Source organism: Argiope bruennichi, chromosome X1 (genome assembly GCF_947563725.1).
Source record: "Argiope bruennichi chromosome X1, qqArgBrue1.1, whole genome shotgun sequence".
NCBI classification, from domain to species: domain Eukaryota; kingdom Metazoa; phylum Arthropoda; class Arachnida; order Araneae; family Araneidae; genus Argiope; species Argiope bruennichi.
Window position 1 is genome coordinate 21,365,049 of NC_079162.1, and position 144,179 is coordinate 21,509,227.

General features: G+C 28.4%; 2 protein-coding genes and 1 long non-coding RNA gene across 3 annotated transcripts; 1 reads left to right on the plus strand and 2 right to left on the minus strand.

The window, feature by feature from the left end:
* Positions 1 to 6,711: 6,711 nt before the first annotated feature.
* On the plus strand, positions 6,712 to 77,497 carry LOC129958911 (5-hydroxytryptamine receptor 2A-like). Its single transcript, XM_056071648.1, has 4 exons — positions 6,712 to 7,549; positions 74,646 to 74,913; positions 75,202 to 75,219; positions 77,144 to 77,497. Exons 1-4 carry the CDS (start codon positions 6,804 to 6,806, stop codon positions 77,495 to 77,497), a joined length of 1,386 nt encoding a protein of 461 aa, XP_055927623.1. The 5' UTR covers positions 6,712 to 6,803.
* LOC129958914 (uncharacterized) lies at positions 16,012 to 110,141 on the minus strand. Its single transcript, XR_008783348.1, has 3 exons — positions 110,005 to 110,141; positions 32,270 to 32,441; positions 16,012 to 16,466 (listed from the first exon to the last, which is right to left on the minus strand). It is a non-coding gene; the product is annotated as an uncharacterized LOC129958914 (long non-coding RNA).
* A 23,173-nt stretch (positions 110,142 to 133,314) lies between these two features.
* On the minus strand, positions 133,315 to 134,929 carry LOC129958912 (uncharacterized). The gene has a single exon (XM_056071649.1). The coding sequence runs from the start codon at positions 134,799 to 134,801 to the stop codon at positions 133,731 to 133,733; it is 1,071 nt and encodes a 356-aa protein (XP_055927624.1). The 5' UTR covers positions 134,802 to 134,929; the 3' UTR covers positions 133,315 to 133,730.
* Positions 134,930 to 144,179: the final 9,250 nt, after the last annotated feature.

The following is a 144,179-nucleotide window of genomic DNA, read 5'->3' on the forward strand; positions in this document are numbered from 1 at the left end:
GATTGCAAAATCAACGAAGTTTTAAACTTTTCAGCCGTAGAAAATTATTCGATATATTTTAAAGAGCAGATTACTTATTCAAATTAAAATTTAAAAATGAATGTTTTCCTAATTACTAAATGTTACATTTAATTAAAAGTTACCTTCTGAAAATGAGCAGGTAATCCAATTTTCTAGAAAATTCGAAACTATTACAATAAAATGGTTGGAGACGTAAAAAATATATTTTCATTGACCCATAATTAGTAAATAATAAAGAAAATTAATGAAGTTTCTTTCATTTTTTTTTAAATTAGAAAACAAACTTAGCATAAACAATGTTTGCGGGCAGTAAAAATTGTAGTACAATACTTTTGAAATTTTTAACTCTTCCTTAAAGAATTGAAAGTCTTCCAAGAACAAAACATTCCCACTTTCCTGATTTATCAGGAGATAATTTTCGAGTTACCTATGGTTTTATTCAATTTAACTAGATTAACAGCTTATTTTGAAAGAGTATGAGGATCATTTTGCGACTGGCTTCGAAATATTCGTTATTGTTAAGATGATAAGAAAAGCATTTCGGAGTGTTGGCATCACACTCTTCGATCTTCAAAGTCGCACAATCCAAGAAATTATTTACGTATTCTACTTTCAAATTTTTGAATCAGTATTTAAATGTTTTTGATATTTTCCGAATCCATAACTTTAAATTAAAAAGCAATTCCTTATTCTTTATTTTATTATATACAAATTTAATCACGATTACTTTTAGATTTTATCATTATAAATTCTTTAAAAATATTTCATTCCAAGATCTTGATCTAATTGTCTTATCACTGGACTCAATCTTACAAATGATTGATAAATCAAGAGTTGTATTCACAGTTTGTTTTTTCTTGTTCTGAAATGTAATTGTTTTGAAGGAATGTGATCGCTTTTTAAAAGACTGTTTCTAAATTAAATTATTCTTTATATAAACAAACTTAGAAATCCTTCATTTTTAAGAACTAAAACTTCATACTAAAGATATCGACATTTTTTTACATACAATTGAACTGCAAATGGGAAATTGGCCAATTGTGTCACAGTAAAAGTACAAGTACACTTTTTGGCAATGTAAACTTCAATAAGTGTGAAACATTTTCAAAAGGGAATAAAAGGGAAAATATTCCCTTTTAAGAATGAAGATAAGTTAAATCATAGTTTTTTAATGAGAAAAATTTTATTAGATTTCACTAAATTTTCATTTCAAAAGAATGGGTTAAAAATATTTTTAAGTGGGCAGCTTTTTTTTCTAATGCAGGAAGGTTGACCAGGTATAGCAATAGCAAGTATGTTTCTCTTACAAAAATTTCAAGAAACCTATAAAAAAGAGAAAAGTTTTTCTTTATAGATTTGTAGATAAAATTTTAATAATGCAAATCATCATAAATCTGAGACACGAAGCACATCAAGATTTAAAAACTGAGAACATCCTGATAATGAATTCTGAAACTCAACATGAACCTCACAGTTAAATAACATCATTTTTAGTGGATAGAGTATTCAAAAGTTTATTTCGATGGGGGTTTTTAAATTTAGATTTCATCATTAATAAATCATACTATTTGTCATGATTCCTTTTTTAATTTTGTTTTTATTTTAAGGGTGCAAAAGAATCGGAAGAGTACAAAATATTTCGTCATAAAACCATAGTATATTTCAATCTAACACTGGGAAATTAGGGCACGAAATGCTTCCGTATCAGTTAAGGATCGACGGAAATGATCCAGGAGACGAGATCCTTTACTTTCACTATTCCCATGGTGAGGAGCGAGCTAATGAATCATACGGACTGTACTTCCTTTTAATCGTGCTGAAGGAATAGCACAGCAAGAAATGCGAAAATATTTGTTATGCAAAATGCTTTGTTTGTCGCTTTCAGATTTTTATTTAAATTTTAGCAGCTTTCTCACAAAAAAATGCCATTATTGTGTAACTGAAAAGTATACGAAAGAATAATTTTATATGAATATTAATACTCACAAAAAATGAATAAATGACATTTAGGGAGAAATACGAGGAGAAATTTAACAGCAAAATAAAAGATTCATTCTTTCTGTAATCGCATTATGAAGGGAGCACATAAAATGTCTGGTTAAAAATGAATAATACATTAAACAATTGTCATCACGGCTAAATAAAACTGACATCTCATAGACATGACTAGGTTTTCTGAAATTTAGACTGAGTTTTGCTTCATATTAAAGACCCTGCCCTCTTGTATAGCTGGAGGAAACCCCTCATCCCCCTCTAATGATGGGGAGATAGGAATAGATGCTAAAGTTATTGTTTTCATGCATAATTAAAATAAGAAAAAAAATTCAGATGCCAATTTTCAAAAATTATCCGATGAATTTTTAATTTTGTAATGAATTATTTATGTAAAAGGTGAAACAAGTAGGAACAATTTATTCAAAATTGAAATAAATTGGCCTTCATTTTTTAAATATGTGATAGCCTAAAATTTGGCCTGTTCAGGGCAATGCGTGATAATCCGTTTCTTTATTTCAAAGTATAATTGAGGTTTCTTCAAATGAAAGGCAGAAAACTTAATTTGAAGGAAACCAAATTTATTACGGTGTTGTGTTATGATTTCGACTGTTTACGATAATGAAATGGAATTTTATTAAGTGTTTATGGATAAATTTAGTCATTAATCGTGCTATTTATAAGAAAATATTTTGCGTGATTGATTTCATTTCTCAGCTAAAAGAAACTTTTTAAGAAAAATCGCAAATTGCTTTATTTAATCAAAACTAAATCCATTATAGATAACAGATACATACTGCTAGCATGTTGCGGTTCTCTCAAGGAAGAGAATGACATTCTTACACTGAACCTCCACTGACAAAAAAAACAGTGTAGAAAAATACATCTCAATTAAGCTTGTTTAAAACACTTTCGAAAGGGCTTTGAAAAACCTAAGTCTTTTAAATTTCGGAATTAACTGGAATTCTCGTCTCAACCACTTCATAAAAAAAGCTTTGTACATGTCCAAAATTCAAAAGGGAAAAAAGTGCAGGAAAGAAAAGAACATTTTCAACGAGAGTATAAAAAAAATCTGACCACGCTTTAATCTGTTAACAATAAAATAAGGAAGGATGTTCTCTTTTACGAAACACTGTATATTTATTTGGCAGAAATTAATCTTCTTGAAATAGCGGACTTCATTAATTGTGACTAAGTAGATACTAGGTCGAAATAACCAGCTTGAAGCTTGTGATCCTCTTGTCTGGTTGGTACCAACTCATAATGATTCTCATTACAGATTTAATGAGGGTAGGGCCGGTGGGAAATACCAGCCACCTGCTAAATAAATGCAAGGCTTTCGCCTTCTTTTGTTTACTTTTTGTCCTTCTCAAGGAAGATCATTAGCACTCAGGTTCCCCCTTTTTCCAGACATTTCTTGGCGCCATTCATCCAATGGACTTCTAAAGAATAAAATTTGATCCAACTCTTTAGTGAAACCCTTTAGTTTATTGCTCTTGTTTATTATTCTATAAAAATATATACAAATGGAAATGTTCTTTTCCCGAAATATAAATAAACGGAAATATTTAAACTATTTATTCTTCCAAAATTTTCCAATGGGGCTGTTTTCACTACTGAAAGAATCAATCAATATTCGTTCCTCTTATGTTTGATATTTGCCATAGAGAAACTGGGAATTAATATGTTTAGACTTGATTCAACAAGTATTATTGCATTAAGTAAAGTGACTAGATTTTTTTAAAATTCCACTTAAGACATTGGAACGAGAGGACATAAATTCATCGAGCAAGACAAAATAATTAAATGTTTCAAAATATTAAAAAAATTAACGATAAAACTCAAATTTAAGAAGCTTTTACGGAAGTCAATGTAAGACCTCTACCAAGATTTTATCCAATTAATTAAACTTAAGGCCTTTAAGTTTATAAATTTCAGTATCTTGATTTCCATTAGCTCTTTTCATGACGAAATCCGCCATCTATATTAAATTAAGAGGAAACTCGCTAGGGCTGTTATTTCAGAAGGAAAGAAATGTAATGAGTTTGATTTCAACGAATTTCCTTTTTAAATCCAGTCCAGTAATTGGTTTATTCATTACTCAAAAATTTGAGTGTGAATTTTTCAGTAAGTATTCTGAAATATGCTTATGGCTCATTTGCACCAGTTCACTGTTAGTAGTTGGTTATTACTTATGCCTGTAATTTCTTTCGGGTTTTATATAATCTGATTTTCATTTGATGTTTAGTTAAGTTTAATTTAGTTTAGTTATTATTACGTTCCCTTTTGAAGCAAAACTTGGGTAATATTGAGATGGGACTGAAAAATAAGAGACTTAAAACTTTCGGCTTAAATTCTCTAACTTAGTAAAAGCGGACTTGTTTATGCCATCAGAAACAACAACATTGAGATGGGTTTCGCAATTTTTGTCGCCATCAGATGATAAGGGTGACACTTAAATTGGTACTCTCTCTCCAAGCAATTCCATCAGGTCAGTGAGGGGACATTTAGCCCCTACGGCCAGAGCCGTATTTACAGCTATCCGTCAATAAAACTGGGTTTTGAATCTGGAAACCTCCAACTCCAAAGTTTAGACTTTACCCTCCAGCCATCCAGGCTCGAGTTTGACAGTGAGGCAGATTCTAATTCTTTCAAGGATAGCCGAAAAATCTTGATCAATATTATCAAGATAAATACCGCGCACTTAAGATCATAATCTAAAAATACATACCGTATAAAATTTATGGAACTCAGTTTCTACTAAGAGAAAAGGAAATCGGGAAGCAATGAAGAAAATTTTAATAAATCCCATCAAGTCTGCTCGTCTTATTTTAAGACAGCCAATTCACATCCCAAATACTACGACATGTTGTACGATATTGTGCAATATTATACAGTATTTTGTACAATATGATATATTATTATACAAGATTATATATTGCAAACGTTGTGTGAGGTCAAGCTATATTTCACATTAACTATATGCTTCTGAAGATCTCAATATATGCTATAGAATTAGATAGAGCGCTGATGAGTTAAATAAAACCGAGATAATTGCACCAAATAAATGTTCGTGCCTTAAGAATAAAGTCAAAATGTTACTACAAATAAGTGCAGCGTATTTTCTATTTTAAAAAAAATGCCGCTTTGCATTCGGTATTATTCCTTAGGATTCGCAAAAAAAGCCTTTAAAATATTTGATGATCTATTCCCATTCAATGGCCCACGTATCCCAAAGGGCTGTATAATATTGTTATGTTTATTATGTCGCAATATTTATTATGTTTATTTTGTCGCGAATATCGAATAATATCTTTATGAATTTTTTCTTTGACATTCTTCAAAGTTAAAAAAAATTGCAAATGGTGCAATTGTGAAATAAATGCATGTACGAGATTGTCATTCTGAATTAGAAACATTTCCACAATAGTCATTTTTTTTTCGAATATTCTTTGTATATTGAAACTATTTTTTATTGTGCATGTTTTCACTTTATAATTCTCTGTATTTTAAAAGTTGTTTATAAACTAATTCTCATAGTTTAGCTGTTTTCCTCATATTTGCTGTAATATATTTCTCGGGCCATTTTAACCTTCAAAAATAAGTTTAGCTATACAAAACCTTAAAATTAAATAATTTATAAATCTCGGAGGGAAATAACACATAACAAAATTATAAATAAAAGGCGATAAAAACTAAGCTGTTTATTTCTTTTATTGTAGTTTCCTGGATTCAAAATTTATTTATTTAAAAGGCTGTTGTCCAAGACAACATAATAATCTATATTAATCAGCTTATATCTTAAATGCAATACACTAAAGAAATAATTGCAGATTTATCCTGTTTGCAAACTTCAACTTTTCAGCTCACTTGCAGAGAAATTTCGTTAGTAATTTTATAAAGTTTTGACATAATAAATAAGTTAACTGTAAATTATGTATATCAGACTAAGTCTAAAACTTTTTTAATAAACTTTTTCAACATTTTATTATAATAAAATTTTATTACGTAATTGTTGATATATTATACATTTTTTTCTGAAATTGCTGAATTGTTTAAGTGTTTTAATTTAGCATTATGTTCAAATATTGACACTCAGTATCTCTGAGAATGCCTTTAATATTATTTTGAAAGTAAAACATCTTTATTGTATTACTACTGATTTTTTTTTTTTCTAAATGAGAATATTCTTTTTACAGATTACCGTTACGAACATTACAATTCTCATTCATCGCTAAAGTTTGACTCTGAAAGAAAGAAAACTCAAACTGAAGACAGGAGTATATTACAAGTATTATTTCTGGTGAAAGAGAACTCAAAATATACTTTTAGTATACTTCACAACAAAAACGCATTGTGGCAAAAACAAAAGAACAAAAATTTCCTAATACCTATCTCAAGAATAAAACAAAACTCCAGAAGATCTGTTACTTTAATAATGCTTTTGGGTGGCTCTTAGGCCGATAAATCGCATATTGTGTGGAATTCTAATACTCCCAATTCTGGCAATTCCAGTATGATTAACTTTCTATTGCCATAGAGACGCTGTGTGGCAGATCTATCTCATAACTTGTGCTTAACTGCCATGCTATCGTTATGACAAAGTATGATTAAAAATAAAAGCGGAACAAGGCAATAAGAATTCACGTCATTCTTTGTTATCTATAAATTTCTTAGGCCTCAGAAGGATATAAAGAAAGCGAAGCTTTCTAAAGAAGTTCTAAGCTCTTTCTGTTATTTTATTGGATTGGTTGCTGAAGATTTACTGCCTTTTGTGGCATACCTACACAATGGAGACTTGGATAACAAGCAATTTTTCTGAAAACTTTACGGAGTTTATTGAATTCCAAAATATCTCAGAAACAACTGTAAGTACGCATGATGATCACGTGGAAACGTTTAATAGATCTATGGATACTCGTGAGATGTTTATAAACATCGGAAATGACACCAACTACACAGAAATGTATTGGTTGGATGATAATTTCACAAATATTTCATTTCCATTGGATAATGATACAGGCAAAGTTTTTGCCAACTCTACAGCGTATCAGCCAACCGAATTGCATATGGTTACAATGGTGCTGCTTTCTGCTTTATTGGGTCTGCTTATAATGGCAACTGTAATCGGAAATGTATTCGTTATTGCTGCCATTTTCTTGGAAAGAAATCTTCAGACAGTAGGCAATTATTTGGTATTGTCTCTGGCAGTCGCAGACCTAATGGTGGCATGTTTAGTTATGCCAATGGGTGCACTTTATGAAGTCAACCAGGAATGGATATTAGGTCCTGAGCTATGCGAAGTTTGGACCTCCGGGGATGTCCTTTGTTGCACTGCCTCTATTCTTCATCTGTTAGCTATAGCGTTAGACAGATACTGGGCTGTAACAAACGTCGATTACGTAAGACAGAGAAGCAGCAACAGAGTTGGATTCATGATCTTTATGGTATGGGCTGTTGGATTCTTAGTTTCCTTTGCACCAATTTTGGGATGGAAGGATGAGAACTTCCTCTACAGGATTGAACAGGAAAAGAGGCAAGTTTCTTTTTTTTTTTCCCCTTTTAAATATTTCTCGATAATTTTAAGAATGTAAAACTCAATATTTTTGGTAACTGCAAAAAATTTTATTCTTTTTAAATTCACATTTTGGTAACGTGAGACGTTCATCTTAATAAAGTATTGCGAAACTTTCATTTAATTCAATATAACAACTACATGTACCAAATGAATTTTGGATGTTCAAAATTAAAAGGAATTTACATTCATGGACTTCAATAAATCTGAAGACTTCATATGCAACATATACTCAAGAAAAGAGATAGTAAAATAGACTTTATTTTTTAAATAAATCATGATTTTTTTTATTATTTTCTTCAAATTATAAAAAAAATTGCAGGAAAATAACGCATAATATGAAGGATTGTAAGACAGGTGAGACATTTGAAACATTTCTGCAGATAAAGGTTTTTATGTTTCAAAATATATCTTTTTTAAAAAAAATTCTGGACTCCGATAATTCCTTTAATCTGTTAATGCTTAGAAATTTCATAATTAAAATTATTATAAATCATTATTTCTATTCATTGTACACTTTCTGTTTAATGTGTTTCTAGAAAACATTTACCTGACTTGAAAGTAGGGATAAAAATTTCTCTTATTTGGAATTCCTAAACAATTTCTCAGGCAATGTCGAGTTTAGGACCCATTTGGTCTTTGTTCATATTTATTCATTTAAATTTCTTTTTATTTTATATTTCAGACTGTTAGCATTATATAGGTATATACATTAAAAACGTGTGCAACAGTGCAAACAAAATAAGTGCCAAAATAACTCTAACAATTTCTGGTTTAAAAAATAGTCTAAATACCTTATTAGGGGCACAAGTCTTTTGGATTGGTAAATTATTAATGACCCATGTCTATTAAAAGGTTAATGAAAATTCCATGAAGCTTTGTTTTTTCCAATAAAGCAAAATTAAATCTTATACCAAGGAGTTTAGCAAAAGTAATGAGACTTTATCATTTTCATTTAGTCAAGGAAACAATATTTAAAACAAAATAATTTCGTCAATTGAATTCAAACCTGGTTTAGAAGATATCATGTTTTTTTTTATGATTGCTGCTGACATTATTAATCAATAAATTTGATTTTACTTTTGCAAACTCTTGTTATATTAAATATTTCTTTTTTTATCATTTCGAATTTTCCTAAGTGCGTGTTGTAAATTCTGAAATCAGCAGCCGTTAAAAAATCTGCTTTCATATCTTTAGCCGCAGATACATCAAGATACATCAAACAGCCGTGAAGTCCAGTATAGTTCGAAAACGAATTTATTTCCATGAAATCCTTACGAGCATATTCAAAATAAATTATTACTTAAAAAATAATTTCTACTTTAAAAGAACTCTGCGCTGTGTTGTTTCGATTCTAATTCATTCGCACGCTCTTTACTGTCTCATGATATTCCGTAAGCTTTAGTAACTCTCCATTTTAATTTAGTTTGTTAAATTTGTTGTTAAATTCTCAATGAAAAACGGCCCGGGCTTAAAGGACTAGCGTATAGAATATTTTAACTGCTAATTACGATTTGCAATTGGAAGCCCAAGTGGATTAAAGCAGAGATATGGCGGATGTGAGCTAGAAGCAGTTACAAACAACAGTGATATAAAGTAATTCTGCGTCTTTCTAGTTAGAAAGTTTTTGAAGTTCAATAAAACTGTAATAACTTCTCAAGAATTACTAGCGCTGACTTTTCAGATTATGCGATAATATAGAATGTTTTCTTTTATATTGCTCTTTCATTTTTAAGTTTAACGTTAAGTAAACTATATTTTTTTAACGATACTAATTTTGAACTCTCATAATTTATATTTAGCCAAATTAAAAATAGCATATTCTGAAAGTAATCTGAAGTGGAATAGGTTTGTTATTAGGTTTTATGCTCTTCGATTATAATTTGTTTAGGAATTTTGAGATATAATATTTTCTGAGTTTGCCTGTAATTACCAGAGCCACAATCGGATTCATTAATGCAATTGCAAAACTTTAATCGGTAATTTAAAATAAAAATATTTAACAAATACTTACTGAATAGAATTATTGGAAACTCATTTAAGACTTTTGTTTGTGCTTTTAAATTAATTATGAGTCAATAAATGACGGAAAATCATTAAATATTTTCACATTATAATGAAAGGTAAATTTTCATATAATGCAGAACTGGATTTCAATGTCCCTGAGATATATCCACTAAAGAACACACTACCAATGGTATCCAAGATATTGTTGATATATATCTAGAATTTTAGATACTCATTTAAATTTTTACTTAATGAAACCTCACAACTAATCTTAAGCTTATTTTCATTTTCACTAATTCCGCAATGCTTAAATTATCTGTTTATAATATAGAGTATATATTTATATTAAATTCCATGAGTTGCAAAAATATTTAAATTTCTTATGCTATTCAATAAGAAAAAAAAAATTTCCGGTATGAAATCTTCCAGTTTAAATGAAAACACAAATCGAAAGGAAAAATGTATTCCCAAAACTTTTCCAAAATTTTTCTCTCTTGTTCCCTATTTTAATAAGTTTTTTCCCCTTATTCCTTTGGTACTACGAATTTCACTGTGTGAAATTCTCCCAAACGAGTAACATTAAGTTTTTTTTTTTTTTTTTTTTGATGCGGCAAATAAAGTTTGGATGTACCTAATACTTTATAAAAATGTCTGTAACAAAAAAAAAAAGAAACGCATACGTATGCTTTGAAAGAGTATACTAATCAAAAGGCGTAAGATACCAGAGAGCATGCTTTTATGTATGATATATAACTAACCAATTTTATTTGGTACATGAAAGGTTTTTTGTTGTTGTTGTTGTTTCCATGCTACATGAAAGCTGTTTTAAGATGTCAAGAAAGACACAATCTTTCACCCTACTCTCGAAACTTCCGCGTGGTAGCAGGATAATCATTAGATCTACCATCGTGTTAATTTTGGTATTAATTAAAAAAGTGAATTCATTTAGTTATTTAGATAAAATTAATTTGGTATATTAATATATTTTCTTAATTAACGATTAAATTACAAATGAAGACACCTCTTTGAAGGTGGAAATAAAAAGTTGAAACATAAGGGTTTTGATTCATTACAAAATTTCGCTAAATATTAAGGTCAACATTCTTTTTAGAGTTAATTGTTGAAACATCTTATTCCAAAATAATTATAGTAATAATTTGTTTGTTTAAACCACAATATGTTTTCAAAATGTTTATTACTATTTTTTATTGTTTAGGAAGTGATAAAGAGATAGCAACTATATTCAGAAATGATGAAATAGCAAACTGTATACATTTAAAAATTGATGCATTTTATCGGAACCTGACTAAGGCAGGGGCATACGAGGCAATTTCCCCGGGCCTCCACATCAGAGGGCGCCCCCAAATCGAATAGAACTTGTCAAGTTCTATGCACTTCTATGCACGGTTCTTCATTACTGAAGTAGTGAAGCAGTGAGGGGGGGGGGCAAAGAAGTTTCTGCCTTGGGCCCCAATTAGACTAAGTCGGACCCTGCATTTTATGGCCTTTATATTTCCCACAAATTTAGAAAAGTTTAAATTATCGAATGTCAAGCTTCAATCTGGTGATCCGATTAGCGAGCTACATAATGTAGGATTTGAGGAAGTAACAAAAGTTATTATTTTAATCTTAAATATTTTAAAGGCATAATTAATCATAACCAAATATAATAATGATCAACGTATGTAAGGATAATTTATAATCGGACAGATTACAGTCTTACTTCTTTTAGAGATATTCTACAAGAAAATGCTGCGATCATTTCTTATTACTTTATGTTATACGAAGTTACACAATGTGAAAGTGTCGCTATCATTAAAAAGGTCGATCTACAGATTTTGACGAAACTACATGTTTCAGACCTCCATAAAATAATATTTTCTTAAAGCGATAACACAAAAACGCGTTGAACCAGACAGATGAATTTTGATATATGGACATTACACCAAATAGATAGATTTCTATCAACTTTTGAACAGAATCATTTCACAAGAAATCTATTGATCCGAATACAAACGAACATGATAACAAGACAGATTGATAAAATTCGGTACACATATTTAACTCCTGAAGTGTAGATTTGCATCACATTTAGATGCAAATCTATCGAAGGGCTGATCATGTGTCAGTCAATTCTTTCACAAGCATGAAACGCATTAACTCAAAAACACAATGATTTAAATTAATGAAATTTGGTATGTGATATGGTGACTTGAATAATAGTTTTAAATCAAATTTTGGTTTCAGTCAACTTGAAAAAATGCAACCAAAATACATATTCGATTTTCTGGTATTTGAGTTCAAACAGTACGGCAACGATTAATCGCCAAAAGACAAAATGCTAAAGGTCTCAAGCCAAAGATCGATATCTCCTAATTAATGTTCGCCAATGCCATTCAATTTATATATTAGTACCGGTTTTCTTTGTTATACTTCGAAGCCCACACCTCTCATGGGTGGAACTCTGAAAATAAAAATCTGAGTTTTTGTGGTATTAATGGCCTTCTCCAATATCCACACTTTTATGTGAGGAATAACACCCTCATTTCAGAGTATGTGAGAAAGCGTTTTTTATTGGGGGGGGGGGCTTCATTTTCTTTGATTACGATACAATTTTTTTTTCAACTGTGTTAAAGTATACAGATTACTTATATGAAGTAAAAATATTAGCCTCTTAATATTATCAATACATAATTATATTATTAAAGAGATAACATATTGCCAAATATGAATGACGCAAGTAGATTTTTCCAGTGATTGTAAAAACATCGGAACTCATAAATATGATTTGGACAAAATTGTTAACATGTCAGACGAATTTTGATTACTGGTTGACTTTTTTTCAGACGTCCAAAAAGGAAAAAAATGTTGTCATAATCAAAACGATTCCATTAGTCATTCAAAGATTTTCAACCGAGGAAATCAAATGAAAAAAAATAGCAAATATTTCCCAAAATAGCTTCCATTTTTCTTCCTTTCTTGTGAAGGTCATTACCGGAACATGGGAATAGCATTTGGTTTCAACATGTCACTTCTTCATTGATTTTGCTTCCACTTTCCGGTCATTTTCACTATGAAGATGAAAATCCCATAACATTTATTACTTGGTATCGCTGACGGAATGGGCCCAAAAAGGCGAATGTGACAACTGTTCTGGCGTGGAGCTTAGTAGAGCTGTCGGGCAGGTGGTAGTTAATGGGCGAGAAGTCAGGCAGATACAAATTACTTGCTGCTCTGCCTCCAACCATTGTTGCGGGTAGCCAGCTCATTTTAATAAGCAGTTATCAATATTGATTTCTTTTCATGCCAGTGACATGTAGATAAATATTTCCTATTTATGCCTGAGAAACTTTGGGAGCCCAAATGTTGATATGAAAGAATAAATAAGGGATAATAAAATGTTAATTGGTGAACGATCAAAAGAAAAAATAACAAACGTGTCTGAATGTTTTGTAAGGAATGTTTCAAATTGCTAGGGCTTTCTTAATCATTTTTATTAGCTAGAATTTAAAAATCTAGCTTTTCAATGTTTGTCATTATTTCTGCAACTCCGAAATTCAAATAAAAGAATTAAAAATACACTTGACGTTGGCAACTGTTTAAACAAAAATCAATTATAAGCAGAGAAAGCTTACTGAAGCAATTAGTTTTGTTTGAAATTCACAGAAGTGATCAAAACACCGCTCATAAAATTATGAACCTTCAGCAAGACCATGAATGTCAAGAATATTCAGATTTTTATTTTCAAAGTCACACACATAAAAGTTATATGCTTTTCAGAATAGTAGAGGAAAGCCGGGTTTGTACAATAACTGCTTGTTATTGGCTAACAATAAATACGAAATATTGATCTTTGGCTTAAATCTAGGAGTTTTACTGAATCTAGAGTGCGATTCTTGGATTCTTGAATCTAGAGTGCGAATTAATCATTAACATACTTTTAATACACGAGTATTAGAATATCAAATCTGTATTGGGAACGAATTTTTCAGATTAGAACCAAAATTTGACATTGAGCTACAACTATTATCTCAAGGTCGCAGACCAAATTTTATTTATTTGTCATTTTTTTTTCATGTATGCAAATGAACAGTCCTACAGATGGTCATTCCCTCTATCATTCATTTCCAACTTTGACACGAATTTACATTTTAGGTGCTTAACCTGCGTACGAAATTTTATTTATCTAATTCTTTACATTTCCTAATTATCGTGTTCACTTGCTTGTATTCGAACAGCTGATTCGATAGACTTCCTCTGTATAAAATTTAATTCTGTTCAAAATTTAATAGAATTCTACAAATTTTGCGTTAAATCCATATACCAAATTTCATTCATCTAGTTCAGGGAACTCTGAAGTGTGGAGAATCTTCAAAATATGGAATTTGATTTTTTTGGCGATTATAATCCTTTCTCTATACTTAGTATATGAGAAAGAAAAAAAACTAATTAAAGTTATATGAAGAATATTGAATGAAAAGCATAAAATTCGGCAAACTTAAAATTGATTCTAACTCTGAATTTCAGCTACTTATAATTTATATTACACTTGATTCATTTCCATCATTTAACATAGCTATTATAAGCATCTTATTAGAGGCAGTTGTTTAAGAAATCTCATATTATTATATATTGTAATATATATAAATTGTATGATAGGTGTACGAGACGCTTTATTCCATGCCCAGTAAGCTAAACAATGGAAAACGAGGGTTCATTCCATGAGTTTACCATGAAATACAGAGAGCAGATAACAAAAACACAGCCAGGTTGTATGCACAGAACAGCACTTGCAGAAATCAACAGCACAATCATTAGCGCTTAATGTCAGCAGGTAGTAAATGAACGATGAACACCCCCAAAAAAGAATGAAAACATAAATCACTTCAACCTCTCGAGTTTACAGATTTTCTAACAGAGCGTGGCATCTCATGGAATTCTCTATATGATTCTTCTAATCATATATATATATAACTAATAATAATCATATATATATAAAACTAATATATATATCACCATAATTCTTGTATTTTTTAGAACCTTCATTTTATCCGTAAATTCGTTTCAAAGTCATCAAATGTTTGCCAATCTTGTCGGGAAATCATTCATTTAGCATCCACAAAGAATCTATAAACCTTTCTTCCCAATCATAAGACTGGGATGACAGAAAAGCTTTATTGCAAATTCGTAACTATACTTATATGTGTGACGCAAAAAGCCATAAAATAGAATACAAAAATGAAAAAAAAGAGAAATTATGGAAAGATTATTAAAGAATATTTCTCATCAGAAGAAAAATACTCTGTTGATATTCAAAATGGAGTTTGAATTGACGTTAAAAATCAGGCCATTATTTATCAAATCTCGTTTTATTTCAGATAGTTTCTTTCAAATATACAAACTATTCAATACAATACAAACTATTTCAATGATTCTCATATATAATGAAACGTATTTTTTATTCTATTTTGAAGTCATTTGATTTTATTTAGCCGTTTTGTTTATGTTTTTTTTGATTGATTAGTAGAACTTTCTTAATTTTTGGAGGAGTGGATGAAAGGCGAATAGAACTTTTTTTTCGAATTGAGTAAGTTAAGGCAGAAAGGCAGCAGTAGCGAAACTACTACGATTACGTGATGTTTCTTTTCCTTCGGTAATTTGCGTGATCTCTTCTAATCTCCTCAAAACCCTTACTTTCAATGTAATGAAGGTTCAAGACATAATTTTCAGTGGCTAGTAAAAGCTTATGAATGTTTTTTTAATGCAGTACTCAATGTCCATATTAAATGCCATAGGCAGCGAGGCCGTTATTGAAAAAAACCTGTTATGAAGACTGTCATTGTTGGTTTGTAAATTTTTTTTTTATTGAAGACTAAAAATGAAAACAGTAATAAAGACCTATAAAGGTATAAAAATAAAAGAAATAGAGTAATCACAATCCATAAAGGTGCAAAATTTAAAATATATATATATTATCTGCTGAAAGTAGTAATTGGTTTAAATTTTGATTTATTAATTTTTAAGTTGTCCAATTCATTGCACTGTCCACAATAGCACCCATCTTGCTTTTTTGCACTGGTTGTTTGGCATTAATTATATGGCGAACTTTATGGAGCACCAACTTTTGGATCCTAGTCTATACACTCAAAAAATATTTTAAACGAATTCAGTTTCAAACTTAAATAATCAGTATTTTGTGTAAGAACATTCTACATATTTCTAGCCTCAGAGTTCTTTCTGTAGTCTTAAGATACAAAACAATATTTAATATGTCAATCATCGGTGATGTAGCCATTCATAACTTTATTTTTTTTTGTCATCTTGAATTATTAATAACTATTTTATATTTTAAAATGAAGAACTGCTGAAGAATTATTCTTAATATTTACTCTTCAAAAAAATATGGTTTAATGTGAAATAGGCAAATGCATAGTGGCTAAATTATCATTCAATTGCTTTGACTACTGATGCGATCTATTTGAAAATCAGATATTAGAAATATATTGGTATTATCTTCATTGTAAAGAAATCAACTTTGGCTCTTTAGAAATCCTATTACCGAAGTTATTCTCGAGTTAGGTTATTAAGATACTTAAGTTATAAGAAGACTATTTGTACAGGAAGATTCTTTCTGAGAACTTCCCTACTTCAGTAAAGCCCAAATCTCATGACTTTTCTTTTGGTACTTCACACAACTGAGAGAAAGGCTAAATATCTCAAATGACCAACTGTGTCAGGATTAATGGCTCAGAGTCTTGTAGACTGTATGAATGATTTATCGATCACTCCTACAAATGACCTTATCATGACATTTAACAATCGGAATTCTGGCTTAGTGCTGATCTTAAGGAGAGTGGACATCAGTTTTCCTCTAGAAGAAAAAGAAGTTTGTCACAAAGAGCAATACCGCATGAGTATACAGTTGCTTCTTGCAAAGCAAATTTTGTAATTTATTATATTTTCCTTTTGCAGTTGCAAAAGAAAGTTACAGAATTCTATATGTAACATAATATTTCTGTACAACATCAATTGTATATTAACAAAAGATAACTATATGTGCCGGCAAAGCATTATTTAATAGAAAACAGAAAGAATTAAAGTAAATTTAATTGTTTGAAAAATTTTAACAATCTTACCGATATAAAAAATAATAATAGGTATTTTCATGAATATATTTCTACTACAAGACAGCGATTACTCTTATTTATTTTTACATTCTCTTTAAAATATCAAGAAAGTATATGTTCAGATTACAACTATATTGCATGCAGAGAAATTCGGTTTATCCTCTTTAAAACTGCGCTGAATGAAAGTCACCACCTTCAATGTATTGAATTAAACAACCGCTGAATAAGAAGAGTATTTTTTAAAGATTGCATTTTTTGCGTTACCATTTGAGGTCTTTCTCTATCGTTTAGAAAACTGTAATGTAATACATCAATCATTATTTTTTTAGAAAAAAATTAAATAAGCAACAGAAAATAACTAACATTACCCAATCTTTTAAATGATTTAAAATGTGTTTTTATATACATAATTTTGACATCGCATCTTTAGGGAAGAATTAATTTAAAAATACATTTTTATATCTCTCTTGCATTAGTTTAGAATACATTTTATACTTTTTGATGTCAGCGACAGCGATATCTATATAAATGATTTTTTTAAGGAAATGATAAAATACATTTCGCCGAATAAAATATTTTGTAAACAATAGCATAGGTTGGCTGATACATGTTGCATGAATGAAAGAATTTATTTTCTTAAAGATATGAATTTTCAAAACAAGACATGTCCTTTGCGACTATTAAATATTTCTTTAAAATGAAGAGCAAGTCCATATACTGAAGAACGCTTTTGGACTGAGCTTTGAGAAGGGAATTAATTTGTTTCTTTCATATTAAATATAGAAAACAGTCCTAAATCCATTCAGGACTTCACTCTATAAAGGCAAAAAGATTTAATATTTTTCTAGTGAATAATGCAGACAAACTATTTCCTCTACTAATGGGTTGGCACAGAAGTTATACTATTAAACCATTAAGATTTCCTTAATAATAAGAAATTAATGTGTCTAAATCACCCTGTAGATAGTTTACCTTATTTTTAGTACCAGAACTAAAGACTTGATCTATAGTTTACTCAAGAAGATTGGAATAGATAGTCACATGATTCGGAAAGGGAAAAGTTTGTCTACTAAATTGAAAAGAGGAAAACTGCCTTGTTTTAAAAAAAAGTTTTATGGTTTCATTTTCCCTTAATCTAAAAATAAAGGGCCAATCGGATATTTCTCAAGCGTAAAAGTAGAATTTTTCTATGTAGTAAGAAAAAGTAGAAGAATTTTTCTATGTAGTAAGAAAAAGTAGAAGAATTTTTCTATGCAGCAAGAAATAAGCTTCAAGCTGAGCAGTATGTCATATTTAACACACAATATAATTTCAGTTTTTAAAAAATTCAAATTTAATTAAATAAATTTTAAAATGTGTGATGATAGCATAATGTACGCCTTTTTCTGACAGTCGATATAGGAAACACAATACAACAAGTAACTTGAAACATTTTAAAGCTAAAAAATAATTTTTAAATGTTATTGTTTGGCTTTAAAATACAAGAAGTGATATTGATTCATAAATCATTGCTACATTTTTGAAAGACATAAAAATCCTTGTACTTTAATAGCACATCTAACATGGCTGCTGTTCAAAATAATTCATCTTCTGAGTAATCTAAAAATGTCTTATTCAAGCAGACTGCATCCAATCTATTTTTAATTTTTATTCAATTTATCTGTAGAAAACGACAGTAAAACTAACAAAGTGACGTCATAGTCGAATGCCAAATATGATTATTTCAATGGAATGTTTAATTATTAAGACATTCTTTATTGCCTTGTAAAATTTGCAATACATTTCAAAATTAAACTGGTATACATCTCTTGAACATTCAGATGATTATCGTGAAGGACAATCAATAAAAATTAAAGGAGAAAATATATTTAAATTAATCGTAAGTAAAATAATTCAAAGAAGAATAGACTGCATTTTTACATGAATTTGCATACAGGTTTTTATTTTATTTTATTTTTCCTGTTTCAAAGGAATGAAAGCAACTAATTTTATCTGCCTTAATGCCATAATTAGTTTTCAGCTGCATAAAATTAGAGCGATCTGGAATTTGCCTTCCCACTACCTAGAGACATCATTAGATGACAGCAAGTATAGTGAAATCATAGCAGTGCAAATTAGAGGAGTTCATTTCAAAATGGGAAAACGTTTTACGAGGATATTTTTTAATGAGGAAATGGGAGGAAAACGTACTTCTCACTGCCTTAAAAAGAGTTTAGTAATATTGTGGGAATCCTAAGCAAATGATTCTACTTAAATTTATTTAAGACTTTTCAGTTACCCCAACAATAATTAGATTCAACTAAAATATGCATTTCCTTATGAATTTAGAGTTATTAGAGTATATTATTTTTCTTTCTTGCAATCATTTAAATGCTTTTTTTATATAAATATATGTGCCATATTTACTGATAAAAGCAAGTAAATAGAGTTAAGAAAAATACAAACATGAACATAAAGTAAAGCAAATAAAAAAGAAAACAGGCTATTTTTATCATGCTTTAAGTAAAGTTCCTCAACTCAGAAATGCTGTCAGATATTAAAAAAAGAAGGTTTTCAAGAAAGCCTTTCTCTTTTCGTACCAAAGGGGAATAACGGAGACGTTATTTTTTTTTCCCAGCAATTACGAAAGGACTTCCACCAAACTGCAATTTGCTCTAAGCGATTCACACCTCTCATCATCAATTAAAAGAGTTAAACTTTCTCCCGTACTAACTCAATACCCTGAATAAAAAAAGGATAAAAAAAATGCATCTTAATGAACAGGATATTTATCCGCTTGTTCAACACTGATGAAAGGAACAGACCTTTTTAACTCTAGTTCAAATCATTTAAACCTTATCTTTTGACTTTCCTGTTATCGAAGAATTGCTTAAATGTGTTTCACTGGCGGACAATAAATTCCCAGAGAGCAAGTTCGTAAGGGAGAAAGGACAAAAAAAAGTCGTACACTATTGTATTGTGTCGTCAGCAGTTGGTGTATGAACATCCCTTTGGCTAATTGCCCAGATGCTGCAGTGGCAGATGATCAATCAACACTTCAAGCCATGGGAAGAAAACAATCTAAAGCAATTTTCGCTTGATTTGTTTTCCCTTGATGTGTTGTAACAACCTTAGCACATTATGTTAGACTATCAAATGCCTTAAATTCACTTTTTCACATTTGGGTTCATTTTTCTTTTCATTAACTTTTGGAAGGATTTTCACCGATTTCTTTTTTGTTCATTAAATAAAAGGTGTATATTATATAATATTAAATATGTTATATGATAATGTTAACGTAGGGTTCAAAAGGATATATTGCGATTTGGACGGCAATTAATGTCTCCTTCTATGCACCTTTATAATATAAATATTCGACATTGAGCCTCGTATCTTAAATGGATTCTAATTGCCGTTACTAGAGGTGTATCAGCCATTGAAATATCTCGAGTCCGATGTTGTGTTCTTGGGTTGAAGTAATAGAATTCTCAGTTTATCTGTTAACACAAAAAGCTGGTAAACGGCATCACTTCCGTTGCGGTGCATGAAGCAAGGACATAATGGTTCCATTTTTTGTAGGGGACACTGAGCCCTTATTGTTTCATGAGCTGTATTATTAATCAAAACAAATTTTGAAGTAACTTTATAGACTGAGATTTACTGTTTAATACCTTTTCAGTTACACTATAATATCAACATCCAACATTTCTACATCATTACTACTAACTGCAGCCATATTTTAAAATAACTGACGAATATTCACGCCCATTCCCTTAATAACCATAAAGCTCCTTATTATTCTCTAAAAGAAAAGGGCTCGAACTAAATAAAACCGTTCCCCAATGTTTCGCTCCAGCCATGCAATTAAAAAAATGTTTGTCGAATAAATAAAAGAAGACCATTAACACCTCTTACAAAACATAAGACATTTCCTTCATAAAAATGATGATTTAGAGGAAAAAAAATCAAAAAAAAATCTAACGGACAATTTTAATAAACTTGTAAGCAAGATTAATTAATTAGTTTTCTGTTATAACTTTTTTACGTATGAAGAGCTAGTTTCTGGTTTTGAATTTATACTTGATTCATTTTTTCATGAAAGTTTTTGCATTTGCAGGATACGTAGATGAGTTTGAGTCATACATATTTATGATTATCATGAAACGATTTACAAAAATTCTACGTTTATTTACAAAAACCAATAATGTTGATAAAAAAATTATTTGCAGGAAGAATTATTCAGCATGGCAATTATCATGCATCATAGCATACAGAATGGAATAATGAAATTACAAAATAAAAATAGAATTCAATAGTTTTTTGTTGTTTTTTTTTTTTTTTTGTTCTTGATTTATTCAACTATATGTCACTCCAGGCGTCTCATCTGCCGTCAAATAATTTTTTTAACTAGTAGAAATATTGGCTTTCCATTAATCACTTTTGATTTGGGAAACTGTTTTAATTATTTTCTTTCACCTGCGTTTGCTTTAACATGACATGAAAAGGGGTTAAAGAAGAAACTCTTATGAATCCAGCATTTCTTATGTCATAAAAAATGAAATGAAATGTTATGGAAAAAAGCTCTGCATCAATATGGAGGCATTCTTTATTCTCTCTAAAAGGATAAAGCAGTTATTTTAATTAGCAATAATAAATCAATCCTTGGGAAAGACATTTAAATTTCACAAGCAATCTATAATTCAACATTTTCTGTGGGATCACAGTGGCTCGGAGGTGAATACAGAGCTTCAACATTAAAGGTCACAGTTTTGAGGCCGGCTTTAATTATAGAGTCGATATATACATTCCTAGTGCGCATTAAATCCGTCATAGATCAATCCTCCTTTTACTGGCATATTGTAGAAGCTTGGAATTGCAGAATTTCTGATGCCCTCCTCCTCAACTGGCAATGGCTCAAAATCACAGCTTCCCTCCAGAAATAGCTCTCATATTGCTTCAAAAGAGGGTACTAATATGTACCCAAAGATTAAGAATAATTCGCTAGATGGGAAAATTTTGAGTTAACATTTATACAATGATTTAGAGTCAGCTTTGAAGTGTCATCGGGCATATAATGGCAGGAATTCACATTTTAATGAGAATATTTAGTTACGAGGATTAAGTGAAGACACAGAAAAAGATTTGTTCTGCCATCGTTTCACAGAAAGCTAATAATTATTTGCTACTTTCATCAAGAATTTATTTTTTCCTGAGCAATAATTGCATGCATTTGCGTAGAACAGCACTGCATTCTGGAAGACATACAGGTTTCTTAAAAAAAATTTCAAATTTTTAAACATGTATTTTGCTTATAAAACACTATTCTCGATCAAATTATGAGAAACTTAAGAGAATACTTGGCAATACATTAGTGAAGCATTATATTAAAATTCAAAGTAAATATTTTGAATATTGGCCAGCGTATGTAAAAATTGCAAATAAATGATGTTTAAATTCAGAAAGATACTTTCATTGATTGAAGCGAGACGAATTTCAATTTTTCTCCGAGAGTGACTCAATAAGGCTTTTCCCACGAATTGATACTTTTAAACCTGAATCTAATTTAAATTTAGCATATTCCTAACCTTTATATAATTCAATATAACTTTTTGAAGATCCAAGTTTAAAATATAGCTATTTGTGAATACCCTTCATCAAGTTTCTCTTAAAAAGCAAATAAAATCCGGCTATCCTTAATTCCTTTTTTTTTTAATTTTAACAGTGTTTTCTGAAATTTTTTATATAATCTGTCCAATATATAGAGCCTCGGAATTATAAAAGAAAAACAATGTTATATTTTGCATTCACAATCAAAAAATATTTGTTTCACGTATTCATAATTGCTGGAAAATACAAAATATTGACTTTTTATTTTATTATGGGCATATTGCCACATATTATCTAAGTTCCGTGTAATTACTTTGATAACTGTGAAAGTTATAAGTAAAAAGGACGCGGGAAAATTAAACTTAAAAGATACCTTTACGTTTATACCAGAATATATGGGGTTTTTTTTACCTCTAAAATGCATGTAATCATTGCACTCAGCAAACAAAATCCATGATAAAAGCTGCAAATCATAATCCGTTTTCCGAAAAGCGGTGACCTAAATCCCTTTCTGTTCGCTCCCTTAAATGCTTTCTTTACCGAATCTTTTCTATAAAAAAAAATGAGTTCTCGAAATTGTAGGTTCCACAATTCTCACAACTAATTCTGGTATATTATAGCCATATTTACTCCAAATTTTTCGCATCTTACATATTATGCTTTACTTTTGGACACGAGGGTAAAGAACATTCTTCCCATGTTTACCTTAAAATTTAAAAAACTCTTCTCGTTTTACTTTTGTTTTCCTTTCCAAACTTCAATTACAGTGTTTCGAAACAAGCGATTCTATTGTCAATTTTTCTTTCACATCCGGACATGCTTAAGCTCTAATTTTTATACAGTTATTTATCCCCTATGATAATACAATATTTTAATAATTTTTAAATTAATCATTGGTTAACATATTAACTAATATCAGTTTTACATGTAGCGCCATCTAGTAGTCAACTTGAAAATTGTTTTTTTTTTTTTTTTTTTTTTTCAGATTTCGAAATTGCATTAGTCTAAATAATGAAATGCATTCAAAACAAAAAACAAAAAAATTGAATAAAATAAATATGATTGGTTTTTAAACACTCTTGTATTAGTGTAGTAAAAAGTAAGAAATAAAATTTTTCAATGAAAATCGAGCAAAATTTTAAAAAAATTGAACATCATAAAAAAATTTAGAGAAACCCATTTAGCAGCTTTAAAATAGAAAGTGATGTTATCTAAGGTGATTATTATTTGGTCAATGTATTAAGGATTGTCAACTAGAAAATAAAAACTCGCTTCTAAAAAAAGTAGTTTATCTGTGTTATTTAAAGGCGAGAAAATTATTGAAAGTTTGGAGATCAAAACAAAAATCATAAACGCGTCAAGCACAGTAAACATTAAGAGAAGGACATGAAGCTTAAATCCAAAATGAATATCAATGGGAAGTAAATTATATAAAAATTAAAATATTAGAATTTATTTAAACATCTTTCATAAACAAAATTATTAAAAACAATAAAGCAAATTATCAAATATCTTTAAAAAGTTCGTGTCGTTGTTGTCAATGAGAAATAATGAAAGTTCACTCAGATGCAAATTATTTGACAAAGTAATTTCGAGCGGCTTGAGTGGTATGTACCCAATGACTTACAAGCTTATATATCCCTAGTCTTCAAAAATTCCCAAACCCCTTTTAGCGTATTTGGCGTATCTTCATAGTGTTTCGAATTTTTCTTTTTCTCATGGGATTCGGCGCCCATCCATAACTACCACCACCGACGTCTATCGGTATTTTTGTGCCATAACCTGGCTTTGTGCATGCATGCATGCAACGTAGACTAATTAGAGGGATCGGTTTATTTCAGAAAGCGCCGTTATTCTGTAATAAGTTGCTTTCCAACTTAACAGGTGCAATATTTTTTTGCAAGTCACTTTTGTTTAATGCTTTTCTTGTAAATAATCGTTGTTTATTCATATTCGCATCTGTGCGAATATGAATAAACAACCATTGTGCGGTTGTGCATCTGTTATTTAGATATGCAACTTATTGCATGCTAGACTTTAATTTCAAAGCTTGTTATATGCAAAAATTCTATTCTTGTATTGAAATTGTAAGAGAAAAGAAATTATTCCTTTATCAACAATGTAGGAAGTCAACCGCAAAGCTAAACGAAATGTTAAAAAAAAAACTGTCTAAATAACGCAATCTTTTCATATAAATGCATTGCTTTATTTTCATTTCGATTTTCGTAAAAATGACTCACTAACCAAGAAAATTTGGCCTTTATTTAATGCGTTTTGTATGTTCACAGAAATTGTTTCCCATTTTATTTGTAATAAATCTTATTTACTCTGAACGAGGTAAATGCATTGGTTAGGTGCATATAGGTTTTTTTAAACATGTTATTTGTGATGAAAAGGAAATATACTACATAGGAAAAAGCTTTTTTTCTATTATATTAATGTAAGACAATCATAATATTCGACGGATTCGATTATTGGTATACTAAATCGATCCTGAAAAATTGTATTTTGTCTTAAATGGGGAAGAAATGTTGTTTCTTGAAACTTTAATAATAGTAATGTAATATTGTTTAAAAATTTATATAGTAAAGTTACTAATATTGTTTTAAGTACGATTACCAGAATTTTTCTCTTCTGTGACCTTTTATAAATTAATGCATTCTGAAACATATAATTAAAAAGAGTTATAAGAGTTATTAAATTTTATAATCGATATTAAAAACTATATTATTAAATATTTCAGAATACAAACAACAACATTTGATTTGGGTCTGGTTAGTTTTTATCATAACATATACTTCTTATTTGTAAATTAGAAAATGTTAATGCATTTAGCTGAGTTTCTCTTTACCTTATATATATAGTGTAATAAAATTATTACAAAAATTTCCTAGAAATAGCTGAAAGGCTGCAAACAATTTGTGACAGCCTGGAAATTTAATTTCGTGTCGATGTGAAAAATAATATTATAAGGTGCCGACTTTTTTAAGTGATTCCTGAAAGAGTAGTTTAATCTATTCTAAGAAAAAGATAGCAACTCGATAATTTCTGAGCAGAAATTGGATGAAGTATTTTTCTTGGAAAACTTGGAAATACTTTTTTTTGTAGTTCTTGGAAAAGGACGTTCAAAACATTATAGGTGTTGATTTAATTCGATTTACTTTACCATCTTGCTAAAAAATGCAAAATTACTCGTGATTCAGTTATAAAAAATGATAAGCAAGCATATAAAACATTTAATTAATGACACATCGTATAGAAGACATACATTATGATTTATAAATCATTTAATCAGTGCAGATCAACATTAACCAAAATCTTAACATTTAATTAAACTATGCAATAATAGTAATCATTAGTATAATCAGCCGCAATAGTAAAGATGTAAAGGCATTTAAGACTTAATTTCCGTTAGAAAAGCAAACAACGGTGGTTTTATTGGTTAGGTTGGAAATACAATTGCCCCGTAGAACCACCTTATAAATGGGCTTTAAATCTGTTTAAATTTGTCAGGGACAAATGTATTCTGGCTGGTATGGTATGGCAGTTTGAGGCGTGTGTATCCATTCAAATGTCGTTTCCGTTAAATGACGGGGATACAAGTTTATTGTCCCAAAATAGTCCTTGTATTGCTTCAAAATGGGACTTTATAATATTACTCAACTAAACTGGTAATAATTTTTTTATTTGAATTGTTGTGAAATGAATTTTCGTTTTCCTGCTTTCTTTCATTTCTGCTTGTCTGCTTCATTTTTAAAAAAATTAGAATAATTTATCGAAACAAAATTATCGAAACTCAAAAAATAGTTTACTTGCGATTTTTGTTCGAATTAGTTTTTAGGTGCAATATTATACGAAATCATAATATTAAGCATTTATTTCAATAATATTAACATTACTTGTTATAATCATTTAAACAAAAATTTCAAGAAATCCAAAAAGGTTTAATAAAAAACATTTAAAAGGTTTAGTAAAACAGAGCTATTACTGGAAATCATAATACTCTTACAGCTTAACTTGATAAAAATATGAGTGGCTACTTTTTAAAAACAAGCACAATATCTTCATTAAAATAATTAACTTCTTACGAAAAAAAAATGTTAGAAATAAGTGGAATCAATACACATAATTTAATAGATTTCTAACTAGTTATCAAAATATATTGGCATTTCTTCTGACTTTTCATTCGTTTATAATTTAATTTTTTAAAGTATTTAAGCTTTTTTTGCCTGATAGGCACACTTATATCTGAAAATTCTAATTACATTAAATAAAAATAATATATATATTAGAATCTTCTACATAAACGATTTTTTAATAACTCAAAATTAAATGGATACCAAATCGAGAAGATAATATTTATGAATTTAAATGGTATTAACATGCATTCATCACAAAAATACTTTCCTTTCCGAAACAAGTGTTAATTGTTTTTAGATAATTTTTTGTTAGAATATAAAAGGTGACATTTACCCACAACTAGTATTCAACGATAAACTATATCATTTATATACCTTTCCTATCGTGACCTAATAGCTAATTTCTAAACCATTAGAGATAGGCATACACTTCCAAATGAAAAATGTTCTAAATGATGCAAATAATTTTATTTTCTTTGAGTTAATAGAACTGTTGAAAAAATAATAAATTCTAAATTTTTAAATGATCTTCTAGTTCTATTAATCTTATTTAGTCAAACATTCTTGACTCAATAAAATGTTACACCAGAATATTACCAAATTCCCACTCTAATGCAATTAAAACTGACAGTGTAATAAAGCTCAGAATATAGCTATTCTACACGATTTAGACCATTTCAAACGCCCCAATGCATAGTGCTTCCTCTTGTCCGTCATTGTTTGGTCTAAAATAATAAATTCTGGGCTTTAAAACACTGAATCTATTTAGTCTCAGAATGGTAGATTTATTTTTGTTTGAAATACCTATGTCGCACGAATATTTTATTAGATATGCTTAATAGGGATGACGGATTGTATAAAATCTATATTAAAATATTTTTTCAGCAGTGCATTCATTAACTCAAACAATATAAAATATAACTCTTAATTAATGAGCATTTTTCCATTTGGAAGTATATGACAGGAGTATATCTTTAACAGTTTATAAATTTCTATATTCTGAAGAAGTTTTGGATACATTTGTAATTCCCAAAGAATTAGTAACATACATTATAGTTTATTCATTTTCACTCGTTTATAAAACTAATTATCATTTCATTTAACATTCTTTTTGAAATTCTCAATTATATTGTATCTGTTCCCTGAATTAAGCATTTTACTTTTTCCCGATTTTGAGATCTTCTATTTTAAATTTAAAACAATAACAACTCGTTTGAGGAAATATGTTGCTTTCACTTTTAGCATTTTCCTTTAATTTTCATCTTTTCCATTATGAAAACAAAGAAGGAATTAAGTTAAAATTGCATTCATTTAATCATCATTTTCTATTGCGAGAAATTAAAATGCACAATTTCATTAGTCCGATTCTGAATAATCTTGTTTTGATAATGATGAATAATGGCCTCTAAATAAATTGGATGATAATGTTTTCAATTACCACGCGGACTAACTCCACAACTAAGAATTCCAAACCTGCTTAAGGGTATAAAATAAATTGTTGCATGAAATCAACATATTATGTAAATATTTGACTGAAGTCCATTTTCCCAGAGATTTTTGTTTACATTAAACATTTTATGGTTATGAAAACTGAAACCCTAGGAAAGTCAAGGTTGAATTAATAACATTCTATGATGAACTTTCTTTCTGATTCTTTATTGATAATAAATTTTGTCTCTAAGATTTAATGGCAAATTTATTCCTTTATCTATTAGTAGTAAAGAAATATGATAGATATTTTTAAAAATAATTATTAATTATAATTTGTATGATAAATTGTACTTTAAGTTTAAAGCAAATTTAAACAGCTTTAATTTAAAATTTTGCAAAAATTATACGATTATGAGATTGTCAAACTTATAAAGATTAAACTACATTAGTGAAATATTTGTTAATTTCCGAGTTTGTTTGTTTTTATCATTCCAAAGAATGTAATTATAATTTAAGCAAAAAAAATTCATTTTTATTTAGAAAATGAATTTGAACTACTGTTTATTTTTTTAAATAAAAATTTTCCGTTGATTCCATGCATAAATGTTATTATCATTTTTTTTTAAATTAGATTTTTTTTACTTTTGTATTTTGATTGAATGTTTTGTAGTACATTTTGTAAAAAATGTGACGATTTTTTCGAAATTTTATTTAAAAAATATTAATTTCTTCATTAAAGCGAATCATATAAAAGTAATTAATGCATAGATTTTTCTTAAAATCTTTTTTTTTTGTATTTTTGTTTATGCAATAACTGACTTTTTTTAAAAAATCTTCTCCTATATGGATATGATGCCTAGTAGTTAAATAATTTAAAACATTCATTATGGTTAAGAAATCGAAGGGAAAAACTTTTCGATAAGCGTAAGCATGATGTTAACATTGCCAGTTGCTGTAAACAAGAGAAAAATAATTACTTTAATAAAGAGACATTTATTTTTGTCTAGGTAATTTTATTGCATATATTCTTGTTAGGAATTTCGATGAGTTTTGAAAACGAACAGTTTATTAGGAATAAATAATAACTCAAAATAATTAAGAAAAAAATGGCTGTAACAATTATTCTCAAATATTTTTTGAACTGTAATCGCACTGAGGTTCATTTTTTTTTACAATTCTCTGTTGCTAGATTTTTTTTTCTATTTTGTTATTCTCATTCTTGAAGAAATTGTCTATGAAGTCGTATAACAAATATTCATTAATGGCATTAGTACTTATCTAATAAAACTATGTTTCTGTTAAAAGTTTGGCAGCTGATAAAAAAACAATTCGGTGGTGTGTGGTGTTTTTTTTTTTTGTGTGTGTGTGTGTTTTCCCTTATTCAGGAGAGTTATTTTTTCCAGTAAAGCATTTTTTCACTAAACTTTACCGCATATCGTTTTTGAACAGTAAAATAAATTTATATAGATAAGATATCCTCCAAAACTTCTCTTCCCTTCCCCGTCCAGGGACCACTGTGTATGCCGCTTAAATTATCGCTCATGAGAGATTGTAATCAATGGTGTTAGCGACACATTAGGTTTACTATTTCAATTCCTTGCGGAAATTTTCGGAACTTCAATTAAAGCACTACTTCACATTTGCGTAAGGCCGCAGAAAGTATTGAACAAATAATTTGCTCTTCGTACATTCTCAGGAACTCATAAATACGATTTGAACACAATATTTATCATTCGGCGTCTCTTTCTCTAAGGATTTATGATAACAGCGGTTTGTTCGAAATTTAATTTAATTAATTTTAAATAATAATTTATTTAATTAAACAAGATGAGTTGGGGATCAGGTAACATATTTTATTTGTTTTGAAGTGGATAAATAGCTTTTCTTATTGGTTTTCTCCCTCTGTAATAAGTTCATGCATCATCATAGTGTTATAATCTAACATTTCTATATGAAAGCACCAAATGGTTACTAGCGCTTATTTTTGTGTCTATAATGGGGGGGAAATTAGGGTTTATTTAATTCTAGAAAAAAATTTCACATGTTAGTTTTTTTTCTGGAAGATATTTTCATTTTGCCATTATTCTGACCAAACTCTACGTGTTGAAGCTACTCTTGGGTATTTTAGAAATGATCTTCAAAGTTTTGATATCGACTATGTATACAGAAAACAATGGTCAGATGGCGATAGCACAGCCATTAAATATCCTCTCTCTAGAAACTTCAATTACTCACCTTTGGAAGAATGGTGGATTTCTTGAGAAAATGACTCTGGAGTACAGGTTTTTGCGGTGTTCCGCATTCCGGCGTGCGAAATATTCTGTTAAGCCATCGCGGAACCAAGGTAGCTAGCTCCTGCCATTTAATCTTAATGTGTTTTGTCATTTTGTACTTTTAAATTTTGTCTTGTGTGATGAACCTGGTTGGTTGAATGTATAATGATCTATTAATGCTAAAATTTTTACTACTCAAGTTTAAAAATTTTAAAAAAATTATTTTGAGCAGGATAATTAAAAAACTTTCTCGGAATATCTAACGGAACTTCTGCTTCAGTTAAGTTTGAAAAAAGATTCGCTGCATAGCATAGATTTTTAGATTTCATTTCTATACATATTTTCATGCGTAGAACAAATATAAGTTTTATTTGATTTGACTTATCGTACAAAAGTAGATAATATAATTGAATTAGTATAAACATACATCATGAAAATGAATGTTATTGTATGCTTCAATTAGGTTGTTTATCATAGACGTCGAATAGGTTTAGAGTCTGTAAAAAGCACTAAGTTTTCTACAAGGAAAGTATTGCCATTTACTTTCATAAACTGTGTAAGTAGGTAACTTACAAGAACTTTTTCTTTTAAAAAATTTCAATCACAAATAAGGATGAATAAATTTCTATATTTTCTAAAAAATATTGAAACCGTTTTCAATTAAAAATCCAGATTTCTTTCAGAAGGGTATTAATAATATATAATGTAATTACCTTATTAACAGAACTCTGTTATTGAAATTGTTGAATTGTTGAATCGATTTTTTACATTTGTTTTTTAAATGTTACGAGTTATTTTATATAAGATTTAATACCGAAACAGATTTGAACCAGAATTATATCATATCTGTTATTATTGCTGCGTTACGTGCAGTCGAAATAATAAATAAAAGTAAGATAAATTTTTCTTAAATTAAGAATAAATCTTTTTTTATAAATTGAATGTTGTCTGATTAACAGAACTGTTAATTAATGGTGACAAATTCATTAACTTCTAATTCATCAAATGAGAAATGAAAATTCTAAAATATGATTATTTCTGCAATACAGAGATAATTTTGAAAAATTAAAATGCAGCACACTTGAAATGCTAAAAATGATTGAAATAAAAGTTAAGTGTTCAGAATCTATTTCAAGAATAAAAGTGAGAAGAATGTTATAAGGGAGGAGAATTCCCCATTTTAAGATATATATTTCTTTTTTCTGGATAGCTCGGGAGGTTTAAGCCAATTCCCAATATCACTTTAGAACAGCCCTAAAATGTTTGCCAACCTTTAAAATAAGATATTTTCTAAAATTTGGTGCTTACGCCGATTTTTCTGCCTGTTTACCTTCAGCATTGGTTTAATTGTGTTTGTTTGGTATCAATGTAAACATGACGAACGAAAAAAAATTCTATTTCGTTATTTAATGCTTTATTTTTACTATGGTAAAGGCAAGAATGTTTTTCAATTCGCGAAAAAGATGTGTTTTGTTAACGAAAACAATGTTTTAAGTGAACAAATATAACCGATAAAAGTTTTTGAGACTCAGACGAGGCGAATTTCAAGTTGAAGAACAGTAAAACCCTTACCGGCCATCTGGATTTGATGATCATCAAATTAAGGCGTTGATCACAAACGAAATAACAGATTAAAGGGGTGAAATGTAGCCATTTACTTCTTGACTCAATTCGATTGCTATGAGTATAGTAATATTTCACATATTTTTTTCATTAATTAAATCCTAAATGCTTTAAAATATTTTCATAAAAAATTATGTAACAATAAACTCTAATTGATGCTAGAAGTTTTAGCTGTTGAAGAAATAACATGTAAATCCGATAAAAAAGCAGCGTCTCGTGTCATTTCATGTACAAGTTTTAAATAATTTATTAATCATTTTTTATGAAATGAGAAAGAAATTTTCATTGTCTCCTGTATTATCAAAAACACGTAATTTCAAATTTAGAGTTTCTTTTCAAATCTTATGGCGTCGATACGAACGAAGATTTTTTTAATGGTTAATTAACTTATAGCAGCTCCGATAACTTGTGAACTAAAATCAAAGCTTCTAATCTGAAAAATTATATATAACATAGCAATGAATTTTTTCTAGATGATGATGAGAATTTACTAACCTTTTAAAAAATCTTCATGGGCCAAGTAATTGAATTTCGGTTCACGGCTGGAGAAACGCAGGTTTCATTTACAATTCTACCAAAGACGAGCTTGATGCTTTAAAAATCCTATAAGGTCAGTCCTCCTTGTAACACGTTGAGGTTAGTCCAGCTCAGATGCTATCTTCATCACCTATAAATAGACAGAAAATCAAGGGTCCATTTCGAAATTGCCCTCTTTTAGATTAAGGAACTAGAAAATGACAAAATGTCATTTTCTGGAGATCTAAATAAACTGAGTTCATCACGACAGAAAAAGTTTAGCAAACAATTGATTGCAAAGAATGTTTCCTATTTTAGGAAAAGATGCTCCCAAATCAACCATATATTTTTAAAACGTTTATTACGAACCCAGCTGAAAGCGATCATGAAAGTTACATACTAATGGGCCGTTTGAGGGGAGCCTGTTTCTGTTTCAAACGAGGGAGGCAGGATATAAAGCAAATTATCACTAATATCACTCCTGCTTTATATCCTTTATTCCTTGTTTGAAAAAGACAGCAGCCCAAAAAAGTCCATTAGTATAAAACTTGCATGGCCGGTTTAGAAATAAAAGGGTTAATCAAAACTTAAAAATCATAAAATAAATCATGACATTTAGTGCGTTTGCTATTTCTGTATGAAAAGCTTTTAATGCCATACATGACAAAACGAACGTCTTCCTTGCCTTAATTCCATTCTAATATATAGTGACACAATTGTGAAATGTTGTAATATTCAAATACAAGCGATTTTTATTATTTCGCTGTTATTAATAAGCTAAAAAGTAGATTCCATTTTAATTATTTTCTAATTTTGGACCTAAATTTATAATTCATTCTTAAAAGTTAAAGACATTTATTATAGAATGTTGAAATTTAATTTTTCTGAAATTCACCACCAGTTGGTGGTATTTGAGCAGAACAAAAATTTATATACATTAGTCGATTAACTAATAATTAAGTTCTTAATATGTTAAAATAGTGTACAGTCTCAAAGCATACATAGATTCACAGGATTTTAAGATTTTAGAAGGAAAATGTTTTAAATCGATTTCAAAATCGATCAATCTCCACAAACATGAAACGTGCCAATTTAAATGACAATGCATAAATCTGGATATAAAATATACATATGAATGTGGTAATTATAGTCATGAAATATTTGCTATTAAAAACCTGAAAAGAAAATATTTCATTTAAAAGATTTTTTCATTCTTGTAGTCTACATGAGAAAGTCGTTTATTTAAGTACACAAAATGCTCAGTATTATATATAAAAAATAACAGCGAATGTTAATCTTTTAATGGAGAAACTTCTTGTTCTCATAAAAACAGTACGAGTTAAACTAAGTGTGATGAGACAAATAATTAAAAACAACAATTAAGTTGCAGAAGAACTTTCTAAAAAAACAGCATAGCGACACAATATCGCAGCATACAAGAAATCCGAAAATTTTCAAACTTAGCGGGAGTTGGACAGAACAGACCATTTTGTTAATCACAAAGCTAATTCTTCTTTTTCTCGTTCCCAACTTTTGTTCTTTGCTTTTTTGTTAATTTCAGTAATTGCTAAAGTGTTCCGATGCGACGAAAATGTGGCTGGTTTTTCTTCTTCTACAAAAAGAGTCATGCCTAATAGCTATAAATCCTTCAACCACAAAACAATCTCGTCAGGATTCACTGCAAGGATATATAAAGAGTGAAAGGACTTTGTTAGTAATGCCATATCCTACTTTTAATAATGATGAAGAGAAACTTTAATGTGGTGTATGATTCAAAAAAATTAACTCGTTTCTTTTTTAAATCTTAAATTTGATGCCTAAATTCAAAATGAGGCTTTAATTAGCTTCTTCGTGTTTGTAATAAGTCGCACTATTTTCAATTTAACCCATTCATGTAAGTAAACATGGATTTTCTAGATGACAATAAAATATTTTCAAATTTTCAACTCATAATTTATATTCGGTAATAAAGAAAGAATAATAAACCTACTCGCAATAAAAAGATGAATCTTTTCTTCAATGAATTAAAAAAAAGAAGGGAAAATAAGGGAAAATATTCTTTCCAAAGATATTTAAGATTTCTATAGGAGGAAAGAAATCAGTCTCTATGTTAATAAATATTCATCAGAAAAAATTATGCAATGAAGTTTTAAAGTTATTAGTATTCTAATAATACTTGTATATGGATGATGCTCATTTATAAAAAATACAAACACATCAAATTTTCTGAGTATAATTTCTTTTACAAGTTAATTGTTCTTTCTACAACCAAAAACCTTTCTAATATAAATATTGACAAAAGAGAATAAAAATATCAAGTCTAATTTTATGCAATGGCAAACATTTTAATTTGCTTGAATAAGTTAAAGATAAAACTCGAACTCTCTGGAATCATTACAGATATCTAGGTTGAATCAGTAAAAAATATTAACAAATTAAAAATTTTCATAAAAGCAATTAGTAAATAGGGTCAATAATTTCTTAATATTTGCAATTTTTGAAATACAGACATGTTGCTGCTTGCTCTCTTTCAGTTATAAAATTCATTTTTTTTTCTATACATGATTAAACATGTATCAACAATTAAAAATACAAGAAGTAATTAAACTGAATTCTCTATTCAATTCAACCAGTCAGTTTCTCATATTATAGAAACGATAATCATTCCTCCTATCAGATAAAGAATTAGTAAATAAATCGATTGAAAAAAAAATATTTTTAATTGATGAATTTCTTAGTTAAAATTTGTTCAGAATTAAATCTCCATCCCTTTTTTCGATTCGAATTTATTCAATTAAATTCAATTTATTAATATAAAGAAAACGTATACTTTTTTAAAGTAGCTCTATTCATAAAATCTGAACTATTTGAAAACTTTTACACCTACCAAACACAAGTTAAACTCAAATTTTAAAGCAATAAAACTCAGTAGATAAAGCATGTTGTGACTAGAAACTAATTTCTGAAAACCTGATAATTTAAAAAATTAATTTATTTAGTATCAAACAATATTTATTAAAACTCATAAATCACAATTTTGAGGATTAAAAAAATAATCACCTTGTTTTGGAAAAACTTCTTATCATTTCTGTCAATGTGATTGCAAGAAATATTTGAGTTATCATTTCGTAAATATTTCTGTTAACTAGTTTTAAGAAATTAAAAATTTATATAATTCCTTCAGTACAAGAAAAATGTCTTTTTATCTGTCACTTAATTCCATTATTACCAAATGAAAATTGGAAACTGATAACTTCTTTCTAATAAGTACTTCTCTGATTTTATTCTGTTAACGAAAAATATCCTACTACACTACTATTAATTAACTTAAATGAATTCGAAAATTTCATGATTATAAAAAAATACAAATATAACATATCTCAACTTTTATGTAGAATTGCAAAATTCTAAGTTCAGATGTTAACTTTCATCCGGATTTTAACGAAAAATATCCTACTACACTACTATTAATTAACTTAAATGAATTCGAAAATTTCATGATTATAAAAAAATACAAATATAACATCTCAACTTTTATGTAGAATTGCAAAATTCTAAGTTCAGATGTTAACTTTCATCCGGATTTTCCCATTCCTTATATCCAAGTTTATTTTTCCGGTTCGTCTCACATTTATTCCGTCTACCTTTTTGTCTACTTCATTTCCAGCCATCACAATTCTTATTGCTATCTATGCTCAGGCCTATAGATAGATATGAAAGAAGAGTTATGGAGCTCTATGAGAGAGGCATGTTATTCTGTAGGCCATAAGAAGCTCATTCTCCCTATAAATTTCTTTTCATCTTATATTTCGGGAAATTTCGATTTAAGTTTAAATTTATCTTTTGTTTGTGTTACAGAAGCCAAGACATTTTTTTTTTCTTTTCTCCTTGATCCACGCAAAAGAGAAATTGAGAAGTATTGAAAGAAGTACTCTGTCCCCTAGGTGGTATTTCAATTTCTGCGATTATTTTTTAGTGGAATGTGCGAAAAGGAAAATGATTTCGATACTCTAAGCTGAAACAAAAACGTCTAAACTAGATTTTGAGCATAGTTCTCTTCATATTTATGACTGAGACGGTCGACTTCGAAATCGAATTTTCTCCTGTCATTTGTTTAGTTTCAAGCGAAAGCGGCATAAATCTTAAAGCTCCCTTGTCCAGGGAGAAAGAACAATCGAAGAGATGAGTTTCTCATAGCAACTACGAAAAACCTGCCATTAACAATTTATCAAATACAAATTGCACAAAGAAGTAAAATGGCGTGCACTTTAAAGGTCACGTAAAGTAAATAATAATCTAATAAAGGATCTCTGCAAGTGTTTTCCACTCCTGGCACTTTTATGTGCGAAAAATACTTTCACGTCACGCCTTCGTTATCTGACCACACTTCAAAATTTAAATTCATTCCAAAAGAGCTTCCCAACCAAAGGGTTTCAGGTTCAAAATCTGATTCCATTGAAGATTTGTCGTGTAAACGGGCATGGGGAGCTTAAATCCTACGTTGATATTCAACCATTCTTTTGGTGATGTGGGGCGGAAAGCTAAAGAGACGGGGCTGTTGGCCCGACTGTCATTCCCATTACCCAGAGTTGGAAAATTGGTTAAAAAAATGAATCAGTAATTACTAATTTTAACTAATTAGTAATTCTTCAATGATTATTTAGAGAATTTTAATGAAATCATAACTTTTTCCATGACTATTTTTTATGAAATTTGAGAAGTTTAAAGAAAAGCAATCTTTAAGACTCTAACCTTTTTCTAAGCTTCTTCATGTGAGATTGCAATTTGCTTTAAGAAGCCACTATCTAATATATAAATTCGTTAATGTAATGTTTTTGGTATGAAAATTTCCGTGGCTACAAATATACGTAAGATAAAAGGGACTAGTGACACATTAATTCACCATTTTAAAAAAGTTATATAAAATATATGTATTGGGAAACTGTTAAGGAATTCTATTTCAAATATAAACTATGAATAATATTTTGATTCTATAAACTATGAATAAGGATTATGATACAAATATAAACTATGAATAATGATTTGAAGTTATTCTGTCAATGTCTTCGAGCCTCCACGTTATGTTGGAATCAAAAGTTTAAAAAGTCCGTTAACGAAACATTGGTAAATTACTACAATAGTACCATGAAACAAATTATAAATCTAAATTCTTTTTTCGTAATTTTATAGAGTATTTCAGAAAAATAAAGAATTCAATAATTCTATCTGCACATCAACACTATCTGATTTAAAATTGCCAGTATTTTTGTAAACTATTTCCAACTAAATTGCTATATTCTTCCAAAACATGCCTGGTACTAAATAAGTTTACTATTTTTTTATTTGTTTTAACTTTCATGAGAGACAAAAATTTTAAATAACTGAACATCTTGGTGCATTTATCTCATTTTAAAGAGAGAAAATTAGACGTTTTCTTTCCAAAAATGTAGAATTGTTTTAAGTAAAATTTGAATAGTAACGATGCACAGATTTCTTATGTAACAGAAATTCATTTTATTTTATAAAATATAGATATTAGAAAAATTAAGGAAACAAAGATAATTTCCTGTACTTCATTCTTTCCTTTTTTCTGTCTTACGTTACAAAAAATTTTCATGTTAATAATTCTACCACGTAACAAACTATTAATACTATAAGTCCAAGCGGAAAATTTAGTCAAATAAAGTCTCGGCGCAGAAGTTTAATTAAAAGCTAAATTTAACTTTTGAAAAATTCTGTTATAGTTTTTTTAGAAAAAGTGTATTTAGAAAAAAATCTCAGCTATAAATGGCTAACCAGCAAAACAAAAATTCTTATAAACTAAGGCTCAGAAATCTTCTATAGATAAAGATTCCCAAATAATACTTTCACCTGCTTATATTTTTATCCAAGGATTCAAATATAAGAAAAATAAAATGAGGAGCGTTCACCAACAGGCAACTAATTAGTGAAACTTAAAAAACGGTTATAAGATTTTTCCCTTCATTAAACATTTTATAGTGTTTAAAGCTCTACAACCAAAAAAAAAATCTGCTGACAAAACTTTTTCTTCATAAATTGTAATTCCTGTTTGAAGAAATGATTTTTTTATTTTTACGCTTTCATTAACTCAGTGTAAAAAAAAAGACTTTTATTAGATGGGCTAAATTAAACATAAGATATGCGAAATTATTATATTAAAGCGACAAAAAATGTTCAAAAAGTTATATAGGAATTATTTCAAAAAATAAAAATACTTTATCTGAGTGATAATTTTATATCTATACTTAACAAATATAAATTCCACTAAAACGGATTTAACAATGAATTATAGTCATTATAAATTATAATCATATGAAAATAAATATGAGTATACATGTAAAAATTATTCGAATCAAATTTAAACATCTAAATAAACTTAGTTTACTTAATTATTATTTATAATAATATTATGGATTATATATTAATTATATATGCATATAACATTGAAAAGTTGGGTGGAATCTGAGCTGACACGAGTAGGCAGTTTACGTATTGCGCTACTTTGTGTGCGATACTGCTGCAGTGTAAATACTGCTTTCAAGAAAATTTAAGTCCACGTCACAATTTGGCAATAGAGAAATATATATATACATTCTTTCAAGATTTTGTGACCAAAGACTGAATCACGTCGCAACAGAGGGTTGCTATTTGCAAGCTTCTGTTACAGGAAAATAGGATTATTCAAAGTTGTGTGCGTCAAGAGAAACATATGTTTTAAAAATTAAAAAAAGCTCATTAATTTATTTATTTTTAATTCTTTTTATGTAGACAAATTGCTCATAAGATCAATGAACTTAAACACTTATTTCTATCAAAGTTTTTGAAATTATACTTTCACTCTTCTATTAGATTCATAAAGTAGAAATTAGTGAAATTATACTTTGATTCTTCTATTAGATTCCTAAATTAGAAATTGGTGAAATTATACTTTGATTCTTCTATTCGATTCATAAAGTATAAATTAGTGCTACAAGATTTAAATGTAAAAAGTCAGTCATTTTATGTTCAAGTGTTTCACTTCATATGAGCAGCGTTGATTGAATTTTGGAATGTATATTTTGGAATGTATAGCTCATTTTGCAGCTTAAGAAAAAGGTCAACGCTCTATGTCAGACAATTTGGTATTGCGTGACATGCGCATTCCCATTTGTCAAGTGACAATGACATTTCGCAAGCTGACTCCATTTGCAGTTGTTAATAAATATCGTAGAAATATTCCTCTGTATTCACGGTTTCCAAATTAAATATCATAGAAAAAACAGATGCGAAATGAATGTAGATGTATATCTACAGTAGTGGCCAAAGCATACTATATTTCATCAGACATTATTCACGAGACTAGCACAATCACTTAAAGGGTGGTGAAATAATAAAACCAGCAATTCATTCATGCCTTCTTATTGAAAACCGGTAGAAATTGTCTTTTCAAAAATGTTATTTGTTGATTTACGTTTATAGTGGCATATTCATTAAGAAAAATATAAATTTTCATCGGCCTAAACTGTGATTCTACTTTTCTTAGGAAACATTTTTTTTTAACTTTGTCCAATAATTTTAGACTCGCTTTTCTGAAGAATAAAATCACACGAATAAAAGAATAGGTATAGATAGCATCATTTAATGATTCTATTAATGTCATTTTGATATTCGTGAATATATTGAAAGCAGGAAGTCTTGCAATTGAATCTAAGTGATAACTTTGAAATTACCAGCCTCGAGCTAAAGCGTGGTAATCAAGTAATTAAATTCATCTCCTTTTTTAAACCTTCAATGTTGAGCAGCAAAACAAACTCACAAAGCTCTCTTAATTTGAATTATTTTATTGTAATTTTCAAAATACAGTATATATATATAATCAAATTGCTTATCTCCGCATTCAAGAGCGCGAAAAATGTTTCCTTCATAAATGAGGCCGTGAAATATTTTTGCAGTCGAAACGGAGTCAAGAATGAATAAAATTTAAAACTGATCTAAATGAAAAAATAAAAGAGAAAGCTTAAAAATGCCAGAAAATCCACTATCATTATGAAATGAGAAATATAGAGCAATCCTTGAAATCTTTTATATTATATATGATTCTTTTAATGAAATACGTAAGTTAGGTGATGAATACTACAAGCTGGTCTAATTATATTTCGAGAAGAAAAAATATTCTAAATGTCATTCTCATTGCTACTTATGTTCTGAGCATGATTTTAATAATTAAAATTCTATAGTTACAAAAGTTATTCGCTTATTATTGTAATTTAGATTTGAAGAAGGAAAAGACAGTTTTTCTGTGTTACTTCAAGGCAGGTTTTGTTTCCTTTCTCAATTCTTATTGATACTGTAATGAATAGAAATTCTGGAGGAAGCAGCAGTTAAAAATTCAGTTTTCATCATCATTATGCAATACTTCTCTTCGCAGAAGGTAGTTTCGTTGAAATGTTTCAACTAAATTAAAAATAAACCTCAGAAAAAGAATTCCTCAGAGTATAAGAAAAGAAAAGATTTGACTGTGAAAAGAATGAGATCGATTAAAAGACACACAATAAATTTCTCTTCAAAATAACGAATTCTTGGAGATGAAATAAAGAATAATCGGACTCTAGATCTCACAAACAATGCAAAGATTTTTTTAGCTCTAGAGCTCCATTTTCTAGACTACAAGGACACAGATAGTTTTTCTAATACTCTTTACTTGTAATTCAAACAGATCGCACTTGTCTATCCGAGTTTAACAAGATTAAACAATTTATATTCATACTGAAACATAGGCGCCAGTATAATGAAATTCAGCCGGGGAAGTAGCTATTTTGCTTATTTCATTGCAAGAAGAAAAGCAGAAAAAATGTCTAATATTATTTAAAGATTGAGGTAGAGATATAAAGACATATTTCGGCTCCAAGTAGATTATGCAAACTTAGATTCATTTCCTTTCCTTATATATTTACATCGCAGTTTCTTCTCGATAAAAAACATTTCGCTATCTGAAGTTTAGCGGAAAAATTATATTGTTACAACTACAGACATGTTAAAAGAAAATAAAACAGACAAATGTATAATGACTACAATTTAATAAACAAAAATTCAATACAAATCTCAAATTTTGTTGAAATATCTGGATCAAGCAGATTTCCTTCTTTTACTTTGATTATTTATAAAGGAAAATATTCAAATACATTTGTTATTAAAATATTCGAGTTATTATATAATTCTGAATTATTGCTACAATCAAATTTAAAATGCTTTAGCTAAATTTTCCAGACTTTCTGAAGGTTCCTTTTTAAAAAGGAAGGAAAGGGCATTAGCATTGGTACTCAAACAATATCCCAGCCAAGCACACTTGTTTTTAGAATTGCGTAATTAATCGTCATATCATCATTTGGAGTCAGGAAACATGATTTATAGAGTCTTTATATAATCAGTACTTCTTTAAGTAAATTTTTCTTAGACCATTTATATTCAAAAAACTTTTCTCAATTTAAAATTGGGAATATGAAACTGAAATGCTAATTTATAATTCTTAAAAGAAATCATATTTAAAATATTTTATTGGTGAATTTAAAGGAAAAACTTTAAGTTTTAATGATTTTTTAAACTATTTTGGTTTTTGAAAATCGAAGTACCAAATGGTATGAAAGTTTTCGTTATCTTTTTAAAGCCTTGCAACTCTTTAATTTTAAGCGTTATCCCTTAGGCCCGTGTCCTACTACAGCTATATGCTAAGTCTTGCATTATATGATATTTAAAATGAAAATGGAGACAAAAATTTTTAAAGAGTTCTTTATTTGTAATGAATTAAAATGTAAAAACTTTTCATCAAAAGTATGAAAATCAAAAGGAAAAAATCTTAAAAGAAGCTTGAGGAGCTGATATGAATAATCTGAACAAATTCAAATTTAAAGCACATTCATAATAAATTTTAATTTTCAATATACGTTTAGGAATTTTCTTTATTATTAATATTCAGGAAACGTGGAACGAGTTTTAACCCAGGAAATATCATGTAAATGCATTGTTTCCCATCCTGGGCGGGATTCGTGATCTGGGCAAATATCATGCTGGATGTTCACATAGATTGTCACATTTTTAACATGAAGTCTGTTACCGCTCTGAAATACAGAAACGATGTCCTTGAGTCTAGTAATTGTTTATTTCAAAATGCTTCCGATCCCAGTATTTTATTCATGTATGATAACACCTTCTCCACATATGCTTCTGGTCGAAGCCTTCCTTCAACAGAAAGATATCTTTCGCATTCAAATGATTTGCCAATTCTTCTGATCTGACTTTTTAGAGCATGCGTGGGATGCATTCGAGAAACGTCTTGCAACTTTCCACTATCCACTAACCTCCTCTCCGGAATTGAAAAACAATGACGGGGAACTTGGAACTTTTTGAGCTCACAGCTGATCGAAATATGAACAAATGTTGTGTAATTTATGTGTTTGCTCGAAGTTCGTACATACCGAATTAAATTGCAGCGTCACATTGTTTTAATTAGTCTTTTTTTCCACTGAAGCTGACACTCGTATAGCAATCGAATAACTAACTTTATATACGATTGTATGTATTAACAGAACTGTTCCGAAACTATTTTCAGTAAAAAACAAAAACATGGTCCACACACACACATATCAAACTCTGATACATTGGAAATCTCTATGTATCGAGCATTTTTCGATCGAAAACAATTTTTGTATATCGAATAAATATCAGTATATCGAAGAAATATTGCAGACTTATTGCAGTCAAAAAGCAATTGTCTATTTTGTTATAAAGAAAGGATATAAATTATCTGAGAAAAGTGTGCGTCGCCTATTCTTACATCAACTTCAACAGAAATTTTCGGAAGATCGGAAGTCATTTGCGAAGAAGCAATAAACAAACAGTGAGTCATACGTTATATTAAGTTAGTGTTCTATGAATCTAATTCCTAAATTTGAGCAATATTATACTTAAAATCCAGTTTATTTTTACATTTCTTATAGCGAATATGTCCTTAAATGGAAATATTAAAATTTGAAAGAGAAGTTCAGCTCATATAAGCGTAGAAAGAGAGAAGAAAAGAAAGACCCTGGCAAAAATTATTAAATTTTGATGAGTATGGAACAACAATTTTGAGAAATCTTTGTTTATTTTTTAATTCTTATTTAAGCTCAAAAAATTAACCATGCATAAATTTTTTAATAAGAAGATTATTTCAAGTGTGTATTGCCGATTTCAATAAATTGAAATTTCTCTTTATCAAACTTTTTCAGGAATCTTCAAATTCGTTATATATAATAAATATATTTAAACATATTTATTCACAAAAATATTTCCGAAACATTTTAAAAAGTAAATGCTTAATTCATGTTTTTATGTACCATTTATTTTGTTTTAAATTTGCAGTGTAAACTTTGAGCAAATTCTTGTTACTAAAATTAGTTAAAAAGGAAATTAAAATCGTTGAGACTCGTAAAGTAACATATTTGTTACTGTCATTTGCTTGCTGTTAGTAACTTGGCTTTTTAAATAACATGGAAACAAGAAAAAAGTTTCATGCTGTAAAGAGGAAAAGAAGAAAATTAAGGCGTAAATTGAAACAAATGCGTAGAAACCGTAAGTTAATAAAAGTAATGGACGAACAATTAAGTAACACGCAGAAAAAAAATAAGATAATTCAATATACTTATAGTTCGATTAATATCTTTCAAGACTAGAGCTATATTAATTCTATTAAGTTGAGGTGAAAGCGCCCTTTCAATTTTCAATAATTCTTTAAATTCTTTATTAAATAGTAGTGCTACTTTAATTTTGCTTAATTTTATTTATTTCAATTTAATTTTGTTAACTGCTTAGTAATCACTGCCATTAAAAATGGCCTTTTCTTCTGATGTCAAAATAATTCTTTTTGGAACAACGTAATTTTAAAAAAAAAATGCTTGAATAATATTAAATTCTCATGAATTATATAAAATTTAAAATTTGTATTTTAACACACATAACAGTTTTGACAAAATTAGATTATCTCTTTTCTATTGTCTTAAAATGGTCATTATTTCTAGCCCTTCCAATCTCAGACACTTTTTCACCTTTTCTGTATAGAGATTTTTTAATTACTATTTATATACAATACTCGCAAATAAAGCCAAATAATGTTATGATAAAGTAAATAAGTATTGAAACGAATGAGTGTTGTAAAATCGTCTTCCATCAAATTGCTTGGCAAGTTTGTCATATATGAAAGTGAGAAAAAAATAGTGATAGTCATTTTCCCGCTTCAAGAACCATTTTTAAACAATTTTTCTAGTGATTAAAAAAAAAATGTTTCTTAGCGTTAAGAATGTAGCGATTCTCTATAAGACAGATCTATTTTGTCGGATTCACAGAGCTTGTACTGCTGTACTTATCAATCGGATCATTCACATAAATTCACACAACATTCTCGAAAGAGGGTTCGGTTGTGATTACCAGTTGAATTCAACTAGTAATATTTGTGGACGAGATTAAGCTTTAAAATTGACGTTATAGTCTATACGGTAGTCGTTTGGCCAATTCTTATAGATAAATTAGTGTAAGATACAGAAATTTCTCAGTTTTATTTTTCTGAATGAGCTCCTTTTAGAAGGCTACATAGTGTTTTAATTCATCTGTGATATCCCCATTGCTATTTATTCAAAAAAATGTTTGAAAAGAGTAATACAGGGATGCTAATGATTCACTGTTATTATTTAAATAAGAACTTCGTAAATTGTTAGAATATCAGTGGAGACACTTCACGTAACATTTCATTTACATGAAAAACATTTGTGAATTTTGTGTTGTTTGATGCTGTTCATATTATTTTCCCCTGAAAGATTCACAATGGATTCCAAAATTAAATTGGAGCGGCGCATCTAACTTGTAACATGAGAGCATGAATCCAATTTTGAGCTTTGTTAGCATGAAATGAGAAATGTTGTATTCAAATGGAATAATCTTCATAAAAGAAAATATTTTCTCAAGACTTAAACGGAAAAAAAAAATAATATTTGTTATTCCTGCATCCAAAAAAAAAGATAAAAGAAGTGTGCTCTTAGAATTGAAGCTGGAAGTTAATTTTTAGTATCTAAACGCAACAATTACTTATTTTCAGGCACTAGTATACAATGCCGGAACTTTTTTTTTTCCCTTTAAAGTGAGAGCATGTCGAGAAAATTTCACATCAATTCTACATAATTTTATTTGATTTGTTATCATTTCTTCTCTAGTTTTTCAAGTTTTTATTTATAAAATAATTTATATTCTAATTTTCCAGATATTTTAAAATTTGTATAAATAGCTCACTATAATTTTCAGTGAAATCAAAAAAGAAAATGTGTCTCTTCTCCTAAAAGTCCTTTAAACGAAGTATAATTTATTTTTATTTGCATATATTGACTAAACTTTTGGTAATACAAAACTGCATATGAATATTTTAATAAATAATCAATAAAAAATTTTCTTTGCAAAGATCAGATAAATTGCAATATATTAATACAACCACTATTCACTAGAAACTGAGAATGTATTGATGAAAGTATACTCAATAATAAAAGCTCTTTACATGTAAAAACTCGATTGAAAAGGGAATCTTTATATTTTATTTTCAGATATTTTTACATATTTTAGGTGAGATTATTTTTTAAATCATTTTTAAGCTTAAATTTGAAGCTGAAAAGAATTTAAATTACTTTTGATGAATGGTACACTTACAAAATTTACATTCTATTAAATATCTCTTCAAATTTGGAAAGTAAAAATTATCATATTTCTTTCAGTTTTGATGGGAAAAGTATAAGTGTTAAAAATCAGCATAAGCCATACTTTTTAAACCAACAAAATTGCATATTTTATATTGATTTTAAATTATTAATTTTGTATTAATAAACATGAGTCGAATATTTTTATTAAAGGCCTGAATAAAATTACATAATTTATATTTATAATTTGTAACATAAAAGCGAATGTTTACTTCCATAATTATAAGAAAAAAAAGTTCTTTTGTCAAGCTTTCTTAATGTTACAGTAATGGTTTTTCGTGCAATAACGTAAACCTTTATTTCTTTCAATAAAAGAACCAACGATCTAAATTCAATTGCTCTACTTGAAGTCTCGTATTGATCTCCATTTGACTTCTTTCAAACCCATGGACTCGTAACATAGACTATCAGATTTTTCCCAAAGCGAGATCTCTGTAACATGAAAGTAACTTCGACAAAAGAATTCGTAAATACCCATCCTCCAGGAATCAATGGGCACACAGAAACGTGCCCGGGGTTCAGTTCATATAAACTATAAAATTAATAAAACGAATAGCTCTGCATCTAGAATATGAGAGCTTATTTATCAGCAGACCAAACAGGCAATAATTTAAATAGTTCCAAGGGAAAAAATGATTAGAAAACTATTTTAAAGGCTGGAAATAGTGCATTGCATTTGAAAAACGAAAAAGCCAATAATTAGCTTTTACGTAAGTTTATCAGAACTAGGTTTGGAAATTCTATGAAAAGTGCATTCTCGCGCATTTTGAAAATTCATTTATAATACCTCGTTATAGATTATTTTTATAAATTACTTTACATATGCGAATAGTTGTTTTTAAAAAATTTAAGTAAGGCATATACTATGTACGTTATTACATAGTTCAAATTTTTGTTGTATTTTTAGTCATTTTTGTTATTTATTTAATAATGTATCTAATGAAACTTCAATTTGACTTACATTTGACACAGATTTTCATTGTAGAAAATGATAGATTAGATGAAATGTTTATATATATTTCTAGGCCAGTAGATTCTTATTCAACATAATATTCATTAGAATTTTCATTTTGTTCTGTGAATCATACTTATGGATAATCAAAATGGAAAATTATTTACTAATCATTTTAGCCTATGTAAGTAAGAAAAAAATATTAAAAAATGAATCCATAAAGAAAAATGGTTAGGTTTACATTTACTATCGTAATTTGCTACTCTGTAGATTGATGTTTTGAAGCCAACATATCACAGCTTCTCTTGAAATTTCATTCGCAACTATTTCATCCTCGTTAGCTTTTCCAAGTGACCGTATAATAAAATGCCATGCTCTTTTGTATTTAGACATGCTGTATTAAATAAATTAAATAAAAAGTTCAGCTAATAAATGAGTTCATTGAACAGCAATGTATCAGTAATAAAATACAATGGGAAAATTATCCGAATTTTATTAAAAATCTTGACGAATTTCACCAAATCTCCCGAATGCAGATAATGTTTAAATATTGCAACATTTTCTAATGATTGTTTTAATCCTTCACACAACTAGTCGTGAGAAGACCATTAATCAATAGTTATATGAGATGTACTCATAAAAGTCATGCGATTCTATTAAGTAAATCATTTCATACATTTGCAAAAGTCACTCATTCAGTCAAATGAAAAAAACTTTCAATATTTTTTTATAAATTCTAATATTATTCAAGTATTTACTAAATTTGATTTCAAAGTAACCTAATAGAGTGATTAGGAAATTAAACTTGAAAATATACTGAATTTATTTTTTAAAAAAGCTACTTTTTTGGTGCATTTTGCTTTCATGTAATGTTTCGAAAAAATCATTTCACATATTAATGTACATTTTTTTGTTTGGTTTCTAAAAATTACTAATTTTTTTTTATCTAGCTAGATCAAAGCTATTCACCTTGATTCAAAGTATAAAATCAAATTTCAAGTATACATTCATATAATGTAAGCTACAGCCCAATACTTTTCGTCCACATCGAGGTGAGAGCTCGAGAAAGGAGCAATTTATTACCTGAAAACCGTACAATAGCCATCTGGAAGTCAGAGTCATTTTATGTTACTAAATTCGAAAATCGATAGAAACTTTTACCAGGATGGAAAAGAAATGGCTCGACCAAAAATAGTTGCTTTTTCTGTGTCCATTGTTCTATGATTCTTTGTGAATAGTCTGTAGATTTGAAGGGGAAAAAACGAATATTTCAAATGCTGCTGAATTTTCTGAGTAGCATATTTATGCTGTGCATGCATCTAGAATTGTGAAAAGTGTGGCATAGAATAATAAAAGCTATGGCATCACTTTTGTTCTGGCTTATAAATGCATACAATTATGCTTCTGTAAAATTTATCATAACAAAACATCAATTCATTTGGTTGAAAAAAATATGCTTTTGTGGTATTGGAGTTATGTTTTCTAACCAAAATGTTTGTGTAGTGACTGGGTATTCAGTCCACCATTTTAAGACAATGATGTGAAGGAAATAGGAGATAAAACTAGTTATACTCTACCTAATAAAAAACATAAAACTAGCTACACTCTACCTAATAAAAAACATAAAACTAGCTACACTTTACCTAATAAAAAAATGAAAACTAGTTATATTCTACCTAATAAAAAATATATATGAAAAAGACTCAGACCAGATATACTGGAAGTGGGCAGTTTAAGGGCTAGCAGAAAATCTACTCTCTCAGAAATGGATGTGACTGTCAATAAATCGAATTCTTCGGATTAGGACTGATCCTCCTTCCATTAATTCTATTAAACAGCCGAATTTTGTGAATTAGAACTAGTTTTGAAATGTGTATTCACATTTGTGTTAATTATAAAACACATTATTAGTTAAGAACCCCATTGTAAAGAGCACATGATATCAAATTCAACATTTTGTCTCAAAGCATTTATTTGATATTAAGAATTAACTATGTTAAGACTACTTTTCATTGTCGTTTCTTCGTGATCATGAATATCTTTGATATTACAGATCAACTTACAACTCATTAAAACGGGGTAAAAGGCAACAAAAACATTAGAAATGAGCGCCATAAACACACATATCGAATATTAGAACCCAGTTGTTCTTATATATATTGATATATATGTTAAAAGACATATATGGCAAAATTATTTTTATTTATAAAAAATTATGATAAAGAAACCATGGTTTTCTATCTGTTATTCATATTTGAGGCAGAAGAATATGTCGTTATGCCAATCAATTTCCTCCCTCTGAAGAAACTGCAAAATATTTAAGAATGTATTGTTTGAACAAACAGTATGAAAACTCACTAATTTGTAATAAATCGTTCAGTAGTAAAAAAAAGTATTATCTCTTCCCGTTAAGCATATTGATCAGTTCATCAGTGATTTCTATTAATATTGTAGAAATAAGATATCACATAAGAATTCAAAATATTTGGTTTATAAAATATCATATTTTTCTAATGTATACGTCATATTGGAGATGTTTTATATTTTAAAACGAGGCCTGTTTGAGTTAGGATTAATGTATACGATATAGATGAGAGATATCTACTTGGATCTATCATATACGTATTTTTTATGAAACTCAGAGAGTCTATGAAAATAATTAATTAGCTAGAAAGATAATTAGCTATAAATCATATATTTTATCTTTTGGAAAAAGAGCAATATAGATTTTTATAACTTATAATAATGATATTAAATACTTATAATAAATTATATGCACATTTGGGCCACAATTAGAAGCTTGAGGACCTGAGGTACCAACTTTAGGTCACATCTCTTCATAGTTTTCTTAACATTATTTCTAACTATGGCCGATCGATTTCTTAACACTTAAAAACAGATTTATTTACTATGACAGAATGAAAGTTCCGATAAATCTCTCGTTGATGTTTGCTGTTATGTATTAATGTTCATTACTGTTTCATTTTTTTTAAATCGGAAAGAATTTGAAATCATAAATATCGTTGCAGAAGATTAATTTTTAATTTTTTTAAAATGAAAAACTATTAATTAATTAATTTTTAAATTTAAAATATCTCAAAATAAAAAAAAAATTCTCACACTCGGAAACCTTTTAAGCTCGGAGTTCATAGACACTGTTTCAGCTTTTGTGTGTGTATGTATATATATATATATATACTCTCAAAAATAATTTTATAATCGCTCAAACTCCAGCTTCCCTATAATTTTAACCTCCGAGTTGTGCAGATTATTAATTTTCCGGCGGAATCAAAATGCTGGTCGACAAATTACTTTCTGAAGCTATATAAGATTCAAATACATTCCCATACTCTCTCTTTCCTGTTTTTTGCCTTCGTATTCAGTTCGATACACTTCTCTTGCCATGGTTTGAACAAAGTATTTGAAAGAATCATGCAATTAACCTGATTCGGTTTAGAAAGTAATTCATTCAAACAACGAAACATCTCTCTTCAAAAACTTTTAAACCATATTTTACGCTTCTGATAATAATATTCAACCCAATATCTCAAATAATTCGAAAGAAAGATACCATGAAAAAAATTGGCAGGAGAAGATAATGAATAAAATCATGGAAGATAAAATAAAAAAAAATTGAATTTCGAAGAATTAGAATTTTTTTCCTCCTTTTTTGAGTGAATTTTTTGAAATCTTTTTCTTGACAACCTAAAAAAGGCCTTGATGCTTGTATCCTAATCCAATTGAGTATCAGACAACGATCAAAAATAAAAACTCTTGACTTCTAGGTTATTTAGATCACGCACATAGGAAACTAACTTGCAAAAAAAATTTCAACTTTTACATTTCAAAAAAAAATCTGAAAATAATTTAATTTCTAGGAACTTCTGGATAACAAAATGCCTGTATTTCCTCTGACGAATGAAAAAAACATTGAATGATGAAGGAAAAAAAAGGAGTATTTTATCATCTCAGTTTAATCATTCAGATAAGCTTAGATATTTATTTTATGCTTAAGTTTATTTTATTGAGAAAGTCGGTCATTTTTATTTGGCATGGAAAACAAATTATGGTCTCAGAAACGCTAGTCAATTTATATTAAAGAAAAACAGAATATTTAAATCTTGCTAGGCAATTTATTTGAATTTTCTTTTTTTTTTAATTTCATATAATATTTGCTTAATATTGATAATTTCGCAACATTTTACTTAAGAGAAGTGAAATAATGCTTTAAGAGAAACAAACCAACATAAACACACAGTTACATATATGTTTCATTAAGTTGTGCGCATACATGAATAAATAGATTATCTACATCTTTTACATTTAATATTTTTTTAAATGATGTTTTTAATTCATAAATGTACTTTCCTGAAATTAGAGTGTCATTAAGAGTCTAAGTTAATTCATTAAGTTAAGCAAAAAGACTCACTCAAAAGAATACTAAAATCTATGCATTCTAATGTATGATGAAGAAATGTCATTGCAAATACCTTAACAGCAAAAAGTGTCATATTCTTCTTGAATAATAGATAACAATAATAAATGATGAAAAGCATTTTTTTTTTTCAGATTACAATAAATAAAACCAAAATGGACAAAATTCAAAGACTACTAAATGAATCTTTTTTTAAAATGAATTCACACAAAGTTAATATTAAAATAATTTAAATGACAAATATTTTAATCAAGCGTTTTCAAGAAAATTATACGGATTTTTTTTTTATTTTATTGTTGATGAGTCTTTTTATTCGTTTTCATAAACTGCGTTTTGGATTAAATATTACAAACAAACATTTTTAGCACAAAATTGATAATTTGTCTTGAAAAGTTATTTTCCTTCCTTCTCTGATATTTTTATCGTTCTTGAAGTCATTGTCTCAGAAATTTTTAGAAGGAATTTGTTGTGAATAATTTTGACCCCACTAGAAAGACTAATTTTACCAGATATATTTGAGGCTTTTTTCCCAGTTCTTTAACAAAGCTACAAAATTTTCCTCTTTGTTTAAGTTTCGCTAATCTGAAAGCCTCTTAAATTTTCCAAGTATTCACTACTTCTATCAGATCAGTAGAGTATTTAAACTTGTATGGGTTCAAAACCATCCGTTTTTGAAGCTGAAAAGTGATCGGCTCGGTTGCCTTGAATAAATAAATAGCCACCAAGTCTTAAAAACAAGATCTTCAGGCAACAAATATTCTGCAAAAGAGCTTCAATGTTCATGCAAATATTTATGAAAACAATTTGTGCAGTTTTTTTTTTTTTTTTTTTTTACGCAACAAAATTTTTTATGTTCATGATTCTACGACCATTGAATTGTCAATTATAAAAAGGATTTTCTTTTGAAAGGTATCGCTCTTTCATTTAAAAAAACCATAGTATTCGTCTAAATTAAATTTGTTTAATATTAAAAAATAATGCCCATCCATTTGTCACCAAAAATAGTTCCCTGTTTCTTATGAATTCTAAAGGCTGCATTTTATGATATTCGATGTGGTGTTTCAAGACACATGCCATCTTTTTAGAGGTGATGTTAATTTAAATCCCTAGTTTCTGCATATTATTATTCATTAATTCAATACACTGATTTTGTTTCACACACAATTTTTGTTTCATTTTAAATACTAAATGCTGATATTTCTTGTGATTTGCAGCTAAAACATTTTTAACTAAAGAGAACATTAAATAATCTTTACGAAAACATAAATGGCTTATATTAATAATTAAAAATTGCATTAAACCAAATCCACAAGCTAAAGGGTGAGAAGCCAAAAACATAACCACATATAAATAACATGCTAGTTATATCCATTTACTATCGTTATATTTCTTTATTATATACTCGCTTTTTTTAACAAAGCAACACAACATCATTAATATGGATTCACCTATGGGTCTTGTAAAAAATGCAGTTTTTGCAAAAAGTTTGTTTTGACTTTCTATCAACCTTATGTATATAAAAATGTGTCCTGTATTGAAAAAATCTGTGTGAAAAAGGGTATTTAATCAGAAGCGGAACACACGCATCGGAGAATATCGACAACCACATGTAGTAAAATGATCCAAATTCCTCTGAGTTTAGACATGCATCGAGATTATAGACTGTCATCCACAGAGAACTCAAGGAAGGGAGCCACGGGACAGCATCAAGCTCGGGAGATTAGCTGATCCACTCGCCATTTGGGGATTATCCATGGTGTTGACGGTATCATTTGTTTTAATTTTCTGCTATGGCGGCCACCTTTTTTAATAAATGTAATGAACCACCCACACTTGCCTTCGTATTATGAAAATATTTCAGAGATATAACTGCAGGATATTTCTTTTTCATTCCGGGAATTTACCGATGGCCCGTACGAATGACAAATATCACTGTTCTAACGAATATCTGATACCCTACCCTTCACATCGGGCATTTCGATGCTTGAATGTTATCGCGCAAAACGGGTCTTAGTTCGCAAATGGAAAGTATCTCAATACAGGTGTTGCTATAAAATAACTTCGTTTAGCTTCTACATCATCACTTTTCATCTATCTCTCCATCCAAGTAAGTTAATACTCAAGAGAATTGGTATTGACAGAATCTATGAAAGTCAGACTAGTTGAACTAATCACATATTTCTTCCAGTAATCATTTAAGTCTCGATGCTACATTTATCGCTCATCTCAACGAAACTCCACTAAAAGGACTCATCTACTGCATGAAAAATAACACGAGCAGTCACAAAGTTAAAGGAGAAAAGAGTGTGAAATAGGCCAGTGCTTAAATACTCAGTTAATTTCTACACACGTCCTTTCTTAGTCAATCTTCCTTGTATTTTTCGCGCATCATTATCATCCCCGCTCCATACGAAACCAACAAGGAATGGTGCTCAAAGATTACAGAAAAAAGGAAGACGATGTTAACACATTCGTAAAGGAAAATTCATTTAAAACTCATCTTTCATTTATTTGCTTTATCATTTTCAGAATCACATAATTTTCTGAGAATCCAGTTCATCGCTTCATTTAGCTACAAGGACGCTTTTAGAACCTTTTTCAAACCAAGAAAACTTTTAGTATGTTGTAAAAATGTTCTTAAACACTTCCCTTATTTTAAACGGAAAATTAGCTTGAAACTAAAGCAACCTAACCACTATTCGAACCCCATCCTGATCTTAGTATTAAAAAAATGTACTACATGATGTGTTACAATCAAACTCAAATGGAATAATAATTAACATATTTATCAATTTCATAACAGATTATATATGTATTTCAGCAAACAAATTCAGATAGAAATAGTTGACAAGAAAAGATAGTAAAAGAAAAAGATTTCTACTTTGAAAATTTCAATTACGAATCAATCAAAACAATAATTCTCAGACGACAAATAAAGATAATAATCATAAAATATTTTCAATATTCATGATGTCTTAATAAGAAGCCTTTTCTTATTTATTTTAGTTTATTGTAACCATTTATATGCTAAGTATATATGAAGCCGACTTGTCTTTACTCAGGAGAAGGAACGATACAAGTTTCGTTGCCATAGCACGCCAACATTTCAGTCTAGTTTCACCACAATCTACCTTTTTTATTAATATATATTCTGAATTCGCTTTTTTAAATTATCAATGAGAAAGACGTTCAGGTGAACAATAAAATTTTAATCCCATCACAGTTCTTTCTAAATATCAAATTATGTCTCTCTATGGAGCATTCAGAAACGATTGATGTTAGAAACTCTATTATAAACATATTTTGAAACTGTTCAAAGAATTTAAAAAGGCTTTGGAAATGCTTCTTGTCCTATTTAGCTAAGCAAAATCAATAATTCCATATGTTTTAATAGTGTCTATAAGCTATTCAAAGGTTAATCAACTTATGAAACGGAAGAACAGTTTGCTGATATCGCTCTATCCAATGTACTTCAATACTGCAGCGGAATATTTCTTTAAATATCAAGCATGAAAAGATGATCACACTGGAGGCTTCTTAGCCTGTTTCTTGTATACGGAACGGTTTTTAACTATTTAAATTTCCTTCTGTATCGTGCAAGCGCAATCCACAATTTTTAAAACAAGCATCTTACCTTGCATGGTACATGTCTGCATTTTCCTTTTCTCATTTTCAAAGTAATAAATTTTACAGCGCAATAAAATCAACAATTTATCTATACAAAATGACTACAAAATAAGATTCACATGCAAATTAAATCTGAGATGAAAAAAGAGTATGATATTAGTATTTTGTCCGACATCCAATATTTTTGTTAGGAATAAAAAAAATTTTAAGTAATTTATCTAATGCTTTTTACATACAATATTAATGGATCGATGAGTAAGTTTTAATTTCAAAACATTTGCTCAAATTTCCTTCTCTCTATTTTTGACTGCTTTTCTATTGGACTTTACGTTTCATGCATGATTTATATTTGATTAATAAAAACTTAAAAGATGAAAAAAATTTATTGTTGGGGCATTGCATTGCTTGGAAATATTCAAATTTTTTCTATTCTAGAATATTTAAATAAAACGTTTGGAAGATTTAAAAAGTTTTTTACTTTAGGTATATGAATAATTATATTGCATACAATATGAAATTTTATGCATACATGATTGCCAGAAATTTGGCGGCAGCCTCGGATGGTTATTAATTGACATGAAAAATAAAAATTATAATAGCAAGCAACTTTACTCCGTGAAAATACCAAAAATATGGATTCGCATTATGTAATCCATAAATTCATATTTGTTTTGCATATTATTTAAGGATATATCAAAGATATATAAAGACGTCTACAATCATATTTCCTTACGTCATGACACGCGTGATAAATTTTAATATGTTCCCCCATTGGATGTGCCAAGAGGAGCTTTCTTCTCCCATGGATTAGAATCCATAAATAGCCTTTAAGTATCCTTTGACCTTAGAATCCTTTGATTTTTCTTGCATATTTATTTGTATAGCATAAATTTTGAATAAGAAAATGAAGAAAGTTTATAATTATACGTTAAGATTTTTTTTAAATTCCTAACAATATTTTTACTCGTGCTTTTCATTATTGCATATTCATTATCAATAAAAAAGGCATGCATTACCATAATAAATTATCAAATTATTATTATCAAATAAATAGCGTAACCTATACATACAATATCTGAAGAGAAACTTCTCCAGAAATCAAACATATATTACTAAAACTTTGATTACCACTCTTATCTCTGTGTTGGATCATGTTACTTCTCTTCAATCTGAAGTTACATATACTTGTCTCTTAAATAAAACCTCTGGGTAAAATGCATATATACGTTTATCGCAACAGAATAAGAGATTATTCTTTTTCGTGAAACATAAAAGCACTACATTTTCAAAAATAATCTTCAGACCTTTCTGTCTTCCGTCTTCTTTACAAACTTTCCAATTTTTGTTGTTTCGATAATAAATGATTTAAAGCTTGAAACGAGTCAGTTTCACCACAGGGATAATGTATGAATCGAATCATAAAATGTCTGAAATTTATGGTAAGCAGTTTTATTCATCAGTGGTTTTATTGCCGATCGCCTCTCCGAGACACGCAGAATATTACTATTCTTGGATATCCTCACCGGTAAATTACGATTTTGAATGCATTGAATTTTAATGCTTCCTTCACGTGATATATTATTTCAGAAGACGCATTCAAATGATATTATTCAATCTTCCATAAGAAATAGAAGGTTTTTATACTGTTGGAAATGCTTTTTAACATGTTCTTCAATAGTTCTAAATTATTTAGCTGTTGCTCTGAGACAGGTTTTGAAATTATGTCTTCAAAAAAGAGTTCATCTTTTTGTCAGTAGTAATTCCAGATAGAGATATTGTTACTGAGAACTATTGAAGATTTTATGGAAACATTTTTATGACTACCTACAATAAGTTGATTCATTAACTCAAATCACGAGATCACAAAATATAAAATTCTAGATACGTTTCAAGTACTTTTTCTAAGAAGTTTTCTCAATTATCAAAGTCATTGATGACCAGAAATAGCAAATTAGTTAAATTACATTTATTCCATTTTCCATTACCAAGGCTTTTTCTCTTTTGCTCTTAATATTAGATTAAGAATACATTTATACTCAAATACGATGGATTCAATAAAGAACAACTCGGTTTACGGAAATTCATATTACTGATTCTCATGCCCGCCTCGAAGGCACACGGGGAAAAAACCGAAATGACCGGCCCGCCGCTACAGCAACACAGTCGGGAACTGTGGTCCAATCTTAAGGGCCATCACCGGCCACGATACAACGCTTCCCTAAGGAAGTACGCCAGTCATCGATGGGGAAAGCCAGACCCGCACCTTCTCGTGTACCATACAAGGGGGAGAGAACCAACCATCATAGCGAAACTTTCTCTTCCTCATTTCGAGGTGCCCATCCTGGGGGGGGGGGGCTTTTTGAGCTTTAACTAGCTCAAGTTAGGCTAGGTTGTTAACTAGATCTAACACTAACTATTGAACCTAAATAAAAGTTGCTATTCTACCGCAACGTGAGTTTTATCTTCCGTGTGAGTCTTCTGAATCTTAACTTATCTAAAAAAAAAAAAAAAAAAATACGGCACTAAAAAAAGTTGACTCGGACACCTGCAACAAAATAGTCATTTACTTTAAATCCACGACTTTGAATAAAAAGCATTAGCTCTGCTATGCTTCTAAAATGTATGTTTTAAAGAGTTTAGATTTTCTTTTTAATTCTTAATATATTACTTCTTTAATTATTTTTTCTTAATATTCATTTTTAAATTATTTTAATTCTGTGACTTATGTATAATTCTTATAGCTCACGGCTTTTTTAAATGAATTTTTAGCTTTCAAATGTTTTTAGTATCTTTAGAGTAATGAAATGACACTCATTGACTTTCTAAGTGAAGCTTGGTTTTTATTTTTTAGATTAATTATACTTATCAATTCCTCAATTATATATCTTATTATACACTTCATAAAATACATATTTTAAGTATTCTTTGCAGCTTTAGTTCTGAGCAAAAAGGAAAGAAACATAATAAATAAAGACAGATTAAATAATATTAAAATTTATTTAGGCAGGTTTTTATTTATTCAGAAGCTTAAAATATTTGCCCTCGTTCCAAATTTTGAACTTCTGAATTGTTCCTTTCAAAAGTGTTGTGTCTATTCGAAGCGAAACATCTTCAAACCATAATTTGTATTAATGACTGCATAATTTTCTAATTTCTTTAAAGTTTCAAAGTGACATACTTTTTTAACGTAATCAAAGATGAAGCCTACTGTGTCATTTGTCTTCCTCATTGTAGAATTGGGTATCCCATAAGATGTAGAAAGTAACAAAATCAAAACAAAATAAATTTCCCACTTTTTAAAAGTTAAAATTAATATGTATACATCCCTCTAATTACTTAATAACTCATGCAATATCTCATCAAAGAATTAAATGTTTGCTGAAGTTTTTTAAACAGCAAGTAAGCAATATTCATTGTAAATATTTTTTGCCTTTATAAGACTTCATTGACATATGAAAATAAGCACTAGCAAGCTTAGAATCTATAACGTATTTTTAAGCATTAATGTAACCCTATTTTCAATATAAGATGATGCTGATTACAGCAAACGGGGTCTTGACACATTTGTATGATTTGTTAATTTTAATTAGAAAATAACAGACACAAAAACAGCATGATGTCACATTCGTATGGCTATTTACAAATGAAACAACAGTTATGCATAATAAATTGCCAAGTACTTTTCCACATATTACCAGTTTCAGCTATCACTGATTATAGCATTTGTTTGTTCATAAACTGATTTATTTATAAAACTAATGACCAACATTTGAGATAAACAGACTTTATAATAAATAGTGTATGGTCGCACTGTGTATATAGTGTATGGCAAATGTGTCTACTCAAGTTATCAAAAAACAAAATTTATTATTCTGAATACAATATGGCAAGCAGTAAATGTAAAATCAAGCAATGTATTCCAATGCGGTACATTAAAATGTATCACGTGAGCAAGTATTGGCTGCATTTTGAGATAATGACAGGTCAATAACTTTCAGCCTACGATGGCTTCAATATACATTTATGGAGCTTTGAAATTCCTTTAATTAAAGCACTTAGTGCCCTTCATTCAATATATGATTTCAGTCAACAGGCTTATTGCGTCTTTAAGATCAGAATAATTTCACTAAAAAAACACTACTAATTTCAATTCAATTTAATAAGATATTCATACTGTATATTACAAATAAAACCTATTTAAATATTACAGAACAAGTCTAAGAAGTAAAAACAGGAAAATTGTAAAATTTATGTAGTTGCAATCATTTGCGCATTTATAAAAAGTATCACTTCTTTATTGCAAGCATACTTCTGCACAGTGTTTATTCTAGTTCCTTATCAGAAAGGAGCTAGTAAAAAAAAAGTTGCTTCTAGTTAATTAAAATCGGAGTAAAATGTGCTTAAAAATATGTTCCTGGCCTGCTTCAGATGACGTAAATGCTTGTTTTCGGTAGTCAACTCATAACAAACATGCATTTTTACTTACAACAACATTTTCCCATAAAGCTATTCAGTAGCCCCATCAGGACCTTACACCACCATTCCCCTAAGAACTCTATATCGCTGCCTAGGCACCTTGCAGTGTAAAAGGGAATAGCGAAGAGATTTTTGTTCGCTCTGCCCGATAAATAATTCACTGGCTGCTGTTCTTTGCTTCCCGATCAGTGTTTCCAACTGCAAGATGAAACAGATCTCTAGGTGCGGAACACTCCTCCTTCGGTAGAGTAACATTCTTCTTCGATTTTTTTTCCTTGTAGGTCGAAACGCTTTTTTCTTTCTTTCTACTTCCTTGCGGATTGTCTGAACCGTGTTTAAAATAAATCAATTGAGAAAATACAAGGCGAAAATCATCTACTTTCCCAACATTCCGTGAGAAAAATCTTTAAAAAGCGTGGAAGACCCTATGATTGATGAAACGTGGACGTGACACCTCCAATCTTCGATGTCAAATAGGATATATCTAGTTTGTTCTCTCTCTTTAGAGACTATGAAAAGTTTTAATATAAACGTTCAAATATGTGGGCAATTACTCTTGCATTAGGATATATCGAATAGTCGTTATGTTGCGAGAGCGATTGTCAATCTGAAAGGCCGTTTATCTATAATAGAATAAATGGTTAATAATAATACAAAGAAAAAAATTCCCAATTTTTATTGACTGGCTCGTATCTGAGAGACAGAGAAAATATATTTCAATGATTTCAGTCATGTAAATTAACGTTCCGTTGGAAGAAAAGAAAACACTTGGGGTCTTTTAAACACATGAAATGAAACGCTTATTTGTAATAGAAGTTACTGATGTTGTATAATTTCCGTTGCTGGCATATTTAGCAGATTTTCCCACTGCACTTTACAAATTTCGAGAGAAAAAATATTCTTTGTATGTTTTATCTTCACATTTTTGGGACTTCTTGCTTAATAAAAGGTTGAATGGCATCTGATATACAAAACAAAATGCGTTACTTATTATCTTTGCTTATAATAAAGTTAATTATATTTGGCCTTTCTGAGTTTAAAGAAGTTTTTCCTTTAAACTCTTTCATTATCTTGCAATGATGATATTTCTTAAGCCTTTATGCTCTCACACAATTTTATTCAAATCTTTAAATTGTTACAAAAATTTGTATAAAATTATGATAAAATTTTAAAAAATAAGAAGTAGTACTTTTGATGCAGTGACTTGTCGAATTGCCGGTAACAGTCAACGCACAATTTTTTTTTTTTTTTACAAAAACTTCATGGATGGGAATTGATATTAGTAATACGAATATTTGAAATTGATATAATACAAGAAAGAAGAAATAGCACAAAAGTAAATAATTAAATTAATACAAACTTACATAAAATTGGCCAATGGAAGTTTCGAAGTAAATTGAAAATATATTTTTTTTTAATTCAATATTCTGTTTACTTGCTCTTATTATCCTCAGATTGAAATTACGTCAATTTAACATTTGTGCTGCTTGGCTCTTGTATTTTTTTCAGCATTGCATTCTTCGTTTTTAACTGAATTTTTTGCGAATGCAAATCAAAACATATTCTGCCAAAAAAATAAGGAGAACCTGCGAACTAATATTCAGATTTTTCAGAGTCTTGTATCTTAAAATATCAAGATCAGATTTATTGGAAAAAAAAATCTAGAATAGATTTCATTTCAGAATCTTTTTATTCAACTTTGCCGTTCATTATGTTTTGAATTACTGATAATTTTTTAATACTTATATTGGGGTCGAAAAATTATTTTGCAACCGAAACGGTGTCGCCCGTAAAATAATTTATGAAGCTTGATGTAGATCAATTAATTCTTTATTTACCATTATTTACACTGTGAATCGGTCCTACTTTCCATTACTATGAAATACAATAGATTATAATACTGCTTTATTTTGCCTCAAATGTTCTTGAAACATACACAGTTTTTATGGCTTATATATATGATATTTTGAAATAATGTGGAGCTAAAAATGATACAGTCTATTGGAATTCTCATATTGCTTGACTTGATGTCTCAAATTCTGTTTTCCATATCTGGGGGACTTAATTTACATTTTCACTGCTTATTAACGTTTTAAACACAAATAAATAAGTTATAAATTGCTTGCATTTTATTCAGAAAACAGAATAAAATTTGTAATAAAAGGCTAAATACAGTTTTTCATAAACAAAAAATTTTAATCGACATTTTTTTTTCAAACGTGGATCATACAATATATCAAACTATCTAATAAAAAATACGTCCTCAGAAGAATTGTACACGTTTGAAAAAACTTATATTCCGTCCGATTTCATCCTTTTTTGGAAGCATCCTAATGTCAATATATAATACATGATGACTCACAAAATATAGATAAGGCGGAGAAAGAGCTAAAACCACATGGCTCAACAACTTCCATCGAAACGTGAAAAAAGACGGAAAATTTAAAAACCAACAATCCTAACATTAAATGAATGTTAGGATTGATTTTCTGAATCAAGTTAAGATGAAGTATTCTTTCCACACACAATCCACTATATATTTTCAAAAGGAAAAATTACTACAATGTTCGAAAAATATTTTTTACCGCATGAAAACTTCAATGAGAGAAAAACAAAAGTTAACTTTCAATGAAATTTTTATATTCTTTTAGCCTATATGGTATTTCAACCGGAAGTGATATAAGCAACTTGATAGTAGGAAGGCATCTCAAAATTTTAGGTAAAGTTTGCTCTTAAAGTAGCTTCTTGTTTGTGAATCTACACGGAGACATTTAAAATGGATTTCATAATTTTTAGCAGATCTTGATAATTCAACTGGCACCCAACTTTTTGTATCCTCTTCATACAATTCCATCATTTTCCAAACTTCAAGACCAAGCAAACGTAAGAAACTCTCATCCATATCGTCAAGTTTTCCAACCAACAAAATTTATAGGCTTTGGTAACCTTGGTCAACTTGACAAATAAATATCATCAAATTAAATGCAGCCATATTGAATTGAATCCAATAATAATAGCTGCAGTTAATTCTTTATCATACAAGTAACAAAACGAATATAAAATAAACTATATATGATAAGCGCATAAAGAAAGATTGAAAAGTATGAATGTTCAACGAAAAAATCAATAAAAACAAGTCGTAAGACGAAATGTCGATTAAGAGTGAAAAAAAAACATTGTTTAACAATAGAAAAGCTAATTTTCCGTGAAAATGTCAATAATAAAAGCCTAAAAACAAAAAGTAAAAAAAAAATACATTATGCAGCGTTCATGCAAGGGATGTTCGACGAAAAAGTAAACAATAAAAATTAGGAAACCAAAAGTCAATAATTATGGAAGACAAAGTGTCTAGAAATAAGCGAAAAAATACATTATACAAAGAAAACATGCTGCCTGATGGAAAAGTAAATAGAAAAGTTAATAAATGTTGATAAAATGATAATCAAGAATAATAAATAATAATAACCAGAACAATAAAAGTCAACTAAAGCGAGAAGCTCCCACAAGGATAAAAGCAAAATTTGTAAAATCAAGCAACTAGACACATTTATTGGCTTTTAAAATCCTCAAAAGCATAAAAAATAAATCTATGAAAACCGATTCAAAATTAAAAAACAAATTAAAATCTAGCCTCATGTACCCGCTTATCGAAATACGATGTAATTTTGATTAACTCTGTTTATCCCTTCAACGAAGATCTTAATTTCATCCCAATTGTCTCGTTTAAGCATTTAATCTGAATTCCAATTACTCATTAACTGATTAAACGGCAACATTAGGTAACGAATAAATTCCGAGAAATACAGCGGCAAATCTCGAATTTAATAGCTTTTAATTCCATTTATTTGAAATGGATGCAACTACTTTTAACTTTTGGATGCATATAAATTTCAATTAAAACTAAATCGCTCGTATTCATTAAAACTGGTTTCACCGGTTATGGTAATTGCATTTTCTACAAAAGGAAGAAATGAATTGATCTAAAATATGGAATTTTTATATATTTATATTTAGTCGGAACAATTTTCTACTTTAGAATGCAATAATTTCATTCAGTATTAGATTAATGAGTTGCGTGGAAGGACTAAAAAATTCTTGTGAATAATTAATGAATTAATTTCGCACAAAAATTGTCTTCTTTTAAAAATTTTCAAATAACCAAGGAATTTAGTTTCTTTGCAACCCTAAATACTCAATTGGAATTTAAAAGCATAAAAATTTAATTTTAAAATAATAATTATCTTAATAACATCTAAATTGTAGATTTATTCATGCGCGATATTCGATTTAAGAAAAACACATTCAGGAAATTATACATTTTCCGACCAGTCCTTTCTGTCGTTTATTATATGAAATGTCTGTATCAATAGTTGTGCATATCACCTATTTCACACTTTTCATTTCAATATTAATCTGATTTAAGTGCATCTAATTAAATAATCTAAACTTTTTAAAAGAAGGCTTTTCTTATTTAAAGAAAACTGCTCTTCAGTATTTTTAGTATGTGAAACAAAATTTATCTAAATTTCTACAATATATTATATCTTTTAGAGGTAAAGAAATTGTTATATCTATTTCTAAATCGTTTGACATTCTTGATTTTCAATGCATTTCATTAGTAGAAGATTATACATTGTCTAGCCAAAAAGAAGCCAAACTTTTCATGTAGAATTTTAATTCGCCACCCTGTCAATACTGGTATAATGAAGGTGCATTGAGTTAACTTTGATTATGCATTGCCTTAAAAATGATAGAATGAACCACTACATTTTTTGTTTGAAGATTTCTTTCATTTTTAATATGCAAAAACTGAGTTTGTGAGAAATTTTACATAAAATTTGTAAAATGCTTTACTGGAACATTGCAACAAGTTTATGGAGGGGAACGTTTTAGCCGGTCGCATTGCTATAAATTTTTACCATTTTGAACCAGGAAGAATATCCACCAAGGTTAGGTTAGGTTATTTGGGTTTGAAAGCGCAAAAGCCATGTTTGACTAAGTTATGCCGAATATAAGGTGGCAAAAGTGTCGTATGTTTTAAAAAAGAATAGGAAATGAAAACATTTTAATATATATGAATAATGAAAATTATAACCGCACGATAAAACTCAGAAATTTATTATAAATCAATAATTACATATCCAAAAAGAAATAAATTTATGTAAAATGTTAAATCGAAATAAAAGCGATTTTATAAATTTGTCCGAATAGGAAAAAAGATGGATAGAAATCCAAAATTTCGAAATATCATAAATATGGTACAAAACAAAAAAAAATGCCAACAATAAAAGTAATTTCCAAATCATTTTATGTGAGAAAATAAAATCATTTTAATCTCTTAATAGTCTTTTTATGTACTTCCCATGAGCACTAGTACTTAAAAGTAGTGTTGTGAAAAGCTTTAAAATCTTCTCATAGAAAGAGGCTTTTTATTTCAGTCTTTGTATCAAAGTTATCTAAGCCGAAAGAGTAGAGCTGGTAAGTGGTTGTTGTTGATGGTCTAGAACAGGTGGTATTTCTTCAATAGTCTCATTAATTCTTTCTTTCTCTCATTTACTTTTCTAACTCTTGTTCAGTTCTTTTAAAAGACGCAGAACGAATTCCAATACCTCGATTCTTTAATAGTTTTCTATTAGATAATAAAACAATGGTTTTACTAAAAATTAAGCAATTTTAAAATGGATTATTCAAATAATTAGCCGTCAACTGTTTTTAAAGAGCTGCTATGGGGATTTTTTCTCTGAATTATTATTTATCTCTTCACATCGTGCTTGCTTTTTCCCTTGGATCAAGAACTGAATTTTTGTCAGCTACTTTTTTTTTAATAGCTTTTACTTATCTTTCCAAATTAGATGTTTACAGAAATTGAATTTTGTAATTTTTCATTTACTTCCTTGGGTCGTGAAAATTTTACAGAAATTAATTCCAGATGAAATTAAATATTTTATTAATTTTAGGGATCTCAGTTACCAATTTATATTTTAATTTAACTAAAAAGGGATTTTACAAAGATGGCACCATCTAGAAATTAATTTGAGAAAAATCGACTTTAGATTCTATAATATTTGTAACTATGAGAAATGAAATTGGTTAAGGACTAAAAAGTAAAAAATAATAAAAATAAAAAAGGTTTCAAAAGTCGTTTTATTAAACATGCTACAAATGTGAATAAAATTTAAATTTATTTGGAATTTTCAATCATAATGTCAATGCTTTACGGAGAGGTTGTAAAATTTATATTTCAGATTAAAAAATTAGAGTAAAAAGTTAAGAAAAGATGGAAATTTTTTTTAAATTGTTCTTAAAATAATAATGTTAGTAATGTGAACTCATATTTATTATTCTAATAGAATATTAATTGATAGAATATGTGCAAATAAGCATATTTATTCTTAGAAATTTAAAAAATTAATAGAAATTAATTTCCTGCACAATGAATATTTTATACCACTTTTTTGAATATGCGTAATTATTTTTAAAAGGCCAGCCGACTTGGTGTAGTGGTTTGAGCACGGAATTCTAGCATCAGAATTCTCGGTTTGCGCTCTGTATTTTGCATTATTTTCTAAGTTTCAATAATTATCATAAAAAATAATATCTAGGGAGTGATAAATGTAAAAACATTTTAGAAATACCTATAACAGTGCATTAAAATAGAAAAATAATTTTTATCAAATATCTGGTGGTCAAAGGAATATTCAAGAAATAATAGAAGGATATAAACTCACAATAAATATCATGGTATACAAAAAAAATGCAAAAAATTCATTATATAAAAATTAGGAAGCTTAGTAAATATAATTACAATTTTTCGAGAGTATTTCTCGTTCTCTTTTGTTGTGTAGCAAATGTATGCCCTTCATATTTATTCTATCAAAATACTAATTCAAAAACGCTTGGCACATTTAACGAGCGTCATGTGAGCATAAATTGTCTCAATTTAACTGTTGCATTTTTAAAATATATTTATCTCATTGGTTTTCTCGTTATGAAAATCCCAAATCAAACTTTGTTGAAATCACAAAAAATATAGAAACCTACTACCATCACTGACCATACGCAACCACTTTGGTTGGAGATACATCCCGTTATCGGGACTGGAAGTATCTCAACTTCAAAACTATTACTATGTCTCCCCAAGAGAAACTGGTCCTATGGTTCCTCATTCACATGCTCACCGTGTCCCCCTTCCCCAGCTACCCGAGTTATCTTCAGGAACTAACTGAATGACCATCATCGTCAAGACAGCACTCCTTATTAAGCTCTCATAGCCATCACCAATCACAGTACAATCTCTTTCATAGAAGGTATGTCCTGTCATTGGTATGGCGGTTGCCAAATCCACATTATTACTTTATCCACCAGGAAAGCTAGAACCAACCGCCTTACCGGAAGCTTCTCATACTCATTTTTGCTATGGTCCCGGTGAGGATTAAGGAATCATAAAGATGATTCTGTCCCTTCACTGAGACATGCAAATAATCTGAATCACTTTATCGCCTCAAATAACGATACGAGTATTGCAAACCTTCCAAAATAGCCCATTTCGAGCGTCTCATGCGTAAATTTCACAAGCTGGTACGTCCCGTCATCGGTGATGTGACTGTTAACCAGCCAACATCATCATTATCGTGCCGGCAAGTTAACGCAGAATCTACTATTTGGACAATTTCTTGTTTTCGTTCATTAAAACACCTTGTGGCGGTTTCTTTTCTGTAAAATTGGTCTTTGAACCCGTGACCCTCCGACTTCAAAGCCCGACACCCGACACCAAACTACAACAATTTTTATGTAGCGAAGGATAGCATATAGCAAGCATTACGGCAAACAAGGCAATTCGAACATAATTTTTTGTTTGTTTGTTGAAAGCTTTAAACACAATCAAATGTTTTCATTACCTAAAAGTTTGTATTTTATATTTTTTTAAATATAGATTGGAATTTTACATTCCCCCCTCCCTTTGTTTTCTGTAATTTGTGCCTTTTACATTGAATGCTATCATTATTTCTTGCCATATCCTTTTTAAAATCATTTCTCGTCCCTTGGAGATTTATTTGCTTTCGTGGAATTTAATTTTTTTTTTTTTAATTACCCGCTTTTATTTTGTGATTTGTTCTTTTTTATAGTGAATGCTTTCACTATTTCCAATCATATCTCTTTCGAAACCATTTCTCTTTCTTAGAAGACTTGTTTTCATGGAATTTAACTGATGAAAGGAACCTGTTTTTGTTTGTTTTTCCTACTTCGCTTCTTAGAATTTTCTCCGAATTTCTCAATTTTAGAATTCTCTTCAAGAATGTCAATATGTGATATAGGTATTCACATACTGATTTTACAATATTTAGCTTGCAATAAATTTAAAGCATGTAATCTAAAACTGGGAAAGTTTTATATTTAAAACTTTCATCTTCGCAATAGATGAGTGAAAATATAAAACTTTTATTAGTAGTTTTCAGAACTATTGTTCCCAGACGGTTCCTTATAACTTTTGTGGAATGTTAAATCCAAGAATCGTATTTCAAAATCAAACCCAGAAGTAATAAACTTTTCTCAGAATAAACTTTTGAAGTTAGAAAAGTGAATCTTTTTTATCACTAATGATTCACTCCTGGAAAAAGATATTTTTTTAGTGATAGTTATCAACAGGTTAGGTTTCAAGCCATCTGAAATTCATTCTAAATCATATATTTATATATAAAACAAGTATTGCTATTCTAAATTTATAAAAAGAGTGATCTTAAATTTATACAAGGGAGTAATGATTACTTATATAAAGTTCCACTGACTTAAAATATTTCATCTTGCTGCTATTGTTTAAATATTTTTCTGGTTGAAAAGTTATATTTAGACTTTTTGTTGGCATGTATTTTATGATTCATTTCTAAACAATCAAGTAATGAATTTATTACAAATTTATTCACGTGATCGAATTGAAAATAAAGTGAAAATGATTAGATGTCCCGGATTATTACCAACTATTTTAAATAAAATGTTCAGCAGTTTTACTTAAAAGTAAAAATTATAGCAAATTATTTGGATCTAATTTTTTAAATTTGTTTCGGAAAAATCCTAATATTTATATTTTACACATTATCTTGTTTGACACATCAAGACTAAAGAATGGTTCTTGTTCCGTAAACTCCTGATCAACGCAGCTCAAAATATAATAACCCTTAGGATAAGGCATTTACTAATTTCTTTAAATATTATTAAATTGTGTAAATATAGTGTCGCTATCATTAGCAGAAACTAGATGTCCCGGATTATTTAGAATAATTCTGGCTTAATCAGTTGACTATGTCTAAGGCGTGAATTTTTTCATTCGTGACTCCATTTCCATCAGAATAAATTTTCTGTCATTTTAAATTTAAACAATAAAAAGAAAAGGGAAATAATCTTATTAAAATCTATAAAGCTATTCAATTAGAAGTGATTATCTATCAAATCTGAAGAAAATATTTCAAATCGAAATGTTTATCTTGGTTATTGTTGCGCGCAAATACCAAAAAAATTGAATGAAAAAATTCTTTGAGGACTTGAATAACTTCAGATTTTTGCACTCTGTTTGCAGTTTAAGAATTCTAGATGCAGAACATTTCGAGTTGATGTTCGGAAAATTGTGTAACATTAGATTATGTTCAACTGAGAAATTCCCCTGTCAATTTTATTGTTCATCATGAAGTTAGATTTGCATTTCATAATTCAATGATTTTTTTTTAGAAATTTTTGGTTACTTAAAAATGTTTTAACTTCTTTTGTAACATAAATTTCAATACTTTCCCTTATAACAGGATTATATTTACGGTTGTATTAATTAAATGTTTTACTTTTTCTCTAACAAGTAAAAAAGTAAATTACTATACAAGTCTATTTCTTCTTTGCACATGTGCGAGTATGTACGAGTTACATTATGAATTTTAAAACAAATTAATTATCTAATTAAGTATCTACAACAAAAAAGTTCCGATGTAGAAACACAAAATATCACAAATAAAACATTTCATATATATATTTATCCTTATGAACAAGATATAAAATAATTGAAGTCTAGCGCTAATATCTATGGGATTTATTCACATTTATTGTTAATTTATTTATAAAATATCTTAATAAAAGGCAAAATATTATTTTTATTGAAAATATAGGTCAAAATAAAATCTATGAATGACACACGCCGATTGTGGTTTTTTAAGTAATCTGGTATCTTAATCACGTTTATAATAATTTTTAACTTTTTAATGAAGGTTTTTTTTTAAATTATTATATTCAATTTTGCATATTGTCCGCATAATATTGTGTTCAGCACCTCACACTTTTATGATTTTGTTTTGATCTCTATATTTTCAAATAAAAATAAGAAGCTTGTGATGTTTAGTGAACTAACAAAGTATTTAATGAAATAGTAAGAGACTATTATTTATAGTTTTTTTTCCTTTTTATTATTTTTAATTTTTATTCCTTAAAAAATGAATTGTGGAATTATATTATCATTTCACAGAAAGAAGAAAAAATGTTATTTCTTAGAGTTGGACATTTTTTACCCATAACTAGTCGCTTATAAGGTAATAATTATGAAATTAACTAAAGCATCTCATTGTAAAGAAAATACCGTATTAATTTTTATTACTCTTTCGTGCTAAATCTAAATCAGAAAAGAGAAGGTATGATATGAAAGATGAAATGCACTTGTACCGCCTCTGACGGGAGTAGTGTCGTTTTGCAAAAAACGCTATGTACATTCGTTGAGATGCAAGAGGATCTGGTGTTTCCAATTTTTACGAAATTGCCATGGGTTTATCCGTTGATATATTAGTTATTTTGTCTCTTAATTACATGATATATTCTGTTAAAAATTTAATTTAATTTAGTTCCCTGCAAGAGCTTTGAGGATATTTGAGTAGTTTTATGAGTCTTTATAAGTAATATTTTGTTGCTGCTAATTTATTTTTGAATATTCGACAGTTTGTACGTATTAGAAATATCACTAATAGCGAACGAGTGAAATATTTATTTAATTTATAAAAATATTTCACTTCATTTTCCTTAATTTTTCACTCGCATAATCATGAATCTTAAAATGTCGTCTTGGCAATCAGCTATAAAAATTAAGCAAACTTTGTTCTAAAATGGATGTTCATAAAATGAAATGGGGCATCTTATGCAATGATATTTTTATAAGTTTGGCTATTTCCAGATTAATATGTCCATTCAACTCTTTTGACATGTTATTTTAAATTCGAATAACTTTCCCAATTTATTTGCTTATTAATAGAAAATATTGCACTTGATTTTCAGAACAGCAAATATTTTTTTAAATGTTATGTCACAAAATGGAAAATTCTAGTATTTTCATAACAAGGATTAAATTATTTTAAATTTCCTGTTCTATTACCATTTAGCAACTTTTTGAATCATTAAGAAAAAGATTTTATAGAGCATCCTTTGAACAATGCAATTTCGACATATTTTATTATAAAATTTAAGTTTGAAATGTTTCTAATGAATTGATGCAATATATAATTTGTTACAAACCACAAGTTTCTCTTTAGAAATGAAATCATCTCTATTTGGAGATAGAGTGACAACTATCCATAAATAACAAAAAAAAGTAAATAAAAAAGATACAACAAAATGCTTCAATTTTAGATTCAATTTTGATTTCCCTTTAAAAGAAAAAAAACTCATAATTCTCTTCTTCTTACAAAACAATAAATTGTTGGCTCTTGAAAAATCCTGAAAGACGAGAGTTTTTCATCTATTTCGAAATGAAATTTAAGTTACCGAGGCATAAAATTCCAAATTCTTTGATAAAACTTATTGCCAAAGATAAATCCGTAGTTGATATCCGAAGAATCTCATTCCATATAAGCCATCTTTTCAAATAAACAACTAGGTTTGAAACTCTTATCAAAATAACTCTATACAAACAATTCTATCCATAACAAAACAAAATTTAATACTTTCTTACGGCATGCATGCAAACAATGAAAACCATATACACTTTCTGAAAAAGAATGTAGTATTTGTGGGTTTTATTCATTCAATATATCTTCATCAGTATCTTTGATGAATTGCATTTCCATTTTTTTTATTAACTATATAAATCTCTAAAACAATCTATCCTTTATAATTGTGTCTTAAACAGACATCGCATTCAATTTTCGCAGTGTTTATATATATATATTTCTTATTGCTATTTTGAATTTTAATTTTTTTTATGTCATCTGAAAATTAAAAAAAAGATTAGGATTCGGTTATGTTAGGTTCAAGTTCTGAATTTTCCATGATCATTTATTTTTTCTTTTACAAATTGTATTTGTCCATTTAATATTTTCAAGTACTTTATTGTAATTTAAAGCAATTCACTTGTGTGAGGATTTCTAACAGAATTTAATTGTCGTTTGGTTTTAGAAAACAAATCATAAGAATTTCTATTTTGCCAACGTGTTAAATTCTAAAATAATTTTCGAAATCAATAAATTTATTCTAGATATTTCCAATCTAATCAAATGTTATTTTGAAAATATGTCTTGTTTTAATCAATTATCGTGTATTTCTAAAATATTTCGACAAATTTTCAGACTAGGATAAATAAAACAAAACAAATAATTTTTTTTATAGAAAACCTCATACGAAAGAATCATCTACGGCGATGCCTGTCCCTACATTTTTATGATGAAACGTTCATCAAAATATCGATTCTCGAAATCTTAAATACGCCAGTTTCGAACATTCAACAGCTGCTTGCGAAAATACATCTTCATCAATGACTATAACACATGCTCGATACCTGCTTAATACTGCCTTACAAACACTGATATTCAAATTCATTTAGTAGCAAAAATCTCCTGTAGTCAGTGATCTTTTTAAACTGAAGGATATAAGGTCTCTTACAATATTTTTCATCAGCGAGTGATCTTTTTAAACCGAAGGATATAAGGTCTCTTATAAAATTCGTCACGCACTGGCTTACGGTACGCCAGTATCATGCATGATAGCTGCAGGATATTTACAATAGTTGCTTTGACGACATTCCATTACAGATGTGCCAATATTTGATTTGAGAGCGAGACTCGAACTAGCATCAGGAAAGCCACTACCTGAATCGCTAGCCCCAATACCGCATCGAGCGCCGAGATGCTCGATATCACATGCAAACGCTCTAAGAGCTAATGGTGAGGCATGTGTCTGTTTTAGAATTATTTTCGAAACAAACACAACATTGTTTCTTCTTTTACATCAACTCCTCCATACTTTAAACGTAAATCTGCACTTTCAGCATTGGTGTATAATTTCATCCTACTATTATAATGTTTTTAATCAGAAAATAATGACTCTTATTGCACTGTAGGTTAAATAATGCATAATTAAATTTATCAGTGAAAATAGAGATCTCTTCTTGTCTCCTTAGCTTTCAACATCAAGTGTCATACTCACAAGGTCTAAGAGGGGGGAGAAGCACCACAGTTTCTTCACGTTCATTTGCATTCATAAATATCTTTCAAACAGAGATTTTATTTATTATCATTAACCAAATTATTTTTATTTGTTTTTTTATAATTCCATCCTCATCTATTTGGTCATGATAGCAAGAGAACACTGTTTTTTTCTCATACATAATAATTTTTCACATTATTATTCCAAATAATTTCTCAGAGTATGAAATCTTTATAAACAGTTTCATTTTATTATCATTTCTTATATGTTTGTAAATTCTATACATCGTTATTTTGTTTTTCTACTGTAAATATTTTGGTATTTAATAAAATCCCAGTACTATGCCCATCAAACCGTTCAGTGACAAGAATAGTTACAGAAACGGAGGTATGAGACAGAGTTCTGTTCTCTGGTGTTCACACGTTACGTCTCTGCTTATATTTTTCTACACAATACTGACTTATCTTTACATATCAGATCTTTTCTTAAATTTTTGAAATATTTTCAGATTTTGATTTATAAGTGAAAATAGTCACAATATTTAGAAAATTGTGTTAGTCAAGAAAGGCTTGATGAGGAGTAAATGTAAAAGCTGCTTAACATAATGCGTCAATGACGTCTTATCGAGTTAAGAAACGTGTGCTTTGTTTATGACATTCTAGAGGAAGATGAAAAATACTTTCCCTCCTCCTTCACAGTTTTTTCTCTAAGGTTTGTTTACTGCATTTGCAACCACATTCAAAAAAAGTGAAACTAAAAGTTTCCTACAAGTCATTATTCGCTCATTATATGTTCATTATAAGAATAGTTAGCTGATTGTTCATCTTTTTTTTTTAATCTCTAAGATATAAAGGTTACGAATATAATTAAATTTTCGTTTTTGGATCTTCTCCTAAAAAACAAGTTGGTGTCCCTTATTAACATTAACAGTTTTCATCGCAAAGTTATAGAGAACAAAATTTATTGTAATAAAAACCTATATTTTTCATATGTTTGGAATAATTTGACAGAAAATGGTATTAAATCAAAGAAAGTTGCAGCATTCCACCCCGCCAATACATTAATTTATGTCAAATTACCAATTAGCTTTCATAAAGAATCTAACAGAAAACATTCTGTTTTGTTCAGATAAAGTTTTCAATAGGTGTAAGATATCAATAGCCAACATCATCTGCCTTTTATGCCTAATTTTCCAATGCAATCTACAAGATTAAATTTTTTTAAATTTATTTATTTATTTAAAAAAAATGGTGAGTAATTTATATTACTTAGACAGGTTGCATCTGTTAGTAACAGAAATAAACAACTGTTTTCTGAATTACGAAATCATTCGTGAGTAATGAATTTATAATTCTAAGAGAATATCAATAAAAAATCAATAAATCTCATCAATAAAATTTTTTAATATCGTTTATTTAGTTGTCTGTTAAAGCACAACTCTTATAAAATTAAGGAACTAGAAATGATTCTTAAATATGAAATTCTATAGTTCACTAGACTCTTCAAAAGTTTCTTTCCATTGCTATAAAAAGCAACTTGAAGCTATTATTTGGACATACAGAACATATGTCAATTTGTCATATGTATCATAAAAACAAATTAAATGCTTCTATTAATCGAAATATTACCTTCATTCTGAAATATGACCCTTTTTTTTAGATGCCTGGTGAGTCAAGATACTGGTTATCAGATTTTTGCTACTTGCTCCACCTTCTATGTCCCGTTGGTTATCATACTGATTTTATACTGGAGAATTTTCCAAGTGGCCCGAAAAAGGATTCGCCATAAGCCTGGAGCAAAGGCATGTGTCCAGCCAACGGAGAAACCAATGGTGACCATGGTGTCTCATGATAATAAGAGCTCACCTTCGACTCAAATGACTGAGCTAACTTCAGCAATCAATGGCGCTCCGTCGACCTCTGATGCGGTAAGTTTCATTCTACTTGTTTTTATTTAAAGTTTTTTTTTTTTTCATTTTAATACAAAGATGTCCATATTCAATTTGATAGATTCAGCAATTTTTCATCATTGGATTAAACAATATGTATGAGCTCGTGATCCAAGAATGTAATATCAGTATACTGTCTACATACAATTACTTATGTATTCGACCTACTTTACTTTGAAAGATAATGTTTAAACTTAAAATGTAAAACTCTGTTAAGTTTTTAGAAACTTTTACATTCTTAAAACAAGAGTTTTGCAAGAATTCAAGACAAATTCGTTGACTGAAGTTCTGCAAAATTCTTTGAGCATCTTATGATTACATTTGGCTATTTTCATCCTTTCTTGCTTTGAATTTTAGTTAACTTTATAATTATATTACACCTTAATTAAAATCAATTAGAATTTCTCCAAAAAAAATGTTCATTTTTGGAAGTAAGGTAAAAAACACAAAACCTTTTAATACTTGCTTGAATATTCCATGTCTGTGGTCATAAATTGTAAATAGAAGAAAATGGGCCAGTACTTACTATATTTTTATATCATATACGCGATTCACATCAAAATATGTATATGAAAAAGTTTTTTAAGTTATTTAATAAATAAGTAATTTTGATTAAGTAAATCAATATCTTCATTAAAACGTTTGAGACATTTTTAGATAATTTAATTTTAGGCACTACATTTATGTATAAATACATAATAAAATAATTTGTAAAAAATGAGTTTCTGATTTATCTCATTACACTGATTAAAATAAAGCAGGCAATTTTTGAAATTTCCATAGTTAGATCTCATTAGAATAGGACATCTTCGCAAAGAAATTTGGTATTCTTATACCATTTAATTTTATATAAGCTTAAAATTGGAAAACCGATAATATCTTAATCTGTGTATAAAAATTTAGTAATATTGGTTCATTCACATTTTATCAACTATTTCAATTAAGAATTTAAGTATCATCCAGCAGAGATATAAAATTTTGAAATATTTTACTTTAATATCAGTTAAGCTTAAAATTCCCTGTAGATTTATTCTGAATAACTATAATTTGTATACTGCAACACATGACCAAATCAATGAGTGAGAAAAATGAATTAATGCTGTAAAGTTACTGGAACACAGAAATTTTTACAGAAAAAAATTCACACATCAGTATCTGTGCTGTAACAACATTTTCTCTATGCTTCCAATAGTGACCAAGTTATATGGAGGCTTGATATTTATAGTTGTGTCTGAATTAACTAGATCATTTTCATTTGATAGTAGCAAACAAGTGAAATATTGCTTAAAAATACGACTACCTGAATAATGGTAACTAACTGATTACATAACATTGATTAACTAGTATTTTTAGTTCATTACTATTGATGAAGAATCTTTATTTCATTAACTGATGCCTTTTATCTACAGATGATAATAAAATTGACCAGCCTACTTAACATTTAGTGTACATTAGCGACCAAATCAAAATTCAGAATCTTCTTCTTTTCAAATATCTTAACCATTAAAAAAAATGTTATTAAACGTCAAAAGTAAAAATTAAGATGAAACGGAAACTTTTCATAAAACATGAAGAAACAGACAAACCTGATTTTTCTAATCGCCAAAAACTTTAAATTGCATTTTCTTACAACGTGCATTATTCGATTTGATTACTATTAGAAATATATCAAGAAAGACATCTCTTTTTTTAGCCTAAAAAATGAATCAATTTCAGTTGCAAAAGGATTTATAACATTTTCTAAATTCAGTATAAAAATACATTTTTATACTGCAAATTAAATTTTATATCTTTGTATATCTATAAAACTTTTGACTAATTATTGTGTATAGAAGTTAAAATTGAAAACTATTTTTTGTTCTTATCGCACAAACATAATATATTCCTTAAACGATTTAATTTTTTTCACTATAATCTATGTGTTCCCTAATCAAATCATTGGACGATAATCGATTTAAAACTGAATTACTATCTTTGCAGGTATTTCATATTTAAATATAAAGACACTATTAAGTGAAGAAGCACATTTCAATTTTGGAATTTATTATTTAAAATTTGAATCAAAAATTAATTTTTGAAAAATATAATTTTATTTGAAGTAACATTTTAAAATTAGTAATTAACATCTGGGATTTAACTGTCAGGTTGGATTTATACCTCAGTTTTGAAAGATTTCCCTATAAAAGTCTATGTCCAAAATTACAAAAAGCACCGAGAAATATTTTATTTTTCCTTTCATTTTCAGGCCCCTCCAGTCAAGAACAAAAAGAAACCAACACGAGAAAACATGGAAGCCAAACGTGAAAGAAAAGCTGCTAAAACTTTGGCTATCATTACTGGAGTGTTTGTCATCTGCTGGTTACCATTCTTCGTAACTGCTCTTTTGATGGCCGTATGCCGAATGCCCTCGTGTGAACCTAATCCATATTTGTTCTCTTTCTTCTTATGGTTAGGCTATGCCAACTCTATGCTCAACCCTATCATATACACTATCTTCAGCCCTGATTTCAGAAGTGCGTTCAAACGTGTCCTCTGTGGAAAGAAAAGGGGGCGCATGCATTAAAAGGTCCTTTCATGCAACTGTAACACAGGATGAATTGCTTTGAACCAAAAAGTTAATTCTTTTATTCATCCATGCACTTTCAGTACAACATTGCGCAATCGTTTTTAAATGATTTTTTATTAAAAATTCCTAGAAAGTAAAATGAGAGCAAACATGGTTGAAAAATGAACAGTAAACTGTTTGCCCAACAGAAAAAACATGTATATGCGCACTTTTATGAATCTGAAATATCTTTTTACACATCATATACGTATACATTAAATTTGCTTTCCTTATTCAAATATCTTTATAATCACAAAAGTAAAAGAAAATATCAATCCATGCAATAATATCCAATAAGATTATCAGCATGGCAGCTCGTGATGAATAGTTCAAGAAATTTCCTTAAATTATACATCATGTACTGTTCATTTAAAAAAATGTAACATTATAATTTATTTTTTGAGAGCTGCAACTGAAATTTAATAAGGTTGTTATTTATTATGCACATAAGGCATGAATTATATTAACTACATGACCTAATCAAATGTTTTCTTAAATTAGTGACCGTTTTTTCCTAGCAACACCTAGTTTGCATGGCCGATTAAAACTTAAACTCTCGGCCATTTGAAAATAATCTTAAACGTTAGCTTATATGACGATTAAATTCCATTGACAATAGATTCTTCAGAATTTCCGGATAAAATTTCAAAATCCCCTTTGTAGAACCACATCTTTAATTACAACCATATATGCTCTCTCAAAATGTCTAAAATTTAGAAGAAAATTAGGTCATTTCACCGTATAATTATTATTTTTTTTTTAATATTTCTATTCGTTTCATTCAAAATAAGGTTAAAAACAAATAATTTAAACTTTCAAAAAAATTGCCACAGAGGACTTTTAAATGAAAACTAGATAATTGTCAATATTCGATAACTTTCTTTCTTCTTCATCAAAACAATATTTATTTAATCATTCATCAGATCAATTCTTTTAACAGTGCATACATATGATCCTCATGAACTGAGCTTTGACAGGAGAGCTTTAGAAAAGTAATGAGCTCAAATAAGTAAATCATTTAACGGCAATAGAAATATTCACGAAATCAAAGTCATTTAACCAACGCGTAACCATACGACACGTCAGTAATTATTACATTTAAGTTTCAGTTGTAAATTAGGGCATAGAAATTAGCTGTCGAAAGAGCTAAAATTTCTTCTGGTTCCGAATTTTCTTTTTCTTCCTATAATTAAAGAAACATTTAAGTTATACTATCTCTGAATAATAATATAGCTGTGGATTTATGTTCTGTGTTACTTGATATAAGAAAAGTTTCGTTTATTGAATATTTATTAGAATTAAATTCGATATTTGATCGAGTTTCTATAGTATCTGAAGGGAAGTGAATCATGTCTATGTATTGAATTTCTCATAATTACTTGATTGTTGTATTACACTATAAAAGTAGATCGATGATATTAATATTTAGATTTAATGTCTTATCTGAAAACTGTGTGACCTGACCTTCTCTCTTTCTAGTGAAGATCTCTACATATAATGTACTACTTGTATATTTACCTCCTAAAGGGCTGTTTGTAGTAATAACCCTATTTAATGTGAATGTAGAATCATGTAATCGATGTCTGACGTCGGCTTTTGAACACATTATCTTTAACAATATCTTGATATTTTCCTGATGAATTTCAAAAGTGATTCTCAGGTCTAGTAGAAAGTAGAACAAATATCATGAAAACAAGTATACTGTTTTATAAATATTCATTTGTTTAAATTATCGTCTATAAACTATAATTTTCTTGAGTTTTAAAAAAATCTTTCTTTTTTTTTATTTTAATGTGACTGCTGAATTTTCTTGTTTTATAAGCTATGTTTTGTAAGAATTAAACACCACTATTGTAAAAGAATCAGTGCAGATGATTCAAATGTAGAATTTCATTTAAGATGTGTGTGGTGTAATTTTGTGAAGAGTGTCGTGGACAAGATAGTATAGTATTTATATTATTATTTATGAAATTTTGGGACTTAAATGCTTCTATTGTAAGAAATTGATGTACTTGATTCGTAGATATAATATCTCATTTAATAAAATGCATGTGGTGTCATTTCGTGAAAAATCTTGTGCACAGGATGGTTAAATAAGGTATTTGCATTATTATTTATGAAGATTTCATATTTAAATATTTATTTTATATGAAACTGATGTAGTTGCTCGTATATAGAATATTTCATTTTAAAAAATCTATGTGGTGTAATTTTGTGAAAAGTCTCGTGCACAAGATGGTTAAATAAAGTATTTACATTATTATTTACGAAGATCTGTGTCTTAATTGTTTCTGTTACAAGAAATAGATGTAGTTGACTCGTAGATAGTATATTTCATTTAATAAAATATATGTGGTGTAATTTTATGAAACGTCTCGTGCACAGGATGGTTAAATAAGGTATTTATGTTATTATTTATGGATATTTGTGACTTAAATACTTCTATCAGAAATCAATGTAGTTAATCGCATATAGAATATTTCATTTAAAAAATATATGTGGTGTAATTTTATGAACTGTCATGCACAAGATGGCTGTATAAGGTATATGATGTTATAATATTATTTATGAATATTTACGACATAATTACTTCTGTTATAAAGAAATCAATGCAATTGATTCGTAGGTAGAATGTTTCATTAAGTAAATATATGTGGTGTAATTTTGTGAAAAGTCACGAGCACGGATGGTAAATAAAGTAAATATATTATTATTTATGAAGATTTGTGACTTAAATACTTCTGTCATAAGAAATAGATGTAGTTGATTCGTAGATAGGATATTTCATTTACGAAAATACATGTGGTGTCATTTTGTGGAAGTCTGGTGCATAGAATGGTTAAATAAGGTATTTATATTATTATTTTTGAAGATTTGAGACTTACATGCTTCTGTTATAAGAAATAGATGTAGTTGATTAGTAGATAGAATATTTCATTTAATAAAATACATGTGGTGTAATTTTGTGAGACGTCTCAAGCACAGGATGGTTAAATTAAGTATTTGCATTATTATTTATGAAGATTTTTGATTTCAACACCGTGTTATAAAGAAATCGATGTAGTTGTTTCGTAGATAGGATATTTCATTTAATAAAATACGTGTGGTGTAGTTTTGTGAAACGTCTTGCACAGGATGGTTAAATTAAGTATTTGCATTATTATTTATGAAGATTTTTTATTTAAACACTCTGTTATAAAGAAATCGATGTAGTTTATTCGCATGTATAATATTTCATTTAAGAAAATCTGTGTGGTGTAATTTTATGAAAACTGTCATGAGCAAAATGGTTGTATAATGTTTATGAATGTACGCTATCATTTATAATGATTTTTTGCTTAAATGCTTCTGTTATAAGATATCAATGTAGTTTATTCGTAGGTAGGTAGATATTGTAGTGTATTTTTTAAAATACATAACATGTATTTTAAAAAATACATGTCGTGTAATTATGCGGACGTTTCGTGGACAAAATGGTTGAATAATGTATTTATATAAATCCCTCCTGCTCGAAAATATGGTATACATTTTAAAGTTATTTTTTTATCCGGATATATGTTATGTATTTAGAAAAAACTGCGATTTCTGTTAAATTGGTTAAGTTTATTGATAGTATATACTAATAAAATACAAAATTATTTTAACTTAAGTGGGAAGAACATGCTGGCAACACATTATATTTGTTGCTAACCGTCCCTCAAGGAGGAAAAATGGGACACCATTCATTTTATCCTAGTTTTTTGGAGTAATCTTTAACGTTTTCTCCCTAAACTATAGAAAAAGTCAAATAATTCACTTCAATTGTAACCTTATTAATACCATGTTCCTGTCCACTTGTAATGCAAATTATTCCACTGCGTTCACCAGTTAACTTCTTTGATTTGATATTTTTTTCTTTGTAATCCACTCAATACTAATTTCATTCAAATTTTCCATTTCCTTATAATAGCGAATGTTATTTTATTTTACACAAAGTATAATATTGTATTTATTGCATTGAAAGCATTTCACTTTATATATATATAAACTAAAATTTATTGTTTTTCAAAAATTTTAAGTACTTCCAGGTTACCAAAGGGATTGTCTGTGTCAATAATTTTAAAATGAAGACCATATTTTCGGACAAAAGTAGTATTAATTAGGAATATTTTTACTTAAAAGCTTCTGTTACGTAAAATCCATGTAGTTGTCTCTTATGTATTTTTTCATTTAAGAAGATACATGTAGTATAATTTCGTGAAAAATGCCATGCATAATTTGGTTATGAAATTATATTATTATGTATGAATATTTTTGATTTGAATGTTTATGTTATAAGAAATTCAATTAGTTGATTCATATGTAGAAAATTTCATTTATACGTGTGGTGTAATTTTTGTGAAAAATGTAATGCGCAAAATGGTTAAATAAAGTATTTATATTTGTGCGCAAAAAAATTCTATTCAATTCGCAAATATTTTCATGTTTTTGAGTTGCAACAAATGCCATTGTGGGTATAAAGATATGAAATCTAAAATGAAAGTTTGAGATTCAGTTGAGATTATTTAGAACAGTAAAAAGTAATCATATAAAATTATTAACATTTTCTGCTCACTAAAATTTGTCGTATTGAAGTACTTCTCAAATGCTATGATGTTCGCGCTTTTTCTACAATTCTACTACTACCATACGTAAATAATACGTAAATAAGTATGGTAGCAGTGGCATATTCCACTAAGCTGGAAAGAATAATTATTGAAGCCTTTCCTAAGAGATAAGGCTTCTAAATTGATTCTTGAATCAAAATATTCTTCCGATATAGGGAGAAAAAGCGATAGTTAATATTGTAAAAGTATGCTTTTAATAACGTTCTAAAATGTAAGGAAAAATTTATTATTTTAAATTTATTTCCAGATGTCGCTTTTGATATGGAATCGAAATTTAATTAAAATCAATCGACTGATTGATAATTATGTTCGAAAAATATTAAAATGTCGAAATGAATTTTTATTAGGAACACACACAACCCTACAAAATTTTAGAATTTTAACATATCAAAGAGAAGAAAATTGAAAGACACTTCAAAATCTTGTAAATTTTGCTGAAAAATATAAGTAACTTATGACTTTTAATACTGTATTTTCCTTTTCTGAAGCGGCACTTTAACAATAAGAATTATTTTGAATAAAAAGAGTTTGAAAACTTCACACATCCTTATTTGATCACTTCTTTTATAAAATAAAAGTGCTGTCACTAAAGACTTATTCTTAAATTTGTGCGAGATCGTCAAAGATGTGTTTTCTGTCTGTAGTAACAAGATCGAATCACTATGGGAGCTTTCTTGATCTGGACACTGTCACATTTGCTAGAAACAGCTTTATTGAATGTATTTATTTGGTTTTGATAGCTTTGAAGTATCCTAGTATTAAACTTTTGCAAATACTTATGTAAAATAAAGACTAAACTCTATTAATATAATATATTGTATGATTTCTCCACGATATTGTTAAATACTCTGAATGCTAGAAAATATTATAAAGGGAATCGTAATAATATCGGTGGGTATTTTGTGCTGATAGTGAGTGTCAATGCAGAGTGCATTATTTTAGTAGAAGACATAATATAAACAATAATTACTCTGATTTCAACAGAAATTTTAGATTTCACGACTTTTCTTATTTAACTAGCGATTTTATTTTATATAAAAGCTTGGATCTATTTAAGCTTCTGCTATGATATTTATATCCCTATAATCGCTAATGAAATTGCTTTCTTATATCACATTCTTTGAAAAATAAATCTATTTTACTAATGGAATGAGACGTCGAAATAATAAGTACTTGACTTGTTCTCGCATGGAACCATCTTTCTGTCTCGTTCTATAAAAGAATATGTGTGAATGTAATCCATGACACTATATTGTTACTCCTTTGAAGTGTTGCACGCTCATTCACGCTAAATACTCCTACAGTGAAGATCAACGTGGCATGTAAATTTTTATTAATTATTAATTAAAGGGCTGTTAGACATAATTACTTTTTTAAAAATAGTTAAAAAATATTCTGAACCAGGAAATTTTTTTTCTTTGTTTATTATAAAGAATAAATTGACAGTCTGCATTTTCATGCCACCAAAATAAAAATACATAGTCCATTTCGAAGAGTCTCTGCTCTGTCACATGATAACAAATCAAAAGTTTGAACTAATAATTTTTCCTCTGATGAAAATAGTATTTTCCCCTCTTGATCCAATTGTCGCTGATTTACAAAATGAAACTAAGAATTTTTCAAAAAAAAGTTTAGAATTAAAAATTTTTCTTAAACTTTTTTGTAGAAATATATTTCATTTTTCACAAAAACATATAAATATATTAGAATATTATCTCAATCAATTATACTTTGAATAATACATTTAAATCTTCGAGAATTATTTTATTATATTCCGATTTTCTTTGTGTAGGATCGAAGTGAAACAAATTTAAAGCATTTGTGGTCCTCCAAAAATATCGAATTTTCTTTTTAAGCTTTTCATTCTTTTAAAATTTAAACTACATTCATTATTTTGTAAACAAAGATTACTTAGAGTTTTTTGGGATATGAATATTTTCAAATTTGCATACAAAATATAACTCATTTTCCTGACTCTAGATGGCGATAGGAGCAGTCACTTATTAGAATAATATGTGGGAAAATGACACTCGCTTTAAAGTTTTCATCTTCCTAAAATCGTGAAAAATAAACCAGAAGGAAAGTAATCTATGGAAAGTGAATGGGGGAATAAACAAACAAAAAGAAGTACCTTCTATCACCAGCAAGCATATTTATATCATTTTGTCAGATGAATACCATATATTGGTGCTGCCATCTATATTCGAAATATCGATTCTTTAATGAACATGATAGTTAGTACTTGGACATTAGACTCGTTATGTATTTTAAAAATTAAATTTTGTCTTGCATTCTGTTAGAGAATCTGGCAGATAATTTTTAACCCCGATGCATCAAGACGTTTAGATATAAAAATAATATGTAAATCAGTGTCCACAACCAACAAAAATATCAACCAACTGAAATTCTCACAATTTATTTTATTATAAACAGTAACAGAAAGCGAATGACCATATTCATGACATATAATTTATGAGGATCAAAGGCATCTGCTCTTGAACAAATGAGCATTCATTGTAGGTACATGCTGTTTTGCTTGCATTGATAAGTTTAAAATTTTTAATATAGTTGAAATATTATGAAATAAGATTATTATACTTTCAGTCTTATTTGTTTTACTAAAGACAAATTGATATGACCCAATATTCTTAGGCATAAATTAAAATGTACGCCTCTTAATGACATGTGTTTTCAAATATTCATATGCATTGAGAGAATAAACAAGCAAATATTCTGTCCTAAGCTTTCACTACATCAGAGTGGTAAATTAGGATACAACGAATCGGTAAATCTGTTTCCCCCGCATTAAGTTGAAAAAAATATCTCAGTAAAGAAATTTAAATATTTTTGAGGGAGGTTTAATGATGGACCTGATTAATGAAAGTGATCTGATACACAGTGAAAAGTGTAAAGTACTTTCGAAGACTCAATTATTAAATTTATATAGAAATGGGATCTAGATAGATTCCCATAGAGAAGAAATCACGAATGCCACGGAAAATTATTATGCAAGTCAAAATAATAAAATATAATAGATAAAAAGAGAAAATTATTAATTCGCATTAGGTATCGAAGGATTTCTAGTTATTTCACTAGCCATATATATTGTAAATATCTGGTACTAAAACATAAAAAATAAAATTTGGATTTTAAGCTTTCGAATCTGTTGGCTTAGATCGAAACAAAAAGATATTCAGCGTGAGATCTCTTAAAAGGGAACATAAAAAAAAAGCTAATTTTAATTTTTTTTTTTTCGGGATTTCGAATTTTTGCAAATTATTCAACTAAGTACAGTTTCCAAAGCTTTTCTTAATATTTGAGCTTGAAGTGCATATAGGCACAAAAGGTGGATATTTTATTGTTCCAAAGTCAAAAATAAACAAATTTTAAAAGCGCTCACAGAAATCTAAACTTGTAAAAAAACGTTTATCCATAACTTAAGTTCATTAAAAACTTAAACTTATGTTATGTTTTTCTCTTTCAAAATAAAATTTTCTTTGATAATGAATTTGAAATTGTATATATCTTTCTATAAGGAACATAAATATGAAATCAGCGCTGAAACACAGAGATCGCGAATAGAAAACAATTTAAAAGCTCAAATATATTTAAGATTTCAATGGCAGAAAGTGGAATTAACTGGTAAAGTTTATCGTTTCTTTCCACGTGAACTCATAAATTTTTGAATGCTAATTTTTGTATATAATACAAAATACTTTTTCTGGATATTTCAATTAAATGCGGTAAAAAACGTACACAAAAGTGCATTATATCCAAATATCAGAATGAAAAAAAGTTCATTATTAATATTAATTTCCTTTTATATAGCAATCATATTTTTGAAAGAAATAAGTTTCTAAATAAAAACACGCTTTAAATGCAAAGATATATCATGTCTATCTTAGAACTTTCAAGAAGCAGACTTCCTGAATTTGATAATATTCTTCTCCGAACGTGCTATTAAAAGTTATTATCTATCAGAAAGCTTTCTTCTAGAAAGCTCTGGTTGATGAAGATTTATTTAACTTTTAAAGGCAAAGTATCTAGCTAATTCATTTGGAATATAGAAATTCATAAATAAGAAGCACAAAGAAATTTTAAGAAAGATACTTACTTATTTTAATTTTTATAATTTAAATAAATCCTTACTACAAATAACACATAAAAATTCTTCCAAAAATAGCTTCAGAACATCATTTAGGAATTTGTTGCTTGAATTTCGTAAATTCAAAAAAGCCGAAAAAGATAGTACATTTCTGTTGGTGTTTGCTCGTTTCCATTCCAGGTTATAATTGTTTTGAGGCAAAAGAAATCATTTTCAATTCTAGACTTTTAGTTTGTCAAAATTCAATTTAAATATAAAGAATTTTAATCTTCGTACCTCAGAAATTTGTTTATGCTATAAAAAGAAATTTTTGAAATTTGTTCAATTATTAGTCATCGATTTTTTTTACAGGTAAATAAAAGAAATTGATAGTTACGATTAATTTGAACAAAAAAAAGCTTTAATCACATCTAAAAAAGAAATGACAGTGAAACACAGAATTTCAGTGGGACAGTATGAAATTTCATGCAAAATAATGTGTAAAATAACGGAACTTCAATAATCATGCGTTTCTTCGCTTTTCTTATAAAGGCAATGAATTTCAATGATTTGTAAAATTGAGCTAGTCCGAAATTATATAATATACAAAGGTTCATTTAAAATAGAAAAACAAAACTTTGAAAAGAAAATATCTTACTTAATAATGAGTTTTTAGATTCAGAGTTGTATACAAATTTTTCAAATATTATTTTAGAATTTAATGTGACAGATATTTTTCTTCACGGAAAATTTTAGTTAATAATTAACATTAATAATTATCAGTTAACATTAACTATTAATAACTAACAGTTTCTCATTTACATCATTATAAAAATCTATTAGTTATATGGTGGTTAATTTTACAGAATAATGAGCAAATTTATGTAAACTGATTTATGCAACTAATTTGTCCTTTTTTCTATCATAATCTCCATTTCTGAATGATAAACAAAAATCAAAGAATAAGCAAGGGGACACAAAAAAGTATGTATAATATTAATAATTGTTACATAAAGGAATCAATAACACGTCAAAGTTTCATAATTTGAATCAAAACTACGGCCTTCAAAGAAAAAAACAGTATAAACAAAATTCTGAAACAATTCAAACACTTCCACTTATTCAAATTATTCTACTCGTATATTAATCAATACTACCTATGAAATTTTAATGTTTGCTAATTATATATCTAATTGTTATTCAAAACCTGTATATTTTTTAAAAATTTTGGATGTGGATATCATATCATAAAATCCTTTATTTTTTAAACCTTTATTTAAACATTTTCGTCACAAATACTTAATCATTTTACTCAATTCAAGAGGAAATAATTTAATTGCGAAAATAGCCAGTTTTTATGAGGAACTTGAAAGCAATGAAAGAAAACAGAAATAGATTTCTTTCACTTCCTATGTAAAGGAAAATAATAAAACTCTCAAATTTTGTATTTACTCATTAGAATTAATAGCATAGTTAGTTACATAACGATCGGTAAATCCAATATTTGTTCATAGACAGTTAAAAGTAAATATTTTTAGAAGCGAAATGATGTCATTGCTCGAAATAGCTCATGCGATTTCTCATGCATATTTCCTGTTTCCTCATCGGCAACCCTAACAGCAAATAATACCGTGCACAGGAATTCATTCTGCATCTCATTAGTAAAGAAAATTTGTCTAATTTATGCATGAAATTTATCCGATTAAGAAATGACAATTCTGTTTTGTTAAATTAGAATGCCCCAAAAGTTTATGCCGCTTAAATAATCAGTAATAAATTAATAACTGGATTCCTTATTTTTTTCTTTTCTAATATATTCAAAATTCAGAATTATTTTTCAGTTGTTGAAAAATTATGGTCTTGTACAGATTTTGTTGAATTGTGGGTCACCATCACGCATCGGTTAGTATAAAAAACTAAGGTAGCGATCAGCAACTTGTTTTAAAATTTCATATTTATAAATAAAAATACAGATATTGTATTGTCTTAAAATGAATCAAGATTCTCTTACGGAATCATGAAGGAAAAAAAACTCAGCTCAAAAGAGAGTCGTCTCTTATACACACATCGCTATTGAATCGCCATTTCTATGTGGATTTTTAAAATAATTTTATAATATTCAAAAGTTTAAGAGTATTATTTATAGGAAAGTTCGTTTCTTGCAAACTGGTTGATGTTATATAAAATATCATTGTGAAGAAATTAGAAGATAATTTTTAGCTTGTATTGGAAATAAACTCCAATTTAATATTAAACGCCTTGAATAAAAATTTGTACGAAACTGAAATACTTGATGTTTTCTATAATTTACTCATACTTTTTGTAATCATAAGTTAAATTTTGTTTGAGATATCCATTACTTTTTACTTTAATGTTTAATTACAACATCAATAAATTCATACAAGTGTTTTCTCGCTTGTGAAGAGTAATATGCAGATAGAAATTTTTCTAATAGTGCAAGGCATAAAACAAATACAATTAACAATTATTTTATAGTATTTAATAAAATTTTGATGTAGTAAAATGTTCATTCATGCATGACAAATTCATACTGTTGAAATTTTTTAAAGCAATTACTCTACGAGATGAATCCGAGATGTACAAAATTGCTGTAAAAATATATCCTAAAATTTAAATCATAGAGAGCTTACCATAATTTTTTTTTAATGTATACCTTCTTATCTCTATATAAAAAAATATTTCCCACTCAGATTAAATTATATAGGACACTCGTTTTTCTCAATTCATACTACTCAAATTTTTTAAAGCAATAACTCTACGAGATGAATCCGAGATGTACAAAATTGCTGTAAAAATATATCCTAAAATTTAAGTCATCATAGAGAGCTTGCCATAATTTTTTTTAATGTATACCTTCTTATCTCTATATAAAAAAATATTTCCCACTCAGATTAAATTATATAGAACACTCGTTTTTCTCAATTCATACTACTCAAATTTTTTAAAGCAATAACTCTACGAGATGAATCCGAGATGTACAAAATTGCTGTAAAAATATATCCTAAAATTTAAGTCATCATAGAGAGCTTGCTATAATTTTTTTAATGTATACCTTCTTATCACTATATAAAAAAAATATTTCCCACTCAGATTAAATTTTATAGGACACTCGTTTTTCTCAACTGATCTTCGATAATAGTTTTTTATTCATTTTCTGGCAGTTATCGTCCCATTTTAGCTATTTTTCTAAAGATATCGTTATTTCCGCCAGAAGAGCATTTTTCTGGAATTTTTAATACACTAATTTTTCATTTTCACCATTGGAAAAATTTAATAAAATATATCAAGAATTCGAGATTTTTTAACAAAGATCTGAATTTTAATAAAAAATTGAATTATTTAAATCATTTTAGTGGAATGTCCTGCCCATACAGTTTTTGCGCAATTTAAATTCAAAATAACATCGGAAGTAAATGAGATACAAAGAATTTATATTTCATTTACTTCAAGAAAGTTTAAAGCATCAAATTGCTTTTTCTCACAGAATTTATATTATTAAATTTTTATATTTTTAGAAATTTAATTCACTTGTGCAAGGTAAATCTTCTGTGGACATACATGTTCATTTTTTTTTCTACTAACACAATTTACTTTCATTTTTAAAGATGCCAAGATTCGGAAAAATAATCAAAATTTCAGCTGACTCGCTAAAACTACAACTTCTAAAGGAAGCTTTTCAGATCCCTTTTATAAATTTCTATCTACAAAGTAATAACTGTTTTACGTTTCCTCCAGACACTATGGATATATAATTAGCAACGTGACATTTTTAAACACAATCGGAGATTATTACAGCAGAGAGATATACTGGTGAATTCTTTCATTCATTTCCTCAAGGCCCTAGAAACGAAATGTGGTGCAATTTCAAGGACTCTTTCTTTTCCTTAAATGAGGCTGCTTGATACAAGATAATCAGTCACCCGTTTTTCTGTTGCAAATGCTGTCTTAAATATTTTAGAAACAAAGAAACAATTAAAACTGTATTCAGCAAACAGAGACTTCCTCAAGATTATGTTACTGAGCGCCAAATTGAATTGTGCCATAAAGACCTTGGAAAATTTCATCAGTTGAAATTTCTTGTAGCAAAAATATTTGGTGAAACATTTTCGGTGGAATTAATTGCACTTGCACCTGCATTATTTCTGTAATCGAGATTATTAAAACTGGAAGTCTCAATTTGCCCTTAAAAACGATTACCACTTAAAAGCAAATAATATGTGTAAGATCAATAATTTACTTTAATAAGTTTAAAAAAAAGAGAGAAACTGAAACAAAGAAGTGATGCAATATAAAGCCACATTTGAATCCCTTTATTAGCAGCTCTACATAAATTATACTGAAGCTCAAAATTTTTTATGGAAATTTAAATTATATAAATGCATAGAAAGGACACAGAGACAATATTTTTTTAATCAATGTTCAGTTTAGAGTATTTTTTTAAAGATTTTACACTACACATAAGAGTGTGTTTTCCACTTGCACGTGCAAACATAGTTTTATTCCACTGTGAATAATAAGTACCTTGTTATGTATGAAATAATTTTGAAACATTTTCACGCTTGTTTAGTGAATAAATAAACTTGCAAATGAAACAATATTTTTATTCTCTTAAAAACATATGATGTGTTATTACAATCGAATTACGGAAAGGTACAAAACTACTGGTGGCAATAATAATATACCAAACTACACAATGTAGGGTTAGACAAACTACTCTCTGCATATGCAAAATGTAAATGTTTTCAGGAATTTTCTGAATAATGTAATTTCAGAAATGAAATCCATATTTAATTTGTAGAGCAGTTCAATAACAAGACTGAAATGATGAATTAATAATTTCAATAAAAATTGCTTTTAAAGCACACACTTTTATTAAAATACTAAAAAATATATTATTATGAGCTTCTAAATATTTCATTCATTATGTAGAGTCTTTATAATTAAAGTTTCACTTGGAAATGATTATAAAAAAACTATTGGACAAAATGTTATCAAACTTGGTAATAATTTGCAGGAAATAATAGAATTTTATTTTCAAAAAATAAAATTCCATTATTCCAAAAAAAAAGAACCTCCCCATCTCCGGATGCATAATATTGTTAAACAGAATAAGACATGAAGATATCGGTTTAAAGCGTTTTTAATCGTTCTGCCAACTTCAATGTGATATCCACCCTTTTCTGAAAGGAATTTAAATCCCATTACTGCATTCTCAACAGTATCTTTTAACACATCAGGAAAATCTATAGGGCCATATTGGTGTATTTTATTTTTTAATTTCACCAAATTGCTTATCTTAACAACATAAACAGTGGATTTGAGGTAACCTCATAACCAGAAGACAAGGGGTGCAAGGTCTGGTGACCTGGGAAGAGCAAATAATGGTAAAATGACGGCTTAGAATCAGGTCATCAGTGAAATGTTGCCTCCGTGATTATTTGACATTTTTATCAATGTGAATTGGAGCACCGCCCTGTATAAAAATAGTAGAGTCTAAAATACCGTGTTACTGAAGTTCAGGTAACACGAAACGTCTTAACATTGACTAAGAGAACAGCAGTCACAGTGTCAATCACGACCTACCTGTCGATTGCACTTCGATGAAAAATGCTCCAGTTAGGACAATAACAGCCATACCACATGGAACGGTGATTTTAGAAGAAAGCTATAGAACTAATGGAAAACATAAGTGAACTCCTGCTGTGAAGAATCTTAGCTTACTCATTTATGCAAAAAGGGGCCTCATCTGTCCATAAGATGTTCCATGACCAATGTTCGTTAACAATATTGCATATAGCATCATTAACCGTTTATGGGGCATTTTTGAACTTTATTATTATTATTTTGTGGAAAGGAAAACTCTGTGTCCTTTTGTGAACTTTTAACAGTTGTGATAACATTTTCTCCAAAAGTTTTCTTTTTATGGCTGTTTTAAAGTGGAATTTTAATAGAAACTAAATTTTATGTAATCTTGAAATTCTTCGCTTCACTCATTCTCAACTAAAGACGGTACTCGTATGGAATCAAAATTTAATCGATTTATTTTTTAGTTGAGTTTTGAAAATATTGGAATAATGTATTGTCATCTAAAACACAAAAATGCATAAAATTTCAAAACTCTATCAAGAAGTGATGGAAAAAAATCCATTGAAAAATTCCACCTTTATAAGGATGAAACAAATCAAATTTAAAAAGTTCATAAAAATGGTCAAGTATTAGCTTTTTTCATTTTTTTTCAAACTTTTCTCAAGACTACATTTAGAAAAGAATTATAAAAAGAATTCCCAATTTATAGACAACGAATTCTTCAATGTTTTTTGTTTGTTTTTGATAATTTTCAATATTATAGCTTTCGAATGAATTTACATCTCCCCTTAATTCTTACATCGCTTTGTCGGCATTTGTTTTATTTTGCCGGTACTGATGATCAATGAAATAACTAACATATAAAAATTTTTTGAAGTGGAAGTTCATTAAATTGCTTTAAATGATTGATTGCATTCATTCAATATTTGGACTGACTCACATACGAAAGAAACGAATCATTATATTCAAAACTCAAATAAATATATTAAATTAAATGCTTTATCACATAGTTCAAAACATACCTTCGTTTCATTATGAATTTAAATACCAGACAATAGAAATCAGCAACCCTATAGTTTTCTTTCAGATAATAGTGCAAAGCAATCAATAAGAAACCTAAGTGAGAGTAAAATATATTTTTTTATCTATTTCATAATCCAGGTAGAGAGCTGACCTATAGATCCAGGCGTAATGAAAAAAATCGAAAGTTCAAACAATCTTCTCCTACATTTGTTTGCAACATCAGTTTGGCTTGCTTGCCTGAAAAGTTAACAATGAGCGACAAAGAAATTACAGAACAAACACTAAACGTTATGAACCGGATTAAAAAAAACTAGGTAATATTCAAAACTATTCAGACGTTTCAAAACAGAAAATTTAAAATTTATCAGATATAATTTAAAAGGAAATTTATTAGATAGAAAAACCCTATGTTACAAAGTAACTTTTTATGAATAATTCAGATTTTTATCAAAATAAAAGAACCGGTTTATTTTCCTTTTCTCTTCATATCAGATAAAAGTTTTAAGAATAATCTTATCTTGGTGATTATGTGGAAAATTTTGAAGCTATACTTATAAGTAAGCTTCTTATTTTGGCAGAAACAAACAGTGAATTAATATTTATTGTTGAAAATTCATTGCAGATGAAAGATAGCATTCTGACTTCTAAAGCTTTGCCCGCTGAAAAATGATTTCAGAGATAGATTAACAAGTTTATCAATAATCATCTGTAACAGGCACTGATGATTCTACCATTTTGTGCATGTAACATTATTTCAAATGAAAAATTTAAAACTTATGGAGGAAGGATATGTATTTTGATGGCCATTATAAAATCTGACACAATTATTAATTCATAATTGCTTACGGATGGTATTGTTTTATTTTTTTAGCTTGCTACAAAATTTCTTTAAAAAATGAAGCAACTCCTTTAGTTTGAATGCACTTAAATGTCATATTTGAATCAATTCAATGAAATAAAGAGCTGCAGTGATTACTATTTAAAATCTGTATTTTAGAACTGCACATATGTCTAATTGCATACGCAATAGAAAAATACTTTGTTTCTAAACATGTATTGAAAGAGTACAAAGAGTAGCTCTTCTTGCAATAGGCGAAATTTTTACTCCTATTACCTAAGAAAGTAGGATCAATCCTTTATTTGAAAAATCTTTGTTCGTCATATATTAAAGTTTATAAGCCCAACATAGGGTAAAAAGTCACTCACAGCAACAAAAACTTCCAAATTAAAATAATAAATAAATATTAAAACAGAAAAACACTTAAAACACACTTTACAAGACAATACTATATAAACCCTATAACACAAAACATTGAGTTAATAAAAATTCATAAAGTGGAAATTGTAAAATGTTTATAAAAAAATATTAAATATTATGATAACCCATTCGGCCAAATACGTCAGAACGCTTCAAATTGATACCTAATAAATATTTCATTTTAAAGAAAACTGGTTCATTCATCAATTAAAAAAATAAAGAAATTATTACTTACAGTAATATAATGGCATACTGAAGATTCATAAGAATAAATTAGCTAAATTTATATACAATTTCTTCTTACGACTACAATCACAAAAAAATTAGGGAAATGCCACAATTGCGAGAAGAACCACAGCGTTATTATACGCTGTGAAATTTTACAACAATTTTTGATATTAAGAAGATACCTTTAGCTCCTTAAATTTTAAAAACAAATATTTTAAATTTCATTTGATAGAAAATTTAAATAAAATTCTGAAATGTGGGCAAAAAATCAAAAATATTGACAAGCATTGCCGAATTTACCATATACGCAAAGAGGAACTATAAGATATTTGAAAATGAAACAAACATTAAAAACTTTAAGCCCAGCAACAAAATAAAATTAAAATGGTAATAAATTAAATGGTTGGTCAAAACAAAAAATTTTAAGCCAAAAAAATCCATTAAAATTTCAGAATTCTGCCAAACATTCAACCAGTTTTTTTTATAATAGGTTTTGCTTGAAATTTCTTTTTGAAACCCAGGACAAACTGATGACACTGTTTGTTGTAGACGGTTTTTCCATTACATTTTAAAGGGAATCAGATTCAATTTTTTTCAAGTCTGATTTGAATACACATTGTGGAAATAAATACTAATTTTACACTCACCCTATAAAATATTTTATAAAATCAGTTACTGGTAACTTAAATTGAGAAATAATATTAAAAGAGTTGAAATTAAAACAGAATACAGATTGTAAAACATTGCTTTTGAAAGTGCACATGGAGAATCCAACGTTATTACTAACCCATTAACTGTCCAAATTGTTTTCTCATTTTTCTGGAAGCTCTATTATTTTGATAATAGCATTAACATCCTCAAATGATAAAAGAATCCCAAATTAAAATCAGGAGCAGCAATCTGTCATGGCAAAAACCAGTAAGTTTAATTCTAATTATTTTTTTTTCTTAATTTCTGAACAAAATCAAATACAATGAAGGAATACCTGCTAATACATTTAATTCATATCTCCGAGAAGTATAATAAGCTTTTTAATAAAAATATTCTCCCAATTATTAATTATTTATTCATTGGTTAATGCATTGACCTAGATACCATGGAACAGCAAACTCTCAATAATAGAAAAATATCTGCATCTTATTAGTAGATTCAGTGGCACCCCCAAAATAAGAATTGAAATTATAACTTTTAGAGTGTATACTTACAATATATGAAGTCCAACTTAAATTTAAATCAAAAATAATATCCAAAAATTACCGTAATTCATTGGTTATTCAAATTAAAAACTGTGTTTCTGATGAATGTTGAGTTTTGAAAGTTATTTTTCTTATGCCTAAAAGATAACACTTGGCGCCTATCGAAGTAATTTTAAAGTTTCAAAATTCAAGATTTTCCAAATAAATTTAGTCAGTTGATCTTTATTATTTTCTAATTTCGCATGATTGCCACCAAAAGTGACTAATGCCTGGTCATCAACAAAAGTTTTAACGTAAAATTTTCATTAAAATTTAATTCATCGTTGAAATTAAAATTCGAAATAAAAGGAGCAATTACTGAAACAGCCGTACTTTCGTTACACCGTTCCTCCGGTTGATGAAAAAAAAATTTGAAAATGACTGTGGAATATTTAAATGACCACTTATTAAAATGTACAGACCAATCCATGTTTTAAAAGCAATACTGTTGTCTAATAATACTAGAGTTGTATGTGCATTAATCCTAAAACTTAATTTTACTTACAATTTTGCGAACTGAAAATTCATTTTGATACAGTAAAGTAAACCCAAGACGATTTTCACACATTATATTACTTTGAATAAACCAAGGATAATATTTATTTATGATTAATCATTTAATATGTTTCGCTATTATTAAAAAACAGAATTGTCTGCTCGAGGAACAAAGCTTCCTTTCTTTTTCTACTGCAAGAAGACCCTTCCTTTTCTAAGAGCAAAAGAAAAATAATAATAATCAAAACACAATTTCAAAAAAGAATTGTACTATTCGTTTTAGTATCCCGTGACTAGCACTTTTCAGTGATTTTACTCCTCTAAGGAGTGGTAGGCAGAAAGATCAGCAGTTACTATGCCTCTTGATTCCGCGAATAATCTGAACCCCTCCTATTTGCTAAATGAAAAACATCTCTTCTTTAGATCTTCCCTCTCACCCCTCTTTTGACGAAATAAACCCCTCATGACACCGGCTCAAAAGCGTGAAGTGATTCCCAAACCAAGAATGAACAGTATTTCTGCTTAAAAATTTTCTCCCGACCGTAATCCAACCAATCCAGACGAGGAATATAAGACAATCAAAACCCTAGTGTTAAATCAATGTAATTAATTGAATCAAAGTTATCTTGTGTAATATTTCTAGCAAAATTAAAAGAACATGGCTTTGAGCAAAGAGTGAAAAAAATTCATTAAATATTCCATCTCAATACAAAATATGCTCTGAATCCAACTAATATTCAAGTAGCATTTTCTTAAAAGCACTTCGTACTTTTATACACTTATTTAACTTGCTAAAGAAAAACTCTTACAATCAGAAAATTTGAGGAATGTATAAGAACTAATGATCATTTCATAAAGCACATTATTAATAAAATGAATAAAATACGGATATTATTATAAAAGTGGCTATAACAACAAACGAGTTCAGTAACAAATCATCTTTTTCTGACACAATTCAGAGGGAGAATATCCAGAGAGAATTATTTGAAGAGATGCGAAAATCTGATAAGATTATGTTAATAAAGTAAAAAAATAAAACAATCTTCACAAGAATTACAAAATTATTAAGAACATAAAAACTAATATCGATATTTAAAACTAAACTAAAAGGACCATCAAGATAAATAATAATAATAATAAGTATACATATAAAAAATGGAGATATCGGCATAGAAATACCAGATGGATATTAAATAAATATCTTCCAAAATGTAAAGGAATGTTGCAGGTTTTTTTCCATAATAAGTATAAATAAATTGGAGTCATAATATAAATAACTATAAGGAGTTCACTATAATTAAATTGGAATCATGCGATTGTCTTGAACTAGGCGTGTCCTTCCATTGCACGCAATAGCTGGTCTCCTGAGAACACTGCTTAGCAATTACAATAAAATATCAGTTAAAGAGAGAATATAATTTGAACGTGGGAGTTTTAGTACAAGTTTATTTCAATTTTTCCTGTAGATTGCTTTTCCATAAAAGGAATTCTTGATTTTATTTGTAAATTTTTGCTTTGACCAATAAGTAGATCAGGAAAAGAATATATATATTCATTTATCTTTGTGGGGTTATACCCAAATATTTCTTCGCGCAATTTCGATAAAACTTCCAGATATTAAATTTTTTTTTGCCAAATGGATTCGAAATATTTTTCAATACATACGAATACATCATACGTATATAGGATATATAATATAAACATAACGAAATAATCGTGACACAAAAATCAACAATCCATTTCAATAAAAAATGAAAACAAAACTTACCATTAAGGCAAAGAGCAGTACGATTGAAGATTGGTCTAATTTTTTTCTATCCTTGAATGTTATTTTTCAGTTGTGCCAAATACTCCAAAACTAATCCAAGTCAAAAGAAGCAAAGGCTTGGGTAGAACTCACTTCATATCAAACTAAACAAGTATTTAGCAACACAGATTATCAAAGTACATCAGCAGATGATGAATACCTCACGCAGAAAAGAAGGACGAATACAATATATTTTTGAATCCACTTGAAGTTACAACATTTTATTAATAAAAGCATCTCAGCCAAAATAACATCCAGCACACACTTCGCTGATCACAAACAATTTAAAAGTGTCCATATTCATTCTTTGGACAGATATTTTAAAAATATATCAGCTCAAAAAGGACACTGAAGAATTCAAAAAGTAACTCAATAGTAAATAAACTTTCATGCCTTTATCGACAAAACACAGATAACACATCATGTTTAGCAAAAATTGAGAATGATTTTTATTATTACACGGTTACAGAAGATACTCAAGGTTGAGAATATTTTAAAAGGTTTGAAATGAATCCATTATTTCGCCTTAAATTAAAAACTTTTAATTGTTATATTTAAAATTAATTTGTTTTCAATGCAGGCTGAATCACTCTGCTTATTCTTTTGCATTTGGTGATAAAACAATCTTTAGCAAAGTTTTGTTACAAAGTGAATACGTCGAACCTAGAAATTCCATAAGTTGTGGCATCTAATGTTGACCACTATTCACCGCAGCCGCCTACAGAAGGATGATCAGTTTGGATTTCTATCCTTATTTGGAAAAAGATCTAAAATCAAATTTGTTTCTACTACCATATACTATTTGTTTTAAGATAGCGAGACTAGCACTTTTCGATGATTATACTGTGCTAAAGGGTGCTGTGCAGAAGGCTGAGCAATTATTATACCTCAAATACAGCGACAATCTGAGTTTTCTCTATTGCTAAATGTAAACATCTCCTCCTTTCAGTTTTCCTCTCTACCCAACTTTTAGTAAATAAACACATCCTGACGCGTGCACAATAGCTCAGAAATTTTAGAATCCGAGAACGAAAAATGCAAGCATGTGTTTTAGTTTTAATCATTCATCTCACTAGATTTTCGTTGATTTCTAAATGATGTTATGATTTCTATTTGCTGATATTGTTTTGATTAAAAAGTTTAAATTGTACTCTTCTTTGCTCTTCCTGAATGAATTTCACGAAGTGAAATATCATATCTAACTCGCTTGAAGTTATCTTGCTTCAAGTATACTCCGATATATTCTTAAGGTTCATAAAGATCGTGGTGGCCTGGTGGTAAGATCTCAGAACCGGAGAGTTTCAGGCTCGAGATCCGATTCCGCCAAAGAACCGTCGTGTAAGCGGGCCTGGTGCACGTTAAATCCGTCTAGGCCAAACGTCCTCCCACTGGTGTGGGTGTGGAAGTTTGGAGAGGTTGTGCCAGTTCAGGTGTCGTCTTCGTAATCTGACAGCAGTTCAAAATGACGAGGTCCATCCCAAAATAGCCCTAGTGTTGCTTTAAAACGGTACGTTAATAAAATTAATTAAGGTTTATAAATATTGTTTTTCAACGCATTTTTTCAAAATGTGTTATGTTTTTAGAAGTTTTATCTAGAAAAATGAATTTATAAAGAATGCTATCTGGGCTTTTTGATGAAAAAGTCGTTCAATACAATGATGTCGTGTCCGTGTTACCACGGGGAAAAAAGGGGGGGGCAGTAGCTTCTGAGGCTACCTGAGCACCCGAAAGCAGAAGTGTGACTTCTAGCTCAAATACAGATGACGCAAGCACATTCGCTTGCACAACCCATTTTTACGGGAGTGGGCTCAGTTACATACCTCACAGATGGAGCCCATGGAAAGCATCCATGCCCCAGCCACGACTCGAACCTGGGAAGCCCCGATCACAGGGAAAGCGCGCTACCCCTAAGCCAGAACGCCGGCAGTTCAGTACAATATCTGATGGATATTACACTTAAAAATGGAAATCAAATTTAAATCCTATACAACAAAATGTTTCCTTTTTGTACTCGTATGTATGTTTCAGTAAAATTTTTATGCAAATTCGGTACAAAATTGAAGCATCTGCATATTTCCTGGGTATTAAGAAATGTAAAAATCAAATAGTTGCAACGTTTTTGCAGTAATTTCTCTCTGCGTTCAAAAATTAAGATATTTAATTTTAAAATAAAAGTAATTGCCACATTTTCAGTGGTTGCACGACTATACATGTGTGGGTGGAAGGATTAAATACTTAATAGAGTTAGAGCAAATATACTTTTATCTGTAATAACGAAACCCATCCAACTTCAATTTAATTTTTTATTAGTTAAAACTTTTGAAAAATTTCTATGGTTTATACAATTTTTTCCAAATAGTTTCAAAAGACATCTAAAAAATTTCATTTTTGTAGTAGCACAATTTTGAAAATGATATGTTTTATTATTTAATATTCAGATTCAGAGATATTTGGTGCTTCTTAAATTTCAATATTTACTTTCTATTTTTTTTTCTTTTGAAAAAATGTTTTCTTATTTTTGTATTTCATTTTCATAGTTTTATTGGGTTTTAATTTAACTTTGCATATTTTTCCAATGTTAAATATATATAAAATTAAAAATATAATTTTAACTTAAGAGTAAGATATTATCATTCATTCGTAGGCTGTGAGATTATAAGTTAAAAATAAAGAAATACATTTATGATTTTATAGATTTTTAGCATATAACAAGTTTAATTTTCCTTTTTTTTTTTTTTTTTGCCTTTTGCTGCCTTTCGAATGCTGTTGCCTTTTTGCCCTTTTCTTTATTTTTGTCCGCTTTATAAATACCCTGTTTTTCTTTAATTATGCTGCTTAACTTTCTTCGTGCAAGAATTTCTGATTTCATTTATATAACCCTTTTTTTCCTTTTGAGGTCTATTTAAAATAAGGTTTGTCGATTTGAATTTTTTTTTTTATTTTGTTTATTTAAACACAAACTGTGAATTTTTAAAGTCATCAAACTGAAAAAATGTAGAACCAATGTAAAAAGCAAATAAGAGCGTCCAACCAAGCTCAGATGAAAATTGTTCATTCATTTCAAGAAAAAAATCGTCCTGCACATTACTTTAGAATTTTGTAGATATTATTGTTGATTTCAACCAGAAAATTGGGAAATAGTAGAGGAACCCGGTTTCTGTTTCTTTCTTTTCTTCCTCTCTCTCTCTCTCTCTCTCTCTCTTTTTTTTTTTTTGTAATACGAGGAAATAATTAAAATTCTTTATTACTTGAAGCATGTAATATTCAGGTGATCGAATCACTAACCTAAGAAACCGACACACTATCAGTACAGCTATTTTAACTTCATATACATTTTTTATAGAAAAACCTGTAAGAGTTATCCACACTATCTGGTCTCAGAGTGGATAGAACAGATTCCTCAGAACAGATTTTGTTCAAAATTTGATTGAAATCTACAAATGGGTTTAAAGTCTATATGACAGATTTCATCTATCTAGCTCAAAGCGTTTTTCAGTTATCATGTTCGCTGACAGACAGATAGATATAATGCTAAAAATATGTTTTTCAAATTCAAGAAGTCTGGAACTTGGAAATTCATCAAAATACCGTTCGAAGTTTTTGACAATTGCAATTTTTTCTCTATACTTCTTACATGAGACAGCAAAAAAGAACTCAACAGCAATAATCTTATCCAACACGAAAGGTGCACTGCCGTTCATTCTTTGAAAGGCGTCAGAATAATATATTATAATTATTTTATAATAATATATTATATTTTATAATTATTTAATAATTTTATTATCTAATATTTTCTCTCAGTTGTATATACTTTTCCCCTCATTTTTATTCAACAGAGCAAACTTCCCCAAAGTTATCTGGTGTAAAAGTAATTTAGTTCTAGGTTTTGCGTATTATATGTTAGGAATACCATGAAAGGGTTTATTTTTCCTGAGGCACTGAGTATGTCTACACAATGCGTAGCAACATGTCATTGAGATTTTAGTACATAGTACCATAATTTCCTATAATGTGACTCAATATCTCTTGTTTTAAGAATATCAGGGATAAAAGCTACTGGAAATTGATCAAATAATTTCTTCAATTTATCATCCACCAGAAAAATGTTTAAAAGTGTAGTACTTCAAGACCGTCTTTTGATTTCTATTTCTATTCTAAACATCCAAATTTTGAAGTCTTCATTCGATACGAAAACAAAAGAGGATTCAGCCGTATTGCGAAATTCTTTGCTGTTGATTAAGGCATAAATAATATTACTAATGCACTTCATAATCAAATAAATCCTTATTGCAAATCAAGAATTGTTTGAACCTCCAACAGTTAATTATAAATGCAGATTATTCCTTCAGAATTAAAGTTTTATTATTAATAAATTCATATTATCATAAAAAGCAGAGAAAAGCGTATTCGAAATCGGCGATTTGTTTTAACGTAAAAGAAAGAATTAGATGACTTTTAATAAGGTCATTGCTATCATTCTCTTTATTTATTTTAATTTAACTTCGATTCAAAGAAAAATGAAAAAAACCATGAGAATAATAGATGAAGTGTGAGGAAATAATTCATTGACAATTTTTTCTACATACGGTGAAAAATGTGAGAGAATATTAAATTTGCTTACTTTCTACAACAATTCCTGCTTGCAACTTTGTATTTTATAAATCTCTTTTTAACCTTTTAAATCCTATATATTCACACATTCATACATTGTGGACAAATATAAATATGCAAGTAGGACTAATCAACGATATGTCGACTTTTTCCTAATTCTTGAATAAACAGATTAAATTCTCGTATTCAGAAATCCTCTGTGCTTTTGCGCATGCATCAGGAGGCGTTTATTTCATTGAAAAAAGGGTGAGAGGGAAGATGAAATAAGGAGATGCCTACATTTAGAAATAAGGTGAATTCAGATTATTCGCGGAACTATAAGGCATAATAACTGCTCATCTTTCTGCGTAACACCCTTTAGTGAAGTATAATCGTCGAAAAGTGCCGGGATCCTGCACCGACAGTACATATTATATTATGTTATGACTAAGCAAAAGATTTGAAAACATATTTAAAAGGAATAATAAATTCCTCCATTGAAAAAAATATTTCTTTTTAAACTAATAGTATTTGTAACACTCTGGACAGATGATATTAATTATAAGAAAAAGCATTGTTGGTCGAAAAATCATGCAAAATTCATGGCAAAGCTGTGGAAATGATTTTAAAATGTTGTTAGTTTAATCCATTGTGTTTACTCCGTCGATTAAATTTTCAATAATTCAAGTTTCAAGAGCCATTAACACGTTCACTGCGACAACTCACGTTCGATATTCCGCCACTTCTCTTAATAACAGTAGAGATGGGGAGGGGGGGGGGGTCATCTATTTAGATAGAAGGTTAGGTACAATTAAATGGTTGGTATAAGCTTCACAATATATCATAGAAGATTTGTTATTTAAAATAATTACTGTTGTTTAAAATAACCTATATTTAAAATTACAGAATAACTGCCTTCTTTATCAAAATTTAAATTTTCGAAAATACCAGTTTATGCTTGGAAAAAGGAAAAAAGTTTCATCCATAAAGCAAACTCTGAAGTTTATTCCTAAATAAAGTAGGTTTTCGATAAAATAAGAAAATTATTTTTTTTTTAAATCTCTTTGTATTTACAGAAAAAATAAGCGGAAAATTGATAAACAGAAGTAGACATTTTTTGTTATAGCTTTGGGGAAGAAAAGAAGGATTGAATCACTACACAGATTCTTTTATATTGAAGCATACATCAGAAACCGAAAAAATTATTCCTTCGGTTAAAGAAAGTATATATAATACTCTGGTTGCACTAAAATAAAAAAAAAATGTAAAAAAAACTTGCTAAATTCAAATTTTCAACTTTTGAATATAAATTTTACTTTATTTTTAGTTTGAAATTTCTGGATTTGATTCAGCCTCTATAACTCTGTCTGGGTTTCTATCTGTTTAGAATACCACCCCCAACCTCTATTTTTATTTAAATGAAAAGCTTCTGAAGGCTAACATATCCAATTTAAAACACTTAATTTAGGTAGCAACTGTTATTTCCTTAAATATTTTTTCTATACACATTTTGTTTTGGGAAAAGACTAGCTATGCCTACAAAATTACTTTCAGTAAGAGTTTTGGCAAATATCACTCTCATATAGTTTGTAGAAAATACTACGATAACTTTCTTTCTTATTAAGTTATGAACCAACAAAGATATGATTTTCAAAAATTATTTTTGAAGTTCTATGTCTAAAAGCCGATTTTCTTTGCGAAATGATGATTTGGATAAGTTAATGAAACGCATGCAAAAAAATAAAAGCAAATTTATTTGGGGAAGAATGTATATTTTCTTAAATTTTCAAACACTGATATAATGATCTTCTTTGAAAAGTTTTTTCAATGCTATGAATAAGTTCTTTTAATCAAGTTGATATGAAGATTAAAATTTTTAAAAAGGATAGAAAATTGCTTTTGGTGATTCATCCTTATAATACTGAAATCTCATTTTCATATCTTATTTAAAGTTACAAAGAAATTTTCGTTGAAAATGCAAATGTTTTCAACTATGTGTTAAAAGCACTTGTATTTTTCCAGCTCTTTAAATTTTGAAATGCTTTCAAACGAAAAGAGATTCCATCTAAATTTCTTGATCAATAATATTAAGCTTTTTGTAATAACATGACATCAACAATAACTCACCACATCACTTATTCTCCTTATTTTGGTTAACAAATAACCAATACCTTTAGTGTTTTGATAACATCAATCAGAAAGACATCTTTAAACAGGTTGAAATAAAAAAAAAGGCAAACATACATTTATTGATAACCGAAAGTATTCAAATCCTTTATGGACAGTATTATTTTTTTCCATTCTGAACATCTATCTATATTAGAAATTTAAAAGGTTTCTTCAGGTCACGAGGCAAATAGAACGTGTTATAACAAAAGAACTTGAAAAAAAAAAAGATATAATGTCCTTGGATCACTGAGGAAAAGCATTGTGATTTTTTTTCTCCACTCCTTCTCGAAAACATCAATTTTTAAAGAATGTTTAAATTGAGGAAATGGACTCAAGCTCTTAACCCAGTTCGAAGCGCGTGTCATCTAAAGTACCGGAATGAATAGAAGCCTTAACAACATGGTAATCTCGCGTAAATCTGTGAGACGGCCTCAATTGTAAGACCCACTTTCCCTGGGTCACACACCTCCCTCTTGCTTACACGACCCACTTGCTTTCACTTCACTCTCTATTTCAGTTCCTATGCATACAGGTAACTGAACTCTTGTCGAATACACGTTGATGTCTATTCCAAAAGCTACTTGTTCCTTGTTCAACGGACAAAAGCATTGAATTGAAAAGATATATCTCTAAATAATTCGGATCGGAAAGATAAACCTTAAATGCACAGCAATAATGCAATAATCCTTTTGCTTTTTTTTTTCAGTGGATTTTCAGTATTCAATAAATAATAAATAAAATATTTATTTACCCTACATATCGCTTCAAATGTAGATAAATAAATAGGTTTTTAAATGTATAAATAAATTTTCCTATGAATAAACTTTAAATAAAGACTTTTATTTCATTGAATTCCTTCATTGAATATTCATAATTCTTTTATTTATAATTCAGTGAATAAACTTTAATTTCCTATTATCAATTAATTCATTTGTAAATATATAATATAATTTAAAGATTTTATCTATGGTTTCTGGCATTTCCTACTTCCGTTTATATAGAATTACGCAACTTTTATTGAAGAATGAGAATTTGTGTTGTTTCAAATAAAATTTCTTTACTAATTTATCGTACTCTACAATACTTATATTTTATTTTTCAACAGAAATTGCGCCAACTGAATTAATAAGAACAAGAAATGCTAAAAAAAAAAAAAAGTTTCATGAACTGATTTTAAATTTAATTTTTAACCAAGGTAAATTAAATAAAATGTGCAATTGTTTAATTAATTTCTTTTTAAAGTATTCTTTTATTCAAATATTAAATAGGCAAATTAACTGATTTACTAAGAATTAAATTATTTAAATTTTAATTTTAATAGGTAAAAAAAGATAGGAAAAAAGGGTTAGTGATCAATTTATTTGATTACTCATCAGAAAAGTGGTTCTTTTTATAGTAAGTTAATTTTAGATGAAAGACAAAAATTCTTTTTAATGTAATTTTCAGAAAGCTAAAAGAATTTTTTTAATCTTTGGAAAATATATAAAATGTTCTCATACCTAACGCATTTTCCTCAAAATGTTTAAGCACGTAATAAATTAATTTTGAAAAAATTGCAGGTATGCATTTCATTATTATAATCACTTTTGTATACATTCAAAAAACACTTATTTCACTTTTGTATTTGCCACATTATTTTTTAGACTTCTTTCTTACGAAACACATTAATATATAATGGAACAATTTTAAAAACAAAACTGAGTGAGCATGTGTCTTTTTATCTACTTACAAAATATCTGATAATTTTTATATACTTTAATTAGAGAAGCTTTTCGTGCAATTCTTAAAAATTCCTTTTGCTTGAAACTTTTATCGCTTTTCTCTTACATAAAATTTTGTTCCTTGTTCTTGGCAAAAAAGAATGATTTACTCCTGTCAGTAAAAGGTTTTCATTATCGTTTAATGAACACTTACAAAAAATATGATATTTACTTCAAAGCTATAAGTAAAAAAATCAAGAACATAAGAAATATATTTTTAAAAATTTCTGAAAAAAAACCCTATTGTTGAAACTGCTGTTATTGATAAATTTCATTTCACCCAATTTGACTAAAAATTTCAAAGCTCTTGTATAAACATGAATTCCATAATGAAGTCAAGAACATCTGAAATTAATTTTAACATATTAACGAAAAAAAATAAATTGAAAGTTTTAAAGCATTATAAGCAATTAAGCATTTGGTGTCATTTTTTTTTAATTCAAAGGTTTTCTTGGGCAAAAAATTATCTTTAAAATTCTTTGTAGTCTATTTTTTCTTAGAGACAATAGTAAAGATAATTTAAAGAGGCGTGATTTGTATTTAAAAAATTAATTGCAAAACAAATTTGGGATTTTATACAAATAATTGAACAATCAAATCCCTCTATGTTATAAAACAACATTTAACGGCGAAAATTAGCCTTAATGTGATTCATATACCTTTATTATAGATGTAAAGAAATTCTGCTGAAATTGTTAATATATTTGATAAAAAGCAACAAACTATTGTTGTGACCAAATTTAAGTGTGGAACTTCATATGAGCAAGAAATAGAAATGTATGGTTCGCATAAATTATTATTATCCTATAAATAATGGAATAAGCTGATATAATCATAATTAAAAACATAGGTATAATCATACGTAACCACTTAATTAATTTTTTTAATTACTGCTTTTGAAATAACTCAATTTTAACCAAAATTGTAAGTTTTTGTTCAAGCAGTTGGTTAAACTTCTTTATTTTTGGAAAACGAGTTATTGTTTTGTTAACTTTTTATGGTTGCCAAATTTGGGCAGGTCGTAAGACGTGTGGCACAAACATATTAATCAAATCAAGCATTCACCGTCATAACATGCCTAATCCTCTTCTTTAATACATCGACACTATTATGTTGATTTCTCATTATCATTTCTTTCGACCAATTAACCTCTTTTGAATTTTCAATTCTCCTAGCAACTCCGGCAATTTTACTACGGATTTAGAATACTTATTTGGTTGCAATTATGCTTTTTTCGTCGTCGGTGATTTCCAAGAAAAAAATAAAAAATGGAATTGCATCGCCACAAATTAAGAGGGAAAATAATTAAATCGCCAACGCATTCGACTCAAAAGTTATTAATTCGCATACTCCTACTTATACCAGCATAAATAATCTAACAATCAACAAATAGACCGTTACTAGAGGCATCTCATATCCTCAAAAACTTGAATAAGTGAATTCTCAAATGACCAATTAAATTTACTTTAAGAACAAATAGCCTGTCAAAATATTACTGGAAATTTGTTTTTAAAAATATCATCTTCAAGCTAAACAACTTCTCTTCCAACTAAATTTTGGTGAAGACATTAGCAAAAAAATTTATAGATTCACAGAAGATACTATAGTTCTGAAAAAGTAACTTAAATATGTTAACTATAACACATATCGTCCTCCAATTGTAATCATAAAGCATACTTGCATGCATGAAAAAATGCATACCAGTAAACAGTCAACCCTTCACAGATTTGGTTCAAAATTTGATAAGAATCTACATTTTAGGTCTATATCTGTGGACCAAATTTTAAGTGTCCGGCTCTTTACGTTTTGTAGTTATTGAATTCACTTGCATTCGAACAGCCACACAGAAAAACTTCCTTAAAATGGATTTTATTCAAAAGTTGATACAAATTTATTTATTTGGTTTAACGTTCATATAATTATTTCATTTGTCTAGCTCAACACATTTCTGTGTTATCGTATTCTCAAACATATATAATCCCAAAATGTGTTTTTCGAAATCACGGAAGAGTAAAACGTAGAAATTCATCAGAATTTCGCATTAGAATTTTTTGACGATTTCAATACTTTCTTTATGTTTCGCTCAAAGAAAGTAAAAATGACTAAGCCACTTAAAGAAATAAATCACTATTAACCAAATATCAGGAGGTGCTATTTATTTGTAAAAGGAAATCTCTCTTAATTCATTAGAAAATGCATATTCTGGAACAATGAAATCTCCTTTCTAAGTATTTTATAAGAAGAAGGGGGAACAAAGGTTAAATTTTATCCAGTCATTAACTTCGGATCCGAAACTTTCGGAGAAGAATAAACTGCTTCTTTATAAAATGCGCTTCGGTCTCTCATCGGCTGTGAATCTCCTACCTGAGCAACAGCTACTGAAACTCGCACAAAAGGGTTCTAAACTCACCAAAACAAAACAACACGCCTAATAGGTAATATGCTTTTGTATTTCAAGAATGCATAAACTCAAAAAAAAATCCACAATTTACAACTGTTAATGAGTTTTGCGAAAAAAATGCAAAGTGTTCTTGGAAGAGCGGACGAAAATGTTAATAAAGCAATAATAAAAATTAAAAGCTATGATATCAATTATCCAAAAAACTAACGAATATCCAGAAAATTTATCAGCAACTAACTCTTCTAAGACTGATGTCACACCACAACAATATCTCATGAGTGAAATCAAATTATCAACTCTTATGTGAATTATCAACTCTTACGAACAGATAAAAATTCGTTATGTAAAAAACTTATTCTCTTATTTTCATTTCATTTTTTTATCTCTCGACCTTTTCATTAAGTCGAATTATATTTCTCTTTATGTATTTTAGCATTTTTAAATGATCCTCCCATATTTAATTATGAAAATACTTAATTTCTATGGTTACATTATTAATTATGGGGAAATTTACTTATTATTAAATATGGAAATCATTAAATGCATCTGTTATATCACTTTTCTCAGCGATAATTATGTCCAGAGAAAAAGAATCTAATTTACTGAACGCCCTTAATTGTTTGAAGTTGGAAGGTCTGGTGAAATGTTACTGATAAAGCAGAACTACTTTATAAAAACACTTCGTGATTCAAAGATTCAACTTTGTGTTATCAACTTTGTAGCATTTTTTTTTTAAATTACTGACTTTTAAATTGTATATATCAGGTGATTTAACTGTGTAAAATATACATCAACTGTAAAATGATTTCGCCCAAAAATTTTAGAAGTTTTTCACTTATTATTCCTCGAAAAACAACAGCCTTTTATTTTCTAATACAAAACATTTTCAAGATATGTAATTCTTCAATTGGTTTCCATTTAAGACAACAAAAAAATATTTTCTCTCTAAATTTGTCTAATAGCAGAAGCCAATAATTCTATCCATAAAAAAACGCATCTATTTTGTATCCAGTACTGCTTTGTGAAATGTCTAGTTTCTTTTTCCTTTGATCTGCACTTTTATTTTTAAAGAAACAACACAATCCGAAATTTTGTTAATAAAATTATGCATCTTAATTATTTTAATCAAATGCTAAATTGATATTTTTTCTAAATTATATACCTCCTGTGTATTTTCTCTGCACGGTCAAAACATTGCCCTCGTTAGGCCGCAGCTTGCTTTATTTGTTGACGCATCACATGGTTGTAAAACCGGTCTTCTCCTTTCAGCATGAAGTTCGTTCAACGCCTGTTAAAATGTCAACTCTAAAAAGAGGAGAAATAATCTGTTTTAAATAAAATACCAATCATTGGTCTACTGTTGTATTTTTTTTTCTCTGTTTTATTTATATGCTTCTTTCTTAAAAGTAAATGTTTGAATAAATGAGAATTAAAAATACACTTTTATAAACTAGATTTTTCATTGTAATTAGTTTATACGTTGTTTAGTTAGTTAATAATTTATAATTTGTTGTAACGAATATTATGGAATCATTAGATTAATTTTCTCAAATTCACTGTCAGATGGCGCCACCCTTATGGAATCAAAATTCAATGAAATTAATTAATGAAGTTAATTGACAGTTACGGTCTGAAATGATATAAAAAAATGCTTTTTCATCGATAATAAAAAAAAAGTCTAAAAAATTTCAAAATTCTGGCTGGTCAAAAAGAGAATAAACAATTAATTACAAAATTCCATTTTTAGAAACATGAAATAAGTCCTGCTAAATAGAAGTGTGTAATTAGTTGACTTACATTAAAATCAATTGCATTAAATTAGGAACAGAGCGAGTCACAAAAACTTCTACGGGATTTTAAGACTGCAGGAGAATACGAATTCATTGTTCTCGATATGTTTAAGATTTTAAAAATTGCTTTTATATAAACTGCATCACTATTAATAAAACAGAGTAAAAGCAATTAAAAATTTCTATCGAGGCCAACTTTAGAGATCGTTATTTTCTGTATAAAAATCTAAAATTAACTTGCATACATTATTCTAAATATTTCAGGGAAACCTGAGCAAAAAACTGTAGAAGAGGTGAAATGCACTCAGGGAAAAATATCGTTATTTTTCCCATTTCGTCACATTTCGATTTTCAAAAAATGAAATAAACACACAAATGACGTCTCATCCATTCCAATATCTACAAATATTGTAATAAAAATTGAATAATGTATATATAAGATGAAATTAGCCCACAAATAAACATGAGAAATTAATAAGAGGATAATTTTAGCCTGAAATGATCAAAATTATTTATTTGACAGTATTTGCGTCAAAAATAAGAAAGCTATTCAATTGGATTTCAGAAGAAAAAAATATATCAAAAGACAATGAAAGGCTTGAATGTTAGAAATTTGGACCACGATTTGATGAATGCACTTCATAACAGTACCTGAAGTCATAAGATGTAAATATAAATAATTCAGGATTCGCTTTGATAAGTAATGCATTAATGCTAGACATTTTAAAAAGAAACAATTACATCTTAATTATTAATTACATCTTAATAATCATTTTTTAATATATCTTTCATGTGTCTGCAATTAAATATAGAATCCTGTGCTGTTTGTTTGGAAAATATGATACACGCAATTTTGGAAAAGATGTCATTCGATAAGAAAAGAAATTTAAAGTTGAACGATAGCATATTTTGCATTGTTTCATAAGATTCCTAATTTCATAATTTGGAAATTCTTTGAAAACGGATATTTAAAATTCATGCACACCACACGAATTCAAATCATTAAAATTTAAAAGAAGAAAAGTGCCATATTTAAGAACAAATAAAGTACTTAATTAAATATAATGTCAACATGAATAATAATTTTGCTTTGTTTAACATTTTCATGTGAATTTTTTATCTACTTCTACTAAGCAGAATCTGAATGATTGTACAAATATCAGAACCTATATAGAAACTCTCTAATCGATTGAGTTTTTTAAATAAAATTGTTCACATGATTTCAGAAACTGTTATCGGTTCAGAAATTATTCAATAGACTTTTTGGTAAGCCAAAATATTCATTGCCTTGATAATCGTGTCTTGGCTTGGAGACCGGGGTGTTCCAAGTTCGGAGACCCATTCCAAAAATGATCCATCGTGTATCCATGCAGACCTGGTGTATGTTAAATCTGACGTCGAACGTCAACTTTAATCATGTTAGTGAAAGGCAGAAGATTAGAGAAGGGGGTGCCGAATGATGTGTCATCCTTGTTGTCTAAATGTAAATATTAGCATGTTTCATTTAGAAATGGGCGTCAATCAAATTATTCAGAGATATTTATATTATTATATATCTTTCAAACTTCGATTCAAAATGTCAAATTACATCAATTCTTATCGCAATATCCCTTTCAGAAACACTGAAAAATCGAATAAGAAGCTCAATCTTTATACTTTCAACACATTCATTTTGAAACACAAAACATGGTTCGTAGAAAATATTATCTTATTTATTCTTTCTGTCTCTGATTTAAAAAAAAAGGAAAGATGACCTTTAATGTGAGGATGTAACTCATCATCCCAATTCTACTTCGTTAGAACTGATATTCAATGTGAAAATAGTCGAGACTGCTTGAAAAAGAATCATCATTTTAGGTAATTGTGACACTAGCAATGAAAGCAGCATCCCGATTACTGAAAGTAGGTAAAACTTTGTATTTCTTTGATTTTAGGCGACTTGCAGCTCTTTCTTTTAAATTTCTAATTCGAATTAATTGTTTTTCATTTTTATTGAATCATTGCATTTCAAAAAAAAATCGCTAGTTTATTTTGATTTTAATTTTTCCATTATTTCTTCGATATTAATATTAATATTTTTTTCATTTAGACGGATTGATATGAGAGCTTCATGTCCTGAAGCAAATTTCAAAGTATCTTAAAAATATAAAAAGCATTATTATTAATATGTTTATAATGAAAATCACTTATGATTTCTTTATAATATTATTAATTCTCTTTCTAAGATTGTGCTTAATTGGTTCAGAGATAATCCTAGAAATTTGTGTCTACGTAAATTGAAACATCTGTATAAAATTATTAGCAAATTCAATATATATATTTCATGTAATTAATTTTTTGATATTAATAATAACTACATTATTTGTTTAAAGCCATAATAATTTACAGCATGTAATAATCACATTCACTAATAAATGTTAATAATTACTGACGCAGCTTGACTAATTAAAACTATTGTACAGTATTTATTATTTTTATGAATTAAATACATTTGGCCTTTATTGCGTAAAGAATATCTTGTACAGTCCGTCAAAAAAAGTATTCAAGCACTACTTGTTGCTCAGGAGCCAATTAGCATACATTAAACCCGAAGCTTTCCGTCGGCTTAGTACAATGATCTCTAAAAGTGTGAATAACTTTTGAATTTCCATATTAAAATTTTTTCTTATTTTCGAAAAACAGCACTGATTATAATGCAAATTTAAATTCATAAATTAATATTAATGAATATAAAACTTTTCCCTTTTAATGAAACGTATGATTAATTATATACAGTTAAAACTCTTGCTTCCTAACATTAAACGAAGCATGCCATTTTTGGGACTCAACGCAACATATAATCGATTAATAAAAATAATTCTTTCTATTATTAAACTGCTACTTAAGACAAATAAATTTTTTTTTCAGATTTTTCAGTAGTATTGTACAGTTTTAATTTATTATTAAATCTCGATTTTAGAAATTATTGAACAGAAACGCATGAAATTTTTGATGCCAAAAACGCAGCAACTAAAACTTTACGCAATATTTCAGTCATTTTCGTACAGTAGTTATGAAAATATACAGAGAAATTCTGATGAGCATCAAATATTAGCATTTTCATTTTATTCGCGGGATCTTCATAATTGATACATACATGAGATAACTGGCAGAAAATTATCGTTAAAATAAAACATCTTTTTGAATCTTGCTTTAGACTAATACTTAAGTATTAAAATGTTTATTTTTTTTTCTTTTCAAAATATTATAACGCAAAAACGATAATGATACAAAAGCATTTATACTTAACGTACTAGAAAGGATTGAGATTAATTGTAAAACCAGAAAATTTTGGATATCTTTTTTATTTACAAAATAGTAATTACGATTATTCGAAAATTTTGCTTAATGAAATACGAATAAAAGCAACTGTAAAGGTATTATTAAGAAAAAACATAAACGTTTGAAGTAAATAATAAATCTGTAAATGGAAAAAGCAACCTTTATATTTTTATATAATTACTTTAACATTTCATATTATTTTTTTAATGCCAGAAATCCTTTAAAGAAAGAAAAACTAAAATTTGTCATTTGAAACTTAAAGATGACTTGAAAATAAATATGACGATAACCCCTAACGGGAGTACAGACTACAAGCATATAAAGAATACACAGTGCTAAAATAACGTATTTTGCTTGATTTTAGCACTTTTAGAATGGGAGCAATAATAAGCATTCGAATACTTTTTTGACAAAAATATATAAACTTACATAAATTTAAATGCTTGAAAGCTTACTTCTAAAAAAAAATTATTCATTCTAATGGTTCAGTTAGCCTAGAGAATCACTTTGATAGATAGTACTGAACTCATAGCACTGAAAATTATTAAATTTACCGTTGTTTATGGAGCTTGAAAGCACTGAAAATTATTGAATTTACCGTTCATAGTTAAAATTAGTTAATAATTACCTTTTTATTTAATATTGGTTTAAAAGTATTGCCCATGACCTATTTTATTATTATTAATACAAACCAATTGCCCAGTTATCTCGAAACATAAAATTTGTAATTCAGGAAATATATAAATAATGCGATCGTATTTTACTACACAATCACATTTATGGGAACTTTGAATTTTTTATTTAAGGATTTAATGAAAAACATTCGTTCAAGCATATATTACACGAAAAATTCTTAACTAGTGCACTTTTATTAAATGCTGTTTATGTTGCTCTATATTTCACGACAAAGTGCCTGCAGATTCACGCTCTATGATCGGAAGGTCACTCATTCTTTCCACTGCTGGTTATTCGCATGCATCAGTTATTGCACGTTAGATATGTGGCGAGTTAAACTACCTTACACTGATGTTCCTTTAAAGTCTGGTGAGAAGAGTGACACTGAAATTTTTCTGCTTTTAATCTAAAAACTAATTAAACTTTATGATATTTATAATCAGCAGATCTATTGCAACTTTAAAGCTGAAACAAATCGGAATTATCTTCATCTCATCCACAAAGTTTGAGACATTTTAAAATGTGGAATCAAAGGAAATATTTGATACCATGAATCACTTGTAGAAGTGATGGCCAAATGGATGTGTAAGTGGTCAAAAACTATTGCGTTCCCAAACTGATAACATGACCAACGAAACATAGGCTGTAATCAGAGTCTATGGTAGGAGAGGATTCGGCTCTCTCAGGATATTAGACAATGCAAGTTTTGGAAGCAACTAACTTTCCACTCATCAGCTTCCGAAAACCGATATTTTTTATTGCTTTTTATATTACTTTCTGTGTAAGAACTTATAAACAATAAATTTTGACAAGCTAAAGTAATAAAACATTAAATTTTGTGTCTATTTAAATAAAGTTGATTTCAATATCCCTCCTATAAAAAAACTCAAAATTTAAATTGAAAAGTAATTTTTATCAAAATATTTTTTAAATGACAAACGTTAACACAAAAAAATTTTAAACGTTTATAATTATTATCATTACTTATAATTTATTTTCTAAATTTAAAAGATAAAAATTTTATTTATTCATTTATGCTATTTAATTATAGGATGGAGCATTATTTTTAGATAATAAAACAACGTATCTTGTTAGAATTATAAAACAACGTAATTTAAAATTTGAAAAAGGAAATTAATCAAAAAGGCCTTTTGTATAATACTCCAAAATTTAAACTGCGCGTGCTTGTATTCAAAATAAATTCATGTGTATGATTCTTGTAAATAAAGTTTCTTTGAAAACACTGCAAGAAAAAAGTATGACATTTTTTCCGCACTCCCTTCCAAGGTCTCAAGGCTCCCAGGTAGTTGCCGATTTTGCCTTTTCATTACTTAACTACTTGGTTCACCATAATTTAACCAAGTATTATTTCGATAAAACCTTAATTCTATATATTTTTACGAAGAGTTTATTTTATAAAATATTGCTTTTTTTCATAATTTCTTGAAATAATTTATTCCCTCACCAACTTATTGCCCACTTATTTCGAATCCTAACACAGCCCAATTTTAAAATATGCTGGAAATTTTTGAGAATATTTTAATTATTATTAATAAACATTGCGATTTTCTGTTTGAGTTTTAATTTTTCCGCCTCTCTCTAAATAACACGCATTTTGATGTCGGGATTTTTTTTAAACTGATTTTGTATATATTCTATGCTAAAAAGAAACATGACTTTATTTTTTGACTTTTGCAGCAGATTGGTAAGATATGACAATAATGCTATTTAAGTTAATACATTAAATTGAATTTAATGAATAAACACTAAATTAAAAAGTCATTTTCTCAATAAATTAAATAAAAAAATATTGAAAATGCACAGCAAAACTTCTGTGAATCTTCAATAGCTTAATAGAAAATGGAAAATAAGAAGAACTATTCAAAAATGCAATAAAAAAATTATTCTGTTTCACTACGAAAGCTTTTTTATTTATCATTCCTAAAAAAACTTTGTTTAAATGGAATCTTTCCAGATTTCCAGTAATTTGCAATTATATAAGTAAACCCATTTGTTTTCATGTTTATCCCCCATTTTCTTTATATTCGTTTGAAACTTTTCACTTTTTTCTTCTTTAATATCACCATGGTTTTCAGGAAAACGGTTTATATCTTGAGTGCAAAGCTATGCAGATCACTTCGGATATGTATTCGCAATTAAAAAATATATGAATTTTTGATGGTTCAGTAAATTATCGAAGTTCAAAAAAATGAAAATTCAAACGATTTTTTAAGTGAAAGTAGTTCTTATATCTTTGAATTAAAGTAGAAGCGCCTCATCTTTGAAACTAAATGCTGTAAGAAAAAATAATTTTAAAAGTGCGGAAGTTTTGAATTTCAATATATATATATATATATATATATATATATATATATATATATATATATATATATATATATATATATATATATATATATATATATATATATATATATATATATTAATGATTGTAGAAAAGAGGAAGAATTTTCATTTAAATTATATCCTTTATAATTAATTTTAGCAGTAAGGGTACATTTTTTCATCATAACGACGTTATGGGGATTATATATTTAAACCATGACCAGGAACCAAAGTATCGCATTCTCTGTGAAGCGATTAAAGATAAAAAGGACCATTGGTAACATAACTTAGGTTTTTATCATTCAAAACTTGAATTTTTCATCATTTGGAAACTGATGCCAAATAAAATTGCTTAATTTGTAATTCTATGGAACTGCCAGTATTGTCGGAATATTGTTGGAAACGATTCAATGACGAAAAGGAATGGTGATATATTTCACACTTCTACACCTATAAACACTTCTACATCAGACAGCCATAGTTACGGTAAATCATTTTTGATACTCGTGGCAAAACCCAAAAGCTCGTACGGCTCAGAAATCAAAGTAAAGGTGATTTTATCTTTGAATTTAAGTGATGCAACAAAGAAATAATTTTTAAAACACGGAAAAATCCAATTTTGAACTGATATATACATTTTTAAGCAGGAAGAAGTATTTTAAATTCTAGGATTTAAGACCAGAAAAGCTATACAGAAATTTTCCTGGAGTAACTTCATGGAAGTAATTGCAATAGAAAATAATCCTAAAAGGTATATACTTAAATGCATTGTGTCTTATTTACGAGAAAGAATGAAAGATATTTTTAAGTAATGTTACAAATTAACTGAACTCAAATTGCAGTATTGAATAATGCTAGTTAAAAGCAATTTTTGTTGATAATAGCCTATTGTTTTTTGCAAATATAAGGTAAATTTTTGACAGATTGTTTACAAAATTATTTGCAATTATTGATGGAATCACAAGGTAAGCTATCTCGTGTATCTTTCCATTATTATCTCGTCAGATCTGAACTTTCCTATAGTGTGTTTTCTTTTTAACTATTCTATGTGTTTATCCTCTGAAAGCGTAAAAGATGTATTTTACCAAAATCATATCCATCCATTTCGATAAATCCATTGAAGCTAGAGAGAACTTTTAATAAAATCGTCTCCTTATTTGGTACTGTCCCATCCAAGGTAAAAGGGTTATAAGCGTTATAAAAAAAATTTTAGTTTATTCGGAATGTCCTCCTGGTTTGGTGCTACAGGCAGGCTGCTTTTGCACTGTCTTATAATACTATGAAGTGGGGTGCAAAATTCTTACTTAAAATGATAAGTAGCACAAGCAAATTGCACTGATTAAAAGCTGTTTATTTTTTAATTTGTATAATCATGGTCTTTTTGCAAACGTTGAAGTTTTTTATAGTAGCAGACAAAATTAAATTAGTTGCTTGAAACTTTTAGATGTAATATGGTACATTAAAAAATATATAATTTGTCACAGCATTGGATATCACTTCGAATCTGAATTTGGCATTTCCACAGCTGAAATTTTAATAAATTTAACCTTAGGTTAATCCACTGTAAGTGCTAGAATAGATGGAATACTGGTGGAAAATACTGGTCAATGACGCAAAGGAATCGGGATATATTTCACAGTGCTATATCGATGTCAATACTAGGCAAGAACTGGGAGAACAAGTGAATTAAATGATAAGGAAATTGTTTTATTAATCAAGAATCAGCCATCCAGTTTGGCTGAGGAACTCTCTGGTCCTTTCGAGGTGATTCTAAAAATTGTGCGAAAAGAAATAAATGCACGTGCGCATTAAAAACATCTCGATAAATGAGTTCTACATCAATTGTCAGATTCGTTGAACAAGCGAGTTTAGAATTTCAAACCTCTCCATATATACTAGAAAAATTAACCATTTCTCGATCGTGTAATCTCCTTTTTAAAAAGTAGGTTCACTATGGAAATTTTCTTCGTCAATCCAGATAGCTTTTGAAAGCGCGAAGACAAAATAATCGCCAGGAGCACAGTAACCCACAAGAAGGTCCAGTTGTTTGTTTGGTGGGTCGAAGGGAAATAATCTTCTATGACTTTCTTCCTAGTGGATGAGCAATCAATCTGAAAAGCATTATGAACATTTGGACACCTGAGCAGGTACCCCAACTGCCAGGCTTTTACATAATGCCAGCAAGTAGACATTTGCTGCCGATGTATGAAACATAGTTCAAGGTCTTTGATTAAATCTGGTCTTGTCTGTTAAATTGAATAAAATTTATTTTAAAAGTCAAATATACTAATGCAAAATATTTCTAAGACGTCAAAGAAATGTTCATTCTAATTTTTATTAATTGGGGTGAGAACATTTCTCCAAAAAAGGAGTGATTGTTTTTTAGCTGCATATTATTATTATTAGAAGTAGGGTTGCTTAAAAGAAATGCAGAGGATATTTACACATCTAGGCGAGATAGAATTATGTTTCAAAACTCAATAGAGTAAAAATTGTCTTCTAATGTATTCTATATATTGGCCATTACTTTAACCCTTTAAAGGGCCATTTTTTTCTAGTCATATTATGTTAAAATATTCTTAGGCTTGAAATTAGAATAAGAAAAGGGATTCATTTAGCTTATTAGATAAATTTAATTTGATTAATTAATTAATTTGGTTAATTAATATTTAAATAACAAATCAAGACACATCATTTTGTCTGAAATAAAGAACTAAAGCATCTAAGTTTCTGACTTGCTAAAAAAATTTGTCAGAACTTATGCCAACCTACATAATTTCATACAAAGATTGATAAATTTGGTGGGAAGCATACTTCCCACTGCCCTATAAAGGGTTAAACTACTATGAAGCTTCTTAAATTCAGAAAAAAAAATCTGATCATTTAAAAAAATTCAAGCTGAATTTTACTCTATTCCTCCAACACAATTCTCAACAATCCAGTCAACATACTAAGATCATTTTCTACCCTGCATTTTGTATCCCAAATCCTCGTATTCAGAGATTGCATAACGGAATTTTGAAATGTACAATGTTGTCATTATCATTATTAGTTGTCATCCTGTTCATCTGATAATGATTCAAAATTATTCCTAATAGCTATCGTGTAACACTGAGCACAGTAAAGCAATTGTGTTTACTGTTCATTATTTCATTATGCTTATTTTCCTATAATTTTATTTTCATTCGACATATTATTTTAATAATAAAAAAAATCGATCCTTATTCTAAACTGTTATTTTTACCTTACAGTATTTTTTATTGTAAAAAATAATATGTTTGAGAAAGAGAGAAAAAATGGCTTTTAAAGAATTCAGAAAAAGAAGAATAAAAATTAAGTTTCATTTAAAAGTAAATAATTTAAAACACTCATTAGCAAATAACTTCTTTCTTTAAATTCTTTTTACTTCAAGTCATAAACTAAATTTATGTAATTGATTATTAATTTTTCATCATTTGGAAACTGATGCCAAATAAAATTGCTTAATTTGTAATTCTATGGAACTGCCAGTATTGTCGGAATATTGTTGGAAACGATTCAATGACGAAAAGGAATGGTGATATATTTCACACTTCTACACCTATAAACACTTCTACATCAGACAGCCATAGTTACGGTAAATCATTTTTGATACTCGTGGCAAAACCCAAAAGCTCGTACGGCTCAGAAATCAAAGTAAAGGTGATTTTATCTTTGAATTTAAGTGATGCAACAAAGAAATAATTTTTAAAACACGGAAAAATCCAATTTTGAACTGATATATACATTTTTAAGCAGGAAGAAGTATTTTAAATTCTAGGATTTAAGACCAGAAAAGCTATACAGAAATTTTCCTGGAGTAACTTCATGGAAGTAATTGCAATAGAAAATAATCCTAAAAGGTATATACTTAAATGCATTGTGTCTTATTTACGAGAAAGAATGAAAGATATTTTTAAGTAATGTTACAAATTAACTGAACTCAAATTGCAGTATTGAATAATGCTAGTTAAAAGCAATTTTTGTTGATAATAGCCTATTGTTTTTTGCAAATATAAGGTAAATTTTTGACAGATTGTTTACAAAATTATTTGCAATTATTGATGGAATCACAAGGTAAGCTATCTCGTGTATCTTTCCATTATTATCTCGTCAGATCTGAACTTTCCTATAGTGTGTTTTCTTTTTAACTATTCTATGTGTTTATCCTCTGAAAGCGTAAAAGATGTATTTTACCAAAATCATATCCATCCATTTCGATAAATCCATTGAAGCTAGAGAGAACTTTTAATAAAATCGTCTCCTTATTTGGTACTGTCCCATCCAAGGTAAAAGGGTTATAAGCGTTATAAAAAAAATTTTAGTTTATTCGGAATGTCCTCCTGGTTTGGTGCTACAGGCAGGCTGCTTTTGCACTGTCTTATAATACTATGAAGTGGGGTGCAAAATTCTTACTTAAAATGATAAGTAGCACAAGCAAATTGCACTGATTAAAAGCTGTTTATTTTTTAATTTGTATAATCATGGTCTTTTTGCAAACGTTGAAGTTTTTTATAGTAGCAGACAAAATTAAATTAGTTGCTTGAAACTTTTAGATGTAATATGGTACATTAAAAAATATATAATTTGTCACAGCATTGGATATCACTTCGAATCTGAATTTGGCATTTCCACAGCTGAAATTTTAATAAATTTAACCTTAGGTTAATCCACTGTAAGTGCTAGAATAGATGGAATACTGGTGGAAAATACTGGTCAATGACGCAAAGGAATCGGGATATATTTCACAGTGCTATATCGATGTCAATACTAGGCAAGAACTGGGAGAACAAGTGAATTAAATGATAAGGAAATTGTTTTATTAATCAAGAATCAGCCATCCAGTTTGGCTGAGGAACTCTCTGGTCCTTTCGAGGTGATTCTAAAAATTGTGCGAAAAGAAATAAATGCACGTGCGCATTAAAAACATCTCGATAAATGAGTTCTACATCAATTGTCAGATTCGTTGAACAAGCGAGTTTAGAATTTCAAACCTCTCCATATATACTAGAAAAATTAACCATTTCTCGATCGTGTAATCTCCTTTTTAAAAAGTAGGTTCACTATGGAAATTTTCTTCGTCAATCCAGATAGCTTTTGAAAGCGCGAAGACAAAATAATCGCCAGGAGCACAGTAACCCACAAGAAGGTCCAGTTGTTTGTTTGGTGGGTCGAAGGGAAATAATCTTCTATGACTTTCTTCCTAGTGGATGAGCAATCAATCTGAAAAGCATTATGAACATTTGGACACCTGAGCAGGTACCCCAACTGCCAGGCTTTTACATAATGCCAGCAAGTAGACATTTGCTGCCGATGTATGAAACATAGTTCAAGGTCTTTGATTAAATCTGGTCTTGTCTGTTAAATTGAATAAAATTTATTTTAAAAGTCAAATATACTAATGCAAAATATTTCTAAGACGTCAAAGAAATGTTCATTCTAATTTTTATTAATTGGGGTGAGAACATTTCTCCAAAAAAGGAGTGATTGTTTTTTAGCTGCATATTATTATTATTAGAAGTAGGGTTGCTTAAAAGAAATGCAGAGGATATTTACACATCTAGGCGAGATAGAATTATGTTTCAAAACTCAATAGAGTAAAAATTGTCTTCTAATGTATTCTATATATTGGCCATTACTTTAACCCTTTAAAGGGCCATTTTTTTCTAGTCATATTATGTTAAAATATTCTTAGGCTTGAAATTAGAATAAGAAAAGGGATTCATTTAGCTTATTAGATAAATTTAATTTGATTAATTAATTAATTTGGTTAATTAATATTTAAATAACAAATCAAGACACATCATTTTGTCTGAAATAAAGAACTAAAGCATCTAAGTTTCTGACTTGCTAAAAAAATTTGTCAGAACTTATGCCAACCTACATAATTTCATACAAAGATTGATAAATTTGGTGGGAAGCATACTTCCCACTGCCCTATAAAGGGTTAAACTACTATGAAGCTTCTTAAATTCAGAAAAAAAAATCTGATCATTTAAAAAAATTCAAGCTGAATTTTACTCTATTCCTCCAACACAATTCTCAACAATCCAGTCAACATACTAAGATCATTTTCTACCCTGCATTTTGTATCCCAAATCCTCGTATTCAGAGATTGCATAACGGAATTTTGAAATGTACAATGTTGTCATTATCATTATTAGTTGTCATCCTGTTCATCTGATAATGATTCAAAATTATTCCTAATAGCTATCGTGTAACACTGAGCACAGTAAAGCAATTGTGTTTACTGTTCATTATTTCATTATGCTTATTTTCCTATAATTTTATTTTCATTCGACATATTATTTTAATAATAAAAAAAATCGATCCTTATTCTAAACTGTTATTTTTACCTTACAGTATTTTTTATTGTAAAAAATAATATGTTTGAGAAAGAGAGAAAAAATGGCTTTTAAAGAATTCAGAAAAAGAAGAATAAAAATTAAGTTTCATTTAAAAGTAAATAATTTAAAACACTCATTAGCAAATAACTTCTTTCTTTAAATTCTTTTTACTTCAAGTCATAAACTAAATTTATGTAATTGATTATTAATTTTTCATCATTTGGAAACTGATGCCAAATAAAATTGCTTAATTTGTAATTCTATGGAACTGCCAGTATTGTCGGAATATTGTTGGAAACGATTCAATGACGAAAAGGAATGGTGATATATTTCACACTTCTACACCTATAAACACTTCTACATCAGACAGCCATAGTTACGGTAAATCATTTTTGATACTCGTGGCAAAACCCAAAAGCTCGTACGGCTCAGAAATCAAAGTAAAGGTGATTTTATCTTTGAATTTAAGTGATGCAACAAAGAAATAATTTTTAAAACACGGAAAAATCCAATTTTGAACTGATATATACATTTTTAAGCAGGAAGAAGTATTTTAAATTCTAGGATTTAAGACCAGAAAAGCTATACAGAAATTTTCCTGGAGTAACTTCATGGAAGTAATTGCAATAGAAAATAATCCTAAAAGGTATATACTTAAATGCATTGTGTCTTATTTACGAGAAAGAATGAAAGATATTTTTAAGTAATGTTACAAATTAACTGAACTCAAATTGCAGTATTGAATAATGCTAGTTAAAAGCAATTTTTGTTGATAATAGCCTATTGTTTTTTGCAAATATAAGGTAAATTTTTGACAGATTGTTTACAAAATTATTTGCAATTATTGATGGAATCACAAGGTAAGCTATCTCGTGTATCTTTCCATTATTATCTCGTCAGATCTGAACTTTCCTATAGTGTGTTTTCTTTTTAACTATTCTATGTGTTTATCCTCTGAAAGCGTAAAAGATGTATTTTACCAAAATCATATCCATCCATTTCGATAAATCCATTGAAGCTAGAGAGAACTTTTAATAAAATCGTCTCCTTATTTGGTACTGTCCCATCCAAGGTAAAAGGGTTATAAGCGTTATAAAAAAAATTTTAGTTTATTCGGAATGTCCTCCTGGTTTGGTGCTACAGGCAGGCTGCTTTTGCACTGTCTTATAATACTATGAAGTGGGGTGCAAAATTCTTACTTAAAATGATAAGTAGCACAAGCAAATTGCACTGATTAAAAGCTGTTTATTTTTTAATTTGTATAATCATGGTCTTTTTGCAAACGTTGAAGTTTTTTATAGTAGCAGACAAAATTAAATTAGTTGCTTGAAACTTTTAGATGTAATATGGTACATTAAAAAATATATAATTTGTCACAGCATTGGATATCACTTCGAATCTGAATTTGGCATTTCCACAGCTGAAATTTTAATAAATTTAACCTTAGGTTAATCCACTGTAAGTGCTAGAATAGATGGAATACTGGTGGAAAATACTGGTCAATGACGCAAAGGAATCGGGATATATTTCACAGTGCTATATCGATGTCAATACTAGGCAAGAACTGGGAGAACAAGTGAATTAAATGATAAGGAAATTGTTTTATTAATCAAGAATCAGCCATCCAGTTTGGCTGAGGAACTCTCTGGTCCTTTCGAGGTGATTCTAAAAATTGTGCGAAAAGAAATAAATGCACGTGCGCATTAAAAACATCTCGATAAATGAGTTCTACATCAATTGTCAGATTCGTTGAACAAGCGAGTTTAGAATTTCAAACCTCTCCATATATACTAGAAAAATTAACCATTTCTCGATCGTGTAATCTCCTTTTTAAAAAGTAGGTTCACTATGGAAATTTTCTTCGTCAATCCAGATAGCTTTTGAAAGCGCGAAGACAAAATAATCGCCAGGAGCACAGTAACCCACAAGAAGGTCCAGTTGTTTGTTTGGTGGGTCGAAGGGAAATAATCTTCTATGACTTTCTTCCTAGTGGATGAGCAATCAATCTGAAAAGCATTATGAACATTTGGACACCTGAGCAGGTACCCCAACTGCCAGGCTTTTACATAATGCCAGCAAGTAGACATTTGCTGCCGATGTATGAAACATAGTTCAAGGTCTTTGATTAAATCTGGTCTTGTCTGTTAAATTGAATAAAATTTATTTTAAAAGTCAAATATACTAATGCAAAATATTTCTAAGACGTCAAAGAAATGTTCATTCTAATTTTTATTAATTGGGGTGAGAACATTTCTCCAAAAAAGGAGTGATTGTTTTTTAGCTGCATATTATTATTATTAGAAGTAGGGTTGCTTAAAAGAAATGCAGAGGATATTTACACATCTAGGCGAGATAGAATTATGTTTCAAAACTCAATAGAGTAAAAATTGTCTTCTAATGTATTCTATATATTGGCCATTACTTTAACCCTTTAAAGGGCCATTTTTTTCTAGTCATATTATGTTAAAATATTCTTAGGCTTGAAATTAGAATAAGAAAAGGGATTCATTTAGCTTATTAGATAAATTTAATTTGATTAATTAATTAATTTGGTTAATTAATATTTAAATAACAAATCAAGACACATCATTTTGTCTGAAATAAAGAACTAAAGCATCTAAGTTTCTGACTTGCTAAAAAAATTTGTCAGAACTTATGCCAACCTACATAATTTCATACAAAGATTGATAAATTTGGTGGGAAGCATACTTCCCACTGCCCTATAAAGGGTTAAACTACTATGAAGCTTCTTAAATTCAGAAAAAAAAATCTGATCATTTAAAAAAATTCAAGCTGAATTTTACTCTATTCCTCCAACACAATTCTCAACAATCCAGTCAACATACTAAGATCATTTTCTACCCTGCATTTTGTATCCCAAATCCTCGTATTCAGAGATTGCATAACGGAATTTTGAAATGTACAATGTTGTCATTATCATTATTAGTTGTCATCCTGTTCATCTGATAATGATTCAAAATTATTCCTAATAGCTATCGTGTAACACTGAGCACAGTAAAGCAATTGTGTTTACTGTTCATTATTTCATTATGCTTATTTTCCTATAATTTTATTTTCATTCGACATATTATTTTAATAATAAAAAAAATCGATCCTTATTCTAAACTGTTATTTTTACCTTACAGTATTTTTTATTGTAAAAAATAATATGTTTGAGAAAGAGAGAAAAAATGGCTTTTAAAGAATTCAGAAAAAGAAGAATAAAAATTAAGTTTCATTTAAAAGTAAATAATTTAAAACACTCATTAGCAAATAACTTCTTTCTTTAAATTCTTTTTACTTCAAGTCATAAACTAAATTTATGTAATTGATTATTAATTATTCAACTTAATTTTTAATAGTACAAGCTTTACTAATGCAAATATCTGCATATTGCACAATTAATTGTTTTGTGAGCTTTTCTCTGATATTTAAGCTTTTTATAGTGAAACTCTTACGAAAACCACATCCGCGCAATAATGCAATAAGACATATGAATATAATATTTTAACTCCTTATGATTACTCATTATTTCAAATAGAACTAAAAGAATAGAACAATGAAAAACAAACCCAACAAAATTTAAAAAATATAATGTATTCTATTCGTTCTAATAAACAGTTACTGTAATCGGTATTGTAGATCGTTGAATTTACAGATTTTCTGAAATTCTTTACCTGCATTTTCATGTAAGGCAGACGAACTTTGGGCATTGAATTCTTCAAAAATAAGGATTTTCAGGTCAAATATATATGAAAGCAACCATCCATGAAGACTCACGCCATTCTATTCAATAGTATGTCACAACACATAAACATACTACTTGGAAAAAAAAACTGAAGAACTTTTGTAATAAAAGAGATGTATTGTGTATTCCTAAAAAGAGATGGAAAAATAAGATAGAATAAAAAGTTTCCTGTTCGAGAGGCTCTAATTCCGAAATGAGTGACAAATTTTCTAAATCGAGTAAAATGCAGTCTCTCAAAAAGCCTCGGTGATAACGTAATTTTAATAAACTGATGAAATCGTAATTTTAAATTTAAAATAATGCTCTTAAGGCAGGAGCTGAAAAGGTTTTTTTAAACATTTATCTCCATTAATACTGAAAGTTAATAAATTGGTTTCCCCACATGTGACCTTGAATCATTTGTCATTGCTTTTTTTAGAGGCATATTCATTCAATAGGAGAGACGTCTGACCTTGATCTCTTTGTTCTACTCGGTCTAGACATAACATTTACATTGTCAGAAACATCTGGAAAAACATCTATACATTTCTACTACTTATTAACGTTTATTTACATTTTTCATTTGTTATGGATTACATTTTTTTATAAATCACAATTACGCATTTCTCAATAGTAAGAAAAATGAGAAATAAAGAGAAAATTTTGGATGTCTAATACATTAAAACAGGAAAATTTATAAAATAACAACATTGCATTTCTCACGGACACACATATTTTGATTAAAAAAATTCAACAAAAAAAAGTCGAGATTTTTAAAACTGAAATACTATCGAACAAGGAACGTTTAAATATATCGGCCTGATATATGCATTTAGATCTAGAGATAGGTAATGTCATGGTTGAGAGACTGCTATTTCAAATTTGCAGACATTCGTCCTTTGCTATTGTTTAGATTTTTTGTTTAATCTCCTATTGTATCGATTCGACCAAATAAATGTACCGTTATAGTAAGAGAAAATAAGAAGTTGCAATAGTAAAAATAATTCCAGCATGATGAATTTTTTACATTCTTATTTACAGTAATTATCACAAAAATTATGTATGTTCACTTTTCGGTCCATCCCGAGTCTGAAAAAAAAATATTCATCTGAGAGTTTTCTCTGTTTATCAGTTGATCTGTTTGATTAAAAATCCCATACTACGCAAATTCTTGCAATTAATTCCGGTGTTATCAGGGGCCTCTTAATTAAGCTATATCTCATGTATGAATATCTGGACAATTGGAACATGACGTCTCAATTATGCAACCAGTTAGACGAATGAAGTTTAGTATATAATCTTTAAACCAAAATGGTAGATATATATCTTATTTTGGATGAAATCTGTTAATAAGAAGTCTGTCTGTCCGCTAGTGTATATGTGAATATGATCACTTAAAAACTTAACCAGCAATATAGATGAAATTCGGTGTATGACTATATTGCAAGAATTGCAGATTTTTATCAAATTTAGGATCAACACTGCAAGAATAATGACTGTGTGTTTTTTTCTTCCGTGTGTATATGAACATAATTCAAAATCACAAGTTAAATAAATAAAACGTTGTGTGTGGGCTTGGAACCAATAGTTACATATATATATATCAAATTTCGCATCTATTCACTCGAGAAAAACGAAATTCTTTCGGAAATGCATAACTCGATTTTGCTTTTCTCTACACTACGAAACTAAACACAAAACATTCCATATTTGTAAGTTTGCGAGAAAGACGAGCGGTGGGCATTGTATCTTCTTATCATTCGAAGCTACAAAAACACAATGCAATTTGCAATTCTTCGAAGCTTTTGTTAAATAGTTATTTCTAATTTTGTCTTGAAATCAAGAAAAAAAATTTTATAAATAAAATTAGAGAAAAATTCTTCCGAAAACAATTTTGCCATTGGACCTCTATTATTGTGCTTTGGTGTTTCAACTAAACTCAACTGTTTTGTATTTCTTATTTTCTTTCTAAAAAGACTGTTAAAAGAGTTTTAAAATGCAGTGCATGTGTTATATATAAGAAATCCACTCCTTCAGGATATTTTTCCGATTATTCTTAAATTTTATATTACAAAAAAAAAAAATTAAACTTTAAGTTTAATGATTATTATAATTATGATAATTATTCATTTTATTGCATTATTTGTATTTATTATATAAACTTCGAGCTCTGAGAATTATGGGATCATTTTTAGAGTTTAAAGACTATCGAACGGAAGAGGAAAATGCAGAAAGTATATATAAATACATAATATTCATACAACTTTAATCTACCATCTGAAAAATTGAAACTGATTAATGAATTAATAATGCATCACAAATTTTGGTTTCTTAATAAAGCGGTTTAGTTTTTGTTGTTGTTGTATAAGTGAAGCATTCTATTTCCTTAATATCTAAAATGTCTTTTAAATTAATACTGAAATAGTTTAAATAACTTTCTCTGAAAAGTTATGATTATTTCTTGGTTATTTGGGTTGGTTAATACCAAAAGTCCTAAAAATCCTGAAGATCCAATCTATAATGGACAAAATCAAACTATTACAATTCTATTACAAATATGCTTAATTTAAAATAATCAAAAGCTGATATTCTTAATTTAAGCAGCCTTTAGAAAACTAGTCAACCTTTAAAGACCTAGTTAAGTTTTCCTTATTAAAAAAAAACTAGCGTTCCATGCCTCTTTGAAATATAGTCTTTTTTTCATAAATAATTTACTGATCTTCCAAACATCATGAATTGATGAAATTGTCCTGAGGTTACGCGACCATGTGCATTTTAGGAAGGATTAAATTTATTTGACTTTTCCCATTGGAGTGCCTCTATTTTCTTAAACTTTTATAGCATTCCATACTTTCAAAATCATTAATCAGAAAAGACAACGTAATCTTTGCATTCAATAGAGAATGTTTTAAAAATGGCTGCTCATTCATAATTATCAGTTCATTTTTCTACAAGATTATAAGATAATTTTGCCAGATTTCGATTATTTTAAATTAAACATTTTTGTAATAGGGTTGTAATAGTTTGATTTTGTTAACAGCTCTTATTTCCGCTGCAAATTTAATTTCTGATGAAAAATGACATAACCAAATCTCTTTTTCTCACACACTTCATTAAACTGCTAATATATGAATAAGAAATCATGCCATTCTATAGGAATATGATTTTATTCTGCCATTTTATAGGAATTATGATTATTTATTTTTGACATTAGTGACGACTTTGATAAATAATTAATATTTTTACAAATTTTAAATGCAACTTTTATGTGTTTTAAAGGTTTCTGTTGCTCAAAATGTGCAATTTCAATAATTTTCATGCATGCGGAATCACTTTCATAATATTTTTAAATACATCACGTAATTTAAAGCAACATTATAAAAGGAAATAAATGGGAATTATTATACAACAGAAAAAAAAACAAATTTTGTGACAGATTGAATTAATAATTAACTAAGAGGACGAATTTATGAATTAAAAAGTAGATTGATCCCAATTCGTTGACAGTTAGTTTTCACATATTTTTATAACAAAGTGTTAATGGTTTTGGTTATTTCCTTTTTATCACAAAATGTTAATGGTTTTGGTTATTTCCTTTTTATCACAAAATGTTAATGGTCATAAATGATTTTCGAACCATTCTTTTCTTCTGTAACAACTATGTACTTTGATCTTTGACAGAAATTAGATAACGAAAAATACGATTCATTTTAATTTTTTATCAATTAAACTGCCATTATTTAATCAAATATGAAGAAAAGTAACAAAAATGTAATTAAATTACGCTAAATTATTTTATCGCAAATTAATAAAGTGAAAAATAGATCAATGTTTCATAGTCTATGATTAAGGTTCGAAAGAGTTAGTTTATTCAATTGTCCAATATATATGGTTCAACAGTAGTTTATCAATTTAGATTTAATAAAAACATAACCAAATATTATTTTTCGACATTTTAAAAATCATCCTAATTCTGAAGAATCATGATTGCTTTTAATACTTAAATGAAATCTTAGAGGTTTTTCTTAATCGACACAGAAATTTTACTTGTGAATTAAATATTATTCTCGAAACTATCATGACTGCCTTTTGAAATGAGCGTCCAAACACTTTTTTAACACAAACTGCATATGAAAATTCGCTTTAGAAAAAAGTTATTTCATTATAAGTGGAAGCTTAGTAATATTACAGCACTTACAAAACAAGATTATTGTTTATCCTTTCATTTTATAAAAAATTCCTTAAACCTTTTTACGGTTATATAGATAATAATATTGTACTCAAAAAAAATTGGGGATACTTCAAAATGAATAACAAGCAATAAAGAAAAGTGCATTTATCATTAACATTAATATTTTAAAACAAAAACAATAGAGTTGCATTTTGTCGTTCGTTTTTGTGATATTCTTATTTAATCAAAAAAATCAGATGCTTTAGGGTATTTTTATGGATTTATGCGCATTTTGAAATTTTTATGAATAGTATATACCCTTCTCATTCCTAAGATCATAATTATAATAATCGATTTTTCTTGATATCATGACAAAATGGTGTAAAATATAATTCTGACAATTTCTATATGGATAAGGAAAAAAGAAAACGTTATTACCTCATAAAACTGATAGATATTCGTATTACTAATAACTAACTTTCCTCTAAAATAAAAAAACCTTGATCAATATTCAGTCATTTTTGTTTTTAGAAAATATGATAAATATAATTTCTCCGAAGGAATCTTCTGTATTTTTTAATGATTAATCTTGCATTTGTTAATTTCAGCAATATTGAATAAATTTATTAATAACCTTCTTATCAGTCCGATGAATTCCGATCAATATAATTATTATCATTCGTAAATGAATACAATTAGTTAAAACTTATAAAATAATTTTTAATTTACAAACTAAAAAATTATTAAAATTATTGTTTGTCTATGGATTGACTGAATTTGTATATTTTAATAAATAATTCAATCACTAAAATAGCTCAAATAATGAAGAAATGTACATAAATATCTATTTTTAGTATGAAAACCATAGTAGTTTCAAAAATCTGTATATTCAATGAAAAAAACTTGATTATTTAGTTAAATTCTAATACTAAACAGCACTTGTTATAACGTTACAATGTTTAATGCATTTATATGTGAAGGATATACTGATGTAAAAATAATATGACGAAAAGGGAAAAAATTTATGATACCAAAGAAAATTAAAATTCCTTCAGTTGTTTCTAAGAAGATACACAGAAAATTATGTTTCAACAATCATGTTAAAAATTACTATTCTGAAAAAACTTTGTCTAGGTTTTAAAATAAATCTTGGTGCGAAAAATGTGCTTAAAATTTAATTAAGTTATTATTTTCCTAATTCTGGAAGCGATAATTGATATACATACGCATGAATAAATTGTGGTTAAGAATAGCATAAATCAATCAAAACTGGGACATGAAATCAAATATATGGTCCTAAATATCATTTTCAAATAAATTCGAACTAAATATCTTTATTTATATTTCGATCTTTATTTCTCCTACTATTGAGTCTATCAAAAATGTACCAAAAGTGCAATCCCTGAAGTACAATATTTCTTCTTATTTTAAAAGATGTTTCAATCTCAGAATTAAGTACATCGATAATTAATTTTAAAAACAGTGATAATTATTTTTAAAGCCATAAATTTTCTGATAGACATTAAAAAATATATGCAAGGATTTCTAGCTGAAATGAAAATCATTTTTCAATCTTTTTTAATAACGGACAAATTAGTTAAGGCAAAAGAAAAAGTTTAAAATTAGGCTGGTATGAGTTCAAAACCAAATTCACAGAAAAAATCATTCATAAAAATGACACGAAAAAATAATCGATAATTAAACCAGAATTTCACTAAATTAAGTATAAAAATTACAATGCTTTTTAAAGAATATCCAGTAATTTAAATGGAACTTACTAAAACAATTCATCAGGTAGTTTTAAAATTCGAATAAACAAAACATAACAACAATAATTATCATTTGCTTAGAAAGAAAAAATAAGAAATCTAATTTCTTATGGAACTTTTTAAAAGATTTTTATTTATAAATTTGAAAACACAGCAATTCTGAGACAAAAAAAAGACAAAATAAGAAGTAAAACAATGAAGAGAAATTGTACATTTATTGTACAGCTACTTACTCAAATAGTGTTTAACCCATATACGATGAAAAAAAGTTTAAAACGTTAAATGATAGACTAAAGAAAGTTCACTTTCTGGATAATAAATTTATAAAGGATCGTTTTAAAAACATTTTATTGTAATAAGCAATAAAATGTTACCTTGAAACTATCTTCAAACGTGTCTACTATAAAGAAGAATTTATAATTATTCATGTTGCATATTAATATTAACAACATATTGATTAAACGACTACGAGATAAAAATTTATTTTATAAGCAAACAGTCTCTATAATCATTTCTATTTGCAACATGGAACACTTAAATGCTGTATCATTTAAGACTTTCAGCTTCATTTATGGAATCATGCATTTACAATTATTTACAATTTTCACCTATAACTACAAATTCACTTATTTTCTGAACCAAAAAAGTTACAGAATATGAAAAATATTTAATGATTCATCTTAAACTAATTTTTCCACAGTTTTGTTCATAAGCACATCCTGTTTGATTAGTTGGGTCTGTAATGTTTGGTTCGTTTAATCATACCGCATTCTATCATGCCATGAGCAGTATCAATAACAGTAGTTTCGGCTTTGCGAGGATCAACTTTTAGAACTTCTTTCATTCTGCGATTAGAGAATGTGTATGTTTGATTGATTCTCTGCAAAATTAATCTCGTCGAACTGTCGACAAAGCTGTAAAACCACAGAGCAAGATATGGTGCTGGCCACGTTGGTATAAAATAACCCTGGGGAGAAAATTCATTTCGTAAAATATGGGCAATATCTTGCAGCCATAAATGGCCAGAATTTACGAGGTGACGATGGTTGGCAGCCTCTGGTACGATCATAGCTTGCAAATGAGCTCGAGCCACATCTCTGACATCACAGAGAGCTATATACATACGAGGAATCAAAGGCATGCTACCATCCATGAGTCTCTTAATGAGTTCTAAGCTGGTACAAACTACACCACTGATCGATGGCCCCATCACCAAACTTGGATTCACAGTTGCCATTTCTATCTTCTTCTCTGGAGGCAAAGAACGAATAAATTCCCAAGCTGCTTTCTCAGCCATGGTCTTGCTTTTTGCATAAGCATCCATAGCTGGGGAATTTACATCACTCCAATCCTCTTCACAATATATCCGGCCCCGTTCGTTAGTGGACTCTCCATGAACAGCACTTATGGAGCTGGTGAGGACAACACGTTTCACAGTTCCTGAATCAGCACAAGCCTTAAGTACTCGTTTAGTTCCTTCAACAGCGGGGATCAATAAATCTTCTTCTCGTTTTGGTGGGGCATTTGGAAAGGGTGAAGCAACGTGTATGCAATAACTGCAACCTTTTACTGCTTCTTCCCATCCAGCATCACTAGTCAAATCAGCTTCAACCAATTCTAAAGAATGCTTTGCCTCGGGGCACAGATTACGCAAAGGTTTCAATTTAGCTTCATTTTTTAAACTTCGCACTGTGCCACGAACTTTATAGCCCTCGCGCTGCAGCAACTGGATGATATGAAGGGCGATAAATCCTGATGCCCCAGTCACAAGCACTGTACCTTGCTTACTCTCCGACATGATCGTTCACGAATCAAATCAGATCTAAAAACCAGAAGAGAAAAACTTCGTATATAGGTAAGGCAGGTCAGTCGGCGAAGACAGCGCCATGACCTTCTTTCGACACGCTTCTCATCCTAAGAGGAAGGAAACCCACTGCGGAAACCTTCCTGGTAAGCTGTTTTCAATTCTAGCTTTTGACTGTTTCAAGGCCTCTCGTGAGCTTGTGTTGAAACAATAAGTATCGTGAGATGTCACTCTCGATTTCTTTTTCTTTTCTTTTTTTTTCTTTTTATTTATTTTTCGTTCTCTCTCAACAATAAATCATTTTAACAGGTGCCTAGTGCATCTGAGGGAAAAGAAAGAGCTCGGAAAGAATCATAACGAAATAAATAAAGAAAATTATTAATATTTTTGTTCAGTTTGATAATTTGGCATGTCGAAAATGAATGATGTTATTATATCAATTAGAACCAATTTAAATTACTTTTATCAGCTATTCGTTATTTACCTAATATGCCTTAAACTACATGAATTAAATTTAAGAAAAATGCAACTTATCTTTAATTTTCAGATAGCGCAGGAATAGTTTCAAAACGCAGAAACCTATTAATACCTAGAATACTTGACTAATTATATTTTTTCGATATTTATATTAAAAAATTTTATAACTTAATGGACAAATTAATGTAAGAAAAGATAAACTTGTTATATATAACAGATTCATTTCTAATAGTTATTCAAGTCCTTTGGATAATGCGTGATTTTCGTTTAAAAAATTCTGATAATTAATCCGTTTATATGAACTCTTTCTGTATCCTTTTACAAAACCTTGTTCTGATATACTTTCTCAAGTAAAATTTAAATGAATAATTAGTTCCCCCTAAATTAATTTGCCAATCAAATTTAATGTCATTTATTGAATTCGAATTTATATTATATTCCTTTCATTGCAAGAGTTGAATGTATTAATCTAAAAATTTATTTTCCTACTTTAGAGAACTTTTATTATTCATACAAAGTTTCTAAAATAAATAAATAGATTTTTTCTTATCTGTTCTTAATTTTGCACATATGTAAATGTTTTGAATTGTCTAATTGATACGTAATTTTTTTACATTCTTAAAATAAAAAGTTTAAAAAAAATGTTTTCGGAAGATTTAATATTATATGTGACAACATAGAAGAAATACACGAGACGTTAAAATGACAAAACGTGATTTATTCAGCAGGGAACTCACTTATGCACATCATAATCATTAATATATTTCACATAAACTATTAAATCAAGCTGGGGTTATTCGTTCCTATTGATATCGTTATTATTTTCTTAAATTTTTCTTATCTGAAATTTTCAGAAAATCTTCTATAACTCTAATGAGCAAATCAATTAACGTTTAACTTGCAAACTTTCAACGAAGGTGCAATCTATTTTTTTTTATTTGTTTAGATTATTATTTATTTAGAAATTTTTCTCATTAGAGATTCTTAGAAGAAAATCAATCGACTTTAACTTGTAAACATTCTTCGGAATTGGGAATTTCTTTCTTCATTTATTTTATTAGTTATTAAAGAAATTTATCTTATTGGAAATTCTAAAAAGCCTTTCTATAATTCTTAGAAGTAAATCAAGTGGCATATAGCTAGTAGACACTCTACGAAGTGCTGTGCTTTTTTCCTAAACGAAAGCATATTTAGGTAATTATTTTTTGCATACTCGCAATTTAGATCTTAAAAAATACAAAATATGATTTCTATGGAATATATTTAACTAATCAGTATTTGAAAATAATGTTTAATAGACTCTTATAAAATCACTTTTTATAATTTGTATCAAATTCCCTCCGTTTATTTCAAAGCTATTTGATTAACTAAAAATACAACAATCAGAAACATGTATTTATATGTGTTTAATTTCTAGATACGCAGTAAAATATTTCCAAAAACGGAACAATGATATTACGAATCAGAGTTAAATCTTAAGAAGATTTGCTCTCTAATATTTGGAATCTGGTAAACGTGTATCAGAAATCTCATGAGTATAATAACTCTTATATTTTAATAACATTTCCTTCAGACAAATCTTATAGCTTCTCAGATTAATTTTGAAAAATAATAATTAGTAACAACTTCGAATGCGTACAAAATCTTTATTTTTTATGATAATTTTTTTCTTCTTGTTTGTTACATTCTGAACAATTTCGAAACTGTTCATATTAAATATAAATGCTTTCTTCTGAGTAATTTTTAATTGTGTTGTTTTACCTTAACTCTGAAATTTTTGTTAAAATTTCTTTCAACATGAATTTTTTTTCAAATATATATGTTTTTTATCTTTTTGAATTTTTTTTCTCTTTAAATCTGAGCTTCTAAATCTAATTTATTATTTGGAACTAAAAAACTTTGCTGTGTGATTATTTTTAAAAATTTGTCTTCGAACATATTTGTTGCGGCTTCGTCACGGAAGGTCAGGGTTAAGAGTTCCAATTCGGTTCTGTTCAGTTTGTCGAGAGTACTTTCGCTGGTATGGAAATTAGCAGAAGTTTCGCCGGCCTAAGTCTCTCCTCCATATCTGGTTACTGTTCAAAATTACTTGAATAATGAAATCCATATCAAAATAATAATTTCAAAACGAGATTTTCTCGAACTTGAATTAAAAGCCAAAACATAATTGGAAATCTGATAAATTATTTTGCTGATTTTATTTCTACTTGAGGAAAAGTTTGCAAAATTTTATACTTTTATTATTACATAGATGAAAGGAGAAAATTTTGTAAGTTTCAAAATTACATTTCTTGGGTTTGTTTTTCAAAATAATTTCAATATTTATTTTTTGCTCAACCTATTGTAATAACTCTTTCTTTCAACATGATCTTAACTTTGTTTATATGAAGTTGAGCAATTGTTGTTTGAGAATTTATCGAGCTTTTTTGAGTTCCTGGGCTTATTTTGGGCTCTTTGTCTAAGCCCATCTATTGAATCTGCTTAATTGCTGAACTGGCTGCTAAAATATATATACCATTACCTGAAAAATAAGAATATTGCTATATCTTTACAAATATTCACCGCCAAAATATTTTTATAAAACTATTAGTATAAAATATTATTAGTAAAAATATAAGTATTGTGGTATTTATAAGCTAAATTACTATTATTTTCTTCAGCCATACTATGTTGCGTTATTCAGTTTAATGCAGCTGGTCATAATGAACAATTATCCAATATTTTCAAATTTACATTTAGAAAAATCTTTAAACGTAGATAATAAAATATGTTAAGTATTAGAATCTATTTATACTCATATATATTAAATTCATTTCATTACTGATGTGTATTAATTATTATTAAATTAACAGTATAATTTCGATGTATGCGTTTCGATTAGAAATTATACTGCAGATGAACTTTCCGCATCTTCTGGCCGAATAACGATTCTATTATCCAAAACTGTGATACATTGTTCTATTACTCACATTTCACAAATGATTAATTGCAAGATCAATTAGATAAAACTTTTCGCATTTTCATGTTACCCATGTTCTCCTGATATAAATACAGCTGAGAAATCTGAGAAATTTTCGGATTAGTTGTGAATTTTTCCGTTTACCCTCACGGATTTTCCGTTTACCGAAATATGTGATACGGCTACTTGTTTATTGTTGGGAGGAGTTATCATCCCTTTCCAACAGCTTACTAAATAACTAAGTTCGTTAAAGTACATGTTATTTAAACGAAAAGGTGGTGAAAGCGTTTCTATCAAAATCATATAATAATCTCAGAGTACTTAAACGAGTAATATGAAAAATCCGAAAGCTTGCAACGTAACAGTTTTATTAAATAATGAATTTGACAATGTAAAAATTAGACAACTTAAGGCATCTTAAAACTTAGACAAAAAAAAAGTTTGAAAACGGATCCGTCTTACAATAATAAGTAAAAATCTTACATTATGCATTTAATTAAAAAAATCGAATTTGATATTTTTAATACATTAAGTTTTTTATATAACATAAAAATAATAGATGGCAAAATATTTTTTTAAAACACCTGCTATATGTTTTTAGATGTCTGATATTCTGGACCAGGGACATAATGTATCCAAATTAATCACTATGTCAAAACAAATATTTCTAACTTTCTCGAAGCTATCTGTAATGAAATGTTTTTAGAAGAAACGTGTCTGAACTATTTTCACATGAAGAGAACTGCTCATATGACCTTGATATAGATCATTTCAAAGGAGAAGGTCATCTTTACGCTTACAACAGAGCCGCCTTGGCGCAGTTAGTTGTTACCCGAAAGGTTGTAAGAGTAGCTATATATTTATACAATCTATACGATGAAAGTGATCTTCCCACATTCTTAGGGAAATTCCACTATGCATCTTCAATTATCTCTTATGCACGTTACAAGCATTTGCTGCTTAATACTTTAAAAGTTAATTTTAATGGATTAACTAATAAAGCATAGAAGAATCGAATAGAATTTTGTTGTTCGTAGTAGTTTAGAATTTAATTTTCTCTTTCGGTTATCGATGTTTTAAATTTGAATGTAGTTTCGTATTTCAGGTACATTGATTTTTCTGAAGAACTCGATGAAACAGTGATATTTTTTGTCACCATCACATTTATATTTTATGTTTTTGTAGTGATTCTAAATAATTTTGTCTCCTTGTTAAACTAGTTCATTTTAGTATGCTGCTCGCGCATGCGGAGTACGACGATATACAAATAACTGTATATACAAACGTAATAAATTTATATATAAATTGTAATAAATTTAATTTATTTAATAACAGATTTAATAAGTACATTTTGATTAGAATATTCTAATAAAAGTGCACACATCAGCTCTAGACTTGCAATAAATAAAAATTTTAATTGTCATGAAAGTAATATGACGAAAGCAAATACCACATGGAAAGAAAATTGTGTGACGAAAGTAAATAGGACATGGAGTATAGTATTTTTTCCCATACATCCCAACTCATTTTTTATCTTGAAAATATGGAAAAAAAAGAATATCTACTATCCCCCCCCCTTTGGCGCTGTGCCAGTATGAGAATTGCAAATGAAGATCATTAAACCACAATATACAGCACAAATTAATTTTTTCGGTTTTCTTACTTTTAAACGATTTTTTGAATTTTGATACATTCAATTTACAGTAATCAGAATGCCATAATGAAAATATGTTAACAAAAGAAGCAATCTTGGAAAAACTAGTCAATTTAATATACCATATGATAAATCGGGTAATATTCATTTCACTGGTAATTATTAATTTTAGCCAATAAATATAAAGTTGATTAAAGTTATTATTAATATTAACCCATTAATCACATTAACTATAGCATATAAATCTGATAAGAGTTTTTAAAAATTCAGAATTTCTGCTTTGTATTTAAATTTTTAATCTAAACGTCATTTTTTAAAGAAATATACACACTGGTTATGATAAAGCATATCAATTACCTGGATAAAATAAATTCTGGCTGTCTGCATGCTTCTAGAGTTGAGATAGGTAATAAAGAAGAAAAAGCATTCTTAAAGCTTGAGGAGATTATTATTGGAATGTTGAAAGTCTATATTAAGGTGAAAATTGCGATAACAATATTCTAAGTCTGTATTTTACTTCAATCAAGAAATTATTTGGAGCCTACCAATGGTCTCATATTTGTTGGAGGTTTTCAGGATATTTTCTCAAGTAAAATACAAATATAAGACGGTTTTTTTTTCTTGATTTTCGCCAGGAAAGCAGACTTTTCTCTTTATTGTGAATCAATTAAAAAAATCTGTATCCTTTCTTCTTTTAAAATTTGTTAATGAAACTCATCTTAGGTATATTTAATTATAAATTTTAAGGCAATTTATTTTTAATTTTAACGTCAATAAAATCTCAGAAAACGTATTAATATATACATTTAAAACCAAGCCGGCATCTAGTTTGGCTATGGACTAATGACGATGTTACATACTTCCCTACGCTAGATACATAGCTCCCCTAGGCAAAGAAATATTCATATGGCCTTTATTAATACACATTTAAATTTTCAGAGATATAGCCAGATTCAATAAATAAGTTATTGATTTTTTAACTTAAAAAACAGTGGCATGTATAGTAAAATGCACAAACAGGAGAAAGTGCTTTCTTTCAATGATTTTCACTAATTTATATTTTAAACATGAATTAATTAGCATGTTTATGAAAAAGTTAATAATTAAATTCAGCTTCTTATTTCAACTTAATATTTATCATAAGACAGTTTCTTCTGGGGGATATTAACTCATTATTGTGTTAGCCGCGTATTAGTATAACCGGCTCTTTAAAGACATATAAAGGCTATGAACTTAGGACAATATCCATTATGTGGCGAGTCTAAAATTATCTCAATTTTAGGAGGAATTCGAGGGTGTTGCTGATGATATTTTATTTTAAAAGTTAATCATATTTTTTCATGTTTTTACTTAGAGAAAATATTGTAATAGTCAAAAAATTCGAACTCGAGATTTTAACGAATTTCCACGGTTCAGACCTCAGTCTGAAAAGCACATCTTTGACTTTATGTCTGTCTGCGAACTCAAAAACGCTTTGAGCGATATGAAATTTAATATATGGACTTTAAGCTAAATTTATAATTTTCTATCAAATTTTGAATGAAATCAATTCAGATCATTATTCAGTCTGTCTGCCTGCCGGTTCAAATACATAATGAATTCGATGGTTAAAAATGTAAAGAATTAGATAGATAAAATTCGGTACACATATTTAGTATTTAAAATATATATTCTCATCAAATGTTGAGCCAAATTTGTAAAAGTGTTGACCGTCTGTTTTAGGCGAAAAGAGGAGATAACAACTTCAATGGAAAATATGTGCGAAAATTTCGGAAAGACAACTCTCGATGGTATTTGTTGATTTAAAGCACTAAATTTTTCTATTACTGTTATATTTCTATAAGCCTATAATTTTATAAAAGTTCTTCTAATAAACCTAATATACCTTTCGTCTTGAAAGCAAGTTGATCCACTGTTCAAGCTTTGTGTAATAATCTTTTTAAATTTTACAGCTTTGAATGTTAACATTGACCCATATTAAACATATTTCATAGTTCTGAAAACTGTCTTCCTGTTTACAAATCAACACAAATATCTTTATTTTATTCATTTTATTTGTTTTTAAATTTTTCAATCATTTTGAAATGTATGTTTTGAAGTTATATAACTTATGGTTAGCATATGGTTATGTTTGTTTTTCAGTAAAATTATCTAATTGCTCCATATTGCATATTTTTAGGCTAATGGTATATCGCACCTGCAGAAGAAATATTGAGGTGCGCAAATTAATTCTTTCATCAGGAAAACTTAAATGTTAAGTTATTAATTTTGTTTTTTTTATTTGGGGGCTTTAAAAGAACAGAATGGTCATTCCAATATGCAGAAAAATATTTTTTTTTAAATGACTGCTAAAATTCAAATTATAAAATTATCACCAAGATACAGTATACAGATCTCTCAGATAACTTATTTTATTTCATTAACAATGCAAGATGCCTGACCAAAAAATATTCAATAAAATAACAGACTGAATTTAGTCCTAGTTCAAATATTTAAGAACAAAATTCTAAATTCAAATATAAAACTTTTCTTTATATTGAGAGGTTCAATAAGTTTTCACGACAATACCTGTTTTAGTCCGAATAGTTTGCTTAATATAAAATTCAAATTAAACTGCATGACTGTAATAAAAAACATTCTTTTTTATGATACAAGAAAGAATTTATACTTATAAAATTCGACGTGCCCAAACGTATTTATTCCTGTATCACTTCTGGGGCATTTTGCCGAAATTTTGCATGCTTTTCTTCACTGGCGACTAAAACTACTGCAGGAGTGAAACAAAACACTTTCTGGGTAGGGCAGGGGTGAATTGTTTATAATGGACCGATTGACATGAAATTTAACACAATTTCAATCATAACCTCTGAAAAGGTTTCTGTTCAGTTCATTACGGTGATTTTGAGGAAAATTAATGAGCATGTTTCTCATTTTTCATCTAAAAATCGTGTAATGGTAAATCTAACTGACCCATTCCGGATTGAATGGAGTAGACACATTTAATAAACCAGTTAGCCTGGATATTTTATGTTCAAGGGTCTTAAAAAGAAAAATACCTAAAAGCGTGGCAAAAGGATATGAAACGCGAAGTATTATATAATCAAATGAAGAAAAACGTATTTTTAATTCGTGAATTATTTTAACAAAATTTTAACAATATTCTAACAATAAATGCACTATATTTTTATATTAATACTGTTCCATTTCCGGTTTTCCTCTAAGATTTAATAAGAAAAAAGTTTGTACAAGTTCGTATAACCCTCTAGTAAATAAAGTAAAAATTAAAGATTATATTTATACTTGATTTTTGATGTATTTTGATAAGATGCGTCTTATTTCACAAAATTTCTATTGTGGCAAATGCCACAAAAAAGCAAAATACCTCGCTGTATATCTTTGCAGCATTTGTGACGATTTATCTGTACGTAACGCAAGAAAAATAATTAAAAAAAGTTTTCTAAAGGTTCTGAAAATTTCAACATAAAAATCTTGTAATATCATTAACCAAAATCATTCGCACTCTCTTCCTGAAACCCAACTGCATATTCTACTTCGTTCACTCTCGCGTGCTGTCTAAACATAATACGCATTTAATAAAGCATTTGAAATGACCCTGTAGTAGAAGCTTTTGTTTAGTTGGAGAGGAAAAGAAGGATGTTTATTTACGAATTAGTTGACAATTTTCAGTAAAGAAACCAACGTCAATTTAGGTGTTCAAAGAAATCCCATTCGTTTTAACTGTCTTGAGGAAATAGAATAATAGGACTCTAAAGATAATAAGTTTGCAAATTTTCTCTGCATTTAAGCGTTTGTTTTTCCTTAAGGACCAATCGTGTCACAAACGCAATATTCTGAGAAGTCCAACAAATCTAAGTATTTATTGCAGTTTAAAGTCGGATGAATGGTCCAATTACTATTATGTTTTTTTCCAAATCTAAAAGAAAACATGTTTATTTAGATATTAGTTAGCATCTATAATAATAATAAAGATGAATATGTCCCTTTGTGAATTGGTGCTCTGCAGAAAAAATTGTTAGACCTAGAGCTATGAAATTTGGTACGTATGTACTTAGAAAGATAGAAATGTGCACTTAGGAGTAATTTTTTTAATTTTTAATTTGAATTTTAATTCAAAATTATGCGGAATTTTGAGATTTTTACAAAGTAATTCCTGAAAATATTATAGCAAAAAACTAATTTTTACACCATTTTAAAATTTTTAAAAAAATATTCTTTTTAATTGTATTAATTTAATTATCGAGCAAATTTTTGGTGAATTTTG

Coding starts and splice junctions, on each gene's coding strand:
- LOC129958911 (XM_056071648.1), top strand. CDS start 6,804: ATGGAGACTTGGATAACAAGCAATTTTTCTGAAAACTTTACGGAGTTT. Junction 7,550..74,645: donor AGGATTGAACAGGAAAAGAG/GCAAGTTTCTTT, acceptor CCTTTTTTTTAG/ATGCCTGGTGAGTCAAGATA.
- LOC129958912 (XM_056071649.1), bottom strand. CDS start 134,801: ATGTCGGAGAGTAAGCAAGGTACAGTGCTTGTGACTGGGGCATCAGGA.